This window comes from Monodelphis domestica, chromosome 5 (genome assembly GCF_027887165.1).
Source record: "Monodelphis domestica isolate mMonDom1 chromosome 5, mMonDom1.pri, whole genome shotgun sequence".
Taxonomy (NCBI): domain Eukaryota; kingdom Metazoa; phylum Chordata; class Mammalia; order Didelphimorphia; family Didelphidae; genus Monodelphis; species Monodelphis domestica.
Genome location: NC_077231.1, coordinates 102,445,078 through 102,588,299, shown reverse-complemented (window position 1 = coordinate 102,588,299; position 143,222 = coordinate 102,445,078). Strand labels below are relative to the sequence as shown.

The following is a 143,222-nucleotide window of genomic DNA, read 5'->3' as shown; positions in this document are numbered from 1 at the left end:
CATACAGGACAATTGCAGGAATATTGCACTTATTCATTTGCTGTCAGAACTACAGAAAATTGTCATACTATAAAAGAGAAAGGGGGAAAAGTTTGAGGTAAAAGGGAATTATAATTCCCTGGTCTGATTTTTCCTTCAATCTCAACAAGAGGGGAGCCAAAATGAAAGCCAAAAAAAGGTACATGTCAAAACCTGGCACAAGGAAGTCCAATGTCTGAATTTGCCAAACAGCCACTTCCTCAAACCTCAAACAAATCCTTTGTCTTGGCATAGATCCTCATAAATCCCAAAAGGGTTGTTGGTCTTCTTGACCTTGTGTTTCTTTGCACTGTGCTGTGGCTCCTTAGTAATCCCATCTTCTAAAATTAGACACAAATATTAGTTTAACTTATTTTATGTTTAGATTTATCAAGGTTAGAGAGAAGTTAAGCCACTAGTATAGTTTTACTATTTCCTCCTGTAACTCCTTTAACTTTTCCTTTAAGAATTTATATACTATGCCATTTGTTCAAAATGATCAGTATTGATGTTAATTCATGGTCTATGATTCACTTTAATAAAATTTTATTTTATCTTTTTATCTCTAAATTAAATTTATTTTTGCTTTTGCTTTATCTATCATTATGATATGATTTTGATTATTATTGCTACCCCATGCCTTCAGATAAAGCAGAATAGATTTTGCTCTGGTTCCTTACTTTAATGCTATATCTACCCTTTCTTTTCTTTCAAGTGTGTTTCTTTTCAACAATGTATTATTGGATTCTAGTTTTTAATTCATTCTTGTATATTCATATATTTTATGGGTGAGTTCATTCCATTAACAGTTATGATAGCTATGTATTGTTCTCTATCCTAGTCCCTTATTATATTTATCCTCTTTTTAATGCTATCCCCTCCTCCAGAGACTCTTTTGCTTCTAACCACTGCCTCCCTTAATTTATTGTCTCTTACTCCCTCCACCTCTCACAACTTTTTTCCCTCTTCCCTGTTCAGAAATATGTACCCTATTCAGAATTTATGTACCCAAATGTGTAAATATGTGTATTCTTCCTCCTTGAATCATTTCAGATGAGTTTAAAATGTTGTCTACTCTTCCCATCCCCACTCCACTCACTGCCATTATATAAAGTCTTCTTTATGCTCCATTTATGTAAAATAATTTCCCATATTCTTCCTCCCCCTTTGTTTTCTTCTCCCAGGATCTTCCTCTACCCCACATATTTAATTCTTCTTTTCAGATTATCTGAACACAACAGAATCACAACCAGGCTCTCTGTCTAATTAGAATTTTTCCTTCCTTTTTTTTTTTAACCAATTACATGAACTAACAGATTTTCACATAAGTTTTCATAAGTTATATGATCAAACTTATCTCCTTCCCTTCCTTCCCTTTCACCTCCCTGTGCTGGTAGGACATTCAATCTAACTTGTACATGCATTATCCTGAAAAATTTATTTCCATGTTATTAATTTTTTAAGGAAAGTAATCTTAAAAAACCGAAACCCCCAAAACATAAATCCAAATAAACAAGTGAAAAATTGTATGTTTTCATTTCCATTCCTACTCCAATAGTTCTTTCTTTGGAAGTGGATAGCATTCTTTGTCATAAGTCCCTCTGAATTGTCCTGGGTCATTGAATTGCTGATAGTTGCTAAGAAATTAGACTCTTTCTAAGACCTTTGGTGATGATAAAGTTCTGAGGGATTACTGGTATCCTCTCCCCATATAATAATGTAAACCATTTAACCTTATTTAGTCTCTTAATTATTGTTCACTCATATTTATTTTTTTATGTTTCCCTTGAATTCTATATTTGAATATAAAATTTTCTGTGCAGCTTTAGTCTTTTCTTCAGGTATTTTTGAAAGTTCTATATTTCATTAAGTATTCATTTCCCCCCGAAAGGATTATACTCAATTTTTTAGGGGGAGGATTGTTTTGGTTGTAATCTTAGTTCCTTTGCCTTCTGGAATATCATATTCCAAACATCCCATTTCTTTGTAGGGGTATCTGCTAACACGGGTGTGATCCTGTGATTCCAAAGTATTTGATTTCTTATTTTCTGGCTCTTTGCAGTATGTTCTCCTTGAACTAAGAATACTGATTTTTTCTACCATATTCCTCAGAGTTTTCATTTGGGCCTTTCTTTCATAAAATAGCTGATGGATTCTTGTGATGTCTACCTTACCCTCTATACTAAGAAATCTGGGCAGTTTTCCTTGATAATTTCTTGAAATATGACATCTAGTCTCTTTTTTATTGTTGTTGCTCACAACTTCCAGGGAGTCCAATAATTTTTTTTTTAAGTTCAATAATTCTTGTTTTAACCCTTACTTTCTCTCTTAGTATCAATTCTAAGCAGAAGAGTGGCAAGGGCTAGGTAAGGGTTAAATGACTTGCTCAGGGTCACACAGCAAGGAAACATCTGAGGTCAGATTTGAAGCCAGGTCCTCTCCACTGTGCTACCTTTCTGCCACTAGTCAAAAAATTCTTAATTTATCTCTCCTTAATATATATTTATTTCTAGTTCAGATGTTTTTCATAATGGATATTTCATCTTTTTTTCTACTTTATCATTTTCTTTATTTTATTTTTATTGCTTCTATTTAAAAATTTTTTTTAATTTTAATTTTTAATTTCAAACATTGTTCCTTGATTACAAAAATCATTTTCTTTTCCTCCCTCCCCTTCCCCCACGCCTCCCATAGCCGATGCACAGTTTGACTGGGTATGGCATGTGTTCTTGATCAGAACCTCTTTCCATGTTGTTGGTATTTGCAATAGGGTATTCATTTGGAGCCTATTTCCCCATTCATATCCCCTTCAACCCATGCCATTAAACAGTAGTTTTTCTTTAGTGTTTTTACTCCCACAGTTTTTCCTCTGGATGTGGGTAGTATGAATGTTAAAATGTCTCAGACTTGTGAATCTTAAAAATTCTCAGACTCTACCTTGGAACATATTTAGTTAGGGCTATTCTCCATTTTTTTAAAAAATATATTTTATTTGATCATTTCCAAGCATTATTCGTTAAAGACATAGATCATTTTCTTTTCCTCCCCCCCACCCCCCATAGCCGACGCGTAAATCCACTGGGCATTAGATGTTTTCTTGATTTGAACCCATTGCTTTGTTGATAATATTTGCATTAGAGTGTTCATTTAGAGTCTCTCCTCTGTCATGTCCCCTCAACCGCTGTATTCAGGCAGTTGCTTTTCCTCGGTGTTTCCACTCCCATAGTTTGTCCTTTGCTTATGAATAGTGTTTTTTTTCTCCTGGATCCCTGCAAATTGTTCAGGGACATTACACCGCCATTAATGGAGACGTCCATTACGTTCGATTATACCACAGTGTATTAGTCTCTGTGTACAATGTTCTCCTGGTTCTGCTCCTCTTGCTCTGCATCACTTCCTGGAGGTTGTTCCAGTCTCCATGGAACTCCTCCACTTTATTATTCCTTTTAGCACAATAGTATTCCATCACCAACATATACCACAATTTGCTCAGCCATTCCCCAATTGATGGGCATCCCCTCGTTTTCCAGTTTTGGGCCACCACAAAGAGCGCAGCTATGGCCTATTCTCCATTTTAAACAATTAAAGTACTTAATCAGGAATTGGGAACTTTAAAATTACTCCACCCATACTTAGGCATACTTTAGGGGAAGATAAAGTTGTAAAACTCCTTACTGAACAATGAAAAGTACTTAACCCATACTTATAGTAAGGCAAAAGCCCTTAAGCTAGGTCTATTTTTAGATATAATACAAAAGGGTGCTAAGTACCTATGAAGGTCAAATTAATCACTAAAAGGTCAGGCAACTTGCAAGGGACAACCTTAGAAAAGAGGTGTGAAATACTCAGAAGTTTTAGTCTACCCAGAGAAGGTGATAACAAGATGTGAATTAAGAATGGTCAGTCCTTTGGAAAACGTCTACTGTGATTGGTAGATGTGAAAATTTAGGGGAGGTGACATAGGAGAAAATTCTCTTTAAAAGGAGGTCAGAGGCCTCTGGATTTACTTCAGCTTAGGAAGCTGAACTGGAGTCTCTTGGTGGCTGAACTTAGTTGAGCTCAGGAGCTGAATTGGAGGGTCTCTCTGAACACTAGAGTTTTCCTTGGAAGGATCTTGTGGTGAGTGATTAAAGACTGACTTAGTTTTCTCTCTTAAGGAGAAAGGCCTAGACCACTGGCCTAGGCCCTATTTCCTCTTACTTTCTCTCTCTCTTCCTTTCCTTAATTCCTTAATTTATATTAATTAAAATCTCCATAAAACCCAGTTGACTTGGGTATTTCATATTTGGGAATTTTTCCCATGGCAACTACTTATTTTTGATATAAAATCAAGACGCTAAAAATTATCTTTACAGTTTGGGCAATTCACAGTCTTGAAACCCATATTTTCGTGGGCAACCACTCTTTTGTTTATAACAGTAGTGTTTTTTCTCCTATAACCCTCTGGGTTGTTCAGGATCGATGCATTACCACTAATGGGGGAGTCTATTACATTTGATTGTACCACTGTGTATTAGTCTCTGTGTACAAGGTTCTCCTGGTTCTGCTCCTCTCTGCATCACTTCCTGGAGGTTGTTCCAGTCCCCATGGAATTCCTCCACTTTATTATTCCTTTGAGCACAATAGTATTCCATCACCAACATATACCACAATTTTCATCCATATCACCTAGGTTGGTATATTTATTGCCATATAGTTGGGCAAAGTAGTCTTTAATGATTGCCTTAATTTCCTCTTCATTGGAGGTGAGGTCCCCCTTTTCATCTATGATACTGTTAATTTGCTTTTCTTCTTTCCTCTTTTTCAATTAGATTGACCAGTACTTTGTCTATTTTGCTTGTTTTTTCAAAGTACCAGCTTCTAGTCTTATTTATTAATTCAATAGTTCTATCACTTTTGATTTTATTAATTTCTCCCTTAATTTTTAGGATCTCTAATTTAGTTTTCTTCTGGGGGTTTTTAATTTGTTTGCTTTCAAGTTTTTTGATTTGTATGTCCAATTCATTGACCTCTGTTCCCCCCCCCCCCAATTTGTTAATATATGCACTCAAGGATATGAATTTTCCTCTGAGTACTACTTTGGCTGAATCCCATAAGTTTTGAAAGAGTGTCTCACCATTGTCATTTTCTTCAATGAAATTATTAATTGTTTCTATGATTTGTTCTCTAACCAATTTTGGAGTATTATATTATTTAATTTCCAATTGATTTTTAATTTGGCTCTCCATGTACCCTTACTGATCATTATTTTTATTGCCTTATGATCTGAAAAGGTTGCATTCATTATTTATGCTTTTCTGCATTTGTATGCCATGTTTTTATGACCTAGTGTAGGTCAATCTTTGTGAATGTGCCATGTGCTTCTGAAAAGAAGGTTTATTCCTTTTTGTCCCTATTTATTTTTCTCCATATATCTATTAACTCTAATTTTTCTATGATTTCATTCACATATTTTACCTCTTTCTCATTTATTTTTTTATTTGATTTATCTATATTTGATAGTGATTGGTTCAGGTCTCCCACTAGTATAGTTTTACTATCTATTTCCTCCTTCAATTCTCCTAGTTTCTCCATTAGAAATTTGGGTGCTATACCATTTCGTGCATACATGTTGATTAGTGATATTTCCTCATTGTCTATACTCCCTTTTATCAGGATGTATTTACCTTCCCTATCCATTTTAATCAGGTCTATTTTTGCTTTGGCTTTGTCAGATATCATGATTGTGACTCCTGACTTCTTTCTGTCAGTTGAGGCCCAATAGGTCTTGCTCCAATCTTTAATTCTGACCTTGTGAGTATCTACCTGCCTCGTGTGTGTTTCTTGATGACAACATATGGTAGGGTTTTGGATTCTAATCCACTCTGCTATTCATCTACATTTTATGGGTGAGTTCATTCCTTTCATGTTTAAAGTTATGATTGTCACTTGTGAATTCCCTGGCATTTTGATATCCTCCCCTAATTCTGAGCTTTCTTCTTTTGCTATAACCTTTTCAACCAGTGGTTTACTTTAAATCAGTCCCCCTAGTTCCCTCCCTTGATAAGCTTCCTTTTCTTGCCCCTCCCTTTTTGTTCTCTTCTTGTTTTTTGAGGGGCTGTTAATTTCCCTCCCCCCTCTCCTTCCCTCCCTTTTTGTACTCCCTCCCCCTCCCCCCTTAAATTTCCCTTCTCTTTTACCCTGTTGGATAAGATAGAATTCAAGATCCCAATGGATCTAGATGTTCTTCCCTCTCAGAGTTGATTTCACTGAGAGTAAGGTTTAAGTAAATCCAATTAGCACTCTCTTTCTCTTTTTCTTATAAGAGAATTCTTCCCCTCCCCTTCCCATGTGTATCTTTGTGTGAGAAAGATTATTCTATTTGATTTATTTCTATTTCTTCAAGTATATCTTGGTACCATCATCGATTCCCCCTCCCTTTTTCTTTCTTTTTTTTCCCTCCATATCATCTTAATTCGCCAATATTTCCCTATGAGTGATTCTTCCAATTACTCTAATAATGCATACAATTTTTGAGAGTTACACATAACATTTTCCCCATATATTAATATATATGATTTGATCTAACTATAATCCTTATAGGAGAAGAGTTTGAATAATAGGGAAAAAACATTTTTCTCCTTTTCCCTTTCTTTCATATTTACCTTTTCATGTTTCTCTTGCTCTTTGTGTTTGGATATCAAACTTTCCACTGAGTTCTGATCTTTTCTTTACAAATACTTTGAAATCTTCTATTTTGTTGAATGCCCATACTTTCCCCCGGAAGTATATAGTCAGTTTTGATGTATAGGTGATTCTTGGTTGAAGACCCAGTTCTCTTGCCTTTCTGAATATCGTGTTCCAGGCCTTGTGGTCTTTTAGTGTGGAAGCTACCAGGTCTTGTGTGATCCTGATTGGTGTTTCTTGGTATTTGAATTGTCTCTTTTTTATTTCTTGTAAGGCTTTCTCCTTGGCTTGGAAGCTCTTGAATTTGGCAATTACATTCCTGGGAGTTGGTTTTTTTGGGGATTTAGTATAGAGGGTGTTCTATGAACCCTTTCAATGTCTATTTTGCCCCCTTGTTCAAGAGCTTCAGGGCAATTTTCTTTGATGATATCTTGTAGTATGTTGTCAAGATTTTTGTTTATCTCTGGTTTTTCAGGTAGACCAATGATTCTCAAATTGTCTCTCCTTCCTCTGTTTTCCTGGTCTGTCACCTTGTCAGTGAGATATTTTATGTTTTCTCCTAATATGTCCATCTTTTGACTTTGCTTTATTAATTCTTGCTGTTTTGCAAGATCATTCTCTTCCAGTTATCTAATTCTGTTTTTTAAAGCCTGGTTTTCCTTTTCAGTTTGGTCTGCCCTGCTTTTTGAGGCTTCCAGCTGTTTCTCCAATTGGGAGTTCTTGTCTATCAGACTGTTGACTTCTCTCTGAATTTTTTTCCCATTTTTCTTGCCAGAAGGTTTCCATCTTTTGGATAATCTCCAATTTGAGTTGTTCCAGAGATTTTAGACAATTTCCATTTTGGGGGGAAGTTTTTTATTTTGTTTGAATTTCATCCTCTTTTTTCCTCTGTGACCTGAGTTTTCCCTCCGTAAAAGTTTTCAAGAGTCACTTTTTTCTTGTTTTCTTTGAGGGTTGGTCTTGGGCACAATGAGCCATCCCCTTGGTGGTTTTCCCTTTCCTTTTTAGTCAGATATCTGAGTGAGATGGGCAGGTTTTCTGTGGAGTTATGGAGCGGGGCTTTTGCCTCAGGCAAGCTCTGGAGTCTTGCAGCCTCCACAGTTTGCTCAAGCGCCTGTGGTCTGTGCTCTCCAGTGTGCAGGCATCTCCTGTGTAACTGCTCTCAGAGGTAGATCTCTGGCAATCCTAATCAGTTCCCAAGGCCCCTGATATGCCCCCCACTCACTCCAAGGATGTCCCTTGCGCACTTGCTGTCTCTGGTGGGCAGGCTGGTCCCGACTCTGGTTTTGTAGGTGAGGTGGGGGAGGGTAGCTCAGTTCACAGTTGGGTGCGAGCTTTTTCTCCTTATAGTGTAGCTCAACCCCCATGTACTTTCAGTGTTGCACCCTACTATAGAGTCCCTCTGTTCTTATGAAGATGGTTTTTATGTTCTTCTGAGGTAGTCTATTTCGTTGGGTGCTGGGGAGAGGACGTGATTCGCATCTAGATTGCCGCCATGTTTACCCGGAAGTTCTACTTTGTTTTATTTTTAAAAAATAATTTTATACCCTAACCTTCTGTTTTAGAATAAAAACTAAGTATTGGTTCCAAGGCAAAAGAGTGATAAGGGCTAGGCAATAGGGATTAAGTGATTTGCCCAGGATCACATAATTAGGAAGTATTTGAGGCTAGATTTGAACCCAGGACCTCCTGTTTCTAGGCCTGGCTCTCTATCTACATATTTTATTATTTCTTGAGGGCTCTTCATTAGAATAGCTTCCATTTTGGCAAATTATGATTTTAAAGAGTTATTTTCTTCAATGACGCTTTGTACCTCTTTTACCAAGGTATTCATTCTTTTTTCCCTAACTTTCCTATATAGCTTATTTTCACATTTTTTTCTCTCCTCTTTTTAAAATTTGTTAGAAAAAGTTTTTTGCTCAAAAAAACCTCTTTAAGTCTTGCTTTAATTCATCTAGGATTTCTTATTGGGCTTGTATCCAATTTGTAATTTTTTTTCTTTGAGGCTTTGTCTGTAAATCTTTTCTTTTCTTTTTAAAACCCTTACTTTCTACCCTAGTAACAGCTCTAAGATACTAGGCAGGCTAAATGTTTAGGAGCTTCCATCCCAGCTTTGATCTGCACACCCCAGTGACTCAATGTAGGAATCAGAGCCATGGAATGGATGGCCTGATACTGAGTCTCGTGGAGGTAGACAGTATGAGATTTGAAAGCCAGTGGCTGAGGAAAGGTCCGGCACTGAGAGGAAGGAACGTAGGTTTGAAAAGCCAGCTTGGAAAGTGAGTGGGCCTTTTTGGCTTGAGCAGACCATCTCATCATCCTGGCCACTTTATCTTCTCTGGCCATCTCTGGCAAGTCTTGGTGTCTCACAGTACTGGCTGAAATGGGGGACTGGATTTTTACCTTAAATTTAAAAAGCTGAAATCTTTTTGTATTCTCTATTTACTAACAAGTGCTTATAAATCTAGTAACAAGGTTCCAGATTAATTTTTATTTATAGCCACATAAGGGCAAGAGCTAGGCTTGTGACTTGCCCAAGATCACACAGCTAGGAAGTGTCTTAAGACCATATTTGAACAAGGTCCTCCTGGGTCTACACTTGGCATTCCATCCACTGTACCACCTAGCTGCCCCCATAGATGTTTTCAAGTCCTTGCCTTCTGTGTTTGTGCATTGAGCTTCCCTATCTCCATTGTGGCTCTTTATGTCCCGGTTTGTTTTTTTTTGTTTGCTTGCTCCTCCAGCTCAACTATGCCAGTGCTGGATCCTGTTTACCTCTGGGAGGAAGGTCTGACCTGTGCTTCTGTCTTTTTATGTTCTTCTGCTGTTTTTACAGCTCAGTCTGGAGCCTATATATTTTTAGTGCTTCCAAAGTGGTGTGATCCTGGGAGAGGTCCATTCCCTGTTCTCCTGGTCTGAGCTCTGGTCCTGGACCAGATTTGGGTCCATCACATTGTGTGTGGTTGAGTCTCTGTAGAGTATTATTGGACTCAGTCACTGTTAGTCCACTGAGTTCTGCTGGGTCAAAACCACAGAACTGCTGGCTTCCTTTTGGTCTGGGCTCCTGCCCTGTTTATCACACTGTATGTTTATGCGTTACAGATAGAAGGGAATCACTGTTTTGCTTCTATGCTCAGAACCATACAGTTAAGTTCCTGGAATTGATTTTGTGCTTTTATCTTATATTGGGTCATGGCCATTCTTCTCTGTCCAGGATCTACGACCTGGAACTGGGTGATAGCTACCAGATGCTACTGATGCCTGCCCCCAGCACTAGTTAAGAAGTTCCTTGAGATCTCAGTCTGTCCTAGGGCTTCCTTTCTTGGGGTTTATTCTAGGCACTAGAATATTCCTGCCTCTATTCTTGCAAGCACCATTCTGTGCTCTTGACCAGCCCGATTCCAGTGTCCACAAACTGTTGTCTGTCTTCCTAAGCTGTCCTGGACTGAAAAAATGACTTATGATTTTTCTTGTGATTTTTTCTTGGATTTCTCAACCCAAATTCAAAAAGGAACATTTTCTAGTTTATTGTGGAAGTATGTTGGGAGAGCTAAGCAAAAATTTTGACTCTCCTCCATCTTGAATCTGTCTTCCATAACAAGCACAATTTTAATAATTAGAAGTAAATTTTTCTTAACATTCACTTGAAAAAATTTTGAGTTTTAAATTCTCTTCCTCCTACATCCATTGAGATGTAATATAAGTAATAAATATAAAAGAATGTGCATAACATTAGTATATTAATGTAATATATAATATAATGACATGTAACATATTATTATGCATGTGAAATCATATAAAACATTTCCTTATTAGCCCATCACAACAACCATTTTTTAAAAACTCATACTATATGCTAAGCACTGTGCTAAGGGCTACAGAGCCAAAGAAAAGCAAAAGCAGGGCAATTTTGTTGCTACTTCTTTTAAATTCAGTATGAATTTTTAACATAGGGCACTTAACAAGTTCATGGTTTTATATATAATCCACTTTTTGTTCTTTGGATATCGAAATGTTTGTGTTTGTTCATGACTGTTAAGGTTGTAGTAAGAAAGGAAAAATAGGGGAAACGACTTCATTTGTTGGGCACTCAGGAGTGAGCTCAGACAAGGAAAATTCTCTAGGGAAATTCACACTTTGTCTAGGAGACAGAAAAGGAAATAGGAGCTTATCGACTTTCTCCTGGGCATACCTGGGGACACCCTAGGTCCATTATCCCACCAATCCTCACAATAACCCTGTGAGGTAGGTACCATGGGGAGTGTTATCCTTATCTCCAGGTGAGGAGAGAAGAAAAAAGGTCTGTAACAAAATAAGACCTGGTCACACGGCTCATGAAGTGTGATGTTCAGTTCTGGGCACTGCATGTGGCAAGGGACATTGATAAGCTGGAGAGCATCCAAAGACAGTTGGCAATGGTGATTTTGAAGGGCCTTGAGGCCATGCCATTTGAGGATGGGTCAAAGGAATTAGAGATGCTCAGCCTAAAGAAGAGAGGACTGGGCTGAGATGGGGGGAGACAGGGTGACTGACAGCAGATAGGATTAACCAATTAATGTTAAAAGTTTTTTAGGGGGCAGCTAGGTAGCTCGGTGTAGTCACGCCCTCAGATGGGAGGTCCTGGGTTCAAATCTGGTCTCAGACATTTTCTAGCTGTGTGACACTGGGCAAGTCATGTAGTTTTCATAACTGCCCTACTTGTCAGAGATTCCTTCTAGGCATTTTAAAAAGATGGTTTAACAACCCTCTTTCCTTCCCTCCCTGTCTTTTTCCTTCTTCCTCCCTCCCTCCCTTTCTTTCCTTCCTTCCTTGCTTCCTTCCTTCCTTCCTTCCTTCCTTCCTTCCTTCCTTCCTTCCTTCCTTCCTTCCTTCCTTCCTTCCTTCCTTCCCTTGTTCTCTTGCCTTCCCAGACCCTTCTCTTCCATTGGGAAAAAGAAAAGAAAAAAAACCGCCTTTGTAGCAAAAACCACATAGCCAAGTATAGAGAATATCTCCAACTTCATTTTCTTAGATTAGTTTCACTCAGGAGGATAGGATATTCTTGAAGGTTTGAGGTGTCTTTCTTTAAGACCGTTGGTTCAAGTCTCCATTTGGGGTATGTTCCCATTTCTCCTCCCTTTACTGTTAGCCACTGATGACTATACATAAGTTCCATTTAATTAACACTGCTTAGCTTTTGAAGGTAACAGCACTAACTGAAGTATGAATGTTTTCTCCCAACACCTTGGAGGCACACACTCCCCTATCCTTCTTGAGTCTTTGACAAGTGTGTTCAAACTTAACACCAAAAGCATCACTGCCAGGTGAGTGCTGGTCTAGGCTACATTGGGCTATGGGACGCCAGTCCTGGTTTCTGGGGCATTTCTGTGGATGGATGGATGCCTTACGTCCATCCTGGACTTTGGTTCAACCACATTCTCCTTACCTTTTGAAGCTCACAAGATGAGAGCCTCTCATTTACATCCTCTAAAACAAAAGAACCAAGACCATATTCATGGAGCAGCATGTCAGTCAAGGAGGAAGTAGGTCCCTAGCCTCTTTCCCTTAGTGCATCCCTCTCTCACATGATGGACACCATCATCCAGGGAGATGGCACACAGAGCGCAAAGCTAAGAGGAGGAAGCTGACTAATGCCTTTGAATTGTCCCTCCCCCGGGTTCTATTCCACAGCTGCAACCCATCCAGAGGGTTGGTCCTAATGACTATATTCATTCTTAGAACTATTTACAGAATGTCTACACTTGCTCCAAAGACTCTCCAAGGCCCTTCCATTACATGTCATCACACCTCTCCAGGCAGCAGGCTCTCCACTTGGGGAATTTCATCTGTGACACTCTACATTTGCTCATGAGGACTGAAATTAGTGTCTCGTCCCTTGCTACATAAGTGAAACAAATCCCTGTATTGGCCATATCTGAAAATGGATGACCTGGGCTGCTGCTTGGGTCTAATCTTTTCTCTCTTTGTGCCTTCCTCAATAATAAAATTCGTGTGTGTGTGTGTGTGTGTGTGTGTGTGTGTGTGTGTGTGTGTGTGAGAGAGAGAGAGAGAGAGAGAGAGAGAGAGAGAGAGAGAGAGAGAGAGAGAGAGAGAGATCCTCAGATAGCAGACAACCATTTTCTTCAGATCCACACTTTCTGGTAGACTACTAGAATGGTGCAGCTCTGGAGAACCAAGAGTCATCTTTTGTGACACAATCAATAATCAATCAATATTTATTAAGTATCTATTATGTGCCAGGCACTGTGCTCAATACTGGGGATGCAAAAAGAGGCAAAAAATAGTCCCTGCCCTCAAGGAGGTCGCAGTCTAATGGAGAGGAACACACACAAAGAAGCCTGGGTCAGCTTGAGCAGTAGTGACCTCATAAATGGCTGCTCTCCCCCACCCCCCATGTGGATGGATGGGTCATTCAAGGCAGAGACTGTCTCCACCGTCTATTACAAGTCCCTGTAGAACTGAGTAGAGTGTGTAGTTATGCCAAGCAAGATCTCTCCTTGGGTAAGTTTTGTCACTTCACCAGGCCTCAGTTTTCCTATCTGTAAAACTGAGGGGATTGGACTAGATGGCCTCTAAGGGCTTTCTAGATTTAAATCTCCTATAATCCTGATTTCTGTGGTGACTATAAAATCCTATGATGACTGTCTTCAGCCACAGGATCATTTTCCCCAGAAACCTGGAGCCATTTCCTTTTTCGCCATTCAAATGACTTGGCATCTCACCTGCTATTCCCATTATCAGCCCTAGTGGACAGTTGCATCCCAGGCTTAATGGAGTTGGTTTACTTCTTTCTTATCAAAAGATTTCTCTCCTGAGTGCTCTTGTAATTCAGCTCAATTTACCCTCCCTATGTCCTTCCTACTTACATCAAACCCCTTTTCCTTTCTAACTAGCCAGTGATTTTACCTGTCTTTTCCACTCTTAGCATCTTATGGCTGGGAGAGACCTTGAAATCTGGTCCAACACCTTTATTTTACAAAGGAAGATACTGAGGTCCCGTGAGTAGCCCCTGCACTTTCAGCCTGTATGAGATAGGAAAACTCTAGCTTAAAAAATAAATTAAAAAGTGAACTCCATCAGTGGAATTATTCAAGCAGAAGTTGCACAGATGGTGATGTAGAAAGAACCCTGAATTTGGAATTAGAACCCCAGGTTCCAAATCTCTCTTCAGCTACTTACTACTTGTGTGATATTCAGCAAATCACTGGACTTCTCTGAACCCTAATTTCTTCTATAAAAATGAAAGGTTGGATTAGACAGCTTCCAAGATCCAAATCATAGGATATCCTATGATAAGATGCTAGATAAGTGGTCATGCAGCCTAGCTAGTCTCCTCTTTGTGTACTTTTCTAATAATGGAGACCTCACTACCTCCCAAGGCAGCCTATTCCATTTTCTGAAGGAAGGTCATGATTTTCTGGAAGAATCAAGATTAGAACTCAGAATCTCAGAGTAGGGCTCTTTGTACCACTCCATGCTGCCAGAATCCAGTCATGGCAGCACTTTATTGATCTGTTGGGTAGGAGGGTCAGTTGTTAAGAATTTGTACTGGCAGAAAATGAGCTAAAAAGCAATCAACAAGTATTTATTGGGGGCAGCTAGGTGGCTTAGTGGATAGAGTCAAGTCTGGAGACAGGAGGTCCTAGGTTCAAATTTGACCTCAGATACCTCCTAGATGTGTGACCCTGGGCAAGTCACTTAACTCCAATTGCTTAGTCCTTATTGATTTTCTACTTTGGAACCTATACTTAGTATCGAGGTAGGTTTAAAAAACAAACAAACAAAACAATTCAAATATTTATTACGTGCCAGGTAATGTGCTATCCAACAAATGATACAAGTATGAAAGAGACATAGTGAGTCTTTGGAACAACAGTACAGCTCCCTCCCAGCCCATCAGTCTGGCTTTCATAAATATCAGTAAGGGGGAGCAAACCTTGTGGAGAAAAGGCCTGCCATTTGTACCACCAAGTCCCAACCAATGGCCTCAGAGGAAAGGCAAGCTCAAGAGCCTCAGGAGTGACAGCAAGTTTCAGGCTACTACCTCTGTTTCCAGTTGGCCTCTCCATAGCCATCATCAAGGGGAGCAATGTTCATGGAGATGGGGACCTCCATCCTTACTACCACCCCCCACCCCTGGATCAGCTACAGCCGTATATGTGTTTCATCATTTGATCATGGGACCTCTCTCTCTTTGACTTTGGAGATTTTGACTGATAGTATATTCACTGGGTTTGCAGGTATTTACTTTTTAATGACTTTGAAAGTCTAATCAAAGTTGTTTTCCAGAATAATTGGATCAAAATTCACAGCTCCACCACTAGTGTATTACTATGCCCATCATTCCATGGCTCCTCCATCATTCTATCTTCTGTCATCTCTGCCAATCTCACGGATATGAGATAAAACCTTGGAATTGTTTTAATTTTAACTTCTCTTATTACTAATCTTACGGAGCATTCTTTCATATGGTTATGAATAGTTTGAATTTCTTCTTTTGAAAGCTATTCTTTCAATTGTCCTACTCTTCTGTTATTAGACAGAACAACCTAAACAAAGACAATCAGTCACATACTGGCTGGCAGACTGGCCAGAATGAATTAGAGGTGGGTCCAAGTCCCAACCCTGGCATAATCTTGCTTTGTGACTCTGGGCAAATCAATTCCCTTGCTCTCTCCACTCTCTAATGGTATGTAGTTACAGAGAGAGATTCTAATCAAATTTAGAATTTAGGGAAGGCAGGGACAGGTTCACATCTGGTTTTGTATCCCCAATGCCTGGTATATAGTGGGTGCATAATTTGTCTATTGGCCAACTTTGGTAGATAGTGTAAAAATAGACTCGAATCCAGGACTTCAATCCCCAGAAATCCTTGCTCCACTTCCCCAGAATGCCCTCTAATCTCACTGAATTCTCACTTGGGCCGAGAGTGAGATGGGGTATTTAAGCCTGGTTGTGAATAGGCTCGAGCTTTTTTGGACTTCCGTTTTGGAGCAGACATGTCTCTTTCATGATGTGAGGTTATCTTGTCCAGGCCTCTCTGGCCTAGGCATGTGCTTTCTTATTCTGTATTTTCTTTAATCCTTAACCTTTAATAAACCTCATAAAAATATAATACTACTTGCAGAGAGAAACTAATTTCTACCTGCCTCAGTCTCCCCTAAATTTTAATCTTTACAATAGTACTCCCAAAAAGAGAGTTCTTTATATGAATGGAATCACAGATCTGACCAATAAGAACAACAAAGTGCTTTAATAAGTATCAATTATTACTACAAATGAGGAAATTGAGTCCATATTTGGGGAAAAACTCATTGAAGGTCCTACTAGTTTTGAACTAGAATTTGAAGTGGCTCCCAATTCAGCATTGTTTGTACTGAACCATCTCTCATGATTGGACACTTCCAGAGACAGAGAGTTCACTTCTTGCCTAGTTGACTTTTTTCTTGTCCTGATGGCCAGGGAGTATTCTGAACCTGAACTTCTGAGGTTTCCCCAGTTTGCCAAAGAAGGCCTTTCTTTAAAGAGTCAGAAGATCCCTTTCTCATCAGAAGGCCAATCCTCCACCTGACTCTGCTTCTGTTAAAGAAGGCTTCTTCTTTCCTTAGTGCCCGTAACTCAGCTTGCCAGGATGTCAGGGACTTTCCAATTCATTTCACTTCGGAACAAGCTGAAACCCAAACCATTTCTGAGTCAGACTCAATCTCTTCCATGGCCAGCATTCAGATGTTTATTTCCTGACACGTGCCCTGGGGGCTCTACCAAGGAGCAGATGGCAGCCTAATTACCTTCCATGTTGGCCAAGGGACAGCAGGAAACTCAAGCAGGTCATTGGTAATCTCTTCACGGATGTGATTCTATCTCAGATTCTCTTTGTAAGGAGTTCAGGGCCCTCACCCAAGGTGCTGCTACCTTCCATCTGTACACCAGGTTCCAGGTATCAGAACCAGGTCGTGAACATTTGTCATCTCCTCAGGGTGGAAGAGCAAGCATTCACATCATTTTTGTTGTGAAAAAAATTAGTTAAGTTCATTAAATTTTATATTTTCAACCAATAAAAGTTCACTTCTCCCTCCCATTTCCTCCTCTATTAAGAGGAAAACAAAATCCCCCAAAACCCTGTTACAAAAATGTAGAGTCAAAACTCCCCAAAGTTCTACATTGTCCATGTCCAAAAAAAGGATGTCTCAGTCTGCACTGTGAGTCCTTCCTCTCCCTATCTAGAGGTGGGTGTCATGTTTCACCATTTGTTGTCATATCAAGGCTTTTCTTACAAATAAAGAAGACTTTTCCCCAGGGCACCGAAGCTTGGAGAGTGCAGAACTGTAATACATGACTCAATTATACCACTATGGTCTGGCGCTTAATTTTCTTTAAGAATATGAGAAGCTTTGAAAAAGCCTTTGTTAAAATTTAAATGGACCCAAAAGGGGTCAACCCCCACCCAGACCCCTCATGTAATAGAAGAGTGGGCACCTCTAGCAAGGGGACCTGTAATATGGACCAAAGGAAGGCAGAATAGACATCTCTAGGCTCTTTTCCCCCTTCCTTTCTCCAAGGGACACTTTCATTCCTGCCAGGAGGAGAAGCAGGAGGTTGAGGCCAGAAGCCACTCAGAGAGGAAATACTGAACTCGAAGTATGTCCATCTGTTGTCTCAAAGATTGTTAGTGTAGGGGATAGAATTGGGTACTATCTAACTTCTGATCACTTGGTCATTTGGGGGGTAGGATAGGGGAAGGAGGACCCCAAGCTCTATTTCTAGGGCTTGACCCCTTCCCTCCCTATTACTAGTTCCACAATGAGCACACATAGCGAATAGCAAAGATGTCTATTTATCCAAATTGAAGCAAAATAGAAAGCAGAGAAGATATGTATAAGGAAGGAAATTACAGGGAGAAGCTGGGTGGTTCAGTGGATGGAGAGCAAGCCTAGAGAGAGGAGGTCCTGGGTTCCAGTTTGGCCTCAGACCTTTCCTAGCTGGGTGACCCTGAACAAGTCATTTAACCCCCATTGCCTAGCCTTTACCACTCTTTTGCCTTGGAACCAATACATGTATTGGTTTAAGGGTTTAAAAAAAAGGTACATAATAGACAAATACAGAGTGAAGGGGATGATCACTCACTAGGAGTGAGATAATAACTCAACCAAGAAAAATTGTCCTTGATCTCACCTAAAATCTCATGGCTCTATTGTAAGCTGGAGATAGGGACATGACCAGAGATAGTCAGCTCCTTTCATGGTTTCCTTCTGCCACCTGAAGTGTGGTTGGCTTCTTGCATCTTGCTTCTTCCCTCTCAAAATCAGAAGCCAGAAGGACCTGAAGCAACTCACTGCTTGAAGAATGCTGAAAAAGATGGTCATTCCAAGAGTCCCCCACAGGGACTGGAGAGAGCTAGAGATTTCTTTTTCTCAATTCCATGCCACCCCTATGCAAGGTGGGGCTTTTTGCTCCACTGATGAGTATTCCATGCCAATGGGGCAGGGGTTACACAAGTAAGTTGTCAATATTTCTCTGCTGTGCTAGTCTAGTTACTCCAACCAAAAAAAGGAAATAAGTCAACTTGGTCACAATCTTGTTCTTCTTCTTCTTTTTTTTTTAATCCTTATCTTCCTATAACCCATATTGGCTCCAAGACAAAGGAGCAGTAGGGACTAGGTAATTGAGGTTAAGTGACTTGCCCAGGGTCACACTAATAAGTATCTGAGGCCAGACTTGAACCTAAGACCTTCTGTTTCTAGACCTGGCTCTGTCCACTAAGCCACCTAGCTGTCCCATTACCTTGTTCTTGATGAAGTCATTATGCCTCTTTGTGACCATCATTTTTTCTCCTAGATGGTAAGAGTAAAGGTGTTCATTTTATCAACAGTTTGGAGATTCTACTATATTTGCTCATGTGGGAAGTTCATTCTTCTTCCTTCATCAAACACCTAATAAGTACTATATAAAAAGAACCAGTAGGAAATGGGAGAGTCACAAATTTTAGATAAGACACAAAGTCATAAGGCCAGAGATATGAGATAGTAACTCAGAGGCCATTGAGTCTAACATTCTCATTTATACCTTCCTTTCCATTGTCACTTCCAGTAGCTCTCCCTACCACCATCTTGTGAAGATTGAATTTAGCTATCTCCTGATTGTAACAATGAAGATACTTTGCTCTTCCTTTATTGTAAAGATAAAATTGTAATCTCCTGATTGTAATAATGAAGGTACTTAGCTCTTCCTTTATAGTGAAGCTAGAATTGTAATCCATAATCTATTTTTAGATTTTAATCTACAAAAAGGTGATAACTCAGTATTTTAAGTACATCTACCCATTTTAACCACCAAAAGGTGTTAACTACAAAAGGTGAACTTACCAAAAAAGGTGTTAAGTAACCCAAAAATACATAATCTAACCAAAGAATGTAAGAACTAAAGAGTGGGCAGTCCTGGAGAAAAGTGTCTGCTGTGATTGGTAGAAGTGAAATTTAGGGGAGGTGACACAAGAGAAAATGATTCTTGAGGAGGAAAGACCAGAGGAGATATATTATTCAATCGGAGTTTCAAGTTGAAGGCTCTGAGAAGAGAGACTGGAAGACAGACCCTTTAGGAGCAACCAGAAGAAAGACACCCAGACTTCTTTCCATTTAGATTGTCACTGTTGGTGAGTGAAAGACTGACTAAGTGACCTTGCTTTTCTCGGAGGTTTACACCTCCAAGAAAGGCTCATCATCTTGAGATTCTCTTCCCTTGACTGGGGCTTAGAAATTCTAACTGATATCAGAAGAAGTCAGAGTTCTCTCTCTCTCTCTCTCTCTCTCTCTCTCTCTCTCTCTCTCTCTCTCTCTCTCTCTCTCTCTCTCTCATTCCTTAATATCTTCCTTCTATTGTAAATATTGTAAATAAACTACCATAAATTCATTTTACTTTAGTAATTCATTTGGGATTTAGAAATTTAAATCCCTGGTGACCACATATATAAATATTCCAAGTCCAGCCAACAAATAAATTTAACAATTTCCATTCCACTATCACTCAATCCATATGAACTCCCCAATTAAAATTCTGGTAGCTATAGTTCACCAACCTCCAAGATACTGCTCTATATTTTTCAGTGAGTTCAGATTTGGGCTCATAGTCTTTCTTTCCTCCTTGATTCCAGTCTTCAGGCTTAAAGGACTTCAATAAGCATATGGTGATACTTTCAAACACCCTAACCTCCCAGTTTTTCAAACTTCCTAATTTCCCAGGAATTATTCCTCCATCCCACTTCAACTAAACACAAAGATGATCATGAGTTCAATCTTATCATCGTCATCCACAAATACATCCCCCTTTCCATGCTCGAGGACTCCAAAGTTTCTGGATCTGAACCCAATCCACTTCTCTCTTATAACCCCAAGTCTTATTCTTTTCCTACATCATAATCTCCTATCCCTTGACTCCTTGGTTTTTTCCTAGGCCATTGTTCTTGCAATTGTGATGTTCTTCCTCTCCCATCTTGACCCCTGGGGGAACTAGTTAGACTCTATGTTGTATTCATCACTTGAGTCCCTGTTCCCCTTATCATATTAATGTTTGACCTGCCAAGTTTCATCTTTTAATCCCTCCCATCATCTACTACGGCCACCTTTGTTCTTACACATGCTGCTGATTGAAACTGGAGAAAACCCTGAAACCATGCTGACTGGGTCCACTACAAGTTTATATTACATAACCTCAACTAGGCCCTCACTGCTGCTAGGCAATCCATTTACTCCTCTCAACTCACTAGCCCACTCCACAGTAGCTCTTCCACACCTTCTTGAACTTTCCATGGCTCCCTCTCCCCCTGCCCTCTCAGCTAAGATCCTTCCATCATATCTTACAGAAAAATTTGAGGTCATTTGCCATGAGCTCCTTCTTTTCAAATCTTTCTTTTCAAATCTACCAGATCTCTTCTGACACTGTCCTCTTCTCCTTCTATACTATTTAATGTGGTGATCTATATCTATACTATTTAATGTGGTAATCTCATCAGCTTCCAAGAAGCCAATTATCATCTCTATGCAGATGATTCTTAAATCTATTTTTTTTTCACCTTAACTTCTCTGCAGACTTCCAGACTTGCATCCCCAATTTCCTATTGGACATCTCAGACATCTTTAAACTTGAGATGTCCTTGAACTCAACAGACATTTTAAAGTCAACATATCCAAAATGGAATTCAATGTCTTCCCTCTGACTCATCTTCCCTCTCCTAGATTTGTCCATTACTGTTGAGGATACTAGTCACACATGTTCATGCCTTCCATATCCAATCTGTTGCCAACCAATTAATTTAATCTTTGTGACTTTGACTACACTTTCATCTCTCCTCTCACTTCTGGTCCACTTGCCTCTATCACTTCAATAGGACTATTCCCATAGCCTTAGTTTGTATTTCCTGCTCCCAAATCTCTCCTCTCTTTCCATTTTGTCCATTCTCCATTCAGCAGCCAAAATAGTCTTCTTCTTAAAATGAAGAACTGACCTTATCACCTCCCTGCTCAAAAAGCTCCAGGGGCTCCCTATCACCTCTACTGTGGGAACCATGAAAGGGTTTTTATCAGAATAGTATGAGCTGTTCTTTAGAAAGCTTAATGTGGTAACTGATGCAGAGCACACTGGAGGGACAGAGCCTGGAGACAGGATGATCAACCAGCCCTTCTGAAAATCCAGGCATGAATGAGAATTCTTACCCTCTTTCTGACCTTTCTTTGATGAAAGACTCATCCCAGGATCACCAGGTGATCTTCTTCTCTCCCTCTCCCATCTTTACAGCTTCTTATACTGTATACCAATGCCTTTCCTTCTCCCCTCCCCATTTACACTTTTATTTTTTTTTCAACCCTTACTTTATATCTTAGAATCAATGTTATGGAATGATTCTATATGTAAAATTTATGTAAATAAATCACTTGTGTTTAATTTTATCTATTGTTATATGTAGTTTGCATAAGTAAGTTTGATTTCATTTTCTTTGTAAAACTTAAGCAATGTTGTTTATTGTAATTTTCAAAAGTTTTTTCTTTAAGTTTGATGTTTATGCATTACAATAGTAGTAAAATGTTCTGTATTGGTTGATAAGAGTAGTATTTTATGAATTTAATGTTTTGCATCAAAGTTGTGTTTATCTTTTGATTTGGATGTTATTTGTTTGTTGTGCTTTTGCATTTGTTTGATCTGAATTTTGAAATTTGTGATTGTTCATTATTTAATACCCAATTTCCTTTCCTTGATTAAATCCCTAGAATAGGATAGTTTAGTTAGGTTAAGATAGTTGAGTGTAGATTGTTTGTTATTTTGGGTAGATATTTTAGTTTAAGTAATATATAAGTAATTTAGTGCACAAATGCCAAAATCGTGTTTTCAACATGATTTCGGCTTTGTGCAAAGGGAGCACTGTAGGCAAGGCAAGTTGCAAAGAAGTTGCAAAGATTGATTGACAGCCCTCAAGCCTAGATTCTCGAGAGCTGACTGGGTGAAGATGCTAAGTTGTTGGATAGCTTTTCAACTGTCTGTTTCTGAAGCTGGATTCAACACAGAAACTGTAAATCTGAGAGACTTCCTGAATTAACCATCTCTTAAACTGCCTGCTTTGGATTATCACCAAGAAAAGGTTGAGTGGGACTTTCCCATTCATTCTGGTGGACAGAGTGATTTGGGTAAGGACTCCTCTACTTTCTGGATCTTTTAAGTACCTTCAACTGGATTTCTTCAGTCTGAGGCACCAAGGACTCTGGAGAGTGTTAGAATCTGGGCTCCCTGTTTGGACTTAATCTTTTATTTAACTTGTAGATTAGTTTAGTTTAGTTAGATTAAGAATTGTGTAGAAACTTTATTGGGTTAAGAATCTGGGTGGGAAATGGTCAGGTGGTCCATCCTTCCCTACCATTCCCTTCCCTTTGTTAATAAAATTATTTGTTTACTTGTGTGTGTTCCATTTCCTAAATCTTTACCCCTTTCCCTTAAAATCCCCTTATAACAATTCTAAGGCAGAAGAGGTAAGGGCTAGGCAATGGGGGTTAAGTGACTTGTCCAAGGTCACCCAGCTAGGAAGTGCCTGAAGTCATATTTGAACTCAGAACCTCCTGTCTCTGGGCCTGTCTTCAGCCCATGTTGTTCCTCATACATGACACTATCTCCCAGACTCCAGGTGTTTTCACTGACTGACTCCTATACCTAGGATGCTATCCTCCTCATTTCTGCCTCCTGGCTTCCTTCAAGTCCCTTCTCAAACTCCACCTTCCCCAGGAAGCCTTTCCTAACCCACCCCCCATATTAGTGGCCTCTCTGTTAATTATCTCCAGTTTACCCCTTATACAATACATCTTGTTTATGTGTGGTTGTTTCATGTGTTGTCTCTCTCATATATAGCTCCATGAGAGCAGGGTTTGATTTTTCCCTTTTTTGGTATCTCCAGAGTTAAGAATAATGCCTGGCATATGAGATACTTAATAAATGTTTATTGGCTGACTGCCAGATGAGGAAACTGAGGCAGACAGGCTAAATGACTTGCCCAGCATCACACAACTAGGAAGTGTCCAAGACAAGCCTTCCTGACCCCAAGATCATTTTCCTATCCTGCCTTCAAGTAGCTCACAGTCTAGTAATGAGTTGGGTCACACTCATCACCCTACACATAAAAAGAGGATAAAACTGTCTCATTCATTTTGATGACAGTGAAAAAAGCATCAAACTTGTAGCAAGAAATCTAGGTTCCAGTTCTGATTGCTGCTTGCTGACTGACTGATCCTGGGCAAGTCACTTCCAAAGCTTGGCACATAGTAGGTGTTTCATACATGCTAACAAATCAATTTGACCTCTCTGAAACTGTTTCCTCACCAGCAAAATAAGGGAAATCTTCCTGGCACAGGCACCCTCCTAGAGTGGGCAGGAGGATCAAAAGAGGGGAAGGATAGAAAGGGTTTTTTTTGTCATTCTTCAAGGGCAGCTGAAATGGGAGCCTTATTATTTATTATTTTTGACCATGGGATTCTGTTAGCTCAGGCACCTGAAATTACTTTGAGGAGGAAGTTGGGGCTGCAGAGTGGACAGCTCCCAAAGCAATGCTATTCTGAGCTGACTTTCTTGTTCGGTAACTGGCTGAGAGAGTTGGGGGATGGTGTTCACCATCCCTTCTACTTTCTCTCTCTTCTTCCATTGGCATATTAGTGCAGGAGCATCAAACTCAAATAGAAATGGAACCTCTAAACCATCCATAAGGATCCTGGCTGGCTGTTTATTGACTTAGAAAACCACATATTAACATCATCTATGTCTTCTTTTAATTTATATTTTTGTACTGTTATTTTTTATTTGGATATGTATTTTATATATTTATGTTTTAATGTATTTGGTTAAATATGTCCAAATCACATTTAATCTGGCTTAGAACTGCACTTTATACTGTTGCCTGCAATAATGGCTATTTGACATCTCTGGCATAGTGGATAGAATATGGAAGAACTGAGTTCAAATTCCATTTCAGACAATTACTAGCTATATGACCTGGGGCAAGTCAATCCATTTTCCTTCCAGCTATCTCCATCCAGAATCTAGGAAGTTGCAGAGGCTGGACTCAGTTTAATGTGAAGAAAAACTCCCTAAAAAACAGAGCTGTCCCCAAGGGGAATGAGAGGTCTGGGGAGGTGGGAGGAGAGCTTCCCACAAAGCTAATCAGTTGTTTAATCACTTCCACTAGGTGGCAATTCCTGTTTGGATAGATGTGGGACTCAAGGCAGAGTCTGTGCCATATGCTTCTACGGGCTACAAGGTCTCGGGGCCATGCCCTATTCATCATGGCAGGGTTCTCCATCATTGCCTGATTCAGCGCTCCTTTTGATAGCATGGAGAGAATGAACCTGGAGTCAAAGAAGAATTGAGTTCAAATTCTGCCTTTGATCAATACTAGCTCTATGATTCTAGGTAAATCACTTAATCCTCATCTCTAAAATGGGCATAATAATAGCACCTACCTCCCATGGTTGTTGTGCCCATCAGATGAAATAATATATGAAAACTCTTTGACAAAACTTAGAGCACCATGTAAATATTATTGTAAATTATTAAGTATAGTAAGTAGTAATTAAAGTAATGGTAATATAATTATTATGATTAATTAAAAATAATAAATAATAGAAATTATAAATGACAATTCTTATATCAATATAACTTATTTTTTTAAAACCCTTACCTTCTGTCATAGTATCAATTTTTTAAAAACCCTTACCAGGGCCAGGAAATGGGGGTTCAGTGACTTGCCCAGGGTCATACAAGCTAGAAAATAGGTCTGAATCTAGATTTGAACCCAGGACCTCCTGTCTCTATGTCTGGCTCTTAGTATCAATTTTTTTTAACCTCTTACCTTTCATCTTGGAATAAATATTGTCTATTGGTTCCAAGGCAGAAAAGTGGTAAGGGCTAGGTAATGGAGAGGAGGTAAAGTGACTTGCTCAGGGTCACCCAGCTGGGAAGTGTCTGAGGCTAGATTTGAACCTTGGGCCTCCCATTTCTAAGTCTAGCTGTCAATCGACTGAGCCACCCGAAGGATCCCCTGAGTATCAATTCTAAGACAGAAGAGCATCGAGGGCTAGGTAGTTGGGATTAACTGACTTTCTCAGGTCCCACAGCTGGCAAACAGCTGGGGTCACATTTGAACCAGTTCTAGACCTTGCACTCCTTATCTACAGTGACTTAAAGTCTTATTGTGGACTCCAGGACCTGCTCTGTGACTTGAAGGATGAGCCAAGCTGGAGGATGATCTGAGAATGTGAGAGAAATCTGGCCTGAGCCCATCCTACAGGGTCCCTGGTCCAATGAAAACAAGCCTCATCCCTCCCCACCAAACACAGTCAGTGCCTGTTTACCCAGATGACCCCATCCAACCTTAGGGCTGTCTCGGGGCTTAATCCAGGGTCCCCCTTAGTTTCATAGAATTGTCTTCTTCACTCAAGAAGAGGGGATCAAGGACCATCTTCTACATGGATCCTTTCCTGATTTGTTCAGCTGCTCGTATCCTCCCTCCCAAATTGCCTCAGAATGAACAATTTTGTACTTGGACTGATATCTTCACAATTAGTCTATACATACTTCTATCTCTCCTTGATGCCTCCCCTGTTAGAATATAAACTACTCCAGATCTGTGACCCTGGGCAAGTCACTTGACCCCCATTGCCTAGCCCTTACCACTCTTCTGCCTTGGAGCCAATACACAGTATTGACTCCAAGACGGAAGGTCAGGGTTTTAATTAAAAAAAAAAAAGAATATAAACTACTAATGAGTAAGAGGTCTCAGACACTCTATTTGTATCCCGCCCCCCCTCCACCCCCCCAGTATCTGGCACAAAGTTGGTACTTAATAAATGCTTAATGGGTGGATTGATTGATAACAAAAAAAAGTGCTATTGTCTCTGTACCTAGAAATCCTTTTCTTTGATCTCCTCGAGATACATGCCTAGAGGGATATATAATTTAGTAACCTTGGGGCTATTGGACTAAAATGCTTTCCAGAATGGTTGGCCCACTTCACAGCTCCACCAACAATGTATCAGCATGTCTCTTCACAGTGTAGCCCTTCAATTGTAGCCCCTGCAACAGTTGTCGTTTTCTATTTTATTAGCATGATGATTTCTCATGCATCCAGATGAGAGTCTCAGTTTCCTTCTCTGTAGAGTGACTTGTCAAGTCCTTCCTGGTGCTAATACCGGGTGAGTCAGCCCAGGAGTTGGGCAAAGTAACATTCTGTGGTCCAATGATTAACTTTTATAACTGCTTCCTAAGCAAAGTGCAGGGCTGTGGTGGGGGTCACAGGGAATGCATTTTTGCTTCTGAAGATTGATCAGTTTTCACCAAAAACATTTTTGGTCAGAAATTTGATTTATATCTAAGCTTCTTCTGCTTTCAATGCTTAAATATGATTAACTGAGGCTCAAGAAAAGGTTTAAAATGCCACTGGAGGGGGGAAAGGGGCAGGACATAGAGTTGAGGCTTTAAATGTATTTTCAAAGTTGGATGAGATGATCTTTGAGGTTCCTTTCAATTTTTTTTTAAACTCTTACCTTCTGTCTTAGAATTGATACTTGGTGTTGGTTCCAAGGTGGAAGAGTGGTAAGAGCTGGGAAAGGTTGACTTGTCCAAAGTCACACAGCTCAGAAGTAGCTGATGCTAGATTTTAATCCAGAACCTCCTGTTTCCAGGCCTGGCTCTATGCAGGAGCTACCTAGTTTATCTTATGTCAAGAAATCTCAGATGGTTTTGAATGAAATTCAAATGACCCTGGGGCAACTTTCATGGTGGCCTTTTGGTAAATGCTTATCATTCGGCAATGTAATAAATGTCCCAGAAAATGCTTCTTCTTGTCTTTGGACATATAAAATGACTCCCCCAACTCCTTTCATTCCCTCTCCAAGGAAGACTGTTGGTCATCCTTCCCTTGGGTAGAAAATTCCTTATTTCTTTGTGGCAAGAATGTCAACAGATATGATTTGGTTCCTCTAGCAATAGGTCCACTCGTTAATCAATGCACAAGTTTTCATATTCAGAATACCTCTTTTTAAACCCTTACCTTCTATCTTAGAATCAATACTGTGTATTGGTTCCAAGGCAGAAGAACAGTAAGGGCTAGGCTTTGGGGGTTAAGTGACTTGCCCAGGGTCACACAGCTGGGAAGTGTCTGAGGCCAGACTTGAACCTAGGACCTGCCATCTCTAGGCCTGGTCCTCAATCCACTGTGCTACCCAGCTGCCCCATATTCAAAAAAACCTTAAAATACTTTTCAGGTGGGGCCACTATGTGGCAAGTAGATAAGAGTGCCAGGCCTGAAGATGGGAGGACCTGAGTTCAAATTTGACTTCAGACACTTCCTAGAAATTTGGCCCTAGGCAAGTCACTTAACCCTGATTGCTTAGTCCTTCCTACTTTTCTGTCTTAGAATTGTTAGGAGTAAAATTTATGGTTGGACTGAATATATTTTGGGTTGGTCACCAGGGATTTAATTACTAAATCCCAATGAATTACTCAAGTCAGAAATGGATTTTATGGTAGCTTATTTACAATAGAGGGAAGAAATTAAGGAAATGAGAGAGGAAAAAGAGAGATAGCAGGTCTGAACTAAACAGGAATATTGAGGCCCCAGCCAAGGGGGGTGGTCAGAGGATTAAATCTAGCACAGCTAGGCCTCCTCCCAAGCTGAGGGAGGGAGGGAGGGAGGAAGGAAGGAAGGAAGGAAGGAAGGAAGGAAGGAAGGAAGGAAGGAAGGAAGGAAGGAAGGAAGGAAGGAAGGAAGGAAGGAAGGAAGGAAGGAAGGAAGGAAGGAAGGAAGGAAGGAAGGAAGGAAGGAAGGAAGGAAGGAAGGAAGGAGGGAGGGAAGGAAGGAAGGAAGGGAGGGAGGGAGGGAGGGAGGGAGGGAGGGAGGGAGGGAGGGAGGGAGGGAAGGAGGGAGGGAGTTTTGCTGGCCACTTTGGACTATCGGCCTGCAGTTGGAACCTACCACCCACATATTCTGTGTCCCAGCTCTAATACTCTGTGATCACTAAGATTGGAGAGGAAGGGTTGCAAATGAGGCTGTGAATACCTCATTGAGATGCGGGGAAGGAAGGAAGCTGGGACACAGAATATGTGGGTGGTAGGGTCCAACTGCAGGTCCAGCAAAACTCCCTACTGTTTTACAGACTAAAATGTGATTGGGAAATAACAAAATAAATAAAAACAATACAACATAGGTAATGTTAATTTGTGTTTTCCAAGTCAATAGGTCCCCTGCAGGGATAGAACATAGACTATCAAAACTAGAAGGTACTTAAGTAATCATCTGTACAGTGAGGCCAGGGATTCCTGTCTTGCCATTAAAAATGTTGGCTTCTGGGACTTCCTAACCTTCTGGGACTTTCTAACTATGAGAAAGGGTAACTTGGTTCCAAAAAGAAAACTGATGAGAGTTTCCTGAGTTTTTGTGCCCTTCTGTTCAGGAAGCGGAAGGCCAGGCTGTAGCTAGGTCACCCTATGGGCCCCCAAGCAGGACACTGGTCATATTTAGCAAAGTTCCCTCAAATGACTGCCATCTTGCAATGTTTTGGAGAATCCCTGCCAACGGTTGGCCTTGCTGGTAATATGTGGGGCTCCTCCAGGGCTGGGTGAGCAGGAAGCTGAAGGGGTCACAGTGGATATTTGCGGCAAGTTCTCTCCCATCCTCCATTGCAACAGACAATAGAAAGGAACGCTACCCTGCCAGGAGTTCTCTGGTGGGATGGGACCTATTTCAACTGTCTACAAAGTGAGCTGGCCTCAAGTCAACAAGAACTAGGTTTAAATCCCACCTCTTACCTGTCCTGGCTGTGTGACTGTGGACAAATCATTTAATCTCTTGGGATCTCAGACAAATCCCCAACACTAACTTGTAGACTGGATGCTGAAGACTTTTTTCACCAGAAATTTTCTACATTCAGAGCCCTCAAAGTGCAGCCCTTTGGGGCAGTTCTTGAGACCCTTTCAGGGGATCTTTAGGTCAAAACAACTTTATTCCTTTCTTTTTTTAAATCTTTACCTTTGGTCTTGGTATCTATTGTAAGACAGAAAGACAAGGGCTAAGCAATTGAGGTTAAAGGACCTGACCAAGGTCACATAGCTAGGAAGTGTTTGAAGGCACATTTGAACCCAGGTCCTCTAGGCCTAGCACTACCTCATGCTACCTAGTTGCTCCTCAAAATTATTTTCATACTACTACTAATAGATTTTAATTTTTAATATGGTAAATGCTGATTGATATACCCACAGGAATTATGGGGAAGGAATCCTCAATAATTTTTAAACACATAGTTAAAAAAGGCCAATACTGTGGTCAATATGGGATATGAAGGTAGAAGATGAAACGGGTTCCTGTCCCAAAGCTTATACGGCCACCTGGGATGGACAGGACACTGAGAAGCTGGACTTGCGGGGTAGGAGTGGGATGTCTAGATGTCTGAGGAATATTTGAGGATGGGAAGAACATTGTGTAGGAGTCAGAAGGGTCAAGAAAATCTGCCAAGCAGAAGAGGCACCAAAGTTGAGCTTCCAAAAATGATTTTTCTTAAAGGGATAGGCAAAGTGTATTCAGGCATAGAGGGCAGTCTTCCCAAAAATAAGGAGATGGGGAATGACTGGCTGAATTCCAGGAATGGCTCCCAGTCTGGTCTGGTTGAGACATGACCAAGAGTGGGTAGGAGCTAGATTGAGAAGGGCCTTCAATGCCACACTGATCCTGGAGGTAACAGGAAGCAAGGGAGGATTTCTGAGCAGGGGCTCATGGGGATTGTAGTCCTGTATTCGAGTCTATTTTTTACAAGAGTGAGATGGTCAGACACATGTTAGTTAGGTAACTTTGGGAGCCAGGTGGAAGATGGAGGAGAGACTCAAGGGACATTTGCCCACTGGGAAGTGACATTAGGTAGATATGAGAGAGGTCCTGAGGAAGACCCCAAGGTGCTGAGCCTGGACACAGTCAGTCAGCCTGGTCATTCATTCTCCAAGGGCTGGTCCCTTCTTGCCAGTGCCCCAGGCTCCCTCTTGCAGCATCTGAGGGTTAGATGGAAACTTGCCCAGCTGGCATGCCAGCACCTGCTCCTACACACTAAGAAGGCCTGCAGGCAGGCTGACCCCTAGAACCTGGCAGGGACTGGGTGGAATTTGCTTTGTGGGTATGACAATACTGGCATGTGTGGCCGTCCTCTCTCAAATGAGAGACTAGGAATGCACTGGGGAAAGGGGAGCGGACCCCCACCCAAGGAGCAGGGACCTTAAGTTTCCTGCTCTGGAGGCACCAGGGCAGCCCTAGGCTGGGAAAGAGGAGCTGCTCTAGGGAGCTAAGGGCAAGTGCACACAGGTCTGAGGCAGGAAATGATACAAGTTACATTTATTTAGAGAGAGGCCTCAGGCCCCAGAAATGCCAGGTCAGGCTTCCAATGAATAGTCTCCCCTTCGGTCCTCTGTGACTGGTAATTACTGTGAAACTCATCCATGGGCCTTGGCAAGGTTCTTCAGTCCCTATGTTTCCCCCATAGCTTTCCAAGAGAAAGGATCAAGCCCTGGGGAGGGAGGGAGGATGCAAGGACCTAACAATGGTCTCTGGGGGACGGGGTCTGGGCAGAGGGTGCCCAGCAGGCCTTCTTCCAGGATGCTCTCCCCTTTCGTGGGGCCACTCTCTTAGCACTAAGACACCGGAAGGGCTGCCTGCTCCCCGTGGTCCTTATTCCAGAGACGGTAAAACTCAGCGAAGTCTACGTAGGGCTCCACCCGACCATCCTCGTCAGGTTGGAGGGAGTGGGAAGGCCGAGAGCGGAAGAGCCCCCCGTCAGAACTAGAGCTGCTGCTCTGAGTGTGGGTGTTGGTGGATTGCAGGGTCATGGTGGGGCTCTGGCTGCAAAAGACAACAGGTAGAAGTGATGAGTCTCCATCTAAACAGGGGTCCTCTGCACCTCAGAGAGTCTAAGCCTCCTGGTCTCTCTCAGGCTCCTGCTAGAATTCCAAGCACTCGGTAACCACATGGAGGGAGGAAGTAGGAGAGCTTTCTCCATCTTTCATTTGGGGGAGACCAAAATGGAGAAACTGACAAACCTCTCCCAGAGAGCAGCCAGGCCTCCCTGGCCATCTCAGCCCTCCTCCAGCAGTCTACCTTTTTTGGTGGCAGATTCAGCCTCTCACAATCCCAGGACCACTAAGGGGAATGGGAGAAAAGTAAGTGCCAACACCCCAGGGACTTTCCGGGGGGGGGGGGGGGGGGACCAGGATACACGGGCTGGGTTTGGAGGGAGACAAGGCAAGAGCCCCCGGGACATAGAAGACAAATAGGAGGGAAACTTGGCCACTCCCCTGCCCGCCTGCCCAGATGTCCTTTTCAATGGCGGCATTCCACTGTGAGTGAGTTGGCAGAGAGCAGCCTATTTCATTGGGCCAACATCCCCCAACTGGGCTGGGGGCGGCATCTCTATTATTGTGCTGGGGATTGGAATGTGCAAAGCAACCCCAGTGCTAGGCCTGGCCAAAGCAGACTTTCCAGGCTGGGGAAGAAGCTGAGCTAAAAGGAACCTGTTGGATGGGTCTGCTGTTCTGAGGGGGCCCTTCCTCAGGCCCTGACCCACCAGGGCTCCCCAGCTCCACCCCCTGACCCATTCCCTAGCCTTATTCTGGGACTGCATCTCTACAGCCCTGAGAGACTATTTCAAAGCTAAGGGCGTCACTGCCAAGGGGTGGTGAGGGGGATTTCCCAGATTCCACAGTTACAGATTAGCCGCCAGAGGGGGAGGGGGCTGAATCAAACCCAGATCATTTCCTACAAGTGTGGGGTCTCTTTAACATAGGCCCAAGAGAAGAAAAGAATCAGGGAAAAGGAAGAAAAAACATGGCCTAAGGCCCTGCTGAGCCTCCCAAGCCCTGGCCAAGCTTTTACCCCATCCCCAAATGCTCTGCCTGCCGAGTACAACCACTGGAGGAGGGGGCTCAGGCTAAAGCAGCTGCCCAGGGAGAGGAGGAAGGGAGAAGCAGGGTTCCTCCCTGGGTTGTCTGGGGACAAGCTGAGAGAGGGTGGGACCTGGGCTAAGGCCAGGGACTTACTTGGTTAGGGTGGGCGTCACCTCATCCAGGGTAGAAGCGCTGTGGGCGCCATTGACCATCTGTCCCTGGGAAGGCATGACGAGCGACAGGGTCACGCTAGTCTTGCTGGTGCTCTGGGCACTGGAGTAAGGCACTGAGACAGGATACACCCGTCCTCCTGGAACAAAGACAACCAAAGAACATGGGAAGGCCTGAGGCGGGGCCTCGGGTGCAAGGGTGTAGGGCCTCAGGGAGCCATGCTGGTGGGAAGGCTCTGCCCAACCCCCTCCGCCATCTATCAGCAGGATTCATCTCTGCTGCTCTTGCATTCCCTTTTCTCCCAGAGGCCAACGGGCACCCAGCCCTTACCTGAGCTGCAAGTCCCCTAAGAGGTGACCACCCAAATGATGCTGAGGGGGAATCCACCCCCATCTGCAGGCAGCCCCTCCTATCTCCATCTGAGCCACTCAGACAGGTCCCAAACAAGCTCTCCTCTCCTCGGGGCAGCAGCCATCTAGATGGCTGCACTGAAAAGGAATGGGTAGTGTTCCTAGCTGTATGACCCCGGGGATAACCCTAAATGCCCAGTCCTTGCTGCTCCTCGGTCTTAGAACTGATACTAAGACAGAAGGTAAAGGTTTTTGGAAAGAAAAAAAAAGAAAGAGAAGGAATGGGTCAGTAGCTGGGGCCCCAGCAATCACTAGCCCCAGCTCCAGGGGAGGATAGATGACAGCAATGAGTGAGGTCGTCCATGAACATCTGTCTCTAGCAACAGCGTCATGACCATGTGGAGGCCTGCCTAGAGTAGCGGCATGTAGTGCTTGGCGGTGTGTTGAACCCACCAAGGGACCCAGATGGGAGCCCTGGCTGCCCCTATGGTACTTCTGGGGCCTCATTCACTGAATGAAAATCAGTTCCAAGGGGACCCTTCCTGCTATGCCTATCTTACAGGGGGTATGGGAAAATCACACTATCCCCATGTTATGAGCCAAGACCCTGAAGATTGGAGAGGCCACCATTGGGGCTAGCATCGAGCTCTCCCACAACTGCTTTAGTGACACAGAAAACAGGCAAAAAATGTAAAGAATTCATGGCTAACAAGGGCTTCCAAGGCAGTCTCCCACTCCTAAGGGAGGCATGGTGGGCAGGAGGCCTCCAAAGGTCCTGGAGCCATGTGGTGGATATGAACAGAACAAGGAATAATGAAGAAAGAGGAAAAAAAAAGCAGGTTATATGAAGAGAGGGCAGTGCTCCCAACATGCTGGGAAGACAGATAGCCCCACAGGAGGCTGGAGACAGGAGGCAAATGGTGGCAGGGTCTGGAGGGAATAACCACAGCTCTGTGAAGGACAAAAGCAAGTCTTCCCTCTTCTCTCTGAGCTTTTTATGGCTCAAGAATAGATGGGCTGAGGGTGGCAGGAAGGTCATCACTGGGGGAGCCATAGGGGTCAGGAAGACCCAAGTTCCAATCCTGTCTCAGCCACTAACTAGCTGAGTGACCTAGCTGAAAGCCTCAGAGTCCTCCTCCTATGAAGTTCCAGGGTGGTGGTGAGGACCCAAGGAAATAAGAGATCTAAAAGCCCTATCTAAATGTTAGCTCTTCTCAGGATTCTCCAGTGACCTCATGGGTGAAATGGAATAAGAAGTGGGAGGGGTGCCTTGATTTGGAGAAGCCATCACCAAAAGCATGCACACACATATATGTACATATGTATATACAAACTATACAGCTAGGGTCCCACAATGAGGTGCCTGACTAACTGGTCTAGATTCCAGAGCACTCCTGCTGTGAATGAGAGAAGAACAACTAAACCCCTCAGGAGTGGCTGCCTCCAGGCTGGATTTCCCCCAATGCTCTTGCTTCCGCCAGGCCCCTACCACCCCTTCCTCTCTCGCCATCCCCAGGGCACAAAGGACAGGCCCTTCTGGCACACAGCAGTCACTGGCTCCTCCCACAGGGTCACTAACCCTGATGTCCAAGTCTCCGCCCTAAAGAAGAGCCAGATAATCAAAGCTGATAGCCTCTTGACACAAAGTAGCCCCTAACAATTGTCTGTTAAACAAATATTTCCCAAAATAAGACTGATGCATTCCAGGCTTCATGGCACTCAGATCCTAGGGCCTGAGGAGCTGCTGGCCGGCTAAGTGACCCTAAGGCAGGGTCATGACTTCTGGCACCTCTGTTTCCTCACATAAAATGGGAAATGGGCGAGAACTGCAGAACTGTCAGGGAGGACAGGAGCCTGGCCAGGCACTCCCTCCTATGTAGCTGGTTGGGCTGAGTACCACAGGTGGGCGTACCTTGGGCTGGGGTCAGGGTGGGCTGGCTCATCTCGCCCAGTGAGTACCCAAAGTTCCTCACCAGCAGGGTCATGTCCTCATGGCGGGGACAGAACGTCGAACGTTCCCCACCACTGGCAAAGGTGTCCCCATGGATACGTTTCACCCGGTCCACCACAGCCTGGGCCACCGCATCCAAGGAAGTCTGCTTGGCAAACTCTGTGTCAATCATTGCCGCAATCTCCTAGAAAGAGACACGAGGGCAAATGTAGACCCAGGCACAGACAAAGGAATGGGGAGATGTCACTTGCAACAATTAGGGAGAAGAGCCCCCAGATCAAAGCTGACCAGCCAGGGGGGAGAAGGTCACTCCTGGCTCTGCTGAATATCCTAAAAGGTATTCATAGCTAGGTGGCCCAGTGGATAGAATACCTGGTCTGGAGGCAGGAAAGACTCAAGTTCAAATCTGGCCTCAAACATTAGCTATGTGACCCCAAGCGATTCACTTTCTCTCAGTTTTTTCAGTTGTAAAATGGGGATAATAGTAGCATTTACCTTACAGGGTTGTTGTGAGAATGAAATGAAATTATAATTGTAAAATGCTTGGCACAGCACCCAGCACATGTATAAGTACTTTATAAATGTTAGTTATCATTTTCTTCCTCCTTTTAAAAAACTCCTTGAAGCTGGTGGGCAAAGGCCTCAGAACACTGGATGATATAAGAGGCCCTCTGAGCCCGACACTCAGATCCTTCCCCAACCCACAGTGCCCCAGTGAACAGCGGCATCATGATGGTGGGTAAGGAATGTTGGCCACCTGAGCCTCCCTGTCTCATCCATAAAATGGGCATAATAACACTGCATAGCAACCCTATGGAGCTGGCATAAGGAAAACTCTTTTTAACTACAATGTACTAGAGAACTAGTCGATCTTCTAATTGGGAGGAAGAAACAAGAGGCTGTCGAAATGACCTTTGTCTGGGGGCCTCATTTTCCTTATCAGCAGTGGGGAAAACAGCAGCTGCCCTGGCCCAGGTCTGGAGGCCACAGTAATAATTGAGATAACAGAACCACTTCAGAGGCACATGGGTAATTATTCTGCAGGTGGCATTTTGTATTCATCTTTTATAGTCAGGAAACCAAGAGACAAAACATTATCTAGTGAAACACACATGGAACTAGGAAAGAACACGTCTCATGATCCCTCAAACTGACCCACTAGGGCATTGTAGAGATTAATAATATGACTGAGGCAGGTGGCAGATAGGTGAACAAGCAAGGGGCACGTCCTGGATAGGCCCCAGGTACCTCTCTAGGATGATCAGTTCTGTCCATGGGCCTTGCTGGAGGGAGTCTCTTCACTAGGAAGTCCCTCTGACAATGACATCATTGCCACTTCAGCTGCTGCTGGAAGGTAGCGCTCTGTGGTGTATGAGAACCCTCACAAAAGGAAGCATGAGTAATTTTAGAGATGGGGAAGTCAAGGCTTGGAGAGGGAATGGGCCCATAAGTCTCTCTGCCTCTCATCAGTTTTCAGGAGCAAAGCTGCAGGAAACAACTTTCTATGATCCCTAAGCTTGTAACCTCCCAGCTCAGGCCCAGAAAGAACCTGTCACTTGGTCACTACCTGCCTTAGAGCTGAGGATTTCATTTTTTTCTTCTTATATGCAAGATCAACCTGGGTCCAGGGGTTGGCCGCAGAGAACACAGATAGCTCCAGAAGGTGAGTCCTGGCTTTCACTTTAGAAATGGCCTTGTGCTAGAAAGGCGGAGACCCATTTTCTGGTAGCCGCTTCCACTGTCTGCTGGCCACAAGGGGACTGAGCAGTTCAGCTGAGTTGGCCTGAATGCCATGCACTGGCCACTCAGCAGGCAGGAGGAGGCCCCCAGGATGCTGGGTGCTCACCTGATTGGCCTGTCCAGGTCCATGGGCCGCCTCCAGGGCTTTATAGAGCCCCTCAGACATCAATACCAGGAAGCCAGTCACACCGTCCAAGGCCTGCCCACCATGGATTTCTGGCTCTGCAATAATTGGCTTCGATTTGGCAGCACTGTCAGAAAAGAGCAGGGAAGAACAGAACACTTAATCCTGAGAAGCCATCTCACAGGTCTTCACACTGGTGATGGAGAGAACCCACAGGCCCTCTCCCCAACAAAATGAAAGGAAGGGAAGGGGAGGAGGAGAGAGAAAGGAGATGGGAGAATAGTCAGGGCAGATCCCCAAACAGGAAGGCTCAGGAGGCCAAAGGCTGCTGAATCCTGGACCTCACAGAACTTGGGAGGGTCTGATCCTTCTTAGGTTTCAGCACTACCTGAGGGGAGTGCTGAAACACTGAGTGCTCTGAGACAGCACTCACTGTTACAAGGGTCTCCTGGTCCCCCCTCCCTTTCCCATCCATGCAGGTCTCCTGGTCCTGTCTTGCAGGTCAAACAGAACAAGGCTTCAAATGCTAGTAGACAGCTCTAGGCACCCTTTCTGCCTCCTTTTTCCCAAGTTTACACCCCCCTTTTCCAATCAGTCCTCAGATAGCATGACCTGAAGGCCTTCCCTGTGATGAAGGCCAGTCAGTGTCCCCTGTCACTCTCACTCCCTTGATCCCCAGGCTTCATCCAGGCAATGCAGTGTTGCTTCTTACCTGAGCAGTTCGATGTCACTGTAGCCATATTTGACCTTATAATCCCCAATCCGGCGTGTGCTCTCCTGGCCACCAATGGTCCCCACTTGTTTGATTTTCCCCGTATCCAAACCTGCCAGGGTGGGGGAAAAAAAATCCCAGAGATTCCTGTAATACAGAAGTTCTCAAATGTGGTCTGGGGACTTTGAGGGGTCCCTAAGACCATTTTCCACAGGGTCTATAAGGTGAAAACTATTTTCAAAATAATAGTTTCAAATATGGAAAATATTAAAGCCATAGAAACCAAAGTATTTTTGGGTCCTCAATAATTTTTAAGAGTGTAAAGAGGTTCTGAGATCAAAAGGTTTGGCAACCAGCATTCTAATAATTCAAAAGGAAGAGTAGAAAAGATGTTCTGAGATAAAGACAGCAATGGGAAAGGGAATGTGATGCTATCGAGGAGACTAGACTATCTTTCAACTTTCAAGTTACCACTAAGATTGCCATGGGGAAGTGTAGAGTCCCCGGCCTCTCAGGGTCCCTCTCTTGATTTGCCAGAAATAATCCATTATTATTATCTACCAGTCACTCCACTGCCCACTGGGTCAGCTTATGCCCAAGGAGCACATCTGGAGGGGTCAAAGGGCAATTCTTTGGACTTCAAGTTTCCTCCACAGAGGCCAGAGGCCCTCAAGGGCCAACTGTTTCAGGGAGGATCCTCCTTCTAGGCAGAGGGCACATACCTAACTGGGACAGGCGAAAGAGTTCATCCTCATTTTCAGTGGTATGGTCAGCATTCAATTGGGTCACCTGCAGTCCATCTCCAGTGGCCTTGCAGAGTAATGCACGGTTTGTACCTGGGACCAAAGGAGTTGGTCAGCAGCCAGCTATGGGAAGGGAGGGGAGGATCCAAAAGAAGAAGGATTAAACAGAAAGGATGGAGAGGGAAAGATAAGAGGAGTAGAAAGAAGAGTGGGCATTTCAATACATAGCTGCTTTATGAAAAGAGCAAGAGAACCCCTCTCCACCCCCCAAAAAAGAGAGGCAAGCTCTTTTCCTATTGCTCAGGAGAAAAGACTGTATCAAAATCCACCCAGAGAGAGGAGTCTTTTCCCCAAAAACCTAAAAACTACTTCCCATCATTTCCTTTCTATAAATAAAAAAGCTGTATTGACAACTTTTAATTTTCTATTAGCCATTCCTTAATATACCTCTCTCCTTTTGTAATAAAGGGAGAAACCCAGGTAAGAGCAAATCCACTGTACTCCATTCACATAGCATCTGCCATTTCATAGTCCACCACCTAACCAATAAAAGGAGCCACCTTGACTTTCCCAGAGAGCAAGTCTGAGTATAACTGACCCCTTTAGGAACAGACCAGACTTGTTTATTTTGCTTAACCTCATCAGAATCCCTCAGAACTCCTCAGAAGTGAGAGTACCTATGAACAGCATCAACAACATAGTTTGGTTCTGAAGCAGAATGATTCCAGCAGGGGGACCTGACCTTTCTTCTTCAGAATTCCCAGTTTAAGATCTTTGCTGGGTCCTTCCCTGCTTCCCCTGCCCTTGGCAAGTAGAGACTCACCCACATTGGCGATATAGAGCTTGTTGGCGAGGATGACTGCCACCACAGCCATGGCACCTCCAGAAATCTCCCTCTCCAGCCCCTTCAGCCTCTCCAGGATCTTCTGGTACTGGGGTGGAAGCTGGTGCTGAGGGACTCCCTGTAGCACAGTGAGAGCCCAGGAGGCCTAAGACAAACCTAAATAGGCCCACCAGCTCATCAAAACTTCAAAAGACAGGTCTCACTGGGGGTAAGAAGAAGTCTGGGCTTGAGGCTGGGAGGCATCATCACAGCACAAAACATAAGATTATGTCCTGGATGGCTGCAGACCCAGAGCCTCTCAAGGATCTTTTAGAGAGACCATGTGGGAGATAGGAAAGGCCCATGGGGCCTGAATTACAGTTTTGTTCTCTAATACTTGGGTGAGCTCAAGTGAGGTATTTTTATTTTGGGGGCCTGAGTTTTTTCCTCTGTAAAATGAGACAGCTGAGCTAATCTCAAGGGTTCCCTTTAGTTCTAAATTCAATGATCCTAAAAGTCAAACCAACTAGTCACCCCTTGCAGCCTCACCCTGACTAGGCTATCGACTGAGGGGAAACAGTGAAGTAGTAGACCAACAGGCCTTGAGATGAAGGGAGGCAGAATTCCTTGCAACCAAGGCAAGCCCAAGGCTCATCCTCACCAGAGGATGGGAGCTGTTACCTCTGGCAGCTGGGACTGGAGGCTGGCCTTCTCTGCCAAACCATCATCGATGGACTCCAGAAAGCTCCTTTCCACAACATCAAAAGCCTGGAGGGCAAAAGGCAGGAAGGTGAGTCAGAGCAAACACTGGTTCCGTTTCTGAAACACTCACTAATCTAATTTCCCAAATTCTTTCATTAGATAATGGCAGGATTAAAACTTTATGGGTATCATAAGGATGGATCTCTTTTAGATGAGAAACCAAATGTCTAGTCCGGTCACTCAGTCATAGGCCTAGAAAGTCATGACCCTAAAAACAAAGAGCATGCCCTTGGATGCTGGATGCTGGGGGACAACAGAGGCTGGGAGGGGGCTATCTCACCCCAACAACGCAGGGGCATTCACTTCTACAAGTGGCTGCTGGTTAGTGTTGTGTTTTGCAAAGATCAGGAGTTCAATTTGGATAAGTCCTATGAAGGAGGATATCACCCCAAATGGGGTCATACTCAACCTAGGCCAGGAACCTATCCTTATAAAGGCAACAGGAAAGGATGCTACCACCACTGCCATCTCCACAGCCTATGAGCTTAGGCTTCCATTTTCTCCCCCAAAAGATGGGTGTCACCACCCTTGTGTCTCCCATCTCATGGAGAGGTTGTAGGGAAAGTGTTGTGAGGTCAGGGTCAAATGCTCCATCAGTGACCAGAAGAAGACCATGAGGCTATCTGGGTAAGGGTTCTGGAAACCAGGCCATAGGAGATTCCTTGAAAGGACTGGGGATGCTCATCCTAGAAAAGAGAAAGTTTATGGGAGCCAAGACCATGATATGTCTTAATTTGGCTATTATGTGAATGAGAGAAAGATTTGCTCTGCTTAGCTCCAGAGTGAAAAAGTTAAGAAGAGGCATCTTTTGGTCCAACATGAGGAAAAATTTCCTAACAATGAAAACTGTCCCAAAGTATAAAGAGCAGCTAGATCAGGCAGTGATCTCTTCATCACCATTGGTCTACAAATAGAAGACATATGAAGACTTGTCAGGAAACAATGTCAGTCACCAAAGGCTCAGTGGCTCACCCCTACTTCTCAGCTTTCCTGGTTTCCTCACACTCAGCAGGCAGTGTCTATTGCCTTTCTTCACAACATACTGTGTGGGCATATTATCATTTTCATGTTGTCTCCCTCATCAAAATGCAAACTCCTTGTTTCAATGGAGTTTTTTGCCTTTCTCTATGTCTCTATCATTTAGCATAGGGCCTGGCACATAGCAGGGGTTCATTCTATTGCATCCATATGTGATTATTTGTTCAACTATTCCCCAACTGATAGCCAGGCCCTGGAGTTTCATGGAATTGTTCTCATTTTTCTAGAAGAGAGGGGATCAAGGCCCACCTTCTCCAGTAGGCCTTTCCTCATCCTTTCAAATGTAAGGGGGCTTGTAGGAAAAAAGAAAAAAGCCAGCAGAATAGGAGACTCTCACTGAGAGAGTGGGAATGGGATTGGGAGTGATCTACTGAAAAGGATAGAAAGGGATGAGACAAAGGGTACATGAGGAAGGGCCTGCCCTGGCAGTGAAGGGACATCTTTCCATCCTGAAAGATGCCCATCTGATGGGGAAGATGACTGAAGTGTCGGGAGAGGAGAGAACATATTAGGGTGCAGGAAGGGGCTGTGACAGATGACCTCTGAGGTCTCTTCCAACTTTGGGATTCTGTAAACAATAAAGGACCAGGTAAACTGGCATTATTGCTCTTAACAAGTGGCATCCTCTCTGAAATTTTTGGTTTCCCAGGAGACTGAAACAATCACCTCCATCCTCTTGCTATCTCCCTATCTAGCCCTGGGGGAGCCAGAGTCTCTTTTCCTCCCCTCCATGGGCCCACAGGGACCTGTAGGGTCAGCAGGCCATTACCTGAAGCAGCACCCTCCTCACATCAGCTTCGCTGTGATCAGCACTCAGCTGGCCCAGTAGCAGCTCTGCCGAAAGTCTCTGGCCCACAAAGTTAGCCACTCGATTGCCATCGTAGCCATTGAAGACCCCATAGAGGAAACAGTTGTTCTCGCTCCTAAAAGAAAGGGTCAGAAAGGAAGAAAGGTTTTTAGGTCAGCTTTAATGAGCAGGGAAGCGGTTCAGCACAGGGAAGAGGAATAGGCCAGGTGGTTGGGGGAGTCCAACCATGGAGGAACTCTTCAGCTCTATGGTTTTAGCTATCACTGAGGGCAGGGAGAAGAGAACTGGATTTAGTATGAGAAGCCTGGCTCTACTACTTACATTAGCAATGTAATCTTGGCTAATTCAGTTCCCTCCTCTGTAAAATAAAGGGATTCTATTTGATGTTGAACTCTCCATCCTCTTAACCTGTGCTCCTCCATCCTATTCTGCCTTCCCAAGTTCCCCCGAGGAAGCTCCAGGGATGCCCTTATATAATGATAGCATTGGCTGGGGGTAGCTACACTATATTGTCTCTGTAACCACAGGGCAGTGATTCACCATACTATGGTCATATGGATACCCCAAGTCAGTGAAAGGTTCCTGGGGTGATATACTAACCAGAAACTATGAAACCAGGTCATTTTTTGCCTAGAGATACCCCCCTCTTAGTCTTAGCAGGACAGTAACACTGAGTCTCTCACCTAAACTTAAGCCAATTATCCTCCAATGGATGGCTCTCAGTCCCCTTGCCATCAACAGAGTAGGTTCGATTTGGAGTAGAGCCAACTCCAGAGAGCTGGCAAAGAGGCAAGTCATCAGTCCAACTTGGCTGCTGTTCCTAGGGAGAACAAAAGAAATATGAGAGATGCACCCCCTCTTCTATCATGCCCTGGCCTGGTCTTTTGCTTCCCAAAACAAATCCAGCAGACCTAGCACAATCCTCCCATGCATGCTTTCTTCCATATCCAATATAATGACTTTTCTCTGAACAGATAAACCCAAAGAGATCCAATAAGCTCTTGTAATGATAAGTCTCTGGTCTTACAACACCTAAAAAACTCCCTTGGAAGGTCTATAAATGCTAGAACCCCGACAAATACTGGACAGTGGGCCAGGGTTTTATGGAAATAGATGTGTCAGAAAAACATGAAATTTCTAAAACAAACCAAAAGCAAAAATAACTCTTTTTTTTTTTTAACCCTTACCTTCTGTCTTGGAGTCAATACTGTGTATTGGCTCCAAGGCAGAAGAGTGGTAAGGGCTAGGCAATGGGGGTCAAGTGACTTGCCCAGGGTCACACAGCTGGGAAGTATCTGAAGCCAGATTTGAACCTAAGACCTCCCATCTCAAGGCCTGACTCTCAATCCACTGAGCTACCCAGCTGCCCCCAAAAATAACTTATAAAAAAAAAAACTTTTAACTTACAAGAAATGGGGGGAAATGAATTCTCAAAGTTTGTTCTGAAGGAAAATGATTAAAAATCTTTTGTGTCAATTAATTAATCAATAAACATTTAAGCCAGGCACTGTGCTAAGTTAAAAAAACAATTCCTACTCTTGGGGGGGGGGCAGTTCATAGTCCAAAGGGGGAAACAATAAGCAAACAAATATGTACAAACAAGACATCTACAGGATAAATAGGAAATAATTAAGAAAGAGGGCACTAAAGTTAAAAGGAAAGCAAGTCCATCACATGCCCTGCTCCCAGGACCTTGGGCCTCCTTCAATGCAGCCTAAAGACTTTTGTTTTTATTTATTAGATGAGACCATATATTCTAGCCCATCCAAATCTTACTGGACACTGCCTGCTGTTTAATATGGGAGGTATTTTTACCAGCTCTGTTATCTATTGACAATGACTGATAGTTTACTCTTAACTAAATTCCAGTAGTGGAAAGTATGGGTCTAAGCATCCATCATTTTTACACTGGTGTAGGTGGGAAAGCCTGAGCTGTCTCTTCTGCTCTCCATTTCTATTTGTGACTCATCTCCCACAGTATCTCTCAAGGCTGTTTCCTTCTCTCCATTCTACATGGCCCTTACTACCTCTCTCCTCTGAACCATGAGAACAGCTTCTAAGCCATCCTTTCCAGAGCTACTAAAGTGATTTTCTAAAAGCCTCAGTCTGACCAAGTTACTCCCCTACTCCATAAACACCAGCAGCTCCCTACTACTTCTAGGATGAAAGGCAAACTCCTTTATTTGGCACAACCAGGTTCCACCCTATGTTACTCCCCTCAACCTGCTCTTTGGCTTAGTCCAAGGGCCTTTCTTGCTGTTACTCACATCTGCCATTCACCCATTTGTGCAGTTTTATACTGGCCACCCTCTATGCCTAGAATGTGTTTATGTGTCACCTTCAAAGCACTGCCCTTTTCTATATCTGCTCAGCTGCTTCAGCCTCTCCCCAGAAAAGTTTCTATTTATTTTGAATGTACACGTATATGGACGTGCTGCCTCCCCCCAAGAGAATTTGAATTTCTAGGCCAGCAGAGCTCTTCATTTTTGCCTGTTTCCAAGCCCTAGGCCTGATCCCTAGCACTAGAGGTGGCTGCTTACAAACCTTTGTGGCCTGATCGATTTGATACATGCCCCCAATATCCTAATATTGAAGGAGACAATATAAGACATGTTTCCTGCCTTCATGAAGCTTATCTCTAGTCACAGAGATACATTTCTAGAATACTCAAATAGGAAATAGAACATTTGTGGATTAGAGTAGAGTGAATGCAAAGATTACAATGCTATATGGGTTTATGGGAATGAAAAATCCTTCCAACTGAGAGAATCAGAGAATTCTTCATCCAAGAATAGGTAGTATTTGATATGGGCTTTAAAGGATAAGTAGGATTTGAAAAGCCAGAAAAAGGGGGAAAGGGGAGAATGGGGGAAGATCTGCACATTTCCAGCATATGGACAATAGTATGAATGAGTGAAGTATTTGTTAAGGCTTACTATATCCAAAGCATTGTGCTATGTGCTGGGGATACACATAAAGTCAGACAATCTCTATTTTTGGGATCTCATGTACTAATGAAGGAGACAGTACATAGGAAACATTTCAGCAGTCAATCTGCTGGGCATGTCCCATGGTCCTTAGGGAACAGGGGCAAAGCAGATGGTCAGGCCTCTTTTTTAAGGTCATTTTCATGAGGAAGGAGCTATCCCTGGGCTCTATCTCCCCAGACTGGGAACAAAGGGCAGTAGATTGGCAGCATGGCTTTTCCCAAGGCTTGAGTTCAGAGGCCTAGGCTGTCTCCATCAGGGTCTGGGGGGAGATGGTAGTGGGGGTGGTGGGGATGGTAGCCTGACACTTGCTGCCTCCTATCTCTCCCCTTGGTGCCCTGCTGCTTCAGCAAGGCTGCCTTATCTCTCCTGTGTGTGGCAATTGAGGGGGCTGGCTGCCACCTTCTCTAAAGAAGTTACTTCCCCAAATGATGACTAGACTGGATGCAGGATGAGTGGTCTGAGAGGTGGCATGCATGAGGAAAGGCCTAATAATGTACCAGGGCCAGAAAGCAGTGTGGTTTCCCTGAAGCACATGGAAGAAGGAAGGGTGAAACTGAGAAGAATTATCCAGCCTTTCTCATTTTATCATAGATAGCTGCCAAAGACTACAAAGTGGCTGTTGGGGTTTTTTTTATCCCTTTCTCAAATTTCTTAATACTTTTGGGAAAGCTCTTATATTTTCTACACATGTATTCACACAAACCCACCACTTCACCCCAGCCCACATGGCTACAAAATATCCTGAGTCCAAACCAATGTATATGTGCTTCCAAATGTGTAAGGGAGGATGATTCTCTGTTCTAATCATAGCCTTGTCACACATGAGTTTGAGATAGCGCAAATATGTATAAGCTTGCTTAAAAGTAGAGAAAACAAGCCAAGAAAGGGAGCTGTTATACAAAAACTATCTTAAAACACTCTGCCTAGGAAGCCAGGCCAACAGTGATGTACTTGGAGTCAGAAGAGCAGAGCCAATGATGTCCTGACTCCTGCCACCTCTCTGGCTGTGGACAAGTCACTTGGCCTCTTTAGTTTTCATTTTCTTACCTATATAATCCAATGTGAAAGGACAATGCAGCTTTCCTACTGAAATTGGAGCTGGGATTATCATTGTGAAGCAGTTTCCTGTTTCATTGTATGACTCTGGCATTAAGATGAATTTGTCAAACATCAATTTTAGGAACATCTTACATAAATCATCTCTATTTATTGCACAATTTCCAAGAGCCTTGATTTCAGAGCTGGGAGGGCTCAATTCCCATGGAAGATGCAAATGCTGGGGACCTGTGCCCAGATTCTGACCACACCGCCACAAGGGGGCACCAAAGGAGGCCTTTCATGGAACCATTAAACACAATGGTCTATACAAAACTGGTTAACTGAAACTTTCAGCTCTCCTGTGAAACCCAAGATGCCCATATATGCCTGCTCAGAGGGTCATCACACTCTCAAAAAGAGTACAGAGGATGGGAACACTTGGCTCACAGGTCAAACCACAGCCTAAACATCAAAAACACCCCAAATTCATAGAAACAATGGGGATGGGCCAAAAAAGGTGTAAAGGTAGACTCAAAATGAAAGGCTGGTATGGGGACAGAGAAAGCTCCAGGCAAAGATCTCCATAAAAGTATAATTCTCCCTGTTGTCTTTGTTTCTCTGAATGTTCCATTGTCCTAGACCCAGCCTTCCTTCCTTCCTAAGCACTCATCTCCTAACCAAAATTCTGAAGATTCCTCATAAAAGTACTTGGGATACATTTAGGCTACTCCCAATGTACTTAGAAGAGAGGAATGCCCGCCCTATCCTCCGCACAACTATGATTTTGTAGAAATATGGGCAAAATCATTTCATCAGTCTTCATAGCTTTAGGGAAGATTACACTTTAACTCTCCCCCACAGGTAAATGGCTAGAGAGAGGAGTTCATGGGTGCCCTCAAGAGCACATTCCAGTGAGAGTAAACTCTGATTTCTGACTTGATGTCCCTGATCATTGACAAAGGCTTCTTGTTCCACCTTTGGTGGAGCTGAAAACAGGTGGTCCCTGAAATCTTGGCATCTGGATGGCACTAGATAGTTTTCAAAGCACTTTCATACCAATCCTCTCCTTTGGTTTTGGAAACAAGCCCTGTCAAGCAGAAGGGATTGTATTCCTTTGACAAATGAGGAAAATGTAGACTCAGAGAAGGTAATAGGAGCATTGCTCATAAAGACTGTTAGGCCAGAGCCCAGGTGTAGAAATCAGGTCTTAAGTCTTGGTCAACAACTCCCCTAAGCCTCCAGCCTGGTAGTCTTTTAGGTTGCTCTTCAGCTTACTGGTACAAGCATGCCAACCACTCCTCTTATTTTACATTTTTATTTTTTAAAACCCCTACCTTATGTCTTAGCATCAATACTGTGTATTAGTTCTAAGGCAGAAGAGAAGTAAGGGCTAGGCAATGTGACTTGCCCAGGGTCACACAGCTAGGAAGTGTCTGAGGTCAGATTGGAACCCAGGATCTCCCAATCCACTGAGCCACCTTGTTGTCCACCCCAACCACTCCTTTTAAATAATAATTTCAAACACCATGGAATCAAAGGATCAGAGGATTCAGGGTCAGAAGAGACCACCTGAAGGAAACCTCACATTTTAAAGACTGAAGAAACTAAGGTCTAAAGAGGGAAAAGGTCTTGCTTAAGAACACAGTTTATAAATAGTAGACCCAGGACTCAAAATTGGATCTATTGACTTCAAATCCAGTCCCCCTTCTATTATGCCACACATAGCCTTGACTTTCCAATAATCTTTTAGCCATCAGTGTTTGGAGCAGGCACTGGACTGGTTAGCACAAGGGCTGAGACTGAGGTCTTGCCCTACAAATCACCAGATGTGCCACCACAGGGAAATATGATTTCTTCATCCACTTCCTACCTTATCAATAGGGGACTACATCTGCACCTCTCTTCCAAGAAGAGTCAAACAATATCACAGACTCGGGGCTTGGTTATACAAATGGAAGCAAGCATTATCATTGATAGCCTTCAAAAAGGCCTTACTGCCATGAAGATACCCAATCATGGCATGAAGGGCACCTGGGCCAAGTGACTCCAAGGAAGTTCAGAGTTGCTAGAGAGAGACCTCAAGAGTCTTGTAGTCCATTTCACCTCCAAAAGAATCCCCTTTAGTACCACCTAACATTTGGCCACTCAAGGCTCTAAACAGAGCACAAGAGGGGCAAATTTGGCTTTAATTCCCATGATCCTAGAAAGGTTCTGAGCATGGGCCTGGTGCTGGTCTCAAAACTGACCAAGAGGCAGAGAAAAGAGCTCTCAAATCCTGACCCTTCCTCTTGCTACCTTTGTAACCTTGGGCAAGCCTTAATCTTAGCAAGGGGCTAGTTTCCTTATCATCAATAGAAGGCTTTTTCTAGCCTTGCATCTATGATTCTGTGATGCAGGTGATGAATTCTTTTTAACTGTGGAAACTCCCAAAGATCAAAGAGAGGCTGCAATCTGCATTAGTGGAGGAAGTACCAATGAAATCAGGGACTTTCTGAAATCCTAAAATATCACCAAGAAGTAATTGCACAGGCCAGCTCATAAAAGGGCAAGACTCTGACAGATGATGCCTTCATCTAGAATGCCTCCCCATCAACAACAGCATCTGAATTCGCACCTGTGGCTCACTGCAAGAGTTACAAATCTTCTCCAAAGAGGGTGCACACAACCATAGCTACAGGGACTTACCCTAAAGGGTCATAGATTTAGGGCTGGAAGGGACCTGAGCGATCATCCAACCCAAAACCCAGGGAGAGGAAGTGATTTGGCCAAAGCCTTTTATATCAACCAAGGCTCTACCTGTTACTAGCTGTGGAACCAAAAGCACATCACTTTAGCTGAATAGTAAATGCTTCAACTGAACAGGTATTTCTTCAGTTTCTGCTTTTTCTCATGTATTCCCAATGGCTGAGGACAGAAAGTCTGTTCTCTGGAGTCAGAGGACCTGGGTTCAAATCCCACCTCTCTTAACAACAACCTGGAGCAGTCAATAAACTTCCTTGGGCTTATACCTCGTCATTAACACAAGGGGGTGTTGACCTGGATCAGCAGTTCTCAGAAATCTGGTCTAAGGACCCCTAGAGGTTCAGGAGATGTTTGAAGTGGTCCATGAGGTTAAGCCATGAGGTCCATAATAATCTGAAGGCCTTTTTCATTCTCATTCTTTCACAAGTTTAGAATGGAGTTTTCCAGAGGCAACGTGACCTAAGAATTAAAAGATTTAGCTATAAATTGGAAGACTGAACTCATCTCTCCTCTGCAGAATTGTACTTCTGCCTTACAAAGAAACCTTAAGATGTGGCTAGACTTGCTGCTTTGCTTATAGTCATCTGGTTTTGCAAAAGACTGATTATCAAAGATCTTTTGTGTGAGCACTTGGCCACAAGCACAAATGGTGCTGAAATATTCAGTGTTCTGTGAATCTCTGATCAGTCCTGACACAACTGTGCTGACATTTGCATTCTGTCAAGGGCATGGTGGGCAAAAGTGCTGGTGCCTCAACAAGAACAGAGACAGTGGAACCACCTGGGTGAGCAGCCACAGCCCTCACATTCTTCATTGCCACTGTGCACTCACAAGAGAAAAAAAGTCAATGATTGATCTTATCAAGTCTTGACCCTTGAATACATGCTTTTAATAATGCCCGTGATGCCATGGGGAATAAGGAAATGCATATTGCATGAAAGTGCCCATATGACTATTTACCATCTCAGAAAAGAGGGAAGAGAGGGAAAAAATCTGAATTGAAAAATGTCAGAAAACAATCGTCAAAAATTGTTTTTACATCTGTAAACCTTAAAATTTCTTAGACTTATAATTGTTGGAAATTTCACTATTGGGAAATTTCATACTTGAAAAATTTCCTATTGATAGTGGAACTCTATTGGAATGTGAACCCCATTGGCATGGGAGGTTCCTCCTCCTCTCTTCTTAAGATTACTTTAGGATAGAAACCTTTTGCTGAACAATGGAAAGGGCTTTGACCTATGCTTAAGCATAGAACAGGAATTTCTTTGAGACATGATTGATTTTAGAATTGATACAATGGAGATACTTGGAATGACAGAACCAGGTCTTGGAAATTGCAATCTCCACCCTACTCGGTCCTAACAGGATTTAGGAAGGGCTGCAGCATAGATGAAAATTTAATTATTCCAATCTCTACCCTACTCAGGGTAACAGGATTTAGGAAGGGCTGTAGAAAAAGATCAAGATTTAATTTTTTGAGAATATGACCTTCAATAGACATGTGCAAAACCACAGACCTCTGGGCGGTCCTGGGTTAAGTTAGAGCCACCATTGGCACAGGGAAAATGATGGACAGTGATTGGTAGATGTGAGAACTGAGGGGAGGGAACTTGGATGGTTTCCTTAAAGATAGAGGGGTCTGAGGACTGAGGGGGGGGCGGTTGGAGAGTTTTGGCTCTGAGTGGTTGGAGAGGTGCTCTGAGAAGCTTGCTCTGAAGGAAGCTGGAGGTGGAGGCCCTTGAGACTGTTTCTCCATTTTGGTCACGTGAGTAATAGGGACTGATCTCCTTTCTTTGCCCCAGCTATCTAAGGGCTTGGGCCTTTTGGCCCAGCCTAAACAGAAGGGGTATTTAAGCCCTATTCCCTTCTCTCCCCTTTCTCTCTCTCTCTCTCTCTCTCTCTCTCTCTCTCTCTCTCTCTCTAATTCCTTTCTTCCTCCTGTTTGTAATTAAACTCTATAAAATGTTGACGGCTGACTTGAGTTTTCATTTAGGAATTACATAGCTGAATTCCTTGGCGACCTTAAATTAATATATATCAGCCTTTTAAAGTGATTTCCTTGTCACACATCTAAATAAAAAAATAAATTTAGTAAAATAATGTATGTGATAAAATTAGGAGCACGAATAAGCCATGTTTGTGGTATGCTTCAGAGCAATGGCCTTCTCAATAGTGTGAGGTGATAGATCACTTTTTCCTGAATCACTATTTTTACTTGTTAGAAACACCCACAAACTATGGTTACTGAGATGTGGTCATTTAGCAAATATTTTCTCTAAAGCAAACTTGTCACTTCAAAGAAAACAATTGATGGTATTTATAGCCAATGGTAAAATTGGAGCTTTCAAGCAAAAATTAGAATTTTGGACAATTTAAATCTCTCACCATGAGTTTGACGTGGTTTTGAGATGTTATACAATTAAATGCATCAACATTTGAAAGACTGCAACATCAGTGAGCCAATGTTGTCTAAATGAGCAATGCAATGTTACAGACTCATCCATGGGTAAAAGATCCGTTCAAAGTACAAGATGGGCCAATGAATGTTAACTTGAGAGGATGGAAAATTCACTCATCTGGTTTCAAGAGCCACAGTGAAACTACAACACCCTGAGTTTGGGCATAATCACAAAGAACACCCACAAGAATCTGAAAAAACTCTTCAGAAACACCTCCCTTTTCCAAGGACACATCCATGTGAAGCTAATTTTCTTTATCTACTTCAACCAAAACAACCTATCACAAAAGACTGAATGCAGAAGCAGATAGGAGCATCTAACTGTCTTCTATGAAGCTAGACAGTAAATATATATAAAGGTAAAAGTGATGCTACTCTTCCCACTAAGTTTTTTGTTTTGGAAAAGTTATTTTTCATAAGAATGATATTTATGTTAATATATGATGAACTTATTATTAAGTTAATTAATATTTTAAAATGTTATCCATTTTTATTTCTAATATGGCAAATATAAATAGTTATTATTCACATAAGCAAAAACCCTTTGGGGAGGACCTCAATAATTTTTAAGAATACAAAGAGGTCTTGAGAGCAAAAAGGTTGAGAATCATTGGACTAACTATATATATATAAAACTACTAACAATAGTTAGAAGGTCCCTTCTAACTATTGAACTAGGCTCCTATAAAACAATGTCATTTTTCTTCCCCATATATACTGGTTGTGTCGTTTTTAAAAATTACTAGCTATTTTCCTACTTGTGTGCCCCTCAACAAGTCACCTAACATCAACTGCCTAGCCCCTGCCCTACTTCTGTCTTAGAATTGATACTAAGAAAGAAGGTGGTTTAAACAAAGAATTCTTGCCAGCACCATGACATGGGGGTATCCTCATTTGAAAAGTAGTTAAAATTCAGAGACTTAAGAGTTTCTTGTTTAGGCCAGGTTTAATTCATTTGGGTAGTTTCCATTAACATGTTCTCCCCTCTGTACCCTTTTAAAAACAAGCTATTTCTCTTCCTATAGAAAATAAGCAAAACCTAAGTGGCATTTTATTAAACTTTAAACTAAGATGTCTTCCCTTTTTTTGTCTTAATCTCTCTTTACCAAGTCAGATCCTGCAATTTACGGAGTCTTAAGAGATTTGGTGGCTTGCCCAGGACCATTAAATGTATATGTGACTGAAAGTGAACTTGAAGCCAAGATATCCAGGCTCTGAAGCTAACTATAAAATGTATGGCCTCTTAAAACATATTGGGGTCTATTCTTCTTATTGACTAACAAGATAGGTTGTACCTTAGTTAAAAGAAGCAGCATGGCACCATGGAAAAGAGTCAGTGGATCCAAGTTCAAATTCTTCCTTTGAAATTTATCACTTAGGTGACATTTCACAAGTCATATCCCCTTTCCAGACCTCAGTTATCTCAACTAGAGAATAGAGGAGACTAAATTAGAAGATCTCCAAAGTCTTTTCCAGCTCTAAGTCTAGGATCCCCTTCATCCCCATCATTGTATAATGGTTTGGTGTCAGAAAGCTTTGCCACCTGTGCTGAATTCCTTAGTGTCCAAGGAGCAAGTAACTTAAGACATCTCTGGACCTCAGTTTCCCCCTCCAAAATAGAGGGATCAGGTTAGATGACTTCTAGTTCTGGATCTATGGATGACCTTGGACAAGTCAATTTTCCTTCCTGGGCCTCAGTTTCCTCCTCTGTAACGGGAGGCTGCCAGACATTTCAGAGTGGGGCCTGAAAATGTTTAACAAAATAACAATGTGGTTAATATTAATTTAAGATTTTCTAAATCTAAGTGGTGGGATCCCTTTCTATTTGATTTTGATACCACTGGACGAAATGGCCTCAGGTTTCTTTCCACTCTAGAGCCAGGACCCCAGTGCTAGGGGCTGTTTTAAGCTGGGGTAGATGCCAAGATCACTGGGAAGAGGTTCCTGTTCTTGAGGTTACATTCCATTGCTGCCTCCTCCTCCCCATCGCAAGCCACCGGGACCACTTATTTTCCTTCCTGTCCTATTCCTGCCACTGGGAGACGCACACTCCTAGGAGTCTAGTCCCGCGAGACTATGCGCCAAGGGTATTCGAGGCCCAACCCCTCTGCCATAAGCAGTGCCCCTGCGTATCAAGAATTGCCAGTCCCAGCTCCCACAAGAGGGCGCGCACTACCGCCTCAGAGGGGAACAAGGACATCCAGAGCTCTTTTGCGCACGCGCCACGCCAGGGGAAGGGGGCTTTCCTCAGAAAGGGGGAGGGGCCGCGGCGAAGGGATGGGATGAAGATCGGGGAAGCATGGTCGATCCGCGCTAAAGGGCTCCCTCCCTCCTATTCTGAAGCGAACCGGCCTCCCCCTTCCCAGCCCAGCCAGGCCCCCAGCCCCGAGGCCGGACGGCGCCGGTCCGCGGGTGGCTTCCTCACACTCTGCAGCAGGCTCCTCCTCTGCGCCGCCATCTTGGAGGGTACCAACCCCCACTCCCTCCACCACCTCCGCGAGCAGGCGAGCAGAGTGAAGGGCTAGAGAGGCCGCTCACGCTGGAAGTGCGCATGCGTGCATTCAGGAACGGCCTGAGCGGTAGGGACAGGACAGAAAGAGACCGCGCGCCTCAGCCGCTATTGAGCATGCGCGTGGCGCCCCCTCGCGTCCATCCGGGGATTGGTGCCACTGCGGGACTGCGCAGGCGTCCTGTCCCCACCCTGCTTGACTCTCCCAGTTTTGCTTTTGGAGGTCCCATCTGTCTCAGTTTCGTCCTCCACAAAGGCTTTGGCCTTTCAGTCCCCTGCCCAGGATCATAACCGCCAGCTTTCCTAACGCCAAGTCTATGGATTACGTTGTTGTCATCAGTGTTAACGCTGTCTAAACCTTCGGACCCTGAGCACCTCTTCCCGGGTACTAGAGTCATTTGGCTGTGGGTCCTTCTTCTCTGATAGAGCAATGATTAAGCATCCACCTCTACTACTACACTTCTTGTGTCAGGCATTTTAAAGGCTTGCAATCTCCTTTGTTCCCTGGGACAGTCCGTTCTGCTATTTTAATCCCCATATTTTAAACAGGAAATAGAGGCAAATGACATTTCAGTGAGTTGCCTAGAATCACATCCCTAGTAGATGTCTGAGGCTGTGAACTAGGTCTTCCTGACTCCTGGCTGGGTACGCTATCCAGTGTGCTATCTTGCTAACCCATTATGTGTCAGGCACTGTATTAAATGCTGGGTTAATAGGATTAAGTGAAGATCCTTAGGATTTAGAGCCAGAGGAGAATTTTAATAGTCATTTCCTCATTTTTGTTAAGAGATGAGAAAGCTGAGGTCCAGACTTGCTCAGGGTCGATATAAATAGTAAGCATATAGCCAAGATTTGCACTGAGGTTCTCTGGCTTAATTCAATGCCCTTTCTGCCAGTATACTACCTGAAGGCTCAGTCAGGGACTTGTAGCAAAATTCCTTTATTTGCTTCTGCAGAAAAAAATTCAGGAACTAGGGCTCTTATAAAGCACTGGGTAAACTTATCATGGATCATGCAATTTATCAAAATCATAGGAAGTTGGAAGGAATAGTAGAATGTAATGTAAGGTCAGAACTGGAAGGACAGGTGTGGCATCATACTTACCTGTACTCCCTGCTACCTGGGAATTTGAGGTAGGTGGATGCCATGAGCTATGGGTGACAGTAGGTAAGCTGAAGAGGTCTGCACTAACTCCCACTAGTAATGAGCTCCCAGGAGTAGAAATTGCCTAAGGGGCAGCAGCAAATCAGGCTCTCAGTCATATCCACTTGAAGCCAATCCAGAACAGAACTAGGCCTGTGAATCTCTGCTGAGCTTCCAGCCAGGTCAGGAAAGGGACACCTAGCTGAAAAAACTTGGAAGGCCCTTGGACTGGATAGTTTTAGTTTAATCCAAAGCATTCATTTTGCAGTCCCTAAACAAAGAAGTGACTTGCCCAAGGTAACCCAGAGTAAATAAGTGGCAGAACTAGGATTTCTCCTCATATTTTTCAAGTCCAGATTTACTGTTCTTTTTCTGTTCTATTATTCTATGTCCCTTCCATGGTCTCCTGCCAGCACTTGGCTTCCACATCTCTAGCCTGTCCCATATTGGCTGAATGCCTGACCATGGACACAGCAGATGTCTGGGAAATGGTCTGACTTCCTCCATCTGGGCTGCGAGGTTGTTTTCCTTGTAACTAAAAGCCATAGTTAGGATGAGCTTTGAGAGCCAGGAGGCCTGGTTCTTGCTGGGAAGGACTGGAGGACATTAATAGCCAATTCACTTAATTGGGGCTCAGAGGAATTTGCCTAGTCCTGCTCATTCTCATTTATAATAAATATAATTCTTAACAGATTTGCATCCAGGAAACACTGGCAAAGTTGAGTGGTGAAACACTTAAGATTAGAATATCTCTAAGAAGCTCTCCTAGCTCTGATGTGCCAGGATTTGATCCACTTCTTCCCTTCTGAGCACCACTTACTCCTTCAATGGCATCACCTCCTCAGCCCCTCAGTTTCCTCTAGGTATATTTTCTATGCTCTCATCCTGAATTATCTCTCTGTGTGTGTGTCTCCCCCACCTCCCCACTCCCTACCCCCATCTCTTTTTTTAAACCCTTACCTTTTGTCTTTGTATCATTTCTAAAACAGAAGAATGGCAAGGGCTAGATAATTGGGGTTGAGTGACTTGCTCAGAATCACATATCTAGGAAGTGTTTGGGGTCAGATCTGAACCCAGGCCCTCTCTATTCCAAGCCTCATGCTCTATCTACAGGGCTACCTAGATGCCCCAGGTTTATTTCTTCAGAGCAAATTTTCTATTTCTTCCAAGGTAGCAACAAGCTTGATACAAAAGAGAGCAACCAATCATTTGAATGTGAGAATTCCTTTCCAACGTTTGTAACAACTAGTGATGCTTCTGTGTCAGTTAAGGAAAAAAATCAGGTTATAACTTTCAATTCAACAGTTATATTACAACATGCTTCACCTTACTGTGATGAGAATGTTTTACATAGGAAAAGTAAAAGGAGGGGTGGAGTCAAGATGGAGGCTTAGAAGCAGCAAAAGTCGATTCCTCTGTGAAAACCCCTCCACACCAATCAAAAACAAGCACTTCAAGGGGGACAGAAAACCAAATCCAACAACAGGACAGAGCTGTGGGATCCTCCCGCTCTATTCAGCTTAAAAAGTACAAAGAGAAAGTTAAATTCTCTGGTTTAAGGAGAAAGAAGGTCCCAGGGCCCTTCCCCCACCTACTGTGCTGAGACTCAGGCAGCCAGTAGGATCTCAGGGAGAGGGCTCCATCCCAGAAGGAGTGCCTTGCTAACACAACTACCCGAAACTCAGGGCTCTGACCACCATTGTCAAGGAGGCAACTGGAGGAGAGAAGAGGAGAAGAGGGCAGACTGATTGCAATCTTCAGTTACCACAACTCCATCTTGGGCATCTGCCTCTGGAAGTTTTGACCTCTGGGCACACTCAGCTCTGCAGATCAGCTCAACTGGTTTAATCCATATCAATAACATTATCAATAGTGCAGAGAAGAAGCCTCCAGAGGGACAAGGGCTCAGTCTCGCAGAGCTGGAAGAAAACCAGAGGAGCAAGGGTGAAGAGTGAACAGAGAGTCAGGCTCAGGGGCAGGACAGAGCTATAGGTCTCTCCTGCATGATCCAACCTGAAAGATTCTTGGGTCAAATTCTTGGGTCTAAGGGAAAGATCCAACACCCTTCCCCCCACTTACTGCACTGAGACTGGAGGTAGGACTCAGGTTGACTGGGATCCTAGGACAAAGGCTGCAATTGCAACAAAGTACCTTGGTACTACCATGGGACGTTCAGGGCTCTGATAAGAGCGCTGGTAGGGAGGTGGCTGGCAGAAAGGAATAGAGAATAGGAAGGAGAGTAACTACTTTTAACCTCTGCTGGCAGCTTTGAGAGATCTGGCTTCAGGACACATTAATACAACTGGTCAGTTCCATCAGCCTAATCCATTTAATCAGAGGAGCAGAGAAGAAGTCCCTTCAAGGCAAAAAAGGCCAAACTCACAAATCCAGCAAATAAACAGAGGATACAGAATATAGACAATAAGGAGGGGGAAAGGAGGAAAAAACATGAATAAACAACAGAAAAAGAAAAAAAGAAATTAGAATTGACAACTTCTATTCAGGTAATGAACAAAGAACAAATGGAACAGAGAAAGACCAAGGAACACCAAGCAAAAACTCAGAAACTCCAGCAAATTGGACTCAGGTTTTAGAAGAACTCAAAACACAATTCAAAAAACAATTTAGAGACATTGAAGAAAATTGGGAAAAGAACTTAAAAAGCAAATTGGTCATCTGGAAATAAAGGCACATGAACTAAAAGAAGAAAATGGTGTCTTAAAAGCCAGAATTCACCAGTTTGAAAAGGAGGCAAAGAAAGTAAAAAATAAAAACAATGGCCTACAAAGAAAAATAGATTAAAAGGAAAAGGAGGATCAAAAAGTCAAGGATGAAATTCAATCTTTAAAATTAGAACTGAAAATTAAAAGGAAGTATTCCAAAAGCAAGTAGCAGTGTCAGCAAATATGAATACAGATTCTGATTTGAGCAGCAACTCTGAGATAATATGTTCCTGGCCTGGCAATATAATCTCCATCAAATTTTAGTACAAGAAAAATTGTAAAACTATTGAAAATTCTCTTTTATAACAGGAAAGAATCAAGGGGAAAAGACCCACAAATCATTTTGGACTATAAAAAATACTGAAACACATCAGAAAGAATAAAAGAAAGATTTTTAATTTTCCTAAGTCTGATAAAAATTGTTTTATGATAGCTGAAACCGTGTGACATGGGAAGAGGAATATGAAACTGTGAAAGATGTTAAGTTGTTTAAAGATCTCTTGAATAGCAGCTGAAGCATTAAGTAATCATGATGCAAATCTTTGAACAAGTGAAGGGATTTTTAGATTTCTTTTAACTTGGAAAAACAATTCTGCTTTTAAAGAGAAATTAGAAGTGAAGTGATTAATGCAGTACTAAAGATTTAGTATCCTTCATTTGATATTTAAACAATGTGAATTGCTTATAATAGGTGGAATAAGACCAAGGCTTTGGCAAACATTAATGAAATTTCTTGATTAGCAAAATCATTAATCATTAGAGGAAAGTGCAATAGAAGAAATTCAAAAGAAAAGAAATGAATGTTGTAGAATGCTCCTGACAAGGAATTGGAAACTGATCTAAATCTGAATTAGCAAAAGCAATATAAATGGCAAAACCAAAATTGAGGAAAGCAGACATATTTTTGTCATTAAAGGAAATGAACTTGTACGAATAAAATAACATGTACCCTAATGCCCAACTCAGATACACTTTTAACAATTTGATCAATGTCAGCACTGAATGGAAGTATTTTTCTCTTTTTTTTCCCTGTAAAATATTTGTCACAAAACAAAGATCAAAGTCATTAGATAGGACAAGGAATGCTTTTTTTTTTGACTGAGCGTCAATTTTATTAGTCTTCCCAATTATTCCATGGTGTTCTTTATTGGTATCATTACAATATATTTGCATAACCACTTACTGTGCTGAATTCTTTTGTCAGTGGTATGTTTTACTTAGCTCAAACATATTTCCAAATAAACTTTTCAGTGTGAAGGAACATCTTTTTCACCCCAAGTCCTCCTTTATGTAGGAAGCTAGAAAGCTTCTCTTCTCACCAGGCCTTCAGTATTCATGCTCAATTACAGAGGTACAGGAAACCAACATGCTTTTTCTATGACTAAATTGATTTTGAAAGATCTCTTGAAAGATGACTTGGCTGGGGACATTAATTCATTGCTGGTGGAGTTGTGAATTGATCCAACCATTCTGGAGGGCAATTTGGAACTATGCCCAAAAGGCAATAAAAGACTGTCTGCCCTTTGATCCAGCCATAGCACTGCTGGGTCTGTACCCCAAAGAGACAATAAGTAAAAAGACTTGCACAAGAATATTCATAGCTGCACTCTTTGTGGTGGCAAAAAATGGGAAAACGAGAGGGTGTCCTTTGATTGGGGAATTGCTGAACAAATTGTGGTATATGTTGGTGATGGAATACTATTGTGCTAAAAGGAACAATAAACTGGAGGAATTCCATGGAGACTGGAATGACCTCCAGGAAGTGATGCAGAGGGAGAGGAACAGAACCAAGAAAACAGTGTACACAGAAACTGATACACTGTGGTACAATAGAACGTAATGGACTTCTCCATTAGTCTCAATGCAATGTACCTGAACAACTTGCAGGGAACAAGGAGAAAAAAACACTACCCACAAGCAGAGGACAAACAGGGGGAGTAAAAACATAGAGGAAGGACAACAGCTTGACTACAGGGGTGGAGGGGATATGATCGAGGGAGAGACTCTGAATGAACACCCTACTACGGAAACCAATAGCATGGAAATGGGCTGTGGTTGAGGACACATGTGACACCCAGAGGAATCATGCATTGCCAATGGGAGGGGTGGGGGGAGGGGGGAAGGGGAAAAAAAGATGATCTTTGTTTCTAATGAATAAGGTTTGAAAATGACCAAATAAAATAATGTTTAAAATATAAAAAAAAAAGAAAGATGACTTTGCTTACTAATGAATATCTTAGGAATATAGAGGATATTTTTTAAGCTTAAAAAATTGTGATCTCATTTAAAGGAAAACAATTAAAAAAAAATCACCTGACTTGGCTTAAGTTAGTATAAATACCATGGCTGTATTTGCCAACTGATCAATTTCATTTTGGAATGATAACTTTCAAAAAGTAAATATTTGTGGTGTTCAATTTTTAAAATTATTTTTATTTGACATTTATTTTACATAAATATTTCTTTTTAAGCTTTTCTGTTATCAAAATATTTTATCAGGTAGATTGTTTTTACATGTTATTGAAATAAATAATCTTGTCACAGTATCTTGGTTCATAATCATAATAAGCCTTACTATATCTTTTTTTAAAGAAAACTTCTGAAACTTTTAGTATAATAATCCCAGAAAATTATACACTATTTATTATTATACTCAACTCATCAATATTTTAAAACAAGCAAATAATGTCATGAAAAATACAGAATACCTTATGGTTTGGGGAGTTCCCTAAAATTCCTGTTTTTCATTCCTGAATCTCAGAGATTAAGATCTATCTGAGATTTTAAAATACTAGTCTGGAGTCATAGAACCCGGGTTCAGATCCTGAGTCTACTCATAACACTTTAATTACGGGTAAGTCCCTTCTCCTCTCTGGACCTCAGCTTCCTGTAAAACAATGCAGCCAGACCTCCATAATTCTATGAATTAATCTGATAGAATACTCAATGGAGAGGGCCAAAGGCCTTTAATACCAGATCATGTGGATTTTCTCTGGTATGAATAAAGCAATACATATTATTATCATTATCCACTGAAGATAATAGCTTTGAGATCTCACCCAGAGGAGAGGCCCCAAGCCAGGAAGTTGGGTATTGTTCAGCCATCTTACTCAGAGCTGTCCCAAAGGACTCTACTTGAGCTCCCTCATTTTCTAGTTTGTATTATTCTTCTAATTGTCCCTAGAGAGCCAGCACAGTGGCAGTGGGGTCAGTCTCCTCTTGAAGCTACTTTGCATGCACATTTTGTGGAACATTTATGTTGTATTCCTTTGTAGAATGGGAACTCCTTAGGGGTGTGTGCTTGACTTTCATTTTTTTCTCTGTATTCCTAGCATCTAGTAGCAAAGCATGGCACATAATAGGTTCCTGACACATGTTGAATTGCACTTTTGAATCTCTGCTTCTGCTGGACCCTCCTCTTCCTGTCCCTGCCCTCAGTTGTCTTCTTTTTCACTTTCCCTTGGTTTCAGGTATCACTTTCATGCAGATGACTGGACAAGAACTGGGTTCCAATCACAGATCTACCAATTATCCATGGGCTGACCTTGCAAAGGTCACAGCCCCTCTAGGCCACAGTCTTCTTCAGGGTGAAATGTGAGGATCAGAAGCAATGAAGTGAGATACTCTAAGATTCTCCCATACATTCTCCTGAAAGCCCAGCCTCTCTCCAGAGCCCGAGGCCCACCTTTCCAACAGGACGTTTTCACCTGGATGTCTTTCCTTCACCTTGAATTAAGTATGTCCTAAACTGAATTCAGTGTCTATCTAAACTGGACAACTTGCTATTCTCCCATTTTCATCTTTCCCTCTCCTGGATTTGTGCCCAGGGTTCATTCTCTTGCCCTTTCCCCACCCCCAATCCCTTGAATGGGCTCCATGACTCCCTGCCAGGCAGTGATACAAAGGACTTATAAGACATCAGAGGGAGAAGGGAGGAACTTAAATGGGATGCCTCAGTTTGGGCCTAGGAACTCAGATGCCAGAGACTGCCCTTGCCCTTATACCTGCTGCTCTGGGCAATCTGTAAGCTCCAGACACCTTCTCCCTTTGATGCCTCCATCTGATAACTAGAGGTTCTGCCCTCCCCTCCCTCTCAACTTGGATACTACCTGGTGCTTCCAGAGATGCAGCACCAGCTGAAATCCACCCAATCCAGCACTCTCTTCTTGATCCTTCCCATTAGGCCTCAGTGAGGCCACTCACCTTCCCAGGGGTGGGCCTGATGCCCCATAGGGTTTCCCCATCTGTCAGCAGGTCTGTCCCTCCATCTGGCTGTCAGAGTCAATATCTCCCCTTCGAAGAGTTCCACAAGGTTCTGTCTGACTGTTGGCCTCCATCTCCCTGCTCAGACCTCATAGCACCTTCGTGTGTGTGTGTGTGTGTGTGTGTGTGTGTGTGTGTGTGTGTGTGTGTGTGTGTGTGTGAGAGAGAGAGACAACTGGCAGAAGCCAAGACTGGGCATACAAACTCAGTCCCTTCACACATTTTTGCCGCACTTGAATATATTTTTCAACTTTCCCATTTTGGTTGGTTCTTTTATTATAATTTTTATATTTATCTTTTTATGTCAGTATTCATTCAGTGAGCAGCTAGGTAGCTCAGTGAGTAGAAAGCCAGACCTGGAAACAGGAGGTTCTGGGTTCAAATGTGGCCTCAGACACTTCCTAGCTGTGTGACCCTGTGCAAGTCACTTTACCACCATTGCCTAGCCCTTACTGCTCTTCTGCCTTGGAATTCATGCATAGTATTGATTCTAAGATGGAAGGTAAGGGTTTAAAAAAAATTGACACTGAGAGAGAGGGTAAAGGCTTAAACGTTTTTAAAAAGATCATCTAGTCTAATCTTCTGTTACCGACTAAGAGGTCCAGGAAGTCATTTGGTCACCAGCACACAGGTAGGAAGTAGTTAGATCAAAATCTAAATCGCAGGTCTCTGACTCCAAATCAAGTATTCTTTCCTTTCTAGGATATAGAAGCTCTGGCATGAAACATGGGGATGCGGGTCTGACCTGGTCGAATGCAAGGTCCTTTCTAAATCGAGGTTCCTAGACATAAATGTCATTGTTGGGAAATGTGCCTTGGGCTAGGGAAGTTATGGACATGCCCAGTCCCTCCTCCTCAGCTCCAGTACCCTCCCTTCATGTCAGACAAAACAGTGGACTCGTGGCCAGCTGCTGGGTTTGGAACATCACTTTATTGATATATCACCAGGAGTCACCACCATCATTTGGATCAGCACAAATATACAGGATGTAGCCAACACAAGGTCTGAGAGTCCCTCTCAGGCAACCAGACAGGTGGCCAAGGGTTGGTGGGCAAGGAAGGGATCTGGATACACTGGGGAGAGCTCACCTGGAGCTGACCATCCTTTAGCACGCTCACATCCACTCACACACACAGCCATACCCCCCACATATATTTGTATAGCCTTATATTATACATCTTATATATAGAAAATATAGATATTTATACTATACACAGGCAGTAATGCTGCAGGGGTGAGAATGGGATTGGGGACACCCCAAGGATGTGGTCAGAAGGGGCAGCATTGGGAGGCAGAGGGACTGGTGCCTATCCTCCCACAATTCTTTTAGTGATGAACATTGCCCCAAAGAAGCCCCTGGGGACACCTTCTGTTTTCCATGAAAGATTCTTGGACTCAGATCCAGCCAGGACCAGGACAGAAAAGCAAGGTCTAAGGAGGGGAAAGGACTGGGGGCCCTTGGTGAGTTGAGGGAGGTCTAGGGAGCAGCAAGGACCTAGAGATACTTTGAAAGTGAGAAAACACTGAGATAGGGATGGCAGAAGGCAGGCTAGGAGGTGAAAACCTTGGGCTCACATCAAAGGAAATAAGAGTATCAGGACATCATAGTCCTCTTGGAAAACTTGGACCTGCTAGAGGCACCCCAGGAAACCTACAAATCTGAGGCCCCTCAGAGACTCCTGGGAGCTAAGTGAGAGAAACCTCCTCTAGATGCCTAGAAGAGGGGAGCTCTCAGTCAGCTGGGGCTGACTGGCTAGCAGGGATTTATAAAAGAGGGGTTGGTCATGATTGAATAGGGAGATCCTGGCTGGAATTGAGGGTGGAATAGGGCGATGAGGAGTTGGAATCTGGCAAGGAAGGAAAATGATTACCTTTAAGCATCCCCTTCCCCCTTAGCCCCCATCAGATTGAGGACAAACTTTAACTCAAAGGAGTCCTAACTCTTAGAGCTTGGAGGGGATGCCCAGAATCCTCTGGTCTAGCACCTTGCCTTCAGGTTGGATGAGGCAGCTGAAGCCCCCAGAGGCTAATGGCTTTGTCTCCTGGACAGTAAGCAGTGTCAGGAGGATCAAAGCCAGGAATTCTGCCCCCAAGTACAAGGTCCTGTTGGCCTCACTGGAGGTGATCATGGGATGGGGGGAGGGTAGAGGTGCAGGGAGAGAAGTTCCCCTTGACTCTCAGATGAACATCATTTTGAGTGTTTTCCACACCTTTTACCTCATTTGGGCTTCACAACATTCCAGGAGGTGAGGACAGTTCAAATCCTCCAATTTATAGATGAGGAAACTAGACCTTAAGAGAAGGAAACTGACTTGTCCAAAGCCACCCAACGAGTTACTGGTGAAGCAGAAAAAAATCTTTGAGATGGAAAGGACTTCAAGTGGCATCAAATCCTCCTCCTACCTCTATCATGGCCTTTGCACACAGCAGCCTTCGAAAGGTTCACTATCTCCGGAAATAGACCATCCTACTTGGACAGGAGGGCCTCAGAGGTCTCTTCTAACTCTAAATTTACAATGACTCGGATGACCTTTAATGTCTCTTTCAAGTCAAAATGTTATGGGTCCATGAACTAATTAGGAGCAATGAATGGAAATATAGCCTATTTGGGGGGCTTTGATTTTAAAAGTAAGATGAGAACTCATGTCTTCCGACTCCAAATCCAGGGCTCTTTTCACTACCATCCTTGACTTCCTCTTCCCCAAAACAGCCTTTCAGATATTTGAAGAGGACTTCCATCGGTTCCCAAGTTTTCTTTTCTCCCCACTTCCTTTGACTGATCTAAACAGGCCATGGTTTGTAGCCCCTTTCCTCCTGGCCGCCTTCTTCTATCATCTATCCCATGACTTCTCCAGCGTTGGGGAAAGGCTACAGATGTCCTCTGCTTGGATGGGTTTCTCCACCTCTATTGTTCCTTTCTTGGGCAGTCTGGTAGCTAGAGGAAGCCCATCTGATGTTCAGTGGACCCTAAGGCTTCCCTAAAACGAAGGCCTATCTGTGGACATGGGAACCAGATGGTCAGTGCCAGCCAGCCCAGACTGCCCTTCCCCTTCCTCTCCTCAACTTTATACCATCTGCTGTGTGACATGGGGCCCATTAATCTGACTTCTCTGGGCCTCAGGTGCCTCCAAAGATTTGAGGAGGAGCAGTCAGAAAGTGGACACTTCCAAATCCCAACAAAAGGGGGATTATACCAGAGGGTGTGGATGAGCTCTCTGGGATGCTGAGGCAGAACAGGGAAACCCACAAGCTCTTTGTCCTTGGACAGCAGGTGAGGGAGGTCTAGACTACCAGCCCTGTAGTCTAGACCTGGGTTCAAGTCCCTCCTCTAACATACATTTTGTGATCCAGGGCAAATTTCTTAACCCTCAAGGCCTGAGGCAGAGCTCTCTGACTAAGCGGCATATACCGGTCTCCATTTTCTCCCTCCCCCAATGTAAGGAGGGAAGTCTTACTCAGAGCTCCCTTTACCATCCAATAACAAAAAAAGTTCTCCCCACCCACGGTTCATGGGACCATGTCATGAGCTCTTCCTCGGCTTGGATGTCACCCCAGGAAATGTCATGAGCTCTTCCTCGGCTTGGATGTCACCCCAGGAAAGATGTTTTAGAAAAGTTTAGTGAATGATGGATTGATTCAGAATATCAATGATCTCTGCACCGGGCTATTTATAGTCTGGCCATATGAAAGCAGGCCAGACTGGCCCACAACATCTGTATGGGATGGCTTAAATGAGTGGAGATGGACTTAATGTGAAAGGGCCTTTCCAACCGTAGGCCTTGAAGACGCAAAAATAGGCTGTTGAGCTGGATTCACGGGCCGGTGGGGGCAGGAGTGGCTCAGGTTGGGGATGGGTGGAAACATGGAATGGAGAAGGCTGGTCTAGTTTTCCAGGGGGAAGGAGGCCCAGGCAGTGCCTAGCTGTTCCCATTGGATTGTGGGATCTACAACTGGGTCACTCATGGATGATAGGACCTGCAGGAAAAAAGGGGGATGGGAGCTCCTTTTAGGGGCATTCCACCCCCACTCCATCTCCCATGGGAAGCATTATGGGGCGGGAAGCCCGACGTCCCCGTACCCTTGAGTTCAGTGAGCTGGGGAGATGGGCTGATCTGGAAAGCACTGGGCCAAGAGGACACGCAGACCAGCAGAGATCCCCTAAGCTGGGATGGGCTCTGGTGCTGGACCTGCTGAGCTTTCCCATCTGAGCCGAGGATGACCCCAGAAATGGCAATAACACTGAAAGGGCCCCACAGCACCAAAACCCTGGAAAAGGAGCTGGGATGGCGTCCCAGGTCCTACCTCTCCAAACATCTGAGCCTGAGTGACCTAAGGGGGCAAGCATCAAGGCCAAGCCTTCATTTTACAGACAGGAGAACTTTAACCAAAGCCTGGAACCCGGGTCTTCTCTCCCTGGAACCCAGAGCTCTTATCATTCTACTGCCCTCCCCCAACACACCTGAGCCTCCTGCCAGTGGGACCCCCTTTGGACACTCCCAGACAAACTTATAAAGCTTTCTTCTCCCAATGTACTTACACTTGCTCCCAGTGACTGTACCCATTCACAAAGACACGTTCACACACACACACACACACACACACCCATTCCTCCCCCTCGATCACACACACTTGCCCCTCGGGGTGACACCATCATTCTCTCCCTGGATGGTCAAGCCCCCTGGATATTGTTGCTTTCTCCACCCCTAGGACCCAGGTGGAATTCAGAGACATTTCTAGTAAAATTTGAGGGGGGCAGGACACACACACACCTCAGCGTGATGGAAATAGACTCCATTCATCGAGGGGAGAGAAGGTCAAGGATCGGGAGAGAACAGTGAGTATGGAGAGTGTGTGTGTGTGTGTGTGTGAGTGTGTGTGTGAGTGTGAGTGTGAGTGTGAGTGTGTGAGAGTATCTATGTAAAACAGCTGGGGCTGGGGGCTTAGGAGGGAGAAGGCAATGGGAGTGTCTTTCTTTGCCTCCGGCCACCGAAGTGGAGAAGTCAAGGGGGAGTGAACACGGGGGCCAGAAGGGACTTGGGGAAGGGCCCGTAACTAGTTTAGTACCCCTGTGTCTGGTAGCCCTGGGTCTCAGCATCAAAGGCATTGGCAGGCTGCTGGTAGGAGCCACCAATGTCGGGTCCAGCCTCCGGCTCATTGGCATAGGGGGCATAAGGCATGCTCGAATCCTGGCTTGGGTCCGTGTAGTCCTGGGAGAAGAGGGCCGAGTCGGCGCCGATCCGGTACCTCTGGAAGGCCAGCACCGCCTGGCCAACCTTGGGAGGGAGTGGACAAAGGCCAAAGGCAGGAGGGTGGGAAGAGGGAACACCAGGAAAGAGAGGAGACACACAGATAAAAGCCAGGTTAGTCAGTGTTAATGGTTAGTCCATGCACATGCTACTCTGAAGGGTTAGCGTCCAGAACATAACCAATCAGGGCCTAATGGAGAGCAGAAGTGATGGATGAAGACGCCTGCCTCCTGGAATGAGCCATCGCAACCAGCCAGCCTTCCGGTCCAGGGCAGTGTGGGAGCATGGCAGAAACAACAGGTCAAGGAAGTTTTGCCATCTCTTTACCTCTTTCCTCATCTGTAGAACGGGGACACTATTATTTACGGTACTTCCATGAAAGCACCGTTGGGAGACAATCGTTCTAGGAAGCCTGACCACGCTCTGCAATGTGACATTATTATGACTGTTCACCCCATTCTGAGAGAAGTCTGAGAAGGAGCCGCCCAATGGATCTTGGGTCCTCAGCAAGAAGGGCCTCTTCCCTTTGCTCCCCTCTCATGCCACCAGAGGGCCGGGGGCCGGGCTGGAGGCAAGTTCAGATGCTGCTTTTCGTGACAGAATTCAGATTTGTGCCGTTAGATAGGAATGATCGTCCCAGGCCAAGTCACTATCTAAGAGAAGAATAACAGCCTGGCGGCACACCACACTGAATCTTGACCCCACAAGCCAGGAGACCGGAAAGAAATAAGCCCAGCTTGAAGGAAAATGTTGAAAGGCCTTGTCATGGCAAAGGGTCCCAGGCTGTCCCCAATAGCCCTGGGAAATGAGGGACGTTCTGGGGAAATGAGTGGGCGTGATGACTGCCCAGTAGCTGAAGCCCCAATCGATCCAGAGGACTTTGGACAGCCAAGCCCTGAATGGTTTCTGTACCCACGGGGCAAGCTGCCTGATGCTAAAGAGAGTTAAGGAAGACAGATGGCTTCCTCCTTGCCCAACCTGACTTGGAGGATCCTAGAAAGGTCCCAAAGAGATGCTCCTGGGGTTTTGTGTCCTTAGTAACCTCCCTCCCTCCCAGCCAGGAAGCTCAGCCGGAGACCGTCTGTGGGCAGGAAGTCTGGGGCAGGCAGGAGAGAAATTGTCGGGCTCCTAACGTTCACAAGAACATGGATAAAGAGAAAGCAAGGAAGAGCGGCCATGGCTGGAGGGTGTTTGTCCCTGGGGCAGAGGGAAAGACTGTCAGCATCTCCCAGAAAGGCAGAGCATGTCACAAAGATGGAAGAGGGTCCCTTCAGCAGCCAACGCGAACATTAGAGCCAGATCATCCAAAAGCACCAAGAGTGTTTAGCACAGAGGGGACACGATAGGAGTACCTGCAAATCTGTCCTATAGAAAGACTCAGAGGCTGCAACGAGGAGCAAAGGACAGACTACCACCGAGAAGGAAGACTTCCTAAGCCTTAGAGCTGTCCAAAAGCAGAACAGGCTACCTCAGAGAGAGCGAGCTCCCTGTTGCCTAAGATTCTCCAAGAGTCTGGAGGAGGGATTCCTGGAGGTTGGGCTGCCTCACTTGGGGGGGGGGGGAGGCTCCCAAATGCCCTGGTCTGGCATTCCTGAGCTCTCTTTCCTTTGTCCAGAGGGCAGCAAGGGCTGAAGCCCTTTTCATGGAATGTGGATTGGGCATCTCAGCCCCTTCCCAGACTGTAAGTTTCCTAAAGGCCCTCCCTCGTGGCCTTCACCCAGGGCAGTTGGGGAGTGATACAAGCCCCTCCTGTGGAGCAGCCCTTTGTGGGGAACAATTGCTGCTGTAGTTCTGAGGGGAAGCGTTCCCCGCCGATGACTAAACCAAAGAGAGGCCTGGGAGAGGTGTCAGTGATAGGAGAAAGGTGCTTCCCTCAGACTGGGGTGGGGGGACACACGATGATTTCAGTGTAAGCTCCATAAAGTAATCAATAGAAGAGGAATCATGGAGTCTAGTATGTAGGGGTGAACTGCCCCCGGAGGTTAGGAGGGTCTGCACAGTCTAAACAACAAGAAGAGATGAAGAAAGAGAAGGTATCAGATGTTTATCCACCATTGTCCAGGGTAGAGGGAATTCTGGTCCACCCCGTGGCTGTGATGCCAGGCATGAATGGATGGTTCACAGTGCCTCAGGCTACTGGGGCTGGGTAACATCCATCTGTGGCACCTCCTTTGCTCTGACTCCATCCTCACCAAGCACTGATCTGCATTCAGTCTCCCAAGGACCCTGACCAGCTGTCACCCATATTTCAGCCTGCTTGGCCATCCTCTTGGACAGACTGGCCCTCTGGAATTCAGTCATTGTGAATCCTCTCTCCAGGGCTTGATCATCCCTTGGCGAGTTGAGGAAACAGAAACCTTTACCCAGCAGGGATGGGTGCTGGACCCTGGAACCCACTAAGGATTAGATTTGGACATCCTATTAGTCAAAACTCAAAGCTGAAAGGAGCAAGTCAACTTCTCTCTGACCCCTCTTTGTGACGACTTCTGCCCCTGCCCTTCCCTTGCCTCTCCAACCCCCCCTAACCTCAAACCCCAAGCCAGGGTCACAGAGGTCTGGATTACAACTGTCCTGGGGACTGGGGAGGTCAGGCAGCTGTGAGGAGGGCAATTATGGCTGAGGTGGAAGAGGTGTGGGGAAGAGCTGGCTGTACTCCTCCTGAAAGGTGATAGCCTTGAGTCTCCGGGAGGCCAGGATCGCCAGCATGCTCTGTAAGGAGAGAGCAAGGTTGAGTGGGTGGGGGGGAGAAGAACTTGGGCTTTGGAGTTGGAAGGCTCTTTAGAGAGCCTCTAGTTCATGGTGAAATGGAGACCCAACAGAAGGGAAATGAAAAGATCCTTCAAGGAATGAATGGCAGTTGCTGGATTCAAATCCAGGTCTTCTGACTTCAAACCTGGGGCTCTTTCCACTGTCCCACAAAGCCTTACTGCTTAGGCTGATGGTACTATGTCCTTGGCCCAGGAAAGGGAAGGGATCTTCCCAAGGTCTCATAAGAAGCAGGCATCTAAACCTGGGGGGTCTTTATTTTTAAAGGGAGACAGCACAGAGGTGCCTCCCTCACCTTTCTTCCTCATACCCAGGCTTCGAGATCTGCCAATCATTTGGGATAACTATTCTGTTGGTCAGTGCCAGTCAAAGACTTCTTGGAAAAGGGGGAATGTCTGGTTTCAGGGGACATGTAAGAGAACTGATAGGAGGGGCCAGGGTCAAGATCAGGGGCAGACAAAGCAGGCAATTGCTTGGGACACAAGGGATATTTTAAATTTATTTTAATTTTATTTTAAAAGTTCTCACCTTCCATCTTAGAATCAATACTGTGTATTGGTTGTAAGGCAGAAGAGCAGTCAGGGCTAGGCAATGGGGGTGAAGGGACTTGCCCAGGGTCACACAGCCAGGAAGTGTCCAAGGCCAGATTTGAACCCAGAACCCCCCCCCCATCTCTAGGTCTGGTTCTCAATCCACTGAGCCACCTAGCTGCCCCCAGATATTTTTTCTTTTGACATTTATATGTTTCATCTTCACTCTTAGACTGTAAACTCCTTGAAGGCAGGGATTGTGTTGTTTTTCTTCTTGGCAGTCCCAGCACCGAGGGCAGTGCCTCACATATTTGGAAAATGAAGAATTTGGGGGTGCAGTATAAATAGTTATGTTTGGATGAGGAAAAACTAGAGACCAATAGCAACATTTTGTTTCTCAAGCTACAAGCCAAAGTCAAAGGCTTTGGGACCTTGGACTGTGTGAATGACCAACTTTTTTTTACAGGACATCAAGTTCTTTTGAGACTGATCATTTGGTCCCAGGCCAAAGATTTCTCTGGCATTCTTCTCATATCTGCACCTCTCTCTCTCTCTCCCTCTCCTCCCCCATCTCTCTCTGAGTCTCAGTTTCCTCATCTGTAAAGTGGGAAACAATCTTTTCACTGCCTCCCTCACAGGAAGGAGAGCACTTAGTAAAGCCCCATGGAAACAAATTATTATTATTTATTATGATCACTCCTGCAGAGCAGTACAAAGGGGGCTCTTGGCTCTCAAAGGCTTTGCCAGTGGAGAACAAGCTATGGCAGGTCTTGTCAAGCTAGAAAGGCTTTGTGGTCAGGGCTAGTGATGGATTGTCTACCAACCAAAGAGCAGCTTATAAATGACAAGGGGGCTAAGAGCAGATAGGCCAGGGGCAGCTGAGAGGCTCAGTGAATAGAGAGGTCCTGGGTTGAAATCTGGCCTCAGACACTTCCTAGATATGTGACCCTGGGCAAGTCACTTAACCCCCCATTGCCTAGCCCTTTGCATTTTTTTTTGCCTTGAAACCAATATACAGTATTGATTCTAAGGCTGAAGGGTTAAAAAAAAAAAGAGCAGATAGGCCCTCAACTGATTCTAGTTACAGCAACTCATTGCATCCAGAAAGCATTGTTACAATCGCAGGCTTGTTGGGTTTCATGGGCATTCATTCATTAACTTTGGACTGGGATGTTACCTCTCCACTTTACAGATGGGCAAAATGAGACACTGAATAAAAGGAAGTGATCTTCCTCTCTCATCAGCAGCAGGGCTAGGCTGCTAAGCTAAGAACCAAGTAAAGGTTTTGATCTAAATCTTGGGTCCCTTTCCTCCCTCTAGACTCACCAGACTTCCAAGCAGTTAGTGGTTCAGAGACCATGGAGCCCAGGGTTCTCTGACTGTAAATAGTTGGCTCCTGCAAAACCAGCCTTGAGGAAAGAAAACGGGAATTCTGGTTCTTGAACTAGAAGCAGAGTCTTGACTTACCCAAGTAAAGATGGAGAAGAAGGAGAAGGTGATGGCAGCTCGAGCCGCATCTGTTCCCTCATTCATAGGGTTGTCCTCAGGTTTGGAGACCTGCCACTGATTGGCCAAGAAACAGAAACCTACAAACCAGAGGAACGCCCAGAAGGCTGCAGGAGCCCAGGATAGACAATGGTCAAAGGTGGAGAAGCATCAGATTAGGGAGAAAGAAACACACACACACACACACACACAGAAAAACAGAGACAACAGAGAGAAACAGAGTCAGACAAAGGGAGAAAGAGACCCAAGACAAAAGAAAAGGGGCAGTGAAGAAGGTCAGTAAAGCACAAGACAGGAGATGAAGGCATAGGGAGACATAAGTCATGGTGGGGAGACAGATTGAGAGACACACACAGATATAAAGAGAGAGGAGTGAGACCCAGAGAGAATGGAGGAGAGAGGGAGAGGGAAGGGGGAAGAGAGATGAGAGAGAGAGAGAGAGAGAGAGAGAGAGAGAGAGAGAGAGAGGGAGAGAGAGAGAGAGAGAGAGAGAGAGAGAGAGAGAGAGAGAGAGAGAGAGAGAGAGAGAGAGAGAGGGAGAAAGAGAGAGAGAGAGAGAGAGAGAGAGAGAGAGAGAGAGAGAGAGAGAGAGAGAGGGAGAAAGAGAGAGAGAGAGAGAGAGAGAGAGAGAGAGAGAGAGAGAGAGAGAGAGAGAGAGAGAGATCATATTTCTTGCATTTCTCTTGCCTACTCTGAGGTCTAAAAATTTCCAAGCCAAAGCCTCTTTAGTCTCCCACCCCCCAATCCCTTGCACAAGCTGTAACTAGGACTCAAGAGGAAAGTGAGAGGGAAAATCCACTCCACAGAGGAAAGTAGCTCTCCTTAGGATGCCTCAGAATTAGAAATGCTATTCCTCTGGCCTTGCCTCACCCACATGCCTGCAAAGATTCTAGAGGAAGTCTCAAGCTCTCTCTGAAGACTTCTTCCATTGTCATGCCACCCTGGAATACAGCATGCTGGAATTAGCCCCTCAGAGTGGAAAGGGTATCTGGCTCAGTTTCCCACTTAGTATTTGAGCACCAGCCACAGATTCTTTGATGGGCAGGCATCCAGCCTCTATTTAAATATCTCAAATGGCAGTCAGTCCATTCCACAGTTGTATAAATCACTTCATTCTGAAGACTTCCTCTAAAGATCAGTATGTGTCAGAAGCAGGATTTTGAATTCAGCTCTTCCTGACTCCAAACCCAGCTCTCTAGTAACCAGGGTCTCCTGGGTCCCAGATCATCACTCTTTCTCCCATGCCACTCTACATTTATTTCATTGCTTGAAGACCAGCTCAAATGCCATTTTCTCCAAGAAGCCTTCCTTAATTCCCCTCCTTCTCGTTTACTCATCCCTTCTCTTATGAACTAGTCATGAAATATGGTGGATTACATTTATCTGTCTGTATGTCTAATTCTTCCCAATAAGACTAAACACTTCCTAAGGCCAGACCTTATCAAAGTCCCCCCCACCACCATCCAGCCCATTTTTTTCATACAATACACACCTAATGCATGTTTGAAGTATTATATTTAACTTCCTGACCCCACCCACCCAGGATGATCACCCCTACCTCATCAAGAAGGAAAGTAAAGCCAAGGGATGAGAAGTAACTTGCCTAAAATCATGCAGTAATTTAGAGAGAGAACCAGGGCAAACCCAAATCCTCACCCTCCCAGGCCAAGGCCATTTGCCTCCAGAGTGCAAGGGCTCTCTACACAGGCCCAATGAGCATCTCCCACAGGCAGCTAAAGATGGTGGGGGAGGTGGAGAAGGAAGCTGAGAAGGGGCCAGCCCAGCCCCTGGAGACTCACCCGAGACGCCAATGTCGGAGATCACAGCCTTCTTCCGGTCTTTGACGCTGCTGATCTGAGGGAAGTAGACATCCAAGGCCAGGTAGAGGACACAGGTGAGGAAGGCCAGAACACCCACAGTGACTCCATAGTTGCAAGCATTGCTATTTCGGTTGAAGATGCAAAACTCTTTACCCTCATCCGAGTCGTTCAGGTAGCCCTCATTCACAATACACCCAAAGACAACAATGGTGAATACCTGGTGGGACAGATGAGAGTGGAAACTGAGAAGCAGAGAACTGAGGGCTGGCACCTTGGCCCCCAGATGCTGCCCCCATGTACTTCAGCTGGTTTGAGAAAGCTGGACAAATACAATTGAGCAAAGAGGCAAAAGACAATCCCTGCCCTCAAGGAGCTTACAATCTAATGGGATGTTATTTCTTTCATCAAATAGCATGATCTTTGGCCTCATCCTCTGAACTTATCTTTCAGTTATTTATATATGAGTGAGTCATTGTCTTCTCCTAAACTTGGGGCTCTGTGAGGGCAGCCTTAGTGCCTAGTCGGAGCAATAATAATAATAACAACTTAGTGATGTAGCATTTTGTAGCTCATCACAATCCTGGGGAGTCAGCAGGCTACCTGATCAGTATTTTGGATGTTTTACAAGGAAGTTTAATCAATCAATCCATCAAGTATTTCGGAAACATGTACTCTGCGTGTCAGGCACTGGGACTGGCCATTAGACTGGGGAGAGAGAGAGGCAGAAGCAGAAACAATCTCTGCTCTCCCAGGGTCAATATGTGTCCTACTGAAAGAACAAAGGTCCACCTCGAAGCATGCTCAGAATAGACACAGACTGAAAGCAGCTTGAAGAAGAGGCGCTCTAGCAGTGAGGGGCCACAGAAACGCCTTCCTGTGGAGACGGCAGCTCTTGAGCTGAGCCTTGAAGGAATCAAGGAATTCCAAGGGGTGCAGATGAAGAGGGAGAGTTTTCCAAACATGAGCAGCAGTCAGTGCAAAAGCATGGAGACTGAGATGGAGTGCTGGGAAGAGAGGGTTAGCAAACAGGCCAAATGAGGCAGAGTAAACAGAAGGCAGGCAGGGGTAGGAAGACTGTAAAGACAGGAAGAGCCCTGGTCAGAAAAGCTTAAATATCAAGCAAACAAATTTATATCGGATCTTAGGCATTAAGGAACCATTGTAGTATGTATACGTAGATCTACATGTCTATGTGTCTATGATGTGTATGTATCTGTAAGTGTAGAGATATAAGATAAACAGATGAATACAAAGGGGGCAGCTAGAGATGGCTCAGAGAATTGAGAGCCAGACCTGTAGACAGGAGGTCCTGGGTTCAAATTTGGCCTCAGCCACTTCCTAGCTGTATGACCCTGGACACATCACTTAACCCCCATTTACCTAGCCTTCCCTGCTATTCTGCCTTGGTACCAATACAGTATTGATTCTAAAATGGAAGTTGGGGGTTGGGGCTCAGGAAAGTCTTCATGCCATTAGAGGGTGCCTGAGTTGCATCTTAAAGGAACAGAAGAACTCACTGAAGTGGAAGTGAATAGGGAGTGACTCCCAGGGATGGGGGGCAGCCAGTGTAAAGGGAGTATCCACAAGGAGAGGAAGTTAACAGTGTCCAATACAGCAAAGAAGCCCAGGGGGATGTGGACGGAGAAAAGGATGACATACTGAGTGGCCAGAAGAGCAATGGTAACTGGAGAGAGCAATCAGTTGAGTGATGAAGTTAGATGTTAGAGTGCAGGTGGTTAAGATCAAGAAGTTGAGGCATCAGCTGATAAAAAGGAAGGTAGTTAATGGGGATGGTGTGATCTAACAAAGGGTTTTTGGAGAACAGGAGGCTTGTGTGTCTTTGTAGACAGAAGGGAAGGAGCCAGTTGATGGAGAGATTGAAGATTATATGGAGGGGCTACGATCTGCTGAAGAAAAGAAGGGACAGGATCAAGGGTGATGCTCAGGAAGCTTGATGCCAGATTTCAGGGAAGCACACAACCTCTTTTTCTAAGACTGCCATCCAGAAGAGCTCAAACAAACAGATGAAAAAGATTTGGGCACTTCAAGGGATCCATTTCTGTTGTCTTGAAAAATCCCTTATGTGATGTGGGAATGCTATTCCCAAGAAGGCTGGGCAGATGAAGCATTACTCTATGGGCTGAAGTGTCCAATGAGTGACCCAGGTCATCCTAAGGATCCAGGGGAGGTAGAGAAGGCTTTATGTCCTGGGTTAGCAAGAAATACATCAGAAGCGAATACTTGGGTTTCAGTTCTGGGTCTGATGCTCTCCTTGCCATGTGAATGTGGGCAAATCAGATCTCCTGACTAAGCTGTACTTTCCTTACCTGTAAAATGGGGATAATAACCCTTGCATTCCCTACCCTTAAAGGTTTGTTTTGAAGAAAGCACTGGGTAAACCTTAAATTCTAGAGAAGTAGGTGCTTTTATTATGATGTAAAGTATGGGGCTGACTAGAGGATGGGGGCGCTATGTGTGTGAAGGGGAGGAATCTTGTTGAAAATTTAAAATTTTTACTTTTTTTTTTTACCATTTCCATGTAATAACGAATTTCCCCATAAGTTTTCTGAAGTTATATGATCCAAAGTGTCTCCCTCCTTGCTTCCCTCCCCCGCTTCCTGGATCAGGCAGGTAATTCAATCTGGGTTATACATGTATTATCCAGCAAAACATATTTCTATATTGTTCATTTTTGTAAATGAATAATCTTATAAAATCTAAATCCCTAAACATAAACCCAAACAAACAAGTGAAAAATCACCTGCTTTCACCTGCATTTGAAAGGAAGGAATTTTAAAATAGCTCTTTTCAGGGGCAACAAGGTGAAGTCTAGAGAAGATTATGTCTTTCAGTATTGAGAGAGAAAAAGAGTGGAGACCTCCCTTCTCAGAGTGGGGTTCAGGGGAGGCAGAAAATGTTTAGGGTTGGCTCAGAGAGGAGAGGGGGTTTGAAGATTTTCCCCCTTTTGCCTTCCCTCCTTAGCTATGGATGCTCTCCCCGATTCACTCTTGTCCCTCCTTCACTACTTGAGACAAAGGGTCTCCCCTTGATCTGTTCACTCACACTTGATTCACAGCTTGGGGAAAAGGTAACTATTTTAATGTCAACTCAATCAAGGTAATACAAAGGAAGAAGTGGCAGGGAAAGAATGGGAAAGGATAGTGGGAAAAAGGGGGTACCCTTTTCCTCCCTCCTCGAGTTTGGGCAGAACTCGGGCTTTGGCAGCCTGAGCCCCCTGAGAGATAGTCAGGTTGGCTGACCCTGGGTTTGGCCCCTTGGCCACAGTTCAGACCCAGGGCAACAGGAGCTGAAATAAAGTCTGACAGAGATTAAAAATGCCTTTTCTCAGGTTTCTCTTCACTGAGTCTTTTCAGTTTGGAAGTGTTGGGAGGAAAGATTTCCAGTCTCAAGCAAGAAAAAGTGGGAGAAAGTCCTATATGACCTTCTTTCTTCAGCTTCTCCCAACTGAGAGACCAACCCCTCCACCAGCTAGAATCTTCTGCTCCTTCAGATTCCAATCTCCTGGGGTCCCTCCCCCGGTTGAGGTGATCAGTTCCCTACACTCTTCAGCCTGGCATTTTTCTTATGTGCCAGCCTCTGTCGCAAAGGTGGCTCAGTGGATAGGGTAAAATCTAGAGACATGAGGTTGTGGGTTCAAATTTGACCTTAAAAACTACCTAGCTATGTGACTCTGGACAAGTTATTTAACCCCCATTCCCTAGCCCTTAATGCTCTTCTGCCTTAGAACCAATGTTAGCTCTAAGACAGATGGTAAGGGTTAAAAAAAATAGCTCCATTTGAGCTTTCTTTACAACTATACTACAGGTAGATGGTGCAAATATTATTAATCCATTTTAAGGCTGAGAAGGGAAGTGTGATTGAACTAAGTTAAAGCAGAATCCAAGAATATCCAAGTTTGAAAGGACCTCCTAGAGTCCCTCACTGATTAGTGCTCACTCACTTTTGGCTTATTAACTGCCTGGCTGCAAACCTCTGGAAATGAGGGGAATCACTGCCTCCAGAGGCAGCCCCTTCTATTCCTGGACAGCTCACATGACAGTCCCTTAGATATGGGAAGGCAGTGATCATGTCTCCCCTAAGATTTCTCCAGGCTACATGTCCTCAGGGCCTTCCAACTGATCCTTGAATGACCAGCTCTTCCAAAGTTCTCTTCCCCACACACCATTCTGGTCATCTTCTAGATACCATCCATTCTAAGGTCCCTTCCAGACTTCAGAATATGAAAGTTATAAGGGGCCTCAAGGGGCATCTGGTCTAACACCCCTTCCCCAACACACACACACAGAGTCATTCTCACTATATCTCAGCCAAATGATCATCTTGCTCTTAAACCTATCACTTGCCTATTGTTGTTTGCCCTTTATTTTCCAAGATGACCAATGACATCATGGGATGATGTCTTGACTTAAAATCATAGGGTGAATGAATGTCATATTTGGGGTCTGACACCCCACTCATCACCTGAGGGGAAGAAGAGTTGATTTCTCTGGATTTCTGAGCCTGGACAGCTATCTTTCTGCACCTAGGTCAGCGCCTGAAGGAGGAACACATAGGCAGAACAGGACTGGAGTACACAGAGGTTCCAATTTTCCATGACCTCCTCCTTATCTCCTGACTCCTTCCCTGAGAGGAGGAGGAAATATGAGCTCCAGGACTGCCCTGCCTAGGTTGGGAATGCCTGTTCAGTTCTGGAGAATGGAGAGAACACTGGGATCCCAAAACTAGGCCAGCAGTGGGTAACTCTATGTTGGAGTTGGCATTCTTATCAATTACAACTCTGGTACCAACAGTTCTATTGCTTGGAGCCTCACAACAGCCTGGGGATGAGGGTGGGGGCCAGTACAGATACAATGATCCCCATGCGACCCATGAGGCAACAGAGCAGATATGAAGATACAAGAGAAGGGATATGGCTTATCCATCATTATCTAGAAAGTTAGTGGATTGTAAAAAAAGCTAAGGGGTTTCTTTAAATCAGATTGTAGGAAGCAAAAAGGTAATACTATAAGAGTCTAGGCAACTCTCCTGATAAACAGATCAAAGACTATCTTGCAAATGCTCTGCTCTGAAAGAGCAAAGGCACACATCCCAAACACTGCTCTGGATTCCAGAACAACAGATAAAAAGGAATGAGGAACAAGTAGGGCCAGGAGAAAGGGGTCACTTCCTGAGAAAAGAGAGCCAAACCAAGACTTAAGGGTGAGGACAGGACCTGGGATTTCACTAGCCCAGGGAACTCCTAGAAGAGGGAACTCTCTCTTCCAGGGTAAGCTGGAGCCTTCTCTGCAACCAATAGTCTTAGACAGCTAGCTGCCTGGGACACTGACTTGCCTGGGCGTTACAGCTAAGATGGGTCTGGGGTACAACTTAAAAGGAGGTCTTCTTTACTCTATGCCCAGCTTTCTATCCAGAGCTAAGAACGAGCCATAGTAATAATGGCAGCTAGAAAATCCTCAGGTCTATGTCAGAGAATACTTTATATCACAGAAAGAGATGATAATGGATTTTGTCCCTTTTGAAGACTTAAGAGAATGTGTTAGAGACTTTTCGAACAGAGGATCCTTATGTGCTTTTTTTCTCTAATCCCCAGCATACAGTGGGGACTTTATAAATGCTTACTGATTGAATGATGTGTAGTAAAAATATTAAATAGGAAGTCAAACACCTAGTAGCTGCTTGACAAATTACTTTCTACAAGCTTCAGTTTCTTCATTTGTAAAATAAGAGGATTTGGGGGCAGCCAGGTGGCACAGTGGATAGAGAGCCAGATCTGGAGATGAGAGGTCTTGAGTTCCAATCTAGCTTCATCCACTTCTTAGCTATATGATTCTGGACAAGTCACTTAACTCCCATTGCCTAGTATTGACTCTAAGACAGAAGGTAAGGGTTTTAAAAAGAGAGAAAGGATTGACCTAGATAGCCTCAAATGAGAATAGCTATAAAATGTTCAGCACAGTACCTGCCTGGTACATGAATGCTTCTTCCTTTCCTGTCCCTGGTACATGAATGCTTCTTCCTTTCCAGGTCTAAAGCCTATGATCCTATATGCTTGTTCTTAGACATCAAGGCCATGGGGGCAGGGACATTGAAACTGTCTTTGTCTCTCTCCAAGCCCAGAAGGATTTTCACCCCAGAAGCATTTGATAAATACTATTGAATAATGGGAAAAGCCAGGATTCAAATGCCAGTCTGGTCCCTGAATGCAGATGTGATCTTGGGGAAGCCCTTTCCTGTTCCTTGGCCTCAGTGAAGTGGCACAGTGGACAAAGCACCAGGCCTGGAATCAGCAAAACTCATTTTTCCTCGAGTTCAAATTTGACCTAAGACACTTCCTCACTGTGTGATTCTGGGCAAGTCACTTAAACTTGTTGGCCTTGATTTCCTCATCTATAAAATGAGTTGGAGAAGGAAATGGCAAACCACTCCAGTATCTTTTCAAGAAAACCCCAATGGGATCACAAAGAATTAGATGTGACCGATAAACAACTAAAAAAAAATGAAGAGTTGAACCAGGTATCTTCTGAGGTCCCTTGCAGCTTTGAATCTTTTATCTGATGATAATAAGTGAACAACCAAGGCCCTAATTCTCTAGCTCAATCTGAAGGCCTAAATCAGGGTCTGTTTTCCATCCCAGGGCAGCTCTTCAGAACATTTCATCAACTGTCCCATCCATCCCTATTCATCAAACTGAGGGAAGGAGAAGGGACCCTCGAGGTCACACAGCTGAAGTTGCCCTTTTTTGTCTTCCAGTCCCAGTGCTCAGGGATTTGCCAACAGAGTATGGAAGAAGGTGGCCATTCGTAAACCTAAGCACCATCCACTGAGAGCACATCAGAACTGTATGGGGACCCAAAAGGACTGTGACATGTCAATCCTTGCTTAAAATGTCTACCTCCCCAAAGATGCACAGAATCTTAAAGCTGACAGGGATCCAAGTGGGTCATTTAGTCCAACTTACATTCCCTCTGACTATGTTTCAAATCAGTGATGGTGAACTCACTACCTCACAAGGCAACCTAGTCTCCTTTTGGATAGCACCAATTGTCATTATGTTTTTCCTCATAATGGGCCAAAATCTGTGTTCCTGTACCTTCCTCCTATTAGTCCCTCTCTATTTGCCAGCCCCACAAATACAGCCTCTCTTTTCCAAGCTACACCTCCCTGACTCCTGGGACCCATCTCGGACTCTCATTTTGGCAGCTCTCCCTTGCCTATCTCCACCCTTGGCCTTTCCTCGGGGGTCTCTCTTTAAGCCCTTGGGAAGGTATCTTCATGTATGTTTTACCCTTTCCAAGAGCACCCAGGCTTTTACACTTTCCCAAGAGCATCTCTGCAGTTCCCCTTGCCATCATCCCTCATGAGAATGGTTATGGTTTCTCCTCAGCTGGTCCCAAGATGACCAATCATCCCTCTCTTCCATCATCCCTCCCCATCAAGTTTTCCATAACTCTTGAACAATGGAAAAGCCACATCTTCCCACAAGAATGAAGTCTGGTTGGGCAGCTTTCGGCCACTCATAAGATATCACAGCTGGAAAGGACCTGAGTTCTCATCCAGGCCTGCGTTTTAACAAAAAGGAAACTGAGACCCCCAAGGCTGTGTCTTTTCTAGGTCAGAGGTAATGGGGATTGGAACCCAGGCCTTCCTTCACCTCTGACCTAGTACTCTTTCCATTATGCTGCCTTTCCTAATTAGGGAAGTCTCTTGGTTCCAATCAATCCCTCTCTGCTGGAAAGACAGTCCTCCAGGGCAGGCCTTCCCCTGATTCAGAGCCTTTTATTCTTGCATCACCAAGTTCCTCTCCATCTAATTAGAAGCATCCCTCCTCATCCCCTCATGGCTGTATTTATGACTTGGCAACTCCCTGGGTAGCTTAAATCCTCCCTACAGTTGTGAACGTTACACTTTTCTCAGCAGGAATCTTTCCAGCTCCCACCCAGCACCCTCATTCTCATCACACCTGATGGGAACTCTTCTTTTTCCTTGCCCCTCCCATGCTCACAAGGCCTTGTCCTTGCCTGGAGAATTTCTAGACAGAGGGAGTCTGTCAGCAGCTTTAGAATGTGATGACCTCGGCACAGTTATCTTCCCCTAGCTACCCAACAACTGTCCTCTGCCTACTCAGCACTCCAAGCCAGCTGCGCTCTGGCTAACCTCCTTAATGAGGAGGTTAAATGGGGAAGCTGGGTATCCCAGTGGATAGAGCACCAATCTTGGAGAAGGGAGGACCAGATTAAAATCTGGCCTCAGACTCTTCCTAGCTGGGTGACCCTGGGCAAGTCACTTAAACCCTCACTGCCTAGTCCTTACCACTCTTCTGTCTTAGAACTGAAGACAGGCATTGGTGTGGGGAGATGGAAATAACCATCTAGTAAAAACAAAGTACCAATAAAACATTTTATAAAAGACAAAAAAAATTAAGAAAGAAAGAATTGAAGACAGAAACTTCCAAGCTGGGTGATTCTAGGCGAGTCACATACCCCCACTACCTAGTCCTTACCACTCTTCTGTCTTAAAATTGAAGACAGACAGGTTAAAAAAATAAAAGGGAAGATAAATAAGCTCTTACAGGTATTAATTATCTCACTTGAATCCACAACCACCCTGAAAAGTAGACTCTGCCTAATTTGTTAGCCCCATTTGGCAGATGAGCAAAGGGAAGTCCATAGTCACATAGGTAGGAAGGAGCAGAAACAGGATTTGAACTCAGATTTTCAGGCCTGTGCACATGCCACCCTTAAAACCCTAGAAGCCTGCCCCCTCCACTGTCAACCTTTTGCCCATCTCTTCAAGATTCTGGTCGAATGGCACCTTCCCAGACCCTGCTTCCTACTGCACCTGCCTCTCATCCCCAGCCAGGCTGAATCTCAACCCTTTTGAACTCTCTTGGCAATTTCCTCAAACCCTCATTCATTCATTCAACCATCCAAGGTCACCAAGACAGAGGCAAAGATAAAAAGAGCTTATAACCCAGCAGGGTAAAATAAAACAAATACCCAGAGAAGGGAGCACAGTAAAGGATGGGGAGGAAAAAATGTGCCTTGAGGTCAGATGAGGGAAGCCACTGTAACAGACTGGGAAAAAAAACCAGAGTCTGGAGTCAGAGGAATTCAGGTTAACATCCAGCTATGGGCGACTCAGAGCTCTGAGACCCCTTGGATGGTCCCCACCCCCAGTTTCTTCACCTGAAAACATGGAGTCAATAGGATTTAGCTCATTTCACTTCAGCAAACATGGATAAAGCACTAGCTGTATGGAAGGCTTGGTGGTCATCGGAAAGAAGGGGCTGTTGTGTAGACTCTACATCAATCAATCAGCATTTATTAAGAACCTATGATGTGACAGAGTCAGTATGTGCTGTTATGATGCATAAAGTTACACCAAGGTCACATAAAGCTCCCTACCCCCCCAGCCTGGAACTGGGAGGTCTTAGGTTCAAATCTGACCTCAGAATCTTCCTAGTTGTGTGATCCTGAGCAAGACACTTAACCCCAATTCTCTAGCCCTTGCCCTTCTGTCTTAGAGTTGTTACTAAGACAGAAAGTCAGAGGTTGTTGTTTTGTTTTTAATGAGTGCAAAGTTGTTATTATGAAGAAGAGATTGTCTCTAGGTGGGAGCATCAGGGAAGGCTTCTGGGAGGTCTCTGTCTTATCTTCACCCATTACACCGAGGATGGGAACCTGACCATCTTATTTGTCTAGGTATCTCTCCCAGCAAAGATCTGAATACACAGGAGTCAGGAGGACCAGGCCAGCTCATTTCCAAGGGGCTCTTCCTCAGTTGGTTGTGTGTCCATGGAAGCCATGAGTTCCACTGAAGTCTGGTGGGATCAGAACCTGCATCCAAGGTGGTGCTATTGATGATAACAAAGACAGGTTGGAGTCCCTCCTGTTATCTCTTCTGGGACCTGTCTCCACATTGCCTGGCTCAGTCACAGAACCCAAGCTTGCCACCCAGACTGGTGTCTGCAGTGGGGAGGTGGGGGGTGGGGACCCTTGACAAGTCTCCTGGGGGTTCCTGCAGATTTCTCCACTCATCTGCCCACCTCCTATCTTTGTCTCTATCCTTGGTCAATCCATCACCAAGTATTAGCTTCCTTCTCTTCCTCCTTCCCCCATTACTGTCAAGGGCACTGACCCTCTACCTGGGCTCACCCCTAGCTATTATCCTCCATTCCTCACTCCCTCTCCCATCCCTGTATATTCAATTTGTAGCCAAGGTCTGTTGATTCTACCTTGGAAGCACTTTGAGACTCTGCCTCCTTCTTTCCTCCAATCCTAGAGGAAAACTCTTTTCCCTGGCTTCCCGAAGGGGCTGGCAAGTGGATCTGATGGCCTCAAGGCACTCTGGTTCAGCTTCCACTCAGCTGTCAAAAAGACTTTCTGGGGGCAGTTGGGTGACTCAGTGGATGGAGAGCCTGGAGACAGGAGATCCTAGGTTCAAATCTGACTTCAGACACTTCCTGGACAAGTCCCTGAGCCCCCATTGCCTATCCTGACCCAACTTCTGCCTTGGAACCAATACCTAAGATGGAAGGGCAGGTTTAAATAGAAGGGTTTGGCCCACAGAGACTTCCTGCTCAAGGTCACACTTACAGCTGGGCAGGAATTAGAAGCAGGGCCAGGGGGGCCCTGAGGGCGGAGAGGGGTCTTCCCAGCATCCTAGGCTGGGCTCACAGGCTCACCGGCCACTTCTCCCTTATATTCTGTCCCCCCAGTTGGATTGTAGCCTCTCTAACCACAGGGACCGTGTCTCTGAGCCTCTTTTCCCCTCCCATGGCCAGGGCTGGGTGCTTGGTGATCTCACACAGGCTTGCCTGGATGCATTCTAGCCAGATGGAGCTGGGGAGGGGGCAGGAGATGAGAGGCCTGGCAGGAAATGAAAGAGGAATGAAGTGGAAGGTGGGGGACAGGCTGAGCAGCCCGTGTGTCTCTGGGAGGAAATTAGTGAGGCACACGTGCAGCTGGGAGGTGGAGGCCGGAGGCTCGGGAGGGCCATCAGAAGGAGTAGCCTGGGAGGAGAGGCCCGAAAACCTTCTGATCTCCCCACACGACGCCCTGGGGTTTCACTGATCTAGAGAGCCCAGCTGAGGGGATGCGCACTGCCAAGGCAGCTCTGGACTTTCTCCTGGCGCCCCGAGCGGCTGAGGGGCGCCCCAGGCCGCTCCGAGACCGCTGGCACACAGCTAGGAGTCCAAGCTCCCCTCTCCGACGTAGTATCATGGAGGTGGCGGCTTTTTCTTTTCTTTCTTCTTCTAAGAGTCTAAAAACGGGTGGAGGCATCATTTTAAAATTAACTCGGTCTGTCTGGCCCCTGGAGAGGTCTGCGGACTCTTGGAATCCAGAGCTCAGAGGCAGGGAGGGGAGCGCAGAGGACCCTGGCTTTGGAGACAGGAAGGTGGCTCCCTCAGTGCCTCCGGAAAGGGCCCGAGGGGGCCGGATTATCTCCAGGGTCCTTCTCCGCCATTCCCTGTTCTAAGCTCCTTTTCAGCCCGGACATCCCCTGTTCTAAGGCCCCTCCCAGCGCTGACATCTCAAGTCTTAAATCCCATTTCCTAACCCAGCCCCCCACTTGGAATGCAATTTCTCTCTAAGGCACCTCAAGGGCCAGCCAGCCTCTGTCTGAAGACCTTCTCAGTGGCCTCTCCTTAAGGCAAGTCCGTTTACAGAGGAGGAAAATGAGGTTCACAAAGTGACCAGTCCCTCAGCACAGACGTCAAGGAGGGGGTCTGGACACCCCACCCCCACCCCCACCCCGGGGCTGCCAGCATCTCTTTAAGGAACGCTTGCTGGGTCAGATCTAGCTCTGGAAAACCCTTTTACTCCGCTTTGCTCTGCAGGTGTGATTTGTTCAAGTGATATAATACTGGGAAAGTTTTAGCCCGGTGTTGGGCACATAGTAGGTGTTTAATAAATATTTCCTCTGGGCTGGGACTGAGCCAAAAAGGGAACTGTATGAGTATCTCCCCATTTAGGCAGAAACTAAAGCCATCTATTTTTTTTTTAACCTTCACCTTCCATCTTAGAATCAATACTGTGTCTTGGTTCCAAGGCAGAAGAGCGGTCAGGGCTAGGCAATGGGGGTCAAGTGACTTGCCCAGGGTCACACAGCTGGGAAGTGTCTGAGGCTAGATTTGAACCCAGGACCTCCTGTGTGTCTCTAGTCCTGGCCCTCAATCCCCTGAGGGGGGGGCTCAATCCCCTCACTGCCCCCCAGGCCATCTATTTTTGTTAAGATTCAGCCAAAGAAGAACAGAAAAAGAATGTGCTTTCCTACCCCCAGCCCCAGCTCCTAGTCAGACCAGTCTCCTGTTCCATCTGGCCCTGGCTCTGCTTTGTCGTTCTACTGTATAAAGGTGAGTTATTGGCACAAGACCCTCCTGGGAGAGACCACAGAGCAAGGAGAGAGAGCAAAGAGGGCCCTTTGGAGGCTCAAATAAGAGGTGGCAGTCAAGGATGTTTCTATCTCTAATGGAATACTTGAGGCAGCTAGAAAAGTCCACAATGGCAAGAGCACTGGACCTGCAGTCAGAAGACCCAAGTTCAGATTCAGCCTAATGTTGTGACCCTGGACTAGTCACTGAACCTCTGTCTGTCTCAGTTTCCTCATCTGTTAATAAGGATAATAACAGAATCTGCTAGTTGTGGGACCCTGGGCTAGTCACTTAACCTCTGCCTCAGTTTCTTCATCTGTAAATAAGGATAATAATAGAATCTACTAGTTATGTGACTTTGGGTTCATTGCTTAACCTCTGTCTGCCTTAGTTTCTTTATCTATAAAATGTAAACAATATAGTATCTACCTAGCTGTATGACTTTGGGCAAGTCACTTAACCACCATCTGCCTCAGTTTCTTCATCTATAAAATGGGAATAATCATAGCTATATACCTCGAAGGGTTATTGTATGTAAAGGACTTAGCCCAGTGTCTAGCACATAGTAGGTATTTAATAAATGCTTGTTCCTTTCTCTACCTCCAACACTACTACCACTAGAAGGAGAAGAGAATTGACTTTGAAGTGCGAGGACCATAATTTGAACCCAAATTCTGTTCCTTATTAATTTTTTTAAACCCTTACCTTCTGTCTTGGAGCCAATACATAGTATTGGCTCCAAGGTAGAAGAGTGGTAAGGGCTAGGCAATGGGGGTCAAGTGACTTGCCCAGGGTCACACAGCTGAGAAGTGTCAGAGGTCAAATTTGAACCCAGGACCTCCCATCTCTAGGCCTGGCTCTCAATCCACTGAGCTACCCAGCTGTCCCCTCTGTTCCTTATTAATGTGTAATCTTGGCCTCAGTCACCTGCTCTGTAAAATAAAGGAAGTGGATGAAATGGTCTTTTCTAGTTGTAGGCCTTGGTGATCTGATTAGACATTGAAGAGTGCTAGATTTGGGGTCAGGAGACCTGAATTCAAATTCTAACACTGCCTCTTATTACCTGTACGATCTTGGACAAGTCACTCTATTCTCTGGACCTTGGTTCCCCCTGGGTAAAAGAGGGGGGCACTGTGTATGATTCCATGACCTCAAAGGCCTTTTCAGGGTCTTGGTCTATAATCTATGAACATGGTCACCAAAAGCTTCCCCCATTTAGCACGATTTTGGTTAAGTTTAGTGGCACAGACCCAGGCCTGGGCAGGAAAAAGCAGGCATTTAGTGCTCAGCTCTAACACTTTGTGAATGACCCCAGGCACGTTGCTTAATTGCCCTGTGCCTCAGTTTCTTTATCTGAAAATAGTAACAGTAATACTTGCTCAATTTTATTTATTTATTTTTAAACCCTTACTTTCTATCTTAGTAACAACTCTAAGGCAGAAGGGCAAGGGCTTGGCAATTGGGGTTAAATGACTTGCCCACAGTCCCATAGCCAGGAAGTGTCTGAGGCTAGATTAGAACCCGGGACCTCCCCCAGGCCTGACTCTCCATCCACGGAGCCACTTAGCTGCCACTCTACCTAATCTATAGAACTGCTGTGAGCATAAAGGTTTTGGAAACCTTCCAATGTAAGTTGCTTTCATTTTATTGAATTTTACACTAAATTTCTCCCAGGAGGGAGACTACAGGAGACAGGGAACCATGGGGAAAGGGTTACTATTTAAAATAAAAAATAAAAAAATAATCCATTTCCCCCACTGGACCTGGCTCTGGGCTTTGGGGCCAAGCAGAGTGAGTGTGAAGGGCAGGGATGGTGGAGAGAGGGGTACAGTTAGACCCAATCCCATGCTTTGGGCCTCAGTTTTCCCATTTGTTAAATGAGAGGGTTGGTTCTCTGCCTTGTTTATATTCTGGATCCCTCTGGTAAACAGGCTGGTGATGAATCTGATGGACTGACTCCTCACAACATTGTTAAATATGTTAATTAAATAATAAATAAACATGTTAAATAAGCAAAGGAAATGCTCAATTTCACTTAGACAGTAATGATGTCACCTTTATCCATCCAAGACTGCACTCTATCTACAGGGATCTGGAGACCCTGGGTTGAAGGAGGAGGACCCCGGATTTCTAAGGCCCCTTTTCAGCTTTCAATCTGATTCTGAGTGCCTTCTGGGCCTCCCATAACTAGTAGAGGGTTTGACTAGATTCTTTTAAAGGTCTCTGGTAGGGGGCAGCTTGGTGGATCAGTGAATGGAGAGAGCCAGGCCCAGAAATGGGAGGTCCTGGGTTCAAATCTGGCCTCAGACAGTGCCTTGATGTGTGAACCTGGGAAAGTTGCTTAAATCCCATTACCTAGCCTTTATTGCCCTTCTGTCTTGCAAACAATATACAATATTGATTCTAAGATGGAAGGTAAGGGGTTAAAAAAAGGAAGGAAAGAGAGGAAGGCAGGAAGGCAGGAAGGCAGGCAGGAAGGAAGAAAGAAAGAAAGAAAGAAAGGAAGGAAGGAAGGCAGGAAGGAAGGAAGGGAGGAAGGAAGGAAGGAAGAAAGAAAGAAAGAAAGAAAGAAAGAAAGAAAGAAAGAAAGAAAGAAAGAAAGAAAGAAAGAAAGAAAGAAAGAAAGAGAGAGAGAGAGAGAGAGAGAGAGAGAGAGAGAGAAAGGGCGGGAGGGAGAAAGAGAGAGAGAGAGAGAGAGAGAGAGAGAGAGAGAGAGAGAGAGAGAGAAAGCCAGCCTAAAATCTCATGATTCCTCTCCAGCTGGGCCCCCAAACTAGGCTTCCCCACCCCCAGGCCCAGCCTGGGTACCAGGCTCCTGTGGGTCATGTGAGACAAAGCTTTTTGAGCCAACCCTCAGTAGAGCCAACACTCAGGGGCCCATGGGGGCCTGCTGGGGACCACGTGATAAACCCCTAGAGATAGACTCCTTGCAACTTCCTGCTTCCTGTCTGGGAAGGAAAAAAGTCCTGTCTGGGCATCTGAGTGTTTCCAGAGCTATTCTCTCCCTTCTAGGCCTGGGCTCAGACTCGCCTCCAGCCAGCCCCCCAAACCCCCCAAAAGAAGAGACTCCTGCAGTGACCCAGAGATCCGGTTTTCTGGAATGTCCAAGAGCACGTCTGGACGGGGCTGCTAGAGAGAAACCCTTCCCTGATGAGCTGGAAGGGGCAGGGGAAAGGTCTGCATCTTTTGGGACAGTTTAATGATACTGATAATGAGGATAATCCATTCTGTGAATGACCCCAAGGTTTAGGAAGTACTTTATACCTATTATCTCATCTGACCCTCATAGCAATCTCGTGGACTTGATATTATCCCCATATTACAGGTGAGAACACCAAGGCTCAGGGAGGAAGGACCCTTTACCCAAGGTCTCATAAGTGGCCAAGTACCAGAGGCAAGATTTCCAGTCTTAGGAAGCATCATAGAGAGACTGTCTTGGATTTGGAGGGTTCAAATCCCAGCTTGGACATTCATTACCTGTATGATTTAAACTCTCTTTCCTCACCTTAAGCTCAGGGTCCTCCTTTGTAATAATAATAGCTAGAGGGGGGCAGCTGTGTGGCTCAATGGATGCAGAGTCAGACCCAGAGACAGGAAGTCCTGGGTTCAAATGTGGCCTCAGACACTTCCTAGCTGGGTGGCCCTGGGCAAGTCCCTAGACCCCCATTGCTGCTCTTTAGCCTTCTAACCAATACACAGCATGGATTCTAAGACAGGAGGTAAGGGATTAAAAAATAGCTAGCATCTCTATAGCCTTCTAGGATCTTGCAGGACTTTTACTGTCCCCATTTTTCAGAGGAGGAACCTGAGGCTGAAGTGAGTTGGCCAGCTGGAACGCGTTTGGCATCATCTGTAAAATGAGGCTATTGGGCTAGCTGGCTGCTGGGGTCCTCTCCAGTGTCAGGTTTGTGATGCTGTAACTCCACGTCTCATGGTCTTTGCCATATGCCACAATGTCCCAGATAATTACACCAGGGAAGAGGGGCATTCTTCCTGCTTTGTTCTTAAACGGGCTGAACTGGTCACCCCAAACTAGAGGGGGCAAGGGAAGAGCACTTATTATGTGAAAGGGCTCCTCCTCAGTTTCCCCTTCTGAGGGGCCTGGGGACCACTAGGTGACAGTGGATAGAGAATCAAGTCTGGAGTCAGGAGAACCTGGGTTCAAATCTGGCTGTGTCCCTGGGCAAGTCACCTAACTCTATTTACCTGGTCCTTCCCTTTCTGTTTTAGAGTTAGTAGGAGAAAAGGTAAGGGCTTAAAAGGGGGGGGCTGGATTAGCTCCTGAATCACCTCCTCCAGTTGTAGGATGCCATGTACATTGAACAGTAGCAGGGACCTGGAGAACAAACATCCAGCCTTTGCTTCAAGTTCCTTCCCTCTTCAATCCATCCTCCGTTTAAAAAAGCAAACAGACTCATCTTCTGTCTTAGAATCAATACTGGGTATGGCTTCCAAGGGAGAAGAGCAGTAAGGCTAGATAATAGGGGTAAGTGACTTACCCAGGGTCACACAGCACCATCCATCAGACCTTGGCCCTTCTGGGGCTGGTCTGGTCAAGACCACATAGGGTACAAATCCAAGGAGACAGGCATTCAAGAAAGTACAAGACCTCTTCTGCAAGGGATTGCTTTAGTTGGCGGACAGATGAGATCCCCTGTCAGTGGAAACCAGCTCAAGAGCGTGGGCTCCCCAAACCTGGAGCATCTCTCCAAAGAGTCCCCCTCCCACCAAGGCCAGGAAGGTTGGTGGCCAAAGAAAGACCAGCAAAGCCCAGAGCTAGAAGGTTCTTCAGGGATCACTCAGGCCAGTCTCTATCTGATCAGGAATCTCCCTCAGCCTCACTCCTAACAAGTGGTCTAAGCTGGGCTTGAAAGCCTGCTGGGAAAGAGACTCTCCAATCTCCCACAGCAGCTCACTTTCTTTTTTCAAAGCAATGTTAGGAAGTCAAGCCGAAATCTGCCTCTCTACCACCCCACCCCTCCCCCAGTGCTCCTACCCTACTTCTGCCCAATGGGGTCAAACAGAATGAGGCTAATCCCTCTTCCACTTGACAGCCCTTCAGAGCTTAGACAGACAGGGGAAATTGGCTCCTCCAAGCTCTTGCTTTGCAGAAGAGAAAACCTCTGTCTCTCCATCTTTATCTCTCTGTCTCTCTCCTTCTCTCTCCCTCACCCTCTTCCTCTCCTTCCCTGTCTCTTCCTCTCCTTCTCTGTCTCTCTTCCTCTCCTCTCCCTCTTCCTCTCCCTCTTTCTACTTCTCCCCCTCTCCTCTCTTCTCCCTCAACCTCTCTCTTCCTCTCCTCTCTCTCTCCTTCCCTCTCTCTTCCTCTCCTTCTCTCTCTCCCTCACTCTCTTCCTATCCTTTCCCTCTCTCCCTCTTTCTCTTTCTTCCCCTCCCCCTCTCCTTCTCTCTCTTCTCCCTCACCCTCTTCCTCTCCTCTCTCTGTCTCTCTTCCTCTTCCCCTTTCCCTCCTCTCTCCCCCCTCCCTCCCTCTCCTCTCTCTCTCTCTCTCTCTCTCTCTCTCTCTCTCTCTCTCTCTCTCTCTCTCTCTCTCTCTCTCTCTCTCTCTCTCTCTCTCTCTTCTTCTTCGTCTCTGGCTCTCTCTTCCTCTTCATGAGACCCATCAGAGAACTTTTGCTCTGTATCCACAGCACTTGGCACACCCATAGGCTCTTTTTTTTTTTAACCCTTACCATCTGAGTTAGTATCGATTCTAAGCCAGAAGATTGGCAAAGGTTGGGCAATCAGGATTAAGTGACTTGCTCAGGATCACACAGCTAAGAAGTATCTGTCCAGATTTGAATCCAAGTCCTAGTCCTCCCGACTCCAGAGCTGGCTCCCTACTGAACCACCTAGCTGTCTTCACAGGCTCTTAGTAAATACTTGTGGATTGTTAAATTACAAGGTAACTTCAGGTAGGGTGACCCAGCACTAAGTCAGGAAGGGAAGCATTGGGAGAAACCTCCAGTGGGAGAGAGCACTTGCATTGAGACTAGAAGGAAGCTGGGAGATTCTACGAGGTGACAGTGAGGAGGAAGAGCATTTCAGGCTGGGGGGGTAGCTCCGGCAAAGGCCTAGAGGAGGAAGAGAAAAGCAAGGAGGCCAGTCTGACTAGAATGTAAAGTAAATGAGGGGGAGTAACTTGAAACTAATCTGGACAGTGAGGCCTCAAGCCTGATAATGTTAATGGTTTTAAATAACTAAGAGGAATTTGTATTTCATCCTAGAGGCAATAGGGAGCTACTCCAGCTTCTTGAGCAGGGTCAGACTCACATTTCGGGCACTCTACAAATATTTGTTTAATGTACTGAATGAACTTGGATGAATAATCTCTTCCTCTGAAAAACTGGGGCTTAGAACAATTTGGGGGGGATGGGGTGATTTCTTGGGAAAGGACTACTAGGAAGGCTTGTGGTCTGAAGAGCTGCCCCTCCACGTGCCGCAGTGGCTCTCTAAGACAAAAGGAAACCCCCAAGCTCTCCCAAGTTCCTGCCTCTTCTCCCTACCTGAACAGGCCTTCATCCCTGGAAGTATCGTCTGGCAGCCAAAATGGAAACAGGGAAGCAGGAGCAGCATTGTCTGACTAACACTTTCTTCCATTATTTATAGAGTGGATGCTGCATCAGAGGCTGGCAGCTTGGAGACAAGTACAGTCCTGCTGTCCTTGCCCTGGGCAAGTGGCCAGAACGCTGGATTGGGAAGCTGAGGGTTCCAAGAGAGGCCCTGCCTGCCCTTACCACCTGTGCAACCTTGGGCAAAGCAGGCAAGACGAGGGGCTGGAGCCTTCCAGATGGAAAGCTGGGCCCCTGCCCCCACGATCAATAGCCCTGTCTCCTCCCTGGTTCCACATCTTAGCAAGCAAAGAAACAAGATGGCGCACATCGGGCCAAGGCAGTGACCTTTGGGATGTTCCTTCACCCCAAGTGCTCCCTCCCCCACCTCCCCCTGTGCTGAGGCTGGGGCCACATGCCAACTCTGAGTAGCCCTCCTCTCTCTGAACTCATTTTCCACCCCTCTTACTATCTATCATGTTGTGCCATCTTACAGTTTTTGGAGAGGTAGAACGAGGGGATCTGGATTCAAGTCCTGTATGCCCCTGGCTAATTACTAAAAAAAAACCCTCCTTGGGCCTCAGTTTCCTCATATGTAAAACAGGAGGTTTGACTCAATGGCCTTTGGTCCCTTCTGAGTCAAGGATGGTAACTAACAATTACCCCCTTGGCAGGTTACTTACCCCTCTCTGAGCCCCATTTATCCTCATCTACAAAGTGGGGGTAATACCCACTTGGTGGTGATTTGTGAATTATCACTGAGCAGGTGTCTGCTATAGAGTGGGCTAGCTGACCAACAGATTGAACTAAGGCTCATATACTTTTTCCTTATTGTCTTGAGCATAGAATGAGTGCTTAATAAATTCTTGGGTAGGGGGCAGCTGGGTGGATTGAGAGCCAGGCCTAGAGACAGGAGGTTCTGGGTTCAAATCTGACCTCAGACACTTCCTAGTGGTGTGACCCTGGGCAAGTCACTTGACCCCCATGGCCTAGCCCTTACCACTCTTCTGCCTTGGGACCAATACACAGTATTGATTCTAAGGTGGAAGGTGAGGGTTTAAAAAAAAAAAAGAAAAATGTATTGGGTATGGATTGATGAATGGATAGAATGCAAATCTCCGGAGGAAGTCCCTTGCTCCAGTGACAGGAGCCCAGGGCTCCCTTTCTGTCCCCAGTGTCCAAGGTCACTCAGAGTATTGGAGGTGGGATTCCAAGCCTGAGCTCCTGCCTCCAAAGCCAAAACAGACCCAGAACTTTCATTTGTATCGATGTCCTTTCTTTCCCCGTGACATTTTTAGATCCAATTGGGCTTGCCACTGTCTGCTTTCTATCTTGGTTATTTGTGGCCATGACTAATATGATCTACTAGCTTTTAATAAAGGCAGGGACTGGCTCTTTTTGGTCATGTGACCCGAAGCATCTTGCATAGGCCCTCTAACACAGGAGATGCTTAATCCATGTTGGATGAAGAATGTGTCCCTAAATGAACAGAGATTGCCCAGATCAGTTACATCCACAGAAACCCAGAGTTTCGATCTCCTCTCTCCAACACAGCTTCTCCTTTAACCGGGCAGGATCTTATTTTCCCATCTTTAAAATGAGGGAGGGAGCCACACTGATTGACCTTTGGGGACTCAGAATCTTGGGGAGGCAAGGGGCCGGCTCCCCAGGCCGCCTCTAGATTTTGGCCAGCTGGCCCTTTGTTCCCTCCAGGGGATTTAGCCCCTAACTTGCTAAGGGGACCCAGGAAGCCTCACTGGTCCCTGGTCTCCATTCCCCCACCTTCTCAGACCCAGCAGGTCCCACTGCAGAATTCTGCCTCCAGGAAGGAAGAACATCCTGGGCTAGGATGAGCTGGTCTACTGTACAGAGCCTGGAGAAAAGACAGCATCACTTCACTGCCACAAAGACGAGGTTTTAATGCCTCCAAGAGGAAGGGGGAAAGGGGAACGCGCTCCCTCTTCAGCAGCCAAAGACACAGTTGAGCCTTCCTTCACTGTCTGCAGCAAACCAGGGACTGGCACAGGGCAAACTCCAAACCCAACAAAAAGCATCAAAAAGGTCACCGGGGACCCATCCCTGTCCTCTTCTTCCTGCCACCCCCCTTTCCAGGGCCTGGCACAGGGAGAATGGGGCATAATACTCTGCTGAGTGTATGTGCCAATCCTGCCCTTGGTCAGTGAGCCCAGATATCTCCTCCCAGCCATAGGTTGGGGTCCTGGGAGTGAGGAAGGGGCCGGAGGGGGCCAGAGTCCCCTCCCCCTCCCCAGTAAGGCTGCTGATGCTTCCGGGCTGTAAGATGGGCCCAGAACAGCTCAGTTCAGCAATGCGGTCAAGCCAGCTGGGCTTAACCCAGCCTAGCCTAAGTCCCAAGACCTTTCTCCCCACCCAAGCCCGCAGGTAGGCTCAAAGTGTTCTGCTTCAGCCTGACTAGAGCCCCGGGTTTCTAGCTGTCCTCTCACCCGGAATGAGGCCCTTCTAGGTCCAAGAAGCCCTTAGGGGGTCAGCTGTCCCAGCAACAGGCCAACGGATCCAACCCACTCCACTCCGCCCCCTCTTCAGAAGACCCAGCTGGGAGGCGGAGGGGGAGAGTGCAAGGACGGGAGCCGTCTGGTACTCCTCCTCCCGAGCTGGGCTCTCCCTCCTGCCAAGCTGGTGCCCTCTTGGTCCCGCTCTAGGCTCAGACCTCAGTCTCTCGGTGCACCTGCAGGGCGCTCCCGTTCCCTTAATCCCGGTGACCTCCGGGTACAAACACATCCTCACTCAGAGCTCGCTTCTACCAGCCCCGGGATACTCCGGCATTAGCACTGGGAGGGGGACACCCCCTCCCCAATCGCTCCAGCCACTGGGGGTCCTCGTCTTCCCCCAAATCTCCCCCTTTGGTCCCTCCTCAGTTAGCCGCGGCCCCTGCACTTCGTACTCCTCTTCCCTCCTTACAGGAGCCAGACCCTTCGCAGTGCCAGCCTGAAGTTGTTTACTCCCAGCTACCAGCATCGCCACCGCTGGGGAAAGCGAAGACTCCGCCCGAGCCCCAGGCTCCGGGGGACTCTGATCTTGGAGGTCAAGGTGGAGAGGTGGCCCCTGGTCTGCCTCCGTCCCAGCCTCCGCCTCGGCGCAGCCTTGGCCGCACGCTCCGGGCCCCAGACCCCCAGGCCCGGGAAATGGGAAGGGGTGGGGGTGGGCAGAGCACAGGCGAGCGAAGCCCCATTCCCCACCCCTCGCGCCTCCGGGCTAAGGACCACCAGCTCCGGAACCCCTGGAGGCCCCCTCCAACTCAGCGCATCCACTGTCCGCACTCCTGGCTGACATGCGGGCGCAGCCCAAGCCCCCAGCCACCGCCAGCACCACCAGCACCCCTGGCACATTTGCCGCGTGCCAGCCCCGCCCAACCCCTGGCCCCGGGCTCCCCGGCCTTACCCAGGACACCAGGCGCAGCACGGTGTGGGGCTGCCGGATGAAGGTCTGGAGGTCGAAGGCGCCCCCAGCCTTGCCAGCTCCGTACGCACCGCCTTCCATCCTCGCTGCCCCCAGCCCGGCCCGGCCCAGCCCGGCCCCGAGCGCTGCGCCCAGCTGCGCAGCGCGCGCACACTCACACACACTCACACACCGGCCTGCCGGCGAGCCGAGCCGGGGAAGGAGCGCGCGCCGCGCGCGACCGTAGCGGGGCCGGGGCTGGTGTGCCCGCGCGTGCGTGCCTGCGCCTATCCCTCCAGGGTTCTGCTAACCCGGGTGGGAGGAGGAGGAGGAGGAGAAGCAGAGAGCGTCCGATCGCTAAGGGAAGGCCCCCAGGGCCAAGTCACCTCTGTGCCACTCAGCAGCCTTGGCGGGGCGCTCGGGGACAGCCGGGGGTTAAAGAAGGGTGCGTGCCCGCAGCAAGTAAGAAACTGGGCAGTGGGTGACGTCAGCTCCTCCCTTCCTCGCCCCCCCCCACTCCCCCAAACCCCAGAGCTTAAAATATACAGGGGTGGGGGGAAGGGACACAACCCTTGGGGGGGGGGGGGGAGGAAACTGGAGGCTTGACTTAATCAGGCCTCAAAACATCTGCGCCCTACACTGAAACCGTGCCAACTAGCTCCAATTCATTCAACAATCATTTAGCACCTATTTTGTGGCCTGTCGAAAAGCCTTTAAACAAGGAGATTCCGGAATCTTTGCTCTGTACCTACATGACCTTGAACAAATCAGTTCCATTTTCCTCTGTAAAATGAGGGGACTAAGCTCGGTGGTAGAGTATGGAAGACCTGAGTTCAAATCCATGCAGCCTCCTCAGGTACTTACCAAATGTGGCACCCAGGGCAAGTTTACTTGTCTCAGTTTCCTCATCTGTCAAATGAACTGGGTAAGGAAATGGCCAAGCATCCCAGTATCTTTGCACAAATAGGATCATACTGAAAACCACTAAAAAACAACATAGTTGATCCTTAAGATGGCTGCCAGTTTTGAACCCTACAACTCTGGAACACACCAGGCTGTGGTATAGAGTATGGGGTGAAGGTGTACTGAGATATGATCTTTGCCTCTGTCTCCTCCACATGGATAAGCTCCCCCAAGAGGCAGAATCCAGCATGGCCATTCCCTCTAATCCCATAGAATGGACCGTGGCACCCTGAAATTCCTCGAGGGGACACACCTCATTTTCAGAGGTCCAGTCTCTTCGAGAGCCCTACTCAAAGTTTTCAGTCTCAGCACTCCTTTAAATTCTTAAAAATGTGAAAGATGATAAAGAGCTTTTTAAACAACATGGTTATATCTGTGGAGATTTGCTATCTTAGCAACTGAAGGGTCTGTGGACCACACTTTGCAAAGTGTTGCTCAGAAACTTCAGTTTTCTGCCAGTGGCATACCCTGACTATCCACTGGTTATTCCTCTCTCAGAGCAACATCTCTGAGTCTTGTACATCTTTTAATATCTATTCTCTTCTCAGTTCTTCTTCACTGGTAAAATATGGCAAATTCCTCATGCCTAGAGACCTGGTTTTCTATCCCACCAATGTGACCTTGGACAAGTCATTTATCTCCTTCGGCCTCCATTTCTTCATCTGTAAAATGAGAAACTAGGCTGAATGGTCCCTTGAAGTCCTTTCCAGCTCTAGACCTATGATTCTAAATTGTTTCAGCTATTTGAGCCTTGTTTTCTATATCTGTAAAATGAGATTACATTAAAATTGTAAAATTGGATTAGATGGGCCTTTGAGGTTTCTTGGTTCTGGCATCTTGTTATTCCATATTCCTATTCAGAGTCCTTCATAATACTGCTAGGTAATTCCTCGCTTCAATTCCATCAGACAAATATTTATTAAGCATCTACTGTGTGCCAGGTGCTGTCCTAGGTTCCGGGGAGAAAAAGAGAAAACTTAAAAAGTCCCTGCCCTCATTCTACTTGGTGGGGAGCACAACAGGCATACCTAGGGAACGGAAGAGATTTCTAAGCACTTTACAAATATCATCCCATTCAATCCTCACAAGACTCAGAGTGTTATTATCTATATTTTACAGCTAGGGAAATTGAAGAAGAAAAAGGTTCAGTGACTTGCCCAGGGTGGATTTGAACTTAGATCTTCCTGACCCCAGACCCAGAGCTCTATACACTGAGCTCCCATCTATCTCTTCAATATGTGTAACAGGAAAATGTTAAGCAAGGTAATTATGCCTTTAGTTTTCCCAAAACAGAGCACAGTGCCTGGCGCATTCTTTTTGAGGGATTTTACAGCTATGAGGAGTTCCAGGTGAGGAACTTCCTCTCTACCAAGGCAGGTCAGCACTTGCTCTGCAACTTACAGTCAGAAGTTGCCTGGGGCATTGAGTGGTGAAGAGACTTGCCTCCATCAAGAAGCTAATATGAGGCAGAAGCACCACTGGAACCCAGTGCATCACAAAATAAGCTCTCTTTGCCTTGACAAAGGCCTCTGGTTGGCACCTAGTAGCTCATTAAAAATGCAGGTTGAATTGTATGAAGTCAGGAGGAAGCCCTAATAACTGGGAATGGATGGTAGTCAGGAAAGCTTTTGTGTGGTGGAAGGTAGCATTTCCCTTCCCTAGAAAACTTAGAGGAAATGTCACCTGAGAGGAAGGGCAAATGGAAAGAAATGAAGAAACCAACTTCTCTCTCTTCATTTATACTTTAATATTCACAACAGAAGGATAAGAATAACTCACAGTCCTGATTAAAATGGCCATTACCCATTATGAATTCTCTTCTCCTTCCAGACAATCAATGGAGCAGATTCTCAAGCTTCTATCAGAGTTAACTTGGGTAGCAGCCCAGGATGCTTCTCTAAAGGTGTGGCACACTTGGGGAACTTTCCATATCTATTATTTGCAGGATTAGGTCTTCTTTATTTTCTTTGCCGCCAACATGGAGGAATTTTTCTGGGAAAATCCCCTTTCTAGGATTTCCAAGTATTTTAAATGCATTTTACAGCTCTCATCTGATCCGTATTTATTTATAGCCACCCAGGTACCATTCTTATTCAGCATCACCCTTTCAGTGGAAAAAATAGTAGAGTGGGAGTCCAAGACTGGGCACAGTGCCTGGCACATGCTAGTTTCTTTTTTTTTCTTTCAAGGATCGTAATTACTTTTTTTTAATGTTTTTTTTCAATTACAAGAAATAATTTTTGATAATTGTTTTCTGACATTTTACAATTCAGATTTTCTCCCTCCCTCTGTTCTCCCCCATCCAAGGTAGTAGTCTGATCAAAGTTATGCCAGCACTTTCATGCAATATGTATTTCCATATTGCTTATGCCATGACAGAAAACACACATCACATATACAATAAAAAACTCACAAAGGAAATAAAGTGGAAGATGGCATGCTCTGATGTGTAATTAGACTCCAGTATTTCTTTCTTTGGCTGTGGATAGCACAGCATTTTTCATCATGAGTCCCTTGTGGATATCTTGGAAACTTCATAGTTTGGTCCTTTACAGTTGATCATTGTATAATATTTCTGCCACTGTATATACACTGTTCTGGTTCAGCTCACTACACTTTGCATCAGTTCATAGAAGTCTTTCCAGGTTTTTCTGAACTTCTAGTATTCCATTACAACTGTATGCCACAACTCGTTCATCCATTCCCCAAAGTAATCTCAGTTTCCAATTCTTTGCCACTACAAAAAGAGCTGCTAAAATATTTGGGTACGGTAGGTCTCCTTTTCTCTTGTCTCTGATCTCTTTGGGATGTAGACCCAGTAGTGGTATTGCTGAGTCAAAGGGTAGATATAGTTCTGTGGCCCTTTCAGTCTAGTTCCATATTGCTCTCCAGAATGATTGTCTGTTCCCAGTTCCACCGACAATATGTTACGTCCCAATTTTCCCACATATCCTCCAATATTTATTGTTTCCCTTTTTGGGTATCCAAGCTGGTAGATGTGAGGTAGTATCTCAGAGTTATTTTAATTTGCGTTTCTCTAATCAATAGTGATCTGGAGCATTTTTCCACATGATTATGGGTAGTTCTAATCTCTTCCTCTGAAAACTGCCTATTCATATCCTTTGATCCACATACCAGTTTCTTACTCAATGTAGCCCCCTCCCCTCTCCATGGTTCTGAGGCAAGAGAGCCCTACTTCCTTTCCCCATTCCAATTTTATATTCCTTGTGATGTCACTTTTCTGAGCCTCTCTAATTTGGACTCCAACCTCAGTCTAGATGAGAAGTGGGTCTCCTGGATACCAGAAATCATGAGGGACAAGAGACAAGTAAGTGTCTTCTGAACACCAGGGAGCCATGAGGCCTCTGGTATCCCTCCAGTGTGCTCAGCACAAGTCTCCACTATCTTAAAGAATTTGTTGACAGATAAGCACCAGGCTTTCTTCTTAATTCACTCAAAGAGTAGGGTTGAATTGCAACTTAATTCAATCAGAGTGGGCAATTTCAAACTCAATATGAAACTCTCTCTTTAAAATCCAAGACTGATCTTTGGATACCAAGAAAAAGAAAAGTCTAGTGCTAAATTCTTATACCCCTAACTGGATGATTGTGGATAAGCCCCTCCATCCTATTGAATTAGGATTTAAGAATGCTGGGAAGGGGCAGCTAGGTGCCTCAGTGAATTGAAAGCCAAGTCTAGAAAGAAGATCTGGATTCAAATCTGACCTCAGATACTTCATAGCTGGGTGGGTGACTCTGGGCAAGTCACTTAACCCCCATTGCCTAGCTCTTCTTACTGCTCTTCTGCCTTGGAACCAATACATAGTATTGATTCTAAGGCAGAAGGTAAGGGTTTAAAATTGGCAGGAAGCAGCTAGGTAGCTCAGTAGGTTGTGAGCCAGGCTGAAAGGTAGGAGGTCCTGGGTTCAAATATGACCTTTTAGACATTTCCTCGCTATGTGACCCTGCATACATCACTTAACCCATTGCTTAGCTCTTTACTATTCTGCCTTGGAACCAATACATATTATAAGATGAAAGTTAGGATTTTTTTATTTTTAATTATGGGGAAAGCCTGGTATTTGGAGCTGCCCTGGGTTTGAGTCCTGACTTGCCCCTAATCCAATATCTAACCCTTTTTTTCAGTGTATGACTTTTTTCAATCACTTGACTGGCCTTAATTCTAGTATCTTCCCTCTTTTGGTTGTCTCTACTTGATTCTGTTTAAAGCTTATTGGCATGTTGTCTATCTCATTAAACTGTGAAGTCCTTGAGAGAAGGATTATCTCTTACCTTTCTTTGTATCCCCAGTGCCCAGGGAAATAGGTACTTAATGAATATTAATTATTTGTTAAATTAATAATTATTAAATAGTTATGACCCACTAACTGACAGAACTTGGTCAAAGCATATACTTCAAGTTTGAGCCCACTTTCCCAAGGGTCTGAAGTGGGATAGGGGAAAGCATGCCCCAGGTGTGAGAGGGAGGGGACTACTTGCATCATTCTGATGCTATCTTTTCAGTAAATAGACAAAGTAAAGGCTTCATTTCACTTCCCTGGGCCTCATTTTCCTCAAATGTAAAATGAGAGGCTTGAACTTGATGTCCTTGGAGGGTTCTTCTGCCTCTAAGTCTCTGTGATCTGATGTTTCTAGATCCTGGGGGAATTGAAAGCTGGAAGCTTGACTTGTGCATTAGTCACCTTCTCAGCTCAATAGAAAGCTCCTTCTGCTGTCTGGCCTCTATGCTCAGATTCAATATCCTGTTATTGAATGTCCAATTAACTATAAATAGCAAAAGGTTGGGACTGATCTGGGGAGCGGTTGTAGACTTGTACTAGGAAAATGACTGCAAAAATAATCTGAGATCTTGGGAGGCAGTTGGGTAGCTCAGTGGATGAGAGCTCCAGAATTCAAGTCTGGCCTCAGATACTTCCCAGCTGTGTGACCCTGGGTAAGTCACTTAACCCCCTTTGCTTTACCTTTAATTCTCTTCTGCTTTGGAATCAACACATAGTATTGATTCTAAGAGAGAAGGTAAGGATTTTCTACAAAATGAAATCTTTGTAGAATGGACTAGTTTTCATGAAAGAGTCTTCCCCTGGGTGCAGGTACCAATGAATTGGGAAGTGACCAGGACCTGAAGGAAGAAAAGCTTTTTGGCTAGCTCCACTGGAGAACAGAAGAACCTGCCTCTAAATGCCCCAGGACCAATTCTTCTTATGTTGACTGCAGCTTCAGCCATTGATCAAAAAGTCCCAGGATATTCTCAACCTAAGGCAGATAAAAGAGCCAAGCTATCTAGAGTCAAGTCAATCAATGGAAGTGTGACCAGAGGAAGATGACTAGGGTGGTAAGGGGACTGGAGACCATGCCATATAAAAAGACAATTAAAGGAACTAGAGAAATTTATCCTGTGGGTGAAAACTGCAGAGAAGCAGATTTTGGCTCAATATCAGGAAAAATCTGACTAGCAGAGCTCTCCAAAGATGAGATGTATTGGATTGCTTCAGTAGGTGATGAGCTCCCTGTCATCAGAAGTCCCTTGGTAGTCTTTTGAAGCTTATGGTTCCTTTCTCTTAAATGCCTACAATTAAATACATAGGACAAGAAAGGAAGTAAATTATATTGAAATATAATTTCTTGTTGTTCAGTCATTTTCAGTTGTTTCTAACTCTTCATACCTCCATATGGGATTTTCTTTGCAAAGATACTGGAATGCTTTGCCATTTCCTTCTCTGGCCCATTTGACAGATGAGGAAACTGAGACAAACAGGGTGAAGTGACTGGCCCACAGTCTCACAGATAGTAATCTAAGGTGAGGTTTGAACACAGGAAGAAGAGTCTTACTGACTCCAGGCCTGACCATCTTTCCACTGTTCCATCCAGCTGCCCAAAATATAATTTTCTAAATATTTTAAACATAAAACACAAATTCCAAGACATCTCCATTCAGAACCTTATAGAAAAGATTCTTGTTCAAGCATAGGTTAGATTAGTTGGCTCCTGAGATCAATTCTAGCCCTATGATTCTGGGATTTAATGTCTGCTTTGGTCTCCCAGGGGAGAACTGATCATTTTTCTGGTGAATTGAAATGATGAAGAAAAAAAATTTTCAAGTAAGAATCTGGTCTTACTAAACTATAATATACTAAACTATAGTAAAAGGCCAGGTTTGTTTGTTTGTTTATTTGTTTAACAGGACTTACCAGGATATCCATTTCTGATCTTTATTTCCCTTGACTTCCTTAGACACAGCTTAGAAGAAAAAAACAACAAAGGTAGAGCTCAGAATTCTAAATCTGGCTTTGCAATCAACTTGTTACTATGATTGAGGAGTTCCCTTGCTCTCCCTCCTTCCTCCTTCTCTCTCTCTCTCTCTCTCTCTCTCTCTCTCTCTCTCTCTCTCTCTCTCTCTCTCTCTCTCTCTCTCTCTTTCTCTCTCTCTCTCTCTCTCTCTCTTTCTCTCTCTCTCTCTCTACTCCTCTCTCTCTCTCTCTCTCTCTCTCTCCTCTCTCCCCCTCCTTTTCTATCCCTCTTCCTCTCCCTCCCACCATCCCTCCCTCCTTTCTCTGTTTCTTTGTCTCCCTTTCTCTCTGTCTGTCTCTTGTAAAAGGAGGGCTTGGATGATCTTAAATTCAGCTATTGCAGAAGCATGGATTCTAAAACCCTCTATATGCAAAGTAGAGTGCTAGGCACTGGAATATAAGCAAGTAAAATCCTGCCCTAAAGGATGAACAGAAATACATACAACCAAGTGTGAGATGAAGCAGGGCAGCAGGGCAACAGAGAGATCCAAGAATAATCCTGTACATTAGGAGAAGAACTGGGGGTTGAGGAGCCACAACAATAATGGACCCTAAAGTACAAGAAGAATGATATACAATAAGGGGGGGAGAGGCAGATTTTGACTGGGTTGAAAACCTTTTAGGACAAGGATTTTGACAAGCATAGATGAGGAAGGTGTGCCTGATGGAGTAGTCTAGGCCAGGGTATAGAAGCTGGAGAAGACATTTCTGATGCTCTGTCATTCTGACATTCAGGGTCTAAAATTTCACCATCTCCCCAATTCCACCAACTATAGCATTCTCTATTCTAACTGCCCCTGGTCTGAGGACCCTCCCAGCTCTGACATTCCCTGTTCTAAGTTCATTCCCATCTCTGACAGTCTCTGTTCTTCTCCTCCCAGTTTTGCCATTCCCTGTTCTAAGCTCCCTCCCAGCTCTGACATTCCCTGTTCTAAGCTCCCTCCCAGCTCTGACATTCTGTCATTTGCAGCTCTCTACTAGAGCTCAGTGTCTAACACTAGCATGACAAGTTTCTTCTCCATGGATTGATCAATAGGGTAGAATGTCATCAATATGGCAATATTTAAGCCCACAGATGGAGAGCATCATTCATTCTGGTATTTTTGTGAATCCTGGGCTCCAGTCAGCCTTGGCTGACTCTGCTTTAAATACTCTAATAGGTTTGGGGCAGGACAGGAGTGCCTCTCAGGATAAGAGTGAGTCAGTCTCTTCCCATTTTCATCCGCAGTGAGACAAATCATTAATAACTGGTTTCGAGCAGCTCCCATGAGTTGTCCAGTACTCTTTGTTGGAGAAAAGTCATTATTGCCTTTCGAAACCTGGTCTAATTTCTCAACCAAGAATAGTCCAAGCAGGAAGCCTTTGGAGTGCTGTACACTGACTTAGAAAACCACAAATTACCATTATTTATGTTTTATTGTTTTTATTTGTTAAGCATTTCCCAATTACTTTTTAATCTGGCTTGGACTGTACTGGAGAGTTCATGCTTGTGAGGAGTTGGATATCTCTGATAGGAAGTTATTATTATTATTAGTGCTTAAATTAGCAAAGTGTCTTTCTAATCAGGTAGAGTATAGGATTAGTCAATCAAGAACTGGAAGGGACCTTGGAGAATGTAGCCCGACGATCTCATTTTATTTTATTTTATTTATTTTATGTTTTATTCCAACCATCCCATTTTATAGATAGTGGAGTTAAAGCCTAAAGAGTCAGTCAATCAGTAAAAACATTCAGGCAGGAGATGGGTCTTGTTTGAGCAGGGTGGTCAGTGACTTGCCCAGATCTGCACTGTAGGAGACCAGGCATATATAATATATACTTTATAATATTTTAGGGGTGCTCAAAAGCCACTCATAAGAAATATCTTGAGTTGGCTTTTGGAGCACCCCTAAAATATTACCCAGATTAGTATATGCCTGGTCTCCAACACACAGAACAGGCAGTAAAGAGAGGGGTGACTATTCAGATCCAACTTGTCTGATTTCAGATCAGATGCTCTTTCTGTCACATTCTGTGGCTGACCATGGGTGGAAGAATGAATGAATAGGATTCAATGAATATTCATAGGCAAGGTGCTTAAAATCCCCATTGGTTCGGCCTGACCACTCTCCCCTTGGAACCAACACACAGTACTGGTTCTAAGGCAGAAGATGAGGGTTTAAATTTTTTTTTAATTAAAAAAAATATAGACGAATTGTGACTGTGTCCCCATCTCTTTCCATGACACCAGGTGACCTGGGCCAATGACTCCTAGATTTTGACACAGATTGTTATCATGCCCATGTGGCTTGCCAGCTCATCTCCATCTCTACAACATTGAACCTAGGGCCTCCCTCCCCCCACTCCATCTCTAGTCCTGGCTCTCTATCCACTGAGTCACCTAGTTGCCTGCCTCTATAGTTTTAAAAATAATTTTTGTCGCCTTTAGCTGTTATTATTTACTTAAATCCATTCTCCACCATATTGTTATAGTGACTACTCCAGGGAAAGTGACTCATGAAAGATTGAAAGACTTTACTGTGCTGTAAATACCATAACCACAATCTGGGCATCTCATTGAAATACTAAATCAACTTCACAACTTTGCATGTATTAGCAATTGCAGAACCAAACTTTGCCCAAGATTAAAATATGGGCTGGGACAACTATTAATCATCCTGAAATGTGAAAAACAGGAAAAGGGTCCAGTGGGACCTCTGGAAAGCATCTGATTGCCCAGTCTTATCTTTTCAGGGGTGATTTTCCGTTCAAATTCCCAGCCTCCCACTATATTCCATCTTGGAGTATGTCTTCTTCCTCTCCTCTGGAATCTTTAAGCTATTAATTAGACAACTGTGTGATAAACAATCTATTCTAAATAACTCCTCCCTTCCTCTCCTCCCATCCCACAGTTAGGCTGGTAAGGCGAAGAAGATCCCTAAAAGTGTTCTTCAATGGTCCTTTGGGCTATTATCTAGCCCCATTGTGTTGGAAGGAAGAAAGATGCTTGCAAGATGAAGTGACTGAAAAGATAAAGCTGGAATAAACAAGAGTTCTATTATATTCCTACTTGTGGGAAACTTGGGAGTGATGATAACCTTTTCGAGGGCAACCAGGATGAGGTGGCTCATATCAGCGCCGCCAGAGACCTGGAATGGTAACTTCAGGGCGAACATCCCCAGCTCCTGAATCTGGAGATGACCCAGAGCAGGCATCGATACTGTTCTGTTGGTTCTCTGGGTCTAAGTGATGGAGGAAATGTCAATGATGCAGATTAAACATAAAGGGGTCTCTAGAATTTGAGAGGGGAGAGACTCTAGGTGTTAATTATTTACCAGTACATCCCTGGATAGATAGACAGATACAGACAGACAGACAGAGACATGAGAGATAAATCTAGACAAACAGATATTAGACAGACTGGCAGACCGATAGATGGGATAGATAGATACTATAGATACAGATTAGATATAGACAGAAAGATAGATTGATAGACCTTGAAAAATAGATGTATGCCAGAGAATAGAGGTGGCATTATTTAGATTTTCCCCTTCTCTCTTGTCTTTGCTTCTTTTGAGAAGAGAGATTTTAGGTTGACTATTTTTTTCTCCTTGGCTTGGAGTGGCACTCAGACAATTAGCCCCTCTCATCCTTTCTGAGGACTTGGGAGGCTCAGGATATACTTTTTTGGAATAACTAAGAGCTCCCAGTATACCCTAGTCAAAAACATTTTTTTACATTTTTATACAAGGTCTAGTAGGTCTCTGGAAAGCATCTGATTGCCAAGTCCTGTCTTCTCAGGGGTGATTTTCTGTCCAAGTTCCCAGTCTCCCACTATTCCATCTTGGACTGTATTCTTCTCCTCTACTCTGGAATCTTTTTTTAAACCCTTACTTTCCACCTTAGAATCAATACTATGTATTGGTTCCAAGGCAGAAGAGTGGTCAGGGCTAGGCGATGGGGGTTAGGTGACTTGCCCAGAGTCACACAACTAGACAGTGCCTGAATCCAAATTTGAACCCAAGACCCCCATTTCCAAGCCTGGCTCTCAATCCAACTGCTCCCTACTCTGGGATCTCTAAGCTATTAACCAACTGTTTATCTTGATTCTTCTGTGTTTGTGCCTGATTACTATGTGCCTGGTACAAGCAGGCTGACTAAATGGTTTTAGATTGAGATGGATTTTACCATTAAAAGTTCTTTAAGCTAAACTTGAATAACTAGTTATCGGATTGAGCTAAATTGGCTCATTTTGAGGAATGACTGACTTAAATTTATGTCTCTGAACTAAATTTCCCCCAATGTCAATGCATAAATATGTGTTTATTATCAATATTGTCATGTATGTGTATGACTGGATGGATGTAGCATTATATCCTTTTGTTTTCTATGAGTCATTTGTGGATCATCCCCAAGTATTGAACCCCCTTCTTTATAACAAAAAACTGTGCCGAATAGTAAAATGATTCCATGGAGTGCTCCCATCTAACCATGGAAGGTAGTGAGAATTATTCTGTCTATGCAGTCATGACTCTCTGCTGAAAGATGGGGAGATTGTTCCATCTTCCAATCAAAACCACTAATAGGGGCAAGTAGAATTGTAAGCAATTTGGACAACTAGGTGGTACAGTGGATAGTTTTAGACCTGCAATCAAGAAGACTCATCTTAAGGGGCAGTTGGGTAGCTCAGTGAATGGAGAGCCAGACCTAGAGACAGGAGGTCCTGGGTTCACTCTGGCCTCAGACACTTCCCAGCTGTTTTACCCTGGACAAGTCACTTAATCCATACACTCAGTTTTCTCATCTGTCAAGTGAGCTGGAGAAGGAAATGACAAACCACTCCAGTCTCTTTGCCTAGAAAACTCCCAATGGAGTCACAAAGAGTTGGACACAACTGAAACAACTCAATAACAACAAAGAACTGTAAAGAGGACCCTGATCTAGAATGTATAGCTGACCCTCAAAGGAAACGTGGTGGCAGCAGAGTGGAGGAATCATCTTCTTCATAGCAACAATAACAATGGTAACATTATTAAATGGCTAGCTTTTAAATGCTTTAAAGGTTGCAGAGTTCTTGTATGTGTCCAATCTCATTCAAGTCTTTCTGACAACCACCTTGCTTAGCTACTACTGTGTCTCTCTACTTTACAGATGAGGAAACTGAGGCTGAGAGAAGTTTAAGGGACTTGCTCTTTGTCTCAGTCAATAGCTACCTTGCTTTTGAACCTCCAACTCGATGTTTGATCCATTGTATCCCTTAAAGGCAAAAGAGGAGGGTACAGTCTAGCCTACTTTCCCAAGCAGGAGCACTGTGGCTACAGGGTGTGATGGGTGGGGACAGGGCTTCCGGAACACAAGCAGAAAATTCCACCCTACACTATTTGTGCTGGATAGGAGACAGAAAACTCCTCCGATTTCTGCCTTATGCCCAGAACCCTTTAAAGCAAAGGGATTTGTGCTCTCAGATTAGGTGGGCAGGGGGGAGGGTTTCCAGTGCCCCAGATTGAGGAGCAGCATTAAAGGGGATTTATTGCTCCCATTCTCTCCACCATCTGGGTTAGATGGTACACAGAGGTTGGGGCGGTTATCAGTTAGGTGGGCATTAGCAAGTAGACTGTTCTAAATGGGTCATGAGTGTTCATGAGATAGCATCACTCTAGGCAGAATGCCAGCTCTGATGGGGGTTAGGGAATGGGGGAAGAGTATATACATCATCAAAGATGGATCATCCAGTTTTCCTTTTTGTAGGCAATGAGGTGGTGCAGCAGAGAGATCATTAGGCCTGAAGTCAGAAAGAAGACCTGAGTTCAAATCCAACCTCGGATACTTTACTAGCTGTGTAACAACTTGATCAAGTCATTTAACCTCTATTTGCCTCAGTTTCCTCATCTGTTAAAAAAGGTAGTAATAATAATAGACTACCTCCCAGGGTTGTTATGAGGATTAATTGAGATAGTAATTGAAAGCTCCCAGCACATAGTAGGCACTGTATAAATGCTAGCTATGATTTTATAGCAATATCCCATATCTCCTCTTACATACATTATTTCTGATACATGGTCCATAATAGTTCTGTTTTTCTACTTCCGAAGGATTCTCAGAGGGGATAGGGCCAGAGTAGAATGTAAATCCCCTCAGGTCTCAGGCATTTGTTCCCTGGGACCTTCCCAGCAGTTTAGGAAGATGTAAGGCAATAATGGCCCAATGAAGAGAGCCCCAGGCCTGCAGCCAGGGAGACTCTTCTTTCTGAATTCAAATCTGACCTCAAACACTTGCTAGCTTGTGTGACTTTGGGCAAGTCACAGAAGAGGTGTCATTTAATGGATGGGTAGGAGGAATCCAACAGACTCTACTTTTCTCCCTTTGGTAGAAAGGAAAGGTACAGACACTAAGATTTTCATCTTCATACTTCAGCAGCTTTATTTTAGAATCTAATCAAAAAGCTTTGAGCCATAGAAGGAGAGTAGGATAAAAAGGAAGCAAGTAGCCTTAACTTTCTGAGCCAGAAACCGCCATACCAAGGGTGACAAGAAAAAAGCCTTCTTTCCTTGGAACCCGACAGAGGTCAGGGGCCCCTTTATGGTCCCAAAACAGCAGTACCTGGTTCCCTTTAGTACATCAAGATGCACCACCAAGGAGCAAAGCCTTTCCGACTTGGGGCAGCTATGCCAACTCAAGGTGGCTGGATCTGGCCCTGGGAATCGTTGGCTCAGGGGGATGCTGCTGCTGTTGCTGTTGTTTTGAACCATGGCAATGATGGAAGGGTTCCAGGCTAGTCCAGTGTGTTCCAGGAACCAGAGAACCCAGACACTGGGTGACCGCACCCACCAGCAGACCATCTTCCAGGATCTAGTCAGGAAGCCCAAGAAAAGTCTGGAGACCAAGAACTTCAGAATGGTGCCACAGATTAGGTCCACAGGAATTTTCTCCTGAATGTGGACATGAATGAAACTCAGCCTGGAGCAAACCCATCGGATATGAGAGAACAGGACCGTGCCCCCTGCAGAGGGACTCAGATAGCTCAGTAGCTGCAACATGAAGTTGAAGGTGTCCCTGACCCAGTGGAGCAGAATACAAATGAAGCCCAGAGGACAAGAACCTACCACTAGGAAAGCCTGCCACAGGGCATGGTTCAAGGGCACCAGAACCTCCACATAGAGACTCCTGGCCAAGGTGAGAATCATTCCTTGACCACTAGCAGTATTCAGCTACTGTTCCATAGGTTGTAACTGTGAACGACAGAGAGAGAGAGCAAAGGGAAAGCCACGTCATCCAAGGCTGCAGAGAAGGTCAGCAATGATGGCATGTAGATTTTCATCCAATGGGTCTGAGACAAATAAGCAGCATGCCAGGATCACCGAGAAGAAAGGAAGTTGTTAGCTCCCAGAACTCAGGCTGCACACAATATCTGACTGTCTTAGCTAGTCCAAGATGTGCTAAACATCCAAACTATGGTCTCCACTAGGCACAAGAGCCTTGGGGTCTGGTCCAAGTTTATGCACCTCAATTTATCTGGATAGCCACTCCAAAGGAGGGTGATCTCACAATCACTGACAACACAAAAGCCCAGAAAGTGATGCTATCCTATAGCATGAGGTATTGTTGGCTTGAAGAAAGAAGATTTTAATGAAAAATGACAGATCTGCTTCCCTGGGACCATACCTGAAGCCCCTCTGATGCTTTAAGTACCATGGCTGACTGTGGGCTTGGAACTACCTTCTTAGGACCATGGTTTTCCCATTTGTAAAATGAGGTGACTGAATTCATGTGATTTCTAAAGATCCCTTCCAGCTCTAAAGTCCTCTAATCATCCATGATGAACTCCAGGGAGATGGAGGAGAGGGCTTCCCCAGTCTCTGATCCTCTCCAATTTTATACCTAGTGAACTTGGAACTTAAAAACACATCTGCCCACATGTATACCAGATACACACCCTTTGGAAGAGGAAACCCATTGTTACTTTCCCTAATATCCTAGGCAGAGAATGGTCTAACTCTGCTGTCTCATTGCAACCCTTGGCTCATAGCCTGACTCATAGATGGCATTCTCTCTCCAAATGTGTCTGTTTTGGCAGCTCTTTTGTCTTTAGCACCTTGGACAGCACTCCTCTCACTTTTATACTGTACTTTGAGAAATGTTGAGTCCTCCATTCCAGCGAGTGAGCACCTAATAGTCTGATCCTTTTCCCTTGGAGTGTCCTGCATGTAGTGGTCCAGCATGGATCTGCTCCTCACAAGCAGTCCAAACTGAGACCTGAAGAGTGCTATGCGGGTAGCTGTCAACTTGTAACATTACTGTCAATGTCTGGTCCAGGATCTTCCATCTCAGCCCCTACTCTAGTTTCTGGAATGTATGTGTGCCTTTCTTACAAAGGGCATGTGGTAACAGCTCACATCTGTCATGGCTCAGACCCCATTCCCCCAAGATTTGAATCTTTTTCAAAGGCACATGATCTATATTCATGGGTAGCTTAGGAAAGGAGATACAAACTCGACAAAGACGGAGGGGAAGAATAGGTGAAGTTTGAAATCTCAACTGCCACTAAAACCCAGATATGACAGTATTGAATGCAATGTCCCATTGCTATTATTATCAAGGTCTGAGATCTTTCACTTCCCCCAACCTGGCATTACCCAGGGACACCTCACTGCCTTTTGAGGGAAGTATACACTCCCACACACTACATTCTAGAGAAATGTCTTCTAGAGAAAGGAGGAAAAGCCATGATAATCTACCTCCTTCCAAGAAAGCTAGGCAAAAATTCACTAGGTAACACTAAAAGCAGGCTGATTGCCTCAGGTCTCTAGGTCAGAAGCCATCTTTGAAGTATCTTTTCCAGAGCATCTTTTCCAGCATTTCAATCAAACTGGCATTGCCTCTAAAGGTGTTCTCACCCAAAAACTTCCCATTTCCATCTCTGGATTCTCCCTAGAAAGAAATGGGGTCACTTTTAAAATGTGGACCATGATAAAGATTGCCAGGATAAATATTTTAGACAATTCATATGTCCATTTTTCTACAATTCTCTGGTGCCCAGCAATGATAGGAAAAGTCCAGAGGAGAAGAAAAACCTGGACAAGAAATGGTTACAAATAAGATTTGGCATAAATGATCTCGGGGGTCATTTCCAGGTCTAAAATTATGATACTGTGACTTGCCTCAATGCCTGTGTCATGACAAGATTCAGAGTCCAAGTCTCTTACGCCCAGTCTAAGAGCTTTTACCACTGCTAAAATAGTGTCTCTAACAAAAACAAGACATAGCCTGCCCTCCATAAGCCTGAAGGAAGAAAAGGAATGGGACAAAAATGGAGCAAACAGAGAGAGATGCACAGCAGAGGTGAAGTCTAAAGGAAATGAGCATTCCTGATCAGAAATCATAGGATTTCTAAAGGAAGAATCATTAGAGTTAGACTTTAAAGAATGAGTAGGACTCAGGTACTAGTGAGGAAATAGAATGGCGGATCAGTGAAATAGATTATATACACAATACTCAGGGCAACTTGATAAACCCAAAGACCCTAGCCTTTGGAATATTCACTGTTTTTCACAAAAATTGCTGAGGAAATTGGAAAACAATATGGCAGAAACCAGTATCTCAAACCCTATATCAAGATAAGATCAAAATGGGTAATGTTATCTAAATATAAAGAGTGATACCATAAGTAAATTAGGGAAACAGAATAGTTTACCTGTCGGATCTATGGAAAAGGGAAGAATTTATGACCAAATGGGAGATAGAGCATTATGAGATGGAAAACAAATAATTTTTGACTATATTAAAAAGGTTTTGTACAAACAAAACCAGTGTAACCAAGATTAGAAGGGAAACAACAAACTGGGTAGAGGGGGAATTTTATAGCAAATTTTTCTGAGAAAGGTGTAATTTCTCAAATATATAGAAAACTAACTCAAAATGATAAGAATACAAGTCATTCCCCAACTGACAAATGGCCAAAGGATATGAACAAGTAATTTTCAGATGAAGAAATAAAAGCTATCAATAATCCTATAAAAAGTTATAAATACCTCTTGATTAGAGAAATGCAAATTAAAATTTGCCACCAGGTGTGAGGGTACCACCTCACACCTATCAGATTGACCAATGTGACAGTAAAATGAAATGATAAATGTTAGAGGGACTTGGCAAAATTAGGATGCTAATGCATTGTTGGTGGAATTGTGAACTGATCCAACCATTCTAGAGGGTAATTTGTAACTATGCCCCAAAGGCTATAAAAATGTGCATATTCTTTGATCCTGTATTACTATAGGGTTTATATCCCAAAAGAGATTTTTAAAAAGGGAAAAAGGATTTGCTTGTACAAAAATAATTATAGCTGCTCTTTTTGTGGGGGTGAAGAATTAGAAGTTGAGGGGACATCCATCAATTAGGGAATGGCTAAACAAGTTGTGGACTGTGGTGGTGATGGAATACTATTGTGCTGTAAGGAATGAATATGATGATTTCAGAGAAAGCTGGAAAAACCCATGTGAACTGATATAGTTCAATAAGCAGACAAAGGAGAACACTGCATACAGTAACAATATTGTATGACGACATCTGTGAAAGACAGCTACTCTCAGCAATACAATGATCCAGGACAATTCTGAAGGACTTATGACAAAGAATGCTATCCACCTTCAGAGAAAGCACTGTTGCAGTTGGAATGCAGATCAAAGCATACCATTTTCCACATTAGTTTATGTACATTTTTATTTTGGGGTTTTGGTTTTATATAATTATTCTCTTACAACAATGACCAACATGGAAATATGTTTTGTATGCTAATACATATATAACTCAGAGAAAATTGCTTACCCTCTCTAGAAGGGGGAGGGAAGGAAAGCAGGGAGACAATTTGGAGAATATAACTTCAGAAAACATATGTGGGAAAGTATTTTTACATGTAATTGGTAAAATAAAATATAAAAAATTTAAAATGACAAAAAGGATAATCAGGCTTTCAAAAGATTCCTGCCTGCCTGCCTGTACATCTTAGGGCTAAATAAAGCCATGGTGACTCTCTAAGTCCCTCCTGTCTGTCTGACTGTCTTGTCTATGCCAGGTCCAAAGGAAGACACAGAGATTCTTAGAGTCATTTCACACTTGGTCACTTTATTTTCTGACCTGACCATGGAGTACCACCAAGTCATAGATAAAGAGCAGCAGCAGGAGGAAACAGGCTCTCCTGATGTGCTTAACCAGGACCTCCTTCCAGGATGAGGTGATTCTGGTCCTCTTGCTCTGACACCTGAGGGCAGGAAGGGTCCCTGGGGACTCAAGGCTGCAGGTCCTGGTTTGCTCTCCCATGTTCCTTTGTACCACAAGGGAATTCAGGCTGGCTGAGCCTGGGGAAAGCCAGCTGAAGGTGGAGGGGTCTGGCCCTGGGAAGCACTGGCTCAGGGGGAGGTTGTTGCTGGGGAGGCTGGAGTAACAGGCTTCCAGGGAATCATAGGCAGACATAGGAGGCCACCATATCCTGGAATCATGCAGGAACCAGAAACCGTGAGAACACATGGCCTGGATCCCTTGGAAGACCATCTCCCTGCATATGTGCAGGCAACCCCAGAGGCAAGTGAAGAATAGATGATGAAGAATGATTTGCCGGATGACATCAGAGCCTTTGGTCTTCTTGTGGAAGTTGACCAGACCATAATAAGCCCATTGGACCCAAGACAGCAGAGGGAATCTCACTTCCTTCCTCAGATGTTTCAGCAACCTCAGGGTACTGTCCTGGGCCCAGTGGAATGTGGCACAGAAGATGCCTAGAGAGCAGGTCTTGACAGCGAGGACAGGGCTCCACAGGTTTTGGAACATGGGGGATAGCACCTCCTCAAACAGCTTCCTAATCACATTTACGGTCAGTATCTCAGCTGTCTGCTGGGTACGCCACAGGATATATAGACAAATCACACAGATGGAAATGTAGTGGGAAGCCAGACCCATCATGGCTGCAGAGAGGACCAGCAACAACATTGGAGATTTCTCCCTACAGGGAATCACTCAAGTGACCAGAACCTTGACTACAAAAGGGAGGTGGCTACCAGTCCCTGGGTCCCAGGCTCCCTGGAACATCACTCCCTTGGCTGGTGAAGGGTGGGGAGCTGAGTACCCAAGCTGTGGTCTCCAGCAGCCACGGGTCTGGCCTCTGGCTACCAGCTCATACCCTCAAATTATCTGGACATCCAGCCAGAAGAGGGACATCTTACCAGTTAGTGACAGCACAAAAGCCTGAAGAGTGATGTCATCCCAGGGGGGGAGAAGCATTGTGTTATGTCAACCTGAGTGGGAGCACTGACTTTCAAAATGGCAGCCTGTGGACAATCCCCAGGGACTTATGAGAAAGAATGCTATCCATATTGAGAGAAAGAACTGTGGGAGTAGAAATTCAAAAGAAAAACATGACTTATCACTTGTTTACATGGGTACATGATTTGGAGTTTTGGTTTTAAAATATTATTTTATTACAAAAATGAATAATATGGAAATAGGCATCAAGTGATAATCATCGTATAAAACAGTGGAATCGTTTGTTGGCTCCAGGAGGGGGGAAGGAAGAGAGGAGGGAAAGAAAATGAATCATGGGAAAATAGTTTTTAAAAATAAAAAAATTTTTAAAGTGGCAGCCTGTGGACCCTGTGTTACTCAGACTATTTTCCTTATGAATTAGTTGTTATCTATGGTGCCTTCCAACTCTAGGCAAGGTTGGGTGGATCACCCTATTATTAGGCAAAGAGTGGGATCAGATGGCATTTTAGGCCTCTTCTAACTACCATATTCCATGACTGGGGATTTTTCACTCTTCAATACATTTGTATCTCCCTTAGAAACTAGGGATTCTTATCCAACTTCCCTCTTGCATTGATAAGTCAGGAGACAGAACTGGCTGGCTACTTCAAAGGGAACAAGAGTGATGCTTCTCTAATGCTATTGAAGTCCTCCTAAAACAGTCATAGAATCAATACTGTGCATTGGTTCCAAGGCAGAAGAATGGTAAGGGCTAGGTGATGAGGGTTAAATGACTTGCTCAGGGTCACCCAACTAGGAAGTGTCTGAAACCAGATTTGAAACCAGGACCTCCCATCTCTAGACCTGGCTATCCACTGAGCCACCCTATTGATTCCAATTAATTTTTATAAAGAGGATGTTCATCAATAAACTATGGAATGAATAGTAGTCAAAACCATTCCCCCAACAGTCAGAACCACCCTCTTCCTTCTCTAGTACTCATAAGTGGGCTCAAACTTAAAAGCAGTTTCTACAAAGTATTCATCCCCACAAGTTCACTTCTGAATGGGTCATGACAGTGGACAAGCTCCTACCTCTCGTAGGAGCAAGAATATTGGGTGTGGGTAATTCACTGGATCTAATCCTCATGACTGGACCTGGACCCTGGTTGTTCCTCTGTGTAAATCTTGATATTTCTCAGACTTGTGAATGTTAAAAATTTCCACATTGGGGAATTCTCTATTGGAACAATTCCCTACTGGGAACATTCCCCATTTTGACAGTGAGAACTCTACTTGGATCAGAAATGGGAGGACCACTACTCCACCCATACTTAAGACTGCTTTAGGGGAGAAAACTCCTTGCTGAACAATGAAAGTACTTTAACCCATATTTATAATGAGGCAAAAAGTTCTTTAAGCCATGCCTATTTTTACAATTAATACAATGGGGTGCTAAGTACCTATTAAAGGTCAGGCAACTTGTAAACTTGCCAGGAGCAAAGAGGTGAAAACTTATTCAGAAGTTTTTCTGATTCAAACTTACTGAAGGGATTAGTCAACCCAGCAGTGAATTCAGAATGAGCTGTCCCTTGGAAAATGTCTACTGTGATTGGTAGATGGAAGAACTTAGGGGAGGTGACATAGGAGAAAACCCCCTATATAAGAAAAAGCAGAATCTCTTATGGAGCAATCCTTTTGAGAAAATCCTTTTGGAGAAGCCTTTTGGACAAGCTCTTGAGGAGAGGCTCTGGAGAAGGGAAGCTCTTGGAGGACAATCTCTAAGGAGGTCTCGCTGGAGCTCCTCTGAGGGGACTCTGTCCCTCTGGAGGCTCTTGAGAGAGGCCCTTTGAAACAGTCTCTGGCTGGAAGGCTCTTTGAGGAGGACTCTGGCTGGAACTCTCTCTGAGGAGACTCTGTCACTAGAATCGTTGCTTAGACAGATCTTGTGGTGAGTGATAAAAGACTGACTGATCTCTCTCTCTTAAGACTCAGGTCTAGGCCATGTTGGCTTAAGGCCCTTCATACTTATTTCCTTTTTCTCTCTTTCTCTCTTTTCTTTAATTCTTCATTGTATTATTAATTAAATTCTCTATAAAACGCAGTTGATTTGGGTATATTCATAATTGGGAATATTTCCCTGGCGACCACCTTATATTTGATTTAAAACCAAGACACTGTAGTGAAACATATTTTCTGTGGTCAAAATTTACTCACCCACTCTTATACCTATCACAATTTATTACCTCAACTCTTTTTACTCACTACAGTTTTTAACCACAACCATTTTAATTATTACATCTGGCCTGAGCTCATTCAGTTGGCCACACACTCTAGTCTAGACTTTACAGAACTATTGGCCTTCTCTTTGCTTTGCTGACCTTTGGAAGCTCATAGGGTCACAGTCTAGTCTGTTCTGTATCTCAGTCTTCCATCCCCTAAGGTGGAAGAGGATTGGTATAACAGGGAGAGAAGCAATCATGGAGCCATGTGCAAATTTTGGCTTCCTTTGGACTCAGGTGTCCCTGGAGTCAGCTGAAGGTGCTGGGACTCCCTCTGCCCAATTCCAGAGTTTAATCAGCTTCAGGCTACTAGCTCTAGGTGGGAGTGAGAGCCCAAGGTTCCTCCCCAACCCAGAGAGAAGCTCTTCTACTCTCTGGATGCCAGGGAAGGACATAGTCTAGAATTTCCCCCAAAAGAGTCTTTTGGTTTTGTTTATTCCTTTTTTGAGCCCCCTGGAAGTGCTAATTACAAACCAACCCCACTACGGATTGGCTCAGGAGATTTGACTGCTCTTCTTTTCCAACCTCAGTCCATTCCCTCCTTTAGGTAACCTGTACTCTTCTTGGCTCGTGATATTAGCGTTTAATAAGGCCAGCTGAGTGATAACACCCACTGTAGCTCAGAATTCTGGAATTCCAGAGATAGACAGTCTTAGCCTCCTAGGCATATCTACCACCACACCCAGCCAATGGAGTCTTTTGTATGCTCCTAATCCCAGTTCACCCCCTAATCCAAAAAGCACCCAGCAAGCCAACCTGAAATTTGTCTTAATATTCCGTACATGCTTGGAAGGGAAAAACCAGGCTCCATCATTCTTCAGACTCTCCAAATGTTCATGTACACAAGACCCACCCTTACATAAATAGTATTACCGAGCCTCACACTGTGCAAGCACTTCACTCCATGCTAGGCATTAGATAAAGTTTAGATAAGATGGCTTCTCTGCCCCCTGGAACCTGGGAGTGGTCTAATGGAGTGAGGAGCGGCGGGAGAGAAGAGGAAGACATTGACATATATTTTATAGGTATGACATGGTAGTACGCTGAGTTTAAGTCCAAAAGAAATGAAATTAAATCAATCAATGCAAAGGCTTCCAGAATCCTCAGACTTTTACCTGTAGCAGTGATAGAAAGAAGCTTCCTGGATGTGGTTTTGACAGCTTACTAGGTATGGGACCTTGAACAAATCCCAGAGTCACTGGCTTGGAGCTAGAAATGACCTCAGAAATCACCTATGCCTGCAAGATGCCCTGTTTCTGGGGGCAGCTGGGTAGCTCAGTGGATTGAGAGTCAGGCCTAGAGACAGGAGGTCCTAGGTTCAAATATGGCCTCAGACACTTCCCAGCTGTGTGACCCTGGGCAAGTCACTTGACTCCCATTGCCTAGCCCTTACCACTCTTCTGCCTTGACTCCAAGACAGAAGGTAAGGGTTAAAAAAAAAAAGATGCCCTGTTTCTGTTTTAAAGATGGGAAAACTGGAGCCCAGAGAATCACCAATTCCTCTGTACCTCAGTTTCTTCATCAATGAAGTGAGGATAATCCTTCGACCTGCATTACACAATCTACAGGACTGTTGTAAACAAGCTCCTTGGTCAATTTTTAAGTCCTGAAAACTGGAGGTGCTTCAAAAGAGTTGAGAGTTCAAAGCATCTGGACAAAGTTTTCAAAAGAAGAACTAATCTCAAACCAGTGAGGACCAGTTAGATGTCTGCTTCAGGACAATTATGATCAGATGAGTGCAAATTAAGATTCCTCTGAGTTTCTACCCGTCACTGCCTGAAAACTGGTGGAGACCACAAAGAAGTGACCAAAACTAGAAGGGGGTAGGGGGCTGTGTAAAGACAAGCTCATGAAATTCAATTGGCCACCCAATCAAATTTTTGGTAGTCATTTTCTTTTTTGCAGGCAAAGATCTGGCTTTATTATGAGCAAGAAAATCAAACCAGCCAGGAGCAGACTCCCCAGTTTGAAGTCTGAGACCCTGTATTACAAAATAAACTCTTTTATAGTTTCATGTCTGTCCCCCCAATCCCCCATTTCTGAGAAATTCCTAACCCCCACTCAAGACCTTTTGAAGCCTTTCTGGTCTCTGAGACTTTTTGAGGCCTTCCTGGATTCTGGGACCTCTGGAGACTGTTCTGGTGTTCATGCTTGTAGCCATTTTTTTTTTAAACCCTTACCTTCTATCTTGGAGTCAATACTGTGTATTGGGTTTAAGGCAGAAGAGTGGTAAGGGCTAGGCAATGGGGGTGAAGGGAGTTGCCCAGGGTCACACAGCTGGGAAATGTCTGAGGCCAGATTTGAACCCAGGACCTCCCGTCTCCCTGGCTCACCATCCACTGAGCCAACCAGCTGCCCCCTGGTAGCCATTTTCTACCAAGCTCCTAGGCATTCTCTTTCTGCAATGAATTCAGTACCTGGTCAGAGGTTTTCTGGTCTCCTCAACTCCCAGTCTCAAACTAGTAGATTTCAGCATCCATATCGATACTTCCTTACTTGCCCTAACTATTGTGTTATTCAATCTAGTTTCTTATGTCTAATTACTCCTCCACCCCACTTCAGCTACACACAAAGATGGTCATACCTTTACACTGCATCTCTCCAGTCTGGGCATTTTCACAGGCTGTTCCCCATGCCTGGAATATTCATTCACCTTCCTCATCTCTGCTTCCTAACTTTCCTGGCTTCCTCCTTCTCTCAGCTTAAATGCTACTTTCTAAAGGAAGAGTCTCCTGAACCTCTTTTAATTCAAGTGCATTCCATCTGTTGATTATTTCCTGTTGAGCTTGTCTATAGGTTGTTTGTATGTTGTCTTCCTCCATTGCATTGTGGCTTTCTTGAGGGCAGGAGGGTTCTCTTTTGTCTTTCTTTGTCTCCTAGGGGTTTGTTTAGCTCAGTGCCTGGCACACAACAGGCAATGTCTGTGGACTAGTCCTGCTGGCTGAATACCACCAGGGAAGCTGTGAATTGGTCTGGCTGAATAACAATTTGGAATTGGACAAGAAAAGTGACTCAAATTTTCATCTCTTTTGAGCAATGGTCAGTTTCACTACTAGGCATATTATAGACCTGTAGGATGAACGAAGAAAACCATAAAGATAAAGCAGTGACAAAAGATTTACATCACTTTGGTGGCGTCAAAAAGGGAAGACAAGTTGGGTAACTGTTCACTGGGTAATGGCTGAACAAATTGTGGTGTGTGAATACACTGAAATATTGTTGAGTAAGAAGAAACAAAAAATAAAAATTCAGACCAAAAAGGAAAGCTACGTATGAACTGACTCAGGGTGAAAGGAGCAAAGCCAGAAGAACCCTGGAAACATGAAGAGAGTCCTGTACATGAGAAGATCACTAAGAAGAAAACCAAGTTCCAGTTCTAGAGAACAAGTCTTTAATTACCTCCTCAGAACCTACTACTGGTCCTCCTGCAGAGAGGCTAGGATCTCTCAGAACAGAATATTGTTACAGTCCAAGATGAGGTCACCCCATCAGTTGGGTTGGTTTTTCATTACAGAAGAGGGTAGTGGATTGGAACTTTATAAAGAAATGACAAGCACAGAAAAATGCAAGCCATTTTTAGAAAGCTTTGATTGAATGAATTGGGTCAACCCAGTTAGGTATAGCAGGTCTAGGTTGTCTTGAGATCAGTGCTAAGAATCAATAGTTCTTTGACTTACTTCACCCTCACCTAAAGTTTGTTAGGAAAAACTCTCCAAAGTCTAAGGGAAAATGTCATCCCTGCTGATCAACTGGGAAGGTTTTCAGAGAATGGGTTAGTAGATTTTAAAGGCTTCTGCCTGCCTGCCTGCCTGCCTGCCTGTACATCTTAGCCATGGTGACTCTCTAAGTCCCTCCTGTCTGTCTGACTGTCTTGTCTATGCCAGGTCCAAATGAAGACACAGAGATTCTTAGTCATTTCACACTTGGTCACTTTATTTTCTGACCTGACCATGGAGTACCACCAGGTCATAGATAAAGAGCAGCAGCAGGAGGAAACAGGCTCTCCTGATGTGCTTAACCAGGACCTCCTTCCAGGATGAGGTGATTCTGGTCCTCTTGCTCTGACACCTGAGGGCAGGAAGGGTCCCTGGGGACTCAAGGCTGCAGGTCCTGGTTTGCTCTCCCATGTTCCTTTGTACCACAAGGGAATTCAGGCTGGCTGAGCCTGGGGAAAGCCAGCTGAAGGTGGAGGGGTCTGGCCCTGGGAAGCGCTGGCTCAGGGGGAGGCTGTTGCTGGGGAGGCTGGAGTAACAGGCTTCCAGGGAATCATAGGCAGACATAGGAGGCCACCATATCCTGGAATCATGCAGGAACCAGAAACCGTGAGAACACATGGCCTGGATCCCTTGGAAGACCATCTCCCTGCATATGTGCAGGCAACCCCAGAGGCAAGTGAAGAATAGATGATGAAGAATGATTTGCCGGATGACATCAGAGCCTTTGGTCTTCTTGTGGAAGTTGACCAGACCATAATAAGCCCATTGGACCCAAGACAGCAGAGGGAATCTCACTTCCTTCCTCAGATGTTTCAGCAACCTCAGGGTACTGTCCTGGGCCCAGTGGAATGTGGCACAGAAGATGCCTAGAGAGCAGGTCTTGACAGCGAGGACAGGGCTCCACAGGTTTTGGAACATGGGGGATAGCACCTCCTCAAACAGCTTCCTAATCACATTTACGGTCAGTATCTCAGCTGTCTGCTGGGTACGCCACAGGATATATAGACAAATCACACAGATGGAAATGTAGTGGGAAGCCAGACCCATCATGGCTGCAGAGAGGGCCAGCAACAACATTGGAGATTTGCCCCTACAGGGAATCACTCAAGTGACCAGGACCTTGACTACAAAAGGGAGGTGGCTACCAGTCCCTGGGTCCCAGGCTCCCTGGAACATCACTCCCTTGGCTGGTGAAGGATGGGGAGCTGAGTACCCAAGCTGTGGTCTCCAGCAGCCACGGGTCTGGCCTCTGGCTACCAGCTCATACCCTCAAATTATCTGGACATCCAGCCAGAAGAGGGACATCTTACCAGTTAGTGACAGCACAAAAGCCTGAAGAGTGATGTCATCATAGAACATTGTCAAACCTGAGTGAGGAAGTTTGCTTTCAAAATGGTAGCAGGTCTGTTTTGGTATGGATCAGGTTGCCCGGCCTTTACTCTCTGTGGATATCCTGGGCAAATCATTTCCATTCTCTGGACCACAGTTTCTTTATGGACTAGATATTATTCAAGGTTTCTTCCAGGATTCAAATTCCATGGTGTTAAAAATAGAGTGAGAAGAGGTGGATTCTCAGGCTTCTTCCAACTCTGAAATTTTATATACTTAGCAGCCAATAGTTAGCTATCTTTCCTGGTATTTTTCAACCTTCTCATGAAGACCTATGTCTCTTTCAAAAACCTCCATCTGATTTAGAATTAGAAATTCCTTGTAAATCCCTGCTCAATATCCTGCTTGCTAAATTTCATTCAAGTCAGTGTAATTTCAGAGGTTGTTCTTTGAAGAAACTACCCAGCACTCTCTTGGTATTACATTCCCTCCCTCTCCCCCCAGTTTTCTTAACCCTAAGATCTTTTTTTTTTATATATAAATAAACTCTTAGTATCAATTCTAAGTCAGAAGTTTAGTAAATACTAGGCAATTGTAGTTAAATGACTTGCCCAGGGTCAGACAACCAGAAAGTGTCTGAGGCCAGATTTGAATCCAAGTCTTCTTGACCCCAGGCCTGGCATTCTATCCACTGTGCCATGTAGCTGCCCCACTAAGATCTTTTTTGGTTGATCACACAATGCACAGGAGTGAAGAACTCCTTAGGCGAAACTAATTAGGTACTTGACCTCTGCTATAGTCATCTTTATTTCAATGAGAGAAAATACATATAACCCTTTGCTCTATATAAATGCTGGTTATTAGTGGGTTTCCAGTTCCTGTCTGTTTTGTATATGTGGTCAACTCCAAGCTTCTTCTGCTTTGAAATCCACCACGATGTGAAGCACTTATAAATGTCCTCTGGGTACCATGAAATCTTTGCTTAGCTGGGAGAGATACTGAATTTAGATCAGGATGCCAAGGAAAGGAGTGTCACCTTGAGTCTGTAGGCAGCTACAATAGGAGGAAGAGCAGCTGGAGTATTTCTGTATGTTGTTCTTTAGTCGTTTCTACCTCTCCATGACCCTATTTTGAGGTTTTCTTGGCAAAGTTCCTCTAGTGTTTTGCAATTTGCTTTTCTAGCTCATTTGACAGATGAGGAAAATGAGGCAAACAAGGTTAAATGGCTTGCCAGAGTCCCACAACTAGTAGTTTCTGAGGCCAGATTTGAACCCAGGTCTTCCTGATTTCCATGCCCAGTGCTCCATCCACTGGGCCCCCTAGCTATCCTCTTACATTGGGAAGATTAATAAAATTGGAGAAAGAAGAGAGTGTAGTTGGGAAGACCTGTCAGGAGGCTATCACAATAGTCTTTGTTATTTTGGCTTCATAGTAAATTCTACCATCTTGGCTTTCTTCTCTGAGGCAGGCAAAGCAAAGATCATTCCGAGATCCTTTTCCCAAATGAGGAACCCAGGGTCCAAGGGAATATAAGGAGCTGGCAGCAGAGACTGCCTGCTGGAGTCAAAGCTCTCTCCTGAGAGAACCCAGCAGAGGCTGTTGAAAGGGGAAAGGGATGGGCTTCTCATTTCTTTCCAGTTGCTGAGATTCCCCCTGCTTGGTGGGATTCTCTATTTAGTGAGATTCCCCCCAAGTCGTATTAGAATGAGGTCCCAGATAAGACTAGGATGCTAGACTATTTTTTCTCCCTTAAGGATAAAGGCACTAACTAGCTGTGTGACCCAGAGTGAGTCACTTTATTTTGTTTGCCTGAGTTTCCTCATCTGTCAAATAAGCTGGAGAAGGAAATGGCAAACTGCTCAGGGATCTTTGCCAAGAAAAGCTCAAATGAGGTTGGGAAGAGTTGGATGGGATGACTGAACAACAAAAAGACAAAGCTCTTCTGAAGGGACTACTATGTGTCAGACACTAAGCTAAGAGCTGGAGGAACCAAGTGAAGCCTCAAGAAGGTTACATTCTAATGGAGGAACTCACCACACCTATAAAGTGGGAGGGAGAATTTATCACTTCATACTGTAGCTAGGAAATGAAGTAATTGGGTAACACTGTGGGAGGTCACACCTATCAGAGCTCAGGTCCCAGAGATGGGGTGCAGATGCCCAGTGGGCAGCAGGTGAACCTAGGGCTCAAGTAGGAAGATTGGGTTGGTGGAAAGAATAGTGGGCAGTCAGAAGATCGATACAAGCCCTGCTACTGCTATTTGGCACCTCTGTGACTCAGTTTCCTTATCAGTAAAACAAGGATGAGATATATTGGTACTTCTCCCTTTCTCTGGTGTCCTGAGGAAAGCATGTATGATATCAATGTGAACTCTGTATTTCAGGGGCCACTGGGTTGGGTTCTGACACAAACTTGTTGGGGCACATTCAACAAGTCAAGGGAAATTCTTGGGCTCCTTGATTTTCTCACCCAAAATATAAGGAATTGGTAGAGATCACAAGTTCTTTCTGACAGGAGTAATAATTAATGTCTAGGGGCATCTAGATAAGAGAGATAAAGGACCAGACCTGGAGACAGGAGATCCTAGATTCAAATCTGACCTAAGATACTTCCTAGCTATGTGACCCAGGGCGAGTCACTTGACCCCAATTGCCTAGCCCTTGCTATTCTTCTTTCTTAGAATAGATATAAATATAGAACGTAAGAGTTTACAAATATATTTTGAGAATTATTTCAATCATTCTCAATAATTCAATAATCTGTTTCTGCTGTAATCCTCGTATACTGTCTTGCTGAGGTCACTTCCCCGAAGTCTCTTCCACTGATCCTCCCTTCTATCTCTTAGCCAGTACCATATTGTTTTGTTGATCTCTGCTTTATAGTACAGTTTAATAGCTGGTTCCTTCACATTTTCCCCCATTATTTCCTTTGATATTCTTGATCTTTTGCTCTTACAAATGAACTCTGTTACAATTTTTTTAATTCAATAAAAGTTTTTTGGTAGTTTGATAGGTAGGCCACTGAAAAAAGTATATTAATTTGGGTAGGATTGTCATTTTTGTCATGTTAGCTCATCCTACCCATGAGCAGTTAATGTTTTTCCAATTGTTTAGATCTAATTTTAATGGTGGAAAGTGTTTTGTCATTGTATCTGCTGTAATATTAAAGATATTTTATTGATACATTTAAAATCATTATTCTGAAAAGAGATCCACAGGGTTCATCAGACTGCCAAAGGAGAACAAGACAAAAAAAAATAATAATAATAGAGCTTTAAAGGGGCCCAAATGCTAAGGAGAAAAACCCCAAGTCTCTTGTTTCTAAGTCCTGTGCTTTCCCCACTGGGCCTTGCTGCCTCTCTGAACTTATCCTGTCTTCCACTGCTTGAGGAACAGAGGAATCAGACCCAGCTGGGTGGAGCACTAGTTGGAATGAGGAAAAACCTGAATTCAAATCTTGCCTCAGACAACTCCTAGTGTCAGGTCATATTACTGCTCTCTGTCTCAGTTTCCTCCTCTACAAAATGGGGGTAGCAGCAGTACTTAACTCCCAAAATGATTGTGAGGATCCAAATAAGCTCATGTATGAAAAGCTTTTGGCAATCCTTAGCGTTTTATAAATGTTTGCTCTTAATGAGTCAGATCCGGAGTCTCTACTCCTTCCCAAGAAGCCTTCTAGGCTATTAATAGCCTGTTTTCATGAAAGTTTAGGAGCCATTGCCCCCTTGGACATTCCCTCTTCTGGACTTGCCTACCCCGAAATGAGGGGCCCAGGACTTGACAAAGCCTCCAGTGTCCTTCCTGGGCTCAGCCTTGGGACAAGCTCCCCTTCCTTCCCATGCTCCGAGGAGCCTCTGGTGGCTCAATGGATGGAGAGCCAGGCCTAGGAATGAGAGATCCTGGGTTCAAATGTGGCCTCAGACACTTCCCAGCTGTGTGACCCTGGGCAAGTCACTTGATCTCAGCCTGGTCCTTACAGCTCTTCTGCCTTGGAACCAATACATAGGATTGATTCTAAGATGGAAGGGTTTAAACAATAATAATAAATTTTAATTTAATAAAATTTTAATTTAAAAATGGTACACTAAAAGAGCAGCTATTATTCTCATGGTGATAATCCATTAGTCTGAATTGTCAAGACTCAGGAGGACCCCTTGGGTGAATGCGATGATCCCTGGATGTTCAGAATTCTCCAGATGAAGAGATGTCCATGGAGAGGAGATTTGAATGGCAGTAAGATGGGAAAGACCACCAGGCACTCATACCCTGCTGGTGTATTGGGAAGAGCTGGCCAGCTAAGTCATGGGGCCCGAGTTTGATTCCCAGCCCCCCCCCAAACTCGCTGTGCTATTCATTCATCCGTTCATTTATCATTTATTCAGTATTCCTCCATCTATCCATTCATTCACTCAGTTATGCATCCATTCAACACGTATTAAGAGCCTACACAACACGAAGAACATGGAAACGTGGGCCTTGGATGTACATGTACAACCTAGCTCATATTACATGCTGTCTTGGGGAATGGGAAGGGTGGGGGAGAGGAAGAGAACATAGATGGAGAAATGTCAGAAAATGATTCTTGAAAATTGTACTGATGTGTAATCTGGGAAAAAAATTCTTTTTAAATCCTCACCTTCCATCTTGGAATCAATACTGTGTATTGGTTCCAAGACAGAAGAGCGGTCAGGGCTAGGCTATGGGGGTCAAGTGACTTGCCCAGGGTCACCCAGCTAGGAAGTGTCTGAGGCCACATTTGATCCCAGGACCTCCCGTCTCTAGGCCTGGCTCTCCATCCATGGAGCCACCCAGCTGCCCCCCATGATGTCAATTCTAAGACAGAAGGTAAGGGTTAAAAGAAGAAAAGAGAAAGTCTACAAGGGCAAAGCTGGGAGCTGGGGACTGAGGGAAGGGGATAAACGCTTGTTTCAATGCTGCGCAGCCTTTTCTCATACTAGCCTTGGGAGGGAGATGGAACAAGTGTCTTCAGACCCATTTTCCAGATGAAGGATCTGAATATCAGGTCACAGGCTTCTGGAGGCCTCTGAGGACATCTAGTCTAAGCCTGCCCCCCCCCCCATTTTACAGCTGAAGAAGCTGAGGGGAAGGTGCTCGGAACAAAGATCACAGCCTCCTAGAGAGAGGGCTGGGAGGCCTTGCTGGTACAGACGAGGACATCAAGTCATGGGAGGGAGGGGAGTTCTCTGGGTGGCCCAGGCCCCCTGCCTCCGGAGGCTGTGTGGCCTTTTCCGTGGTAGTCACCCTTGCGGTGACGGCAGAGCCTTGGCGGGGGTCTCCTCCCCAAATAAGCCAAGGTCCCAGCCTGCGGAGAGTCACCGGAGACCCCGGCACTGCCAGCCGCATGGGGACGAGGCGTGACGAGCGAGAGGGAAGGTAGCGTCCGACAGAGGAAATCGGGGGAGATGATGGGAGGCAGAGGGCTGCAAGGACACTCAGGAGGCCCCAGGGATGCTCTGAGCCCTTCCCAAGGAGGGCCTTTATTTTATGATCTGAATAAAGAGAGCTACCCCATAGATATAGAGCAGGATGACCAGGACACAGGCAGTCTTCACTTGCAGAACCAGGGTCTGCGCGGATGGGGAGAGGGCCAACCCCCTTTGAAACCTGGTGTTCAGAGGCAGCTGGGTGCTGCCTGCCCACGGGCAGCCCTGGGCTTCCTCTTCCGGGTTCCTCCGGACCACCAGGAAGCTGAGGCGCATGGAGTCCGGGGAGCGCCAGGGGAGGCCGGCGGGGTCAGGCCCCGGGAAGCGCTGGCTCAGGGGGACGCTGCTGCTCGAGAGGCTGGAGACGCAGGCTTCCAGGGAGGACTGGGCAGAGCAGCGCCCCCGCCAGGGCCTGGCACCGTGCAGGAGCCAGCCGCATTTGTCCCCGAGGGCCATGACCCACCGAAAGAAAACATCCCAGAAGCCGTGTAGGCAGCTCAGGAGCAAGGTGGAAAACAGGTGTCGTAGGATGCTGCTTAGGATGACTTCACAGTCCTTACCCTTCTCTTGGCAGAAGCTGGCCAGGCTGCCGTAAGCCCTCGTCGCCCAGGAGCGCGCAGCCGTGCCCACCCGCTGGCCGAGGCTTCTCTGCAGGCTCCAGGCCCAGCCCCAGGCCCAGCAGAGAAGGGCACCCAAGAAGGCCAGGGACCAGGCCTTCACTTCCAGCCAGGGCTGCCGCGCGGCCTGGCACGTGGGCATCACCACCTCCCCACAGAACTTCCGGGCCAAGATGAGAGTGAGAGCCCCTGCCGTCTGGAGGCTGCTCCGCCACAGAATGTAGAACCACACCACCGAGATGGAGAGGGAGTAGGAAGCCAGGTCGGCCACGGCCACGGACAGGCCCAGCAGAGGGGTGTAGATCTTTACCCACAGGGCCTGGGACAGGCAGTAGACCAGGATAACCAGGAAAGGGGGAAGCTGCCACTCGCTGAGGCACGGTCTCCGCTTGGAGGCATCCTCCCGGCTGCTGGCAGGCGAGCCGGGGCTCCTGGTCTCCGCAGGGCTTTGTCTTGGTTCTCTAGCAGGCTCCAGGCTGGGCTGTGGCCACCTACTCATCTGGCCAAGCAGCTCACCAAATCAGAGATTTCCTAATCCTTGCTGACAGCACAAGAGTCCTGGGAATGATGTCATCCTGAGCGAGGAGGCATTATTACTCAACGTGGGAGGGTCCACCAAATGAAGTGTCTCCTGTGAGGTGGCTCGCGTGTGCCACCCTTCGCAGTGATAAGCTATGCCACCTTGGGCAAGGCACCAAGAGAGGCACGAAAACACAGGGAACTGGGACTCCACGTCTCTTGTGGAAGCCAAGGCACCGAGGCAGGGAGATTCTTTTTTTATTTTTTCCCATAGATTTTATTTTTTCCATAGTATTTATTTTTGTAAGGGAATAATCTTATAAAGCCAAAACCCCAAAACATAAACCCAAATAAACAAGTGATAAGTCATCTGCTTTCATTTGCATTCTGGCCCCAACAGGGCTTTCACTGGAGGGGGATAGAGAGCATTCTTTGTCCACAAGTCCCTCAGAATTGTCCTGGATCCTATTGCCAATCACAGCCATGTCGGTTTTGATTGGATCGTGCCATGATTTTGCTGTTCTGCTTATTTCACCCAGGAAGAAGGATTCTTAACCCCGGGGTCTGTGAACTGGCTTGTTTGTTTGAGTGTTTCCTATTTCAACATAACTGGTTATTTCTGTGGATTTTATTGTATACACTTAAAAATGTGGTTTAGAAAAGGGCTCCAGCAATTTCACCAGATTCCCCAGAATACGGAAAAGGTCAGGACCAGATCGATTCAGATGAAGGCCGTCATTGTGGTGTAACGTATAAAGAAATAACATTCTATTGCTTCTCAGCTCTGGGTGGGGGGAAAAACATGAATCATGTAACCATGGAAAAATATTCTAAATTAATTAATTAAAAAAAAAAAGAAAGAATATTCTAGGGAGTAGCTAGGTGGCTCAGAGGATGGAGAGCTAAGCCTAAAGACAGGAGGTCCAAGGTTCAAATCTGATCTCAGATGCTTCCTAGCTATATGACCCTGGGCAAGTCACTTGACCCCCATTGTCTAGCCTCTACAGCTCTTTTGCCTTGGAACCAATATAAAGTATTAATTCTAAGACAGAAAGTAAAGGTTAAAACAAAAAAAAGAAAGACTAGTCTGACCATGCTCCCATCTATAGTTCTTAGTCTCACTTGAATCAAAGCCCTAATCAGGCTTCCCATTGGTGCCTGTTTTATTTAAGGTGATCAGACTAAGGGTAGCCATGTCTTCTTGTGGAATCCAATTAAGAAAGGTAGCTCTTAGGTAAAAAGAGAGAGAATTTGGAACTGAAAGGGAAAAGAATATTAAAATAATATTTAAAAGAGAGAGAGAAAGAAATAGTTCTAGAAGACTGAAAAGGGAGTCCTTGGGAGGTCAGAGAAAGAAAATTTGTTTGGGGGACATATTTCTCCCAGCTATCATCTACGAATGAAGCATGAAGTGTGTCAACCTATACAGCCTGTTGTGAGATCAACTAGGTGATCAGTAAGTAGTGAGAGGGCTGTTAGGTGGTACAGTGGAGAGAATGCTGGGTTTGGAATCAGGAAGCCTCATATTCTCCTTTGACTTGTGACCCTGTTTGCCTCCTTTTCCTTATCTGTAAATTGAGCTGGAGATGGAAATGGCAAACATTCCAGTATCTCTTCTAAGAAAACTCCAAATGGGGTCTTGAAGAGTCAGTCTTGACTTAAACAACTGACCAACAATAAATAGAGGCATTTATCTAGGGTTACGGAATTGCAATTCAGTTAAGCACATTGCCTTTAAAGGCAGGGAGGCGGGGGCGGAGAGCTGTGAGAAACAAGAGTCAGTTGAGATACAGAGAAGAGTCCAACTGTAGGAAAGGAATATTGCAGAATTGTCCTTGTGGTTATCTCTGGCCAGAAACAGGGGTGGTTAGAAACTGCTGGGGTATGTGAAGGTCTTTTTGGGGGTGGTTAGAAACTGCTGGTCAGGAGCAGCTGGGTGGCTTAGTGGTCTCAGTGGAGGTCCTGGGTTGAAATCTGACCTTAGACAGTTCTTAGTGGTATGACCCTGGGCAAGTCACTTTACCTCCATTGCCAAGCCTTTACTGCTCTGCTTTGAAACACAGTATTGATTCTAAGACAGAAAGAAAGTCAGGGTTTAAAGAAAGAAAGAAACTACGTGTGTGTGTGTGTGTGTGTGTGTGTGTGTGTGTGTGTGTGTGTGTGTGTGTGTGTGTAGGACAGGGGCCTAGAGATTGGGGGAGGGGAACAAGAGCTTACTGTGTGCCAGGAACCCTGTAAAGCTCTGGGGAGACAGTCCTTGGTCTCTGGGAGCCCCTGTTTTATTGGGGGGAGGAGGGGACATCACACTGAGGAGGTTTCAACTGTAAGTCCAATGGCACAGGCCTATGATCCTTAGAGAGCAGCAGCAGAGCACTTGGTGAAGCCTTTTCCTGGTTGACATTTCAATGAATAAACCCCCTAGCAGTATCCAGTGGGGGCCTCTACTATTCCCAGGCTATTGGCCAAACTTTATCATAAGCATTGTTCTGTTAGAGCCAACCCCAAGCTCTGACTCTATTATCTCCATTTTTGCTCTGCTTTGCTGTGGACTTGTATCTTAATTACTTTATTTTTTTATATTTTTAAAATTTATTGATTTAGAATATTTTCCCATGGTTACATGATTCATGTTGTCTCCCTCCCCTCCTCCCAGAGCTAACAAATAATTCCACTGGCTTATACATGTATCACTGCTCAAAACCTATATCCATATTATTCATATTTTTAATCGAGTGGTCTTTTAAATCCAAAACCCCCAATCACCCATAGAACTATGTGATCAATCATATGTTTTTCTTCTGTATTTCTACTCCCACAGTTCTTCCTCTGGATGTGGATAGCGTCTTTCTCATAAGTCCCTCAGAATTGTCCTGGGTCATTGCATTGCTATTAGTAGCAAAATTTATTACATTTGATCATTCCACAATGTTACAGTTTCCATGTATAATATTCTCCTGGTTCTGTTCATTTCACTCTGCATCAATTCATAATGGAATTCTTCCAGTTCATCATTCCTTATAGCACAATAGTATTCCATCACCATCATTCCACAATTTGTTTAGCCATTCTCTAATCAAGGGATACCCCCATTTTCTAATTTTTGACACCCCCAAAACTGCAGCTATAAATATTTTTTATCTCTTTGGAGTACAAACCCAGTAGTATCTTGATTACTTTAAAAATGTAGGTGGTAGGGGCAGCTAGGTAGCTCAGTGGATTGAGAGTCAGGCCTAGAGATGGGAGGTCCTGAGTTCAAATGTGATCTCAGACACTTCCTAGCTGTGTGACCCTGGGCAAGTCACTTGACCCCCATTGCCTAGACCTTACCACTCTTCTGCCTTGGAACTAATACACAGTATTGATTCCAAGATGGAAGGTCAGGTTTTTTTTTATTTTGTTTATTTGTTTGTTTTAATGTAGGTGGTAAAGGCTTGAGCCAGACAAAATGCCAATTCACTGGAGAGGGACCTATGTCCAACTGGATCTCTCTCTCTAAGGAGAAATGCTTACATATTAAGAAATTGACAGATTTGGGATTAACACAGAGTGTAGTATTTTCTCTCTTGTGTCTTTTTTTATGTACACTCTTACTTCAATCTTAGAGTCAATACTATACTTTGGTTCTAAGGCAGAAAGCAGTAAAGGCTAGGCAATGTGTAAGAGTTAAAATTTTAGGGAAAGCTGAGGCAGGTAGAAATTTGTTTCTCTCTGCAAGGAGCATATTTTTAGAGGTTTATTGAAGATTAAAATATAAAGAAAATACAAGTAAGAGAGGCATGTGTCTAGGCCCAAAGAGCCTATTCAAGACCACTCACATCTTGCCTGCTAGGTGGAGAGCTGAGTCTGCTACCAAGCAGAAGTAGGAAAGAGGGCAGAGCCTTTTTACAACCAGGTTAAATACCCCATCTCACTCTCGGCCCAGGTGAGGTTACAAGGCATTCTGGGGAAGTGGAGCAAGGGCTTCTGGGGATTGAAGTACTGGATTCAAGTCTCCATTTTTACAAATGAGAATTAAGGGACTTTCCCAGGGTCACACAGCTCCTGTTGCCCTTATAACTCAGAAATCCTACTATCCTTTGTCAGGAAGAAATCTAAAGGGTTTTAGCAAAAGAGTAGAAGCCTTTACTCTGTGAAGGACAGATTGGAGAGTGAGAGAGAGAGAGAGAGAAATAGAGAGAGAGAGAGAAGTAGGGAGATTCATTAGGAGGTTTCTTCAGAGCCCAAGGATCAGATTCATTTAGCCTCACATTCATCCTGGGAGGTGAGCAGACAAAATGGAAGTTCTATGACTCCCAAGGCTCAACACAGCATGGGCAGAAGTAGGTAGACTGGCCTCTCAGGTTCCTCTTAACTATGAGACCATGGGACAGATAAATTCAGGTGCACAGACCACCTCTGCTGGCTTGGAGGTGATATAGTCAGATGAAAAGTACAGAGCTAGAAATCTGCGCCCATCTGCTGCTCTTGCCAATCAGGTAGGCATATCTTCTGAGACTCAGATTCTTCATCTTAGTAAAATGGAGATGGGACAGCTAGGTAGTACAGTGCATCCAGCACTAGGCATAGAATCAGGGAAGACCTGAGATAAAATCCGGCTTCAAACACTTACTAACAGTGTGATACTAGACAACTCCCTTAACCCTGTTTGCCTCAGTTTCCTCATTTATAAAATGAGCTGGAGAAGAAAATTGCAACCCCCTTCAGCATCTTTGTAGAGAAAACCCCAAATGGGATTAGTAAGAATCCCAGACATGACTGAAAAACAACTAAACAACAACGAAAAATGGACACACCTTTACTTCAAAAAGAATCCTTGACCTTTTTTTTTTTCCTATCATGGACCACCTTGACAGTCTGGTGAAGCCTATGGGCCCCTTCTAGAATCATGTTTTTAGATTAACAGAATAAAGTACATATTATAAATAAAGGAAATCAAAGTCTAGTGAAAATAAAGATAGTATTTCTTTCCAATTCAAGGTCATAGGCCCCTTGGGAAGAGGACCTCTTGTTAAGAACCCCAAGCTCTAGTTCCTATCATTGGATTGTGAAAAAAGTATCATATGTATAGCAAAGGCCTGTCCCCCACATGAAGAATAGGAGTGTCATTTTGTAGTTTTGGAAAGGAGGTAGAAAGGGCAGCTAAGTGGCCCAGTGGATAGAGTACCAAGTCTGAGGGTCGGGACGTCTTGGGTTCAAATCTTGCCTTAGACATTTCCTAAATGTGTGACCTGGGCAAGTTACTTAACCCCCACTACCTAGTCTTGGCCTTTCTGTCTTATAGTTGTTACTAAGACAGAAAGAGAGGGAAGGAAGGAAGGAAGGAAGGAAGGAAGGAAGGAAGGAAGGAAGGAAGGAAGGAAGGAAGGAAGGAAGGAAGGAAGGAAGGAAGGAAGGAAGGGGAAAAGAGGGGAAGGAAGAAGGGAAGGAAATAAGAAAGGGAGAGATATTTCTAGCCTCTTCTACCTCCATCATTCTCCAAGATTGACTTTAATTCCTATCAGGAGGAGCAGCTGGAAGTTTGGGTTGAAGGACATTCTGCTATTCTCAGAGAGAAGAGGCACTGGGTTAGAATTCTCTTTTATCTGCTCCCTTAAATACTTTCAGTCTAGGTGATGTGGCAAACTGCTGTTTGCCTCAGTAAGAATAATACACTGTCACCCTCCAGAAGGCTAGACCAGATACCCCAAAGGCCCATCTCCAGATCTTCCTTTGGAATGGCTTTAGTTTCTCATGACCCCTTCTCTTAGGTGGCACACAGAATCTAAGGACCTATGAGTTTGGGGCTCCTTGCTCACTCAGACAGCAAAAAGCAGTGATGAGACCAGGAGTGTTCAGATGAGGTCCTAACAATTTCCAGCCACTTGGTCTCTTTATTCCTAGTACTTTCCAACAGAGATCACCTCCGGTTTACCTTACCAGACATACCTTATCTTGTATGTCTATAGCTGTTTGTCTCCTTTACTCGAAGGGGAGCTCCTTGAAAACATGGACCATGGTATTTTTGGCCTTTTTACTTAGCCCAGTGTCTGGCATACAGTAGATACTTAATAAATGCTTGAATAGCAGCTAGGTTAACTGACAAGTCACTGAACTGCTCTTAGCCTCAATTTCTTCACTTTATCAAATGGAGCTCAGTCAATATTTATTAGGTACCAAATATATACCAGACCTGGGATAAGAACAGTAGTGCCATATGAATTTTGGAACAGAACATGCAAAATTTCAAACTATTGCCCAACTATTTCAATCTGTTTTTTATGTCAGAATCACAGAGCCAAGACTTCCCTCTAAATCAGTTGATCAATAAATATTAAGCACCTACTGGGTATCAAGCACCATGTTAAGCAATGGTGATACAAAGAGGGAAAAGACAGCCCCTGCTCTCAAGAAGCTTAGATAAATTCAGGAAGAATGGGAAATAATTATGAGGCAAGTCACAAATAAAAGGAGTTAGATGGGATAGCTGGCTGGCTCAGTGGATTGAGTGCCAGGCCTTAGAGAGGAGAGGTCCTGGGCTCAAATCTAGTCTCCTAACACTTACTAGTTGAATGACCTTGGGCAAGTCCCTTAACACCCATTGCCTAACCCTTACCATTTTGCTGCCTTGGAACTGATACAAAGTATTGATTCTAAGAAGGAAGGTAAGGGTTTAAATAGGCGTGTGGGAGGTGGGAGGCAAGGGGGGAGGATAGAAGAGTTAGTTAGAGAAGGCTTAAATGGTGAGTGCATGTGATATGACTGCTCCCTTCATGCCTGGCAGCCATCGTAGCATGAAGAAGGGGGCAATTGCATCCTGTTTTTCTGTTTCAGGACACCTTCAACAAAAACTCTCCCAAATCTTTCTATAAGGCGCTAGACCCTTCCTGGACTAGTCTGTTAGCTTTTGCGATAATAAAGCTTTCCTTTGATCCTCAAAAAGACCTCGGATTCATGTTCCAACTGACACGGGCCAAGCACTTCGTATATATATTAGATGCTTCTGTAATAAGCGTTTGCAGCATTGAAAATAAAGAGTTTGATACACACAGTTTCGCCCCAAAACGCGCAAAGCCAAATTTGGCCAGCACGGGTTTCCGTAGACTATTCTCCTTTGGGTCACGCTTTTCTTCCGCAGCCTCAACCCTTCCGTCTTTCTGGCGTGCCTTCGTACGTGACGTCACGCTTCAAACTAGAGAGAGCATGCGCAAGGGTATACGTGTCTCGCGGGAGCGCGCGCTCGCACGCCGGAAGGGGTGGAGCCTCGAGAGGCTTTTTATACAGCGGGCCCCGGTTTGACCCCTCTCTTCCTGCTCGCCTCGGAGGCGGTAGCATTATGGTGAGTACTGTCTTGGCAGTTTTTCTAAGGAAGGGAAGGGAAAGTATTTCATCTACCTCTATCGCAGACATCCCGACTCACTAGGTCTCGGAGGTCCCGAAGCTCCCTTCACGAGCGTTTTTTCTAGGCTTGCTCACCAACTATACAATGGCAGCTTTCCCCGCGCCTCTGTCGGCCTAGGCCGCTGGACTGCCCCAGACCTGAGGCGCCTCCGCAGCCGGTTGGCCCCCGTGTGCACCAACGGGCCCATTTTATATGTTGAAGGGAGGGTTTTCAGAGGGCCGATCAGAAGTGAGACCTCGTGGCGGGGGGGATGGTGTGGAGAGCACGTGTAGGCCTATGGTGCCTCAGTGGAAGCAGAATTGGGAGGCGCACCCGAGGCTTCAGGAAGTAGAACTCCTGCTTAATATTTTTGCCTGTGCTTTCTTACATTTTCGGCCTGTTTTTCCTTCCTTTAAGGGGAAAAGGCCAACCCTCTTAAGACAATCGGGTGGCCTGAAGTACAGCTTGAGGGCCCATTTGTCTTGTGGGGGGGTGGAATTCGTAATAATTAGACTTAAGCGAAAAGGAACGCCACTGAGAGCCCCTAGTTGCCAGGTTTCTGCCTTGGCCCCTGTTTGTTTACTAAGAAGGCTGGCTACACGTGATGAAATCTATGACGGGCGGACAGAGAAAACACGTGCTGAACGTCATATTCTGATGGTAGCCCTGTTGGACTTGATGGCAGCCTGTAGAGGAATGGGTAAAAAGCAGTCTAAAAGGCTCTCCCGAAGTATCTTAACTTGTTCCCTTCTACCTATGGATTGTATCACCCATAACGCCTTGGAAAGCTTTGGTCTGCCTTTAGTAAGTCCATGGCTACATGTCACCTGGACCCTCTGGAACATGGCTGCAGAGGGTTGTAATGGTTAAGCAACTATTTGCTGTATGCTACAGGAACCCTCTTAAGAAGATCACTGTTTGATCTTTGACCAAAACGAAAAGGCTTTGGATGAAAGACTAAGGAAAGTTTGCTTCATGACTTAATTCCCTAAAATCTTGGTGTAATCCAGTATGCATATTCACAGGCCAGGAGACTTTTGGGGAGAGTATTGCCATTTTCTTGGGTACAATGTTTAAATTGAGATACCAGAATTCCTAGTAATATACTTTAATGACTAATTTTTAATTGAGCCAAGCCTTTTTTTTTTTTAACTTAAAACTAAAGTGACAGGAGGGGTTAACTTAGAGCATTAATGAGCAGGTGATAGGTTCTTTTTTCCAGAATGTGCTCCCTATTTCTGCTCTGTACAAGGAGTTGTCTTTTCTCCCTTTAAGAAAAGGAGTTTTCCTTTGTTCTTTAAAAGCCAACCCAGATGTACTCCCCGGGTAATATCGTTACCATCCATCAGCAGTATTTGCTAGACTAAATAATCTGTTCCATACAGTAGTGCTTGTCAAGTCTATTAGCTAAGGCCAAATCTTTGTTAACTGTTTCCCTCCCCATGGTGTTCTGCTGAAGGATGGGTCACATGTTCTTACCTTGATGCCACTTTTCTTCTAGTCTCACCGGAAGTTCTCCGCTCCCAGGCATGGGTCTCTGGGCTTCTTGCCTCGAAAGCGAAGCAGCAGGCACCGTGGAAAGGTGAAGAGCTTCCCTAAAGATGATCCCAGCAAGCCTATCCACCTGACAGCCTTTCTGGGCTATAAGGCAGGCATGACCCACATAGTTCGAGAGGTGGACAGACCTGGCTCAAGTACGTACGTAAATGAAGTAGATGCATATAATTGTTTTTGCCCTGGTCCTCAAGTATCAAGGGTTTTGATTACACACTCCTTTGAAATAGGTGCTCAGATTACACATTATAGTATCTGGGAAAAGTGGAACAGCACAGGATCCTTAGTGTGTGGAAAGCAATGAAACATTACAAAGGAAGAATAGCTTGTTTGGAACTGATCAGTGATTGTAATCTTTAACTACAAAGATGTTAGCTCAGTTAAATTGAGGCTGAGTTGTGGTTGTGTTTCTGTTCTATGAAGCACATTCCTCTGGGCTCAAAGTTGAAGATGGTTAAGAAGGGCACATGGGTCACATCAGTTCAAACTTTTTCTCAGATGTCATTTGACTGTTTTTTCCAGAGGTGAACAAGAAGGAAGTTGTCGAGGCTGTCACCATTGTGGAGACACCCCCCATGGTTATTGTGGGTATCGTAGGCTATGTGCAAACTCCCAGAGGCCTCCGGAGCTTCAAGACTATCTTTGCTGAACACATCAGCGATGAGTGTAAAAGGCGATTCTATAAGAACTGGTAAGTGAAGGCACCAGTTGAGAGCCCCTTACTTCTGAGGGTTGGTGTCTTCCAGTGAGAAATCCTTACAGATAGTATCAGGTCCATGAGGAGATAGGGGAGTCCCTTTTAAGGAGATAACAATGACTCCCTGGAGGGAGGGTAGCAAGTTCTGGTTGGTCAACTGTAATGAATGAACTAATGTAGGAACTTCACTCTTCACTGTTGGTTGTGGCCTCACCTCCCCCACCTTGGGGTAGGGGAGAACACTGACTTTGGATGAGTTAGGAGGGGGAGTATACTAATTTTTAACAGCCCTGGTTTTAGTCATTTCCCCTCCTGGGGCCATGAGTTGTCTAGTCCCAAAGATCAAGAAATTACCCTAATTAATTCCTAACATTCAGACCATTTATTAGTTAGCAGCCAAAAGGGGGGGGTGCATCATCCTGAGTGATGGAGGGCCTTTGAATGGGGCCTGGTGTATTCAAGTCAGTGAGCACTGAATGTGCCATGTGCCTCTGACATGAATGACTCCAGTCATTTTAACTCGGATCAACTTGTGGCAGCTCCGCTCGGCTGTGCCGATGAGCTCTGGGCTCCTCTTGTTGGTGGAAAGAGATCCTTGGAAGCCAGCAATGAGCCTCAGCCAGGGAGGGCGTAGCTCCCTCCTCTCACTCCACTCTCCTGAGTGGTGCTGATGAAGGGCTGCCCCCCCCACTCCCTCTCCCCAACTGCTGCTCTGCTTCTGAAGGCATAAGTCCAAGAAGAAGGCTTTCACCAAGTACTGCAAGAAATGGCAGGATGATGATGGCAAGAAGCAGCTGGAGAAAGACTTCAACAGCATGAAGAAATACTGCCAGGTCATCCGAGTCATTGCTCACACCCAGGTAAGTGGTGGGTTTGGGATTCTACCTCTTGGAAGAACAGGCTGGCCCAGGAATCCTGGAGATAAGACCCATGCCCACCAGCAGCATTCCTCCCTTTGAGGTGTCAACTAATTCTTTTGCCTGGGCTTCCAAGGAATGGGCACCTTTGGCCAGCAGAGGGCACTGCAGCCCAGGTATGGCAGCATTTCCTTCCCCTTTATCAGTTAGTGCATCAAAGATGGTATGTGCTCTTTAGGGTTTTTAGGTTTTGAGGATGCAACTCAGTGGTTATAGCCACAGGAATGAATCTAGAAGACTTAGGTTCCTAGCAGCACCAACAGCCCGAGGCTGGGGCCAAATCTGAGGATCAGAGTAGAACTGGATAAACTTAAACTTTGTTTCTAGTCATCTGATTCTGATCATAAATTCCCTGGGATCACTATCCACTAAGCCTCACTATCCACTGTGCCACCTGCCTATCTTTTAAGTTAATTCTGAATGTTAGAACTTGGGAATCTCACTCCCAGCTACAGGAGTATCTGTTTAAAGACCAGATCCTAAAACTTGGGACCTTTTGAGGCCCAGGCTTCATGATTGTTGGTCTGTTGCTGAGCATTTGGGCAGTATGTGCTGTGCCAGGCCTTTCTTGGGTGTCCCTTAGAGCTTGTCATTGTAACAGAAGGAACTAACCATTGTCTCATGGGGGCTTTGGGAACTTAATATATTTTGTATTTCAGAATAATCAAGTTTCCTTTATAGTTGTACTTTTTTTTTTGAGAGCCTTCCACTTAGCTTTGATTTTGAGCTGAGGTTAAGCTACATGGTTGGCCCCATTGTAAAAATGGAATCCCTCCCTGCAGATGCGCCTGCTTCCTCTGAGACAAAAGAAGTCTCACCTCATGGAGATCCAGGTGAATGGTGGCAATGTGTCTGAGAAACTGGACTGGGCCCGTGAGAAGCTGGAACAGCAGGTCCCCGTGTCCACCGTCTTTGGGCAAGACGAGATGATTGATGTCATTGGTGTGACCAAGGGCAAGGGTTATAAAGGTGAGCTCTCCTCCAGGCCTGTAGGAGGTGGGGTGGGGACATGGCTCTCTGCTTCTGGGCCACACACCTTGTTCAGTGATGAAGTCATGGAATAAGCGCTGGGCACAGCGCCCGAGCCTGATGAGGAGATATTCCTTGCTGCCTTCCTTCTGAGAACAGCCCTTCTGTCACTTGGGGTTGGGAGGGGCAGGGAAAGGGTAAGGTTCTAATCAGGATCCTTTTTGTAGGTGTCACTAGCCGTTGGCATACAAAGAAACTGCCCCGAAAAACTCACAGAGGCCTGCGAAAAGTGGCCTGTATTGGAGCTTGGCATCCTGCCCGAGTGGCCTTCTCTGTGGCTCGAGCAGGTCAGAAGGGCTACCATCATCGTACTGAGATCAACAAAAAGGTGAGGCCTTGATGTGTGCCATCAGGGAGCTACCTGTTCTCCCCAGGCTTGGCTGGTCAGCCAGCTCTCCCTCCTGCATTAGCATAAACCCTGGGGGGGAGGGGTATGCAAGCTGCTGTGGCATAGCCTCTCCAGGTCTCCTGATGTCTCCTGTACCTTATTGACAGATCTACAAGATTGGTCAGGGCTACCAGATCAAGGATGGCAAACTGATCAAAAACAACGCATCAACTGATTATGACCTGTCTGACAAGAGCATCAACCCTCTGGTGAGTGAGACCTGGCCTGACCCAGAGCTAGGATGGGGGTGTGATGGCTTCCCAGCTTGCTACAAATGGCAATGTTTAGGGCCTTAAGAAAGGAGAGGATTCTCCAGCCTTGAGGAAGGTGTGTCTCACTAGCTTTCTCTTCCCAGGGAGGCTTTGTCCACTATGGTGAAGTGACCAATGACTTTATCATGCTCAAAGGCTGTGTTGTTGGGACCAAGAAGCGTGTCCTCACCCTGCGGAAGGTGAGCATTTTTGGTTTCCTTAGCTGTAGGGGGATAATTGGATAATTCATAGAGGACAATTGGAGGATCTTTTCCATGTGGACACAAATGAACAAGCTGCCCATATAAGCCCCTTTTGAGTATCCAGCACTATGCTAAGCATCCAACAATCCTGCAGTGCAGCTGCTCTCTTCTATCCCCATTTTGCAAGTGTCAGTAATGAATGATTTGCCCAAGTTCAAGCAACTTAAAAATGTCTTGGTTTTAACTCCAAACTGCCTTATGTGGGTCCATTTGGGGGTTAGCTTCTGTGTTTTTTAATGACTTACAATAATGCAAGATGGGTTGATAACTTTACCTGTTGCTCCATAGTCTCTGCTGGTACAGACCAAGCGTCGTGCCCTGGAGAAGATTGACTTGAAATTTATTGATACCACCTCCAAATTTGGCCATGGTCGCTTCCAGACTGTGGAGGAGAAGAAAGCTTTCATGGTGAGTCCTCTTCCACCCCTGTGCTATGCCAGTTTGCCTGTAAGCACATACAGACCACAAAGGAAAGGAGTTTGGTTTGTAGACAGAGGACTGGACCTTGGTTTTTTGATTAGCTAGAATTTCTCAAACCCTTAATTAAGCCTTCAGATGAAAATCATCTGGCTCCTTTTCCTTTTACTCTGGGCTCTGAGCTTACCCATAGTGCTCTCCCAATCCCCAGAACTCTTCTCATCCCAGTGGTATGAAATCAAGGGATTCTGGGCAAGTTTGGGCTTCTGGGGACTAACTGAAAATACTGCTTTCCTTACAGGGACCACTCAAAAAGGACCGTGTGGCTAAAGAAGAAGCTGCTTAATGTTTTCAGAATAATTCAGTTGGTGGATTTTCAATAAATTGAAATTATTTTCCAATCTATCTTTGTTTGGAATGGAGGTTAAATGTCTAGGCCTCAGGCTAGAGTCCAGGTAGTGGGAGGTTAAGACAGGGTCGATTTTTTTCACTTAACCTAGTGGGAGGTCAATGAAGACTAAATCCCACAGGTTCTGCCCCTTAATCTGGTATATGTAAGTAGGTCAGCCTTAAAAGGCTTAGGTTGAATTGGATGTGGCTGGTTCTGTTGTAGAAGGCATCAGACTTTTAAATGTTCAATATTTATATTAATATATAAAAGGTTTTGCAGCTTACTAACGCTTAGGATTAAAAGCCAGCCAAACCAACTGATTTGAGAGAGGAACAACAAGCTTGAGGGACATTTCTCCCAGTTTTGTCTGGAAGCAGATTTGCCCTGAGGAAAAGTTCTGCATCATGCGAATTGAGTCTTTGAGGGTCATAGGAGAGGAGGGTGGAGTATGTCAGAGAGGGAGGGCGAGGCTGATTTGGGACCCTAAACGTTGGAGAAGCCTGACCTATGTATCTTTGCTAAGAACATCCCAAGTACAATCACAACCAGGCTACTGAAAATTATTTGACAACTTCACTACCCATTGAGCCACTTAGCTGCCCTTTTTGACTCAGTCTTTCCTACCTCCATCCTGTTTACTCACAATTCTGGGACAGCCATAGTTTTACAGAGTCCCTTGGAGGCAAAAGGCCTTGAGTTCAAGCCATGCCATTGATTGAATTCCTTGATCTCCCTCTGGGCCTGTTAACTTCACAGTGAATAAGGTTGGGTTGAGTGAGGATCCTGGCAGGAGAGAGTGCCTGTGAGCCAGGCCTAAGCCACTAGGGGGTGGGAGTGCACATCACCTGGGATTGCCCCATCCATGGGGGTTGGGAGCACCAGGGCTGCCGTGGGACTTGGGTAGGAGCTGGTAAGATTGCAGGGCATTCTAAAAGACTTCCCCAGACAGCACCACTGGAGAATTTATAGCTGGAAGGTATTGCTTCCAATAGTCCTGTCGGAATGATTTTATTTGGTCCTCAGTGGTCTATGGGGCAGGGGCCATTCCCATTTTACAGATGAGAGAAATTAAGGCACTCATCCAGGGCCACACAATTAGTAAATTTCAGAATTTTAAACTCCCAGACTCAA

The 143,222-nt window shown here is 44.8% G+C and overlaps 2 protein-coding genes and 2 non-coding genes across 11 annotated transcripts; 3 read left to right on the top strand and 1 right to left on the bottom strand.

The window, feature by feature from the left end:
• Nucleotides 1–30,565: 30,565 nt before the first annotated feature.
• Nucleotides 30,566–96,439, bottom strand: LOC100012432 (TGF-beta-activated kinase 1 and MAP3K7-binding protein 1). 8 transcript variants are annotated; one of them, XM_056798960.1, is made up of 13 exons: nt 96,307–96,439; nt 73,063–73,300; nt 71,225–71,370; nt 42,030–42,166; nt 41,308–41,461; nt 39,420–39,506; nt 38,739–38,904; nt 37,895–38,008; nt 37,173–37,284; nt 36,443–36,587; nt 34,558–34,780; nt 32,278–32,434; nt 30,566–31,084 (listed from the first exon to the last, which is right to left on the bottom strand). In XM_056798960.1, the coding sequence occupies exons 1-13, from the start codon at nt 96,349–96,351 to the stop codon at nt 30,877–30,879; spliced, it is 1,932 nt and encodes a 643-aa protein (XP_056654938.1). In that variant the 5' UTR covers nt 96,352–96,439; the 3' UTR covers nt 30,566–30,876. The 8 variants fall into 8 exon arrangements, with proteins under 8 accessions (XP_056654938.1, XP_056654936.1, XP_056654937.1 ...); XM_056798958.1 differs by lacking the exon at nt 96,307–96,439 and adding an exon at nt 95,446–95,580; XM_056798959.1 differs by lacking the exon at nt 96,307–96,439 and adding an exon at nt 95,446–95,580 and having other exon boundaries at nt 38,739–38,877.
• RPL3 (ribosomal protein L3) lies at nt 95,681–142,105 on the top strand. The gene is made up of 11 exons (XM_007503185.2): nt 95,681–95,900; nt 135,942–136,142; nt 137,686–137,878; nt 138,261–138,429; nt 139,160–139,295; nt 140,135–140,321; nt 140,549–140,709; nt 140,877–140,978; nt 141,125–141,220; nt 141,572–141,691; nt 142,002–142,105. The coding sequence occupies exons 2-11, from the start codon at nt 136,140–136,142 to the stop codon at nt 142,044–142,046; spliced, it is 1,212 nt and encodes a 403-aa protein (XP_007503247.1). The 5' UTR covers nt 95,681–95,900; nt 135,942–136,139; the 3' UTR covers nt 142,047–142,105.
• LOC130454837 (small nucleolar RNA U82P) lies at nt 139,100–139,159 on the top strand. The gene has a single exon (XR_008912630.1). It is a non-coding gene; the product is annotated as a small nucleolar RNA U82P (small nucleolar RNA).
• LOC130454828 (small nucleolar RNA U83B) lies at nt 140,389–140,481 on the top strand. The gene has a single exon (XR_008912624.1). It is a non-coding gene; the product is annotated as a small nucleolar RNA U83B (small nucleolar RNA).
• Nucleotides 142,106–143,222: the final 1,117 nt, after the last annotated feature.

What these genes read in the sequence shown, in the direction of transcription:
- RPL3 (XM_007503185.2), top strand. An exon ending in GAGTCATTGCTCACACCCAG is followed by an intron (nt 139,296 to 140,134) that starts GTAAGTGGTGGG and finishes CCCTCCCTGCAG; the next exon opens with ATGCGCCTGCTTCCTCTGAG. An exon ending in GTGTCCTCACCCTGCGGAAG is followed by an intron (nt 141,221 to 141,571) that starts GTGAGCATTTTT and finishes GTTGCTCCATAG; the next exon opens with TCTCTGCTGGTACAGACCAA.
- LOC100012432 (XM_056798958.1), bottom strand. Translation starts at nt 95,544, where the DNA reads ATGGAAGGCGGTGCGTACGGAGCTGGCAAGGCTGGGGGCGCCTTCGAC. An exon ending in TGCTGCGCCTGGTGTCCTGG is followed by an intron (nt 73,301 to 95,445) that starts GTAAGGCCGGGG and finishes CTGTCCCACCAG; the next exon opens with GTATTCACCATTGTTGTCTT. An exon ending in GACCTGGACAGGCCAATCAG is followed by an intron (nt 34,781 to 36,442) that starts GTGAGCACCCAG and finishes GTCTCTTTCTAG; the next exon opens with GAGATTGCGGCAATGATTGA.